The sequence below is a fragment of the Salvelinus fontinalis genome, chromosome 40 (genome assembly GCF_029448725.1).
Source record: "Salvelinus fontinalis isolate EN_2023a chromosome 40, ASM2944872v1, whole genome shotgun sequence".
Taxonomy (NCBI): Eukaryota; Metazoa; Chordata; class Actinopteri; order Salmoniformes; family Salmonidae; genus Salvelinus; species Salvelinus fontinalis.
This window is the reverse complement of record NC_074704.1, coordinates 9,562,489-9,703,526: the sequence shown is the minus strand read 5'-3', so window position 1 is coordinate 9,703,526 and position 141,038 is coordinate 9,562,489. Positions and strand designations below refer to the sequence as shown.

General features: G+C 42.0%; 7 protein-coding genes across 23 annotated transcripts in view; 1 reads left to right on the top strand and 6 right to left on the bottom strand.

Moving 5' to 3' along the window:
* Window positions 1–1,446, top strand: part of LOC129839257 (zinc finger protein 85-like) — a 10,181-nt gene extending 8,735 nt beyond the window's left edge. Inside the window, exon 6 of the mRNA XM_055906566.1 lies at window positions 6–1,446. Within this exon, the coding sequence (XP_055762541.1) occupies window positions 6–842 (837 nt within the window). The 3' untranslated portion in view covers window positions 843–1,446. The remainder of the gene's footprint in view (window positions 1–5) is intronic.
* An 18,284-nt stretch (window positions 1,447–19,730) lies between these two features.
* LOC129839958 (zinc finger protein ZFP2-like) lies at window positions 19,731–25,252 on the bottom strand. 2 transcript variants are annotated; one of them, XM_055907710.1, is made up of 3 exons: window positions 24,693–25,018; window positions 23,538–23,697; window positions 19,731–21,308 (listed from the first exon to the last, which is right to left on the bottom strand). In XM_055907710.1, exons 1-3 carry the CDS (start codon window positions 24,729–24,731, stop codon window positions 19,828–19,830), a joined length of 1,680 nt encoding a protein of 559 aa, XP_055763685.1. In that variant the 5' UTR covers window positions 24,732–25,018; the 3' UTR covers window positions 19,731–19,827. The 2 variants fall into 2 exon arrangements, 1 of the variants encoding a protein (XP_055763685.1); XR_008757121.1 differs by lacking the exon at window positions 23,538–23,697 and having other exon boundaries at window positions 21,219–21,308; window positions 24,693–25,252.
* A 7,857-nt stretch (window positions 25,253–33,109) lies between these two features.
* Window positions 33,110–72,917, bottom strand: LOC129839951 (zinc finger protein 883-like). 9 transcript variants are annotated; one of them, XM_055907689.1, is made up of 4 exons: window positions 71,815–72,849; window positions 69,261–69,441; window positions 65,442–67,224; window positions 33,110–47,983 (listed from the first exon to the last, which is right to left on the bottom strand). In XM_055907689.1, the coding sequence occupies exons 1-4, from the start codon at window positions 71,995–71,997 to the stop codon at window positions 46,315–46,317; spliced, it is 3,816 nt and encodes a 1,271-aa protein (XP_055763664.1). In that variant the 5' UTR covers window positions 71,998–72,849; the 3' UTR covers window positions 33,110–46,314. The 9 variants fall into 9 exon arrangements, with proteins under 9 accessions (XP_055763664.1, XP_055763657.1, XP_055763659.1 ...); XM_055907682.1 differs by lacking the exons at window positions 65,442–67,224; window positions 69,261–69,441; window positions 71,815–72,849 and adding exons at window positions 50,207–50,387; window positions 52,799–52,857; window positions 53,856–53,942 and having other exon boundaries at window positions 33,110–48,176; XM_055907684.1 differs by lacking the exons at window positions 65,442–67,224; window positions 69,261–69,441; window positions 71,815–72,849 and adding exons at window positions 50,219–50,387; window positions 52,799–52,857; window positions 53,856–53,941 and having other exon boundaries at window positions 33,110–48,176.
* Window positions 72,918–90,281: 17,364 nt separating this feature from the next.
* Window positions 90,282–93,239, bottom strand: LOC129839256 (G-protein coupled receptor 4-like). The gene is made up of 3 exons (XM_055906565.1): window positions 93,071–93,239; window positions 91,838–92,055; window positions 90,282–90,824 (listed from the first exon to the last, which is right to left on the bottom strand). The coding sequence occupies exons 1-3, from the start codon at window positions 93,237–93,239 to the stop codon at window positions 90,282–90,284; spliced, it is 930 nt and encodes a 309-aa protein (XP_055762540.1).
* An 8,214-nt stretch (window positions 93,240–101,453) lies between these two features.
* LOC129839965 (uncharacterized) lies at window positions 101,454–105,444 on the bottom strand. Of its 5 annotated transcripts, none has more exons than XM_055907721.1 (4): window positions 105,381–105,444; window positions 104,083–104,276; window positions 102,853–103,061; window positions 101,454–102,534 (listed from the first exon to the last, which is right to left on the bottom strand). In XM_055907721.1, exons 1-4 carry the CDS (start codon window positions 105,425–105,427, stop codon window positions 101,854–101,856), a joined length of 1,131 nt encoding a protein of 376 aa, XP_055763696.1. In that variant the 5' UTR covers window positions 105,428–105,444; the 3' UTR covers window positions 101,454–101,853. The 5 variants fall into 5 exon arrangements, with proteins under 5 accessions (XP_055763696.1, XP_055763697.1, XP_055763699.1 ...); XM_055907722.1 differs by lacking the exon at window positions 105,381–105,444 and adding an exon at window positions 104,625–104,968; XM_055907724.1 differs by lacking the exon at window positions 105,381–105,444 and adding an exon at window positions 104,625–104,968 and having other exon boundaries at window positions 104,083–104,171.
* Window positions 105,445–114,669: 9,225 nt separating this feature from the next.
* On the bottom strand, window positions 114,670–119,877 carry atf4a (activating transcription factor 4a). Its single transcript, XM_055907716.1, has 3 exons — window positions 119,729–119,877; window positions 117,197–117,730; window positions 114,670–116,566 (listed from the first exon to the last, which is right to left on the bottom strand). Exons 2-3 carry the CDS (start codon window positions 117,582–117,584, stop codon window positions 115,560–115,562), a joined length of 1,395 nt encoding a protein of 464 aa, XP_055763691.1. The 5' UTR covers window positions 117,585–117,730; window positions 119,729–119,877; the 3' UTR covers window positions 114,670–115,559.
* A 6,672-nt stretch (window positions 119,878–126,549) lies between these two features.
* LOC129839955 (uncharacterized) overlaps window positions 126,550–141,038 on the bottom strand; it is an 18,081-nt gene continuing 3,592 nt past the window's right edge. Inside the window, exons 2-15 of one of the 4 annotated variants that reach the window (XM_055907697.1) lie at window positions 139,890–140,023; window positions 139,187–139,244; window positions 136,968–137,096; window positions 136,283–136,414; window positions 132,328–132,450; window positions 131,998–132,129; window positions 131,469–131,552; window positions 130,431–130,583; window positions 128,824–128,869; window positions 128,690–128,741; window positions 128,476–128,605; window positions 128,009–128,197; window positions 127,561–127,733; window positions 126,550–127,467 (exon numbers count right to left, since the gene is read on the bottom strand). In XM_055907697.1, the coding sequence (XP_055763672.1) occupies window positions 127,206–127,467; window positions 127,561–127,733; window positions 128,009–128,197; window positions 128,476–128,605; window positions 128,690–128,741; window positions 128,824–128,869; window positions 130,431–130,583; window positions 131,469–131,552; window positions 131,998–132,129; window positions 132,328–132,450; window positions 136,283–136,414; window positions 136,968–137,096; window positions 139,187–139,244; window positions 139,890–140,023 (1,797 nt within the window). In that variant the 3' untranslated portion in view covers window positions 126,550–127,205. Of the gene's footprint in view, window positions 127,468–127,560; window positions 127,734–128,008; window positions 128,198–128,475; window positions 128,606–128,689; window positions 128,742–128,823; window positions 128,870–130,430; window positions 130,584–131,468; window positions 131,553–131,997; window positions 132,130–132,327; window positions 132,451–136,282; window positions 136,415–136,967; window positions 137,097–137,820; window positions 137,929–139,186; window positions 139,245–139,889; window positions 140,024–141,038 lie in introns of those variants that run through there. The other 3 variants (XM_055907698.1, XM_055907701.1, XM_055907699.1) reach the window with 3 other exon arrangements.

The window sequence follows — 141,038 nt, the reverse complement described above, 5'->3', positions numbered from 1 at the left end:
TGATTATACACCAACGCATACACACAGGAGAGAAGCCTTATAGCTGTGATCAGTGTGGTAAGAGCTTCAATCATTCAGGAGCCCTGACCACACACCAACGCCTACACACAGGAGAGAAGCCTTATACCTGTGATCAGTGTGGGAAGAGCTTCAATTATTCAGGAAACTTGACTGCACACCAACGCATACACACAGGAGAGAAACCTTATAGCTGTGATCAGTGTGGGAAGAGCTTCAGTCGATCAGGAGACCTGATTACACACCAACGCATACACACAGGGGAGAAGCCTTATAGTTGTGATCAGTGTGGGAAGAGCTTCAATCGATCAGGACCCCTGACTATACACCAACGCATACACACAGGAGAGAAGCCTTATAGCTGTTATCAGTGTGGAAAGAGTTTTGTTCGAGATTCCAATCTGATTGCACACCAACGCATACACACAGGAGAGAAGCCTTATAGCTGTGATCAGTGTGGGAAGAGCTTCAATCAATCATTAGAATTGACTAGACACCAACGCATACACACAGGAGAGAAACCTTATAGCTGTGAGCATTGTGGGAAGAGCTTCAATCAATCAGGAAACCTGACTAAACACCAACGCATACACACAGGAGAGAGACCTTATAGCTGTGATCAGTGTGGGAAGAGTTTTGCTCTAGATTTCACCTTGACTACACACCAGCGAATCCACACTGGAGAGAAACCTTACTCCTGTCTATGTGGAAAGAGCTTTGCTCATTCAGGGTCACTAAAAAAACACAAGGAAGCACAAACATGTTTTCTTTCATCTACCTCCTCTCCGGCACCTGTTCCAGATCCCTCAATACAGTTTCAATAGAAAACATATTGTAAAGAGTCATCCATCTCCCATTCTCTAACAGTTTACTAAGTCTGATTCCCATGGTAACCTGTGTAGATAATATGCAGCTCTGGATCCATATGTATCAAGTGTCTTGGAGTGGTGTGTGTGTGGAGTGGGGTGTTCAGAGCTGTATCTTATTTCAGTAACTCCTGTTATCCATTAAATAATGTAGAATGATGTTTCAAAAATAGGTTCATATTCATGTGTGAGAGAAATGTTGTCTGAAGAGAGAGCCTTGAATTGTACATCTTTCCTCATACAGTCATTGGTTCCTGTTGGTGCTGGGTAGAGATGTGAGGGGGGTCATTACCCCCTCAGACCTTTTGTCAGAAGGCCCAGAACATGTTCTATAATTTAAGATAGGAGACGGTGCCAGTCACATGCATTAACCAATCGTTAATGATGAATTAATTATGAAAAATGTAAATCATGCAAATATAACTTGTCTGTGTAAGCAGTATATAAGAGAACTAACGGGACTGCCCCGAAAGAGCTCCTGACCGACGTGTACTGTGGTGCATTAAGTTTGTTGGATACTCTCCAGCTTGCTGATAATAAAGAATGATTAATTTAAGTTTGACTTTGAGGCCCTGGTGGTAATTTTCAGAAAACATGTATTCAATACAAAAATACGTTAAATCTATTGTCTTATGTGAAGGAGATGTGTTGCACTGCATGAGGCAAATGGTGGTCACACCAGATACTGACTACCTTTTTTAAGGGATCCGTGACCAACAGATGCATATCAGTATTCCCAGTCATGTGACATCTATAGATTAGGGCATAATTCATTTATTTCAAATGACTGATTTCTTTATATGAACTTTAACTCAGTAAAATCATATAAATTGTTGCATGTTGCATTAATATTTTTGTTGAGTGCAATAACACTTGGGTCAGAACTGTTTCAACATGACTTACACCCATCAGAGTATCTGTGCTGTGAAGGGCTTTAACAGTGGAACTGCCCTGCACATATCAACATCCAAGTTATCATGTAGTCTCAGAACCAAACTGGTTTAAAACCTCTCAGCGCACGGTCTAGTTTCCTGAATTTCCGCCTGTCTGACGTGCCCAAAGTAAACTGCCTGTTACTCCGACCCAGAAGCTAGGATATGCATAGAATTGGATAGAAAACACCCTGAAGTCTCTAAAACTGTTAAAATCATGTCTGTGAGTATAACAGAACTGATATAGCAGGCAAAAACCAGAGGAAAATCCATCCAGAATCTTTTTTTAAATTTCGCTCCGAATGACTTCCGCCTCCCAGATTGCAGTTCCTATGGCTTCCACTAGATGTCAACAGTCTTTATACAAGGTTTTAGGCTTGTTTTTCGGAAAAATGAAGAAGTATTTGTAGTCTTTCCAAGGTGAGTGCCAATGCAAAAGTATTCTTTTTGCATGCGTGAACATGGGCGCTCTTCGTTCTTTTCCTTTCCTATTGAACATAGTAATCTCCGTTCTAAATATTATAATTTATTTAGATATTAGACAACCTGAGGATGGTTAAAAAACATAGTTTGACTTGTTTGTACAAACTTTGCTGGTAACATTTTGGAATCCTTTGTATGCATGTTGGATTATTGAATTCAATGGCGCCAACTAAACGCCGTTTTTGGGATATAAAAGAAGTGCTTTATCGAAAAAAACGACCATTCATTGTGTAGCTGGGACCCTTGGGATTGCAAACAGAGGAAGATCTTCAAAAGTAAGTCATTTATTTTATCTTTATTTGATATTTTGTGATGCCTGTGCTGGTTTGGAAAATATGCTAATGTGAGGAGCTGTCCTCAGACAATCAAATGCTATGCTTTTACCGTAAAGCCTTTTTGAAATCTGACAACGCAGTTCGATTACCAAGATTCTAAGCTTTTGAACCATGTAAGACACTTGTATTGTCATGAATGTTTAATATTACGATTTTTTATTTTGAATTTGGCGCTCTGCAATTTCACCGGATGTTGTCGAATTTGATCCCGCTAGCTAAGAGGTTTAAAACAAGAGAAATGTAATGAGGTGCCTAAAATCCTGAGCTCGGTGCCAGAGTATGCAGGTCGTGCTGAGTACCTTGGGACTAAAGAGAAAGACTGCACCTTGAGAAGACCTGAGAGAGATTCAACTGAATACAAGTTCAGATTTAAAACACAGAATGCAGAATGGGGTACAGCTTCCATGGAACAACTGACTGTAACAATATACTGTTGAAGTCGGAAGTTTACATACACTTAGGTTGGAGTGATTAAAACTCATTTTTAAACCACTCCACAAATTTCTTGTTAACAAACTATAGTTTTGGCAAGTCGGTTAGGACATCTACTTTGTGCATGACACAAGTAATTTTTCCAACAATTGTTTACAGACAGATTTTACTTACTGTATCACAAATCCAGTGGGTCAGAATTTTACCTACACTAAGTTGACTGTGCCCTTAAACAGCTTGGAAAATTCCAGAAAATTATGTTATGGCTTTAGAAGCTTCTGATAGGCTAATTGACATCATTTAAGTCAATAAGAGGTGTACCTGTGGATGTATTTCAAGGCCTACGATCAAACTCAGTGCCTCTTTGCTTGACATCATGGGAAACCAAAAGAAATCAGCCAAGACCTCGGAAAAATAAATTGTAGACCTCCACAAGTCTGGTTCATCCTTGAGAGCAATTTCCAAATGCCTGAAGGTACCACATTCATCTGTACAAACAATAGTACGCAAGTATAAACACCATGGGACCATGCAGCGTCATACCGCTCAGGAAGGAGACGCGTTCTGGCTCCTAGAGATGAACGTTCTTTGGTGCTAAAAGTGCAAATCAATCCCAGAACAACAGCAAAGGACCTTGTGAAGATGCTGGAGGGAACAGGTACAAAAGTATCTATGTCCACAGTATAAAACGAGTGCTTTATTGACAAAACCTGAAAGGCCGCTCAGCAAGGAAGAAGTCACTGCTCCAAAACCGCATAAAAAAGCCAGACTACGGTTTGCAACAAAGATCGTACTTTTTGGAGAAATGTCCTCTAGTCTTATGAAACAAAAATAGAACTGTTTGGCCATAATGACCATCGTTATGTTTGGAGTAAAAAGGGGAAGGCTTGCAAGCCGAAGAACACCATCCCAACCATCAAGCACGAGGGTGGCATCATGTTGTGGGGGTGCTTTGCTGCAGGAGGGACTGGTGCACTTCACAAAATAGATGGCATCATGATGTGGGAAATTATGTGGATATATTGAAGCAACATCTCAAGACATCAGTCAGGAAGATAATGCTTGGTTGCAAATGGGTCTTCCAAATGGATAATGACCCCAAGCATACTTCCAAAGTTGTGACAAAATGGCTTGAGGACAATAAAGTCAAGGTATTGGAGAGGCCCTGACCTCAATCCTATAGAACATTTGTGGGCAGAACTGAAAAAGCATGTGCGTACAAGGAGGCCTACAATCCTGACTCAGATACACCAGCTCTGTCAGAAGGAATGGGCCAAAATTCACCCAATTTATTGTGGGAAGGTTGTGGAAGGCTACCCGAAACGTTTGACCCAAGTTAAACAATTTAAAGGCAATGCTACCAAATACTAATTGAGTGTATGTAAACTCCTGACCCACTTGAAATTTAATGAAAGAAATAAAAGCTGAAATAAATAATTCTCTACTGTTATTCTGACATTTCACATTCTTAAAATAGTGGTGATCCTAACTGACCTAAGACAGGGAGTTTGTACTATAATTAATTGTCAGTAATTCTGAATAATGTATTTGGCTAAGGTGTATGTAAACTTCCGACTTCAACAGTATAATAACAAATTATATTAATTCATTAGAATCATTCAGACCTGCAGGTGAAGGTGTCTTCCTCCACAGAGGAAAAGAAGAGAACACTGACCTGTAGCACCACCTGTCTTCTGACTGACAACCCCAACCCCACCTACATCTGGTACAAGAATGGACAACATCTCCATGACCCTACTTCCCAACAATACTCCTGTAATACTCTAGTGGTCTGGTATTACTCTACAGACAGTTAATCCTGTGCTGTAAAAGACCATGAGGATTTTCTCACTCCTACAGTGTGTGAGTCTGGACTCACCTATAATAATCATCTTAAGTATCAATCATTAAGGCCTGTGGACCAATAGTAGAACATGTGGGGAAAAACAGACAAATCTGTGCACTCTTGGATAGTAACACGAGTAGAAATGATGCAGTATAATATAAAAGGTAGAAAATGGCATGTTATCTTGTTATACCGTTTTAGAATTATTCGTTTTACATTTTACAATAAGTCTGTAACTTATCAATGTGAAAAAGTCAAGCAATCTGAATTCTTTCCAAATGCTCTGTATGTGTCTGTATTTTTTATTCATTTAAATGAACCAGTTCAATACATCTAAAACACTTGAAAATCATCTCATTGTCGTTTGAGGAATTGATCAGATACATTTTGTTTCAGGTGTTCATGTTCAGAGCTGTTGAGAGCTGTTTGAGAGCTGTTGAAATGTGACTTACACCAAGAGGATATCTGTGCCTTGAAGGGGTCAACAGTGGACATTACCTGCACATACAGACATCCCAGCTAGCAAAACATCACATAAGTTTCCTGGTTCAACAAATGGGAGTCTGTAGTTACTACAGATCTAAGCCAGGACCCAGAGTATGCAGGTCATGTGAAGTACCATCCAACTACAGACAAGGACTCCACCCTGAGAATCACAGACCTGAGAGAGAGTGACTCTGCTGAATACAAGTTCAGATTTACAACAACTGAGGTAAAATGGGGATACAGCTTCCCTGGAATAACTCTGAATGTCACAGGAAATACTGTCCTTACAGTATTATATCATCTAGTCTAAGTCATTATATTATTGGTGGAAATAATGATTATGCTCTTGTCTTTATTTACCCCTTTTCAGACTTGCAGGTGAAGAAGACTCCTAGCACAGAGGAAGGGAAGGTGACCTGTAGCACCACCTGTCTTCTGACTGACAACCCCAACCCCACCTACATCTGGTACAAGAACGGACAACTTCTGCTGTGGAATATTCTAATCAAGTGAGAGACTTTGTCATTTCTTCAAACAATCATCTTTATTCAATATCGATTAGTTATTGCAATAATGAGGCTGTCGACCCAACACCCTTGAGTGTTGGACCGAGTAACCCAACTGATAATGAGAAAACAGATGTTATACAGGACTTAAAAATTCTTAGTCGGGCTAGTTCGACTCCTCCCCGGCTTAGTTTCCCAGATGCAAGGATGAGAACAAACAATGAGATGTTTGTTCTATTCCTTCAGGCTATCTCTATCTCGAGTCACAGACACAATCTCATGTATAGAATGCAGGCTCAGTTAGACCGGAGACATATGTCTCACATGCACCACTAATGATAGAATGGAATGTTTGTTTTTTTATCACTAAGACATCAATCAATTGTCAGCTTCAAGCTATCTCTAGTAAAACCCATGTCCTCGACTAGCTGCAGGAAGCTAGAGTGGAGACCATAAAAAACACATCATTAATAGCACAGAAATGTCTTACTATTGTTAGGTATATATTGTTAACTATTAATATCAAACAAATAAGGTAAATATGTAATTTTTCTATCATACTTCTCACCAACCCAAACACCCAAGATAACTACCTCTCCCTAGACCCAGTCAGCAGTGAGGACGCAGTCAGCTACTCCTGTGCTGTTAAAGGCTACGAGAATCTCTGTTCTCCTGTTATGTTCGTTGGGGAACCAAAGTCTTTGAAGAATGCAGTTGTAGGAATCCTAGTTGTTGTTCTGATTCTCATTTTCTGTCTCGTTGGATTCATGTGGTTCAGGTGAGCGAGATGAATTTACCCTTATTCACATTCTGTTTTTTATCATTGATCTTGACACATTTTTATTGATTGATTGATTGATTCTTCCATTCATCTGTTCATTCATTCTTTCATTTTCAGAACAGGAAGAAGGCCTCTATATCCACCTCTGACACAAGAGACAGAAGAGACACAGTAGAGAATGGACAGGTGAGTTTTGGAATCAGTTGACTGAGAACTACAGTGGTCTGTGAAAGGGATACCTAGTCAGTTGTACAACTGTCATTTCCGGTCACAACTTGCAGACTTGTCTACGTGCTGCTGCTCTGTGTTTTGTTGCCAACCTTACTTTGCTACCTGGTAACTTTACGGTTTATACTTTTTAATTACCATTTATATTTTTTGTTTTTCCCTCACTCAACTTTTTTTCAATCAACTTTTTCACTCCGGACGTTTTATCTGGACATGGTTCGTCAGGACCTCCAACAGCCGAAGCTATGTAGTAACATTAACATGATGTCTTCTAATTGCAGTCGCTGTACTCATAATATACAATGATCGGCTATGAAAAGCCAACTGACATTTACTCCTGAGGTGCTGACTTGTTGCACCCTCGACAACTACTGTGATTATTATTAATTATAATAATAATCATTTGATATATCAGCTGATGTAAGAAGGGCTATATAAATACATTTGATTTGAATGCATTCAGAGAGGCGCGGAGGGCTGTCGCAATCGACATGTCTTCGGCGCCCTGATCAAATCAAATCCAATTTTATTAGTGTGCCGAATAGTAGACCTTACATTGAAATGCTAACTTACAAGCCCCTAACCAACAATGCAGTTAAAAAACATGAAAAAGAAATAAAAGTAACAAGTAATTAAAGAGCAGAAGAATAAAATAACACTAGCGAGACTATATACAGGGGGTAACGGTACAGAGTCAATGTGCGGGGGCACCGGTTGGTCGAGGTAATTGAGGTAATATGTACATGTAGGTAGAGTTATTAAAGTAGCTTTGCATAGCTATTAACAGAGAGTAGCAGCTGTGTAAAAGGGGAGGGGGCAATGCAAATATTCTGGGTAGCCATTTGAAGCTGTTTAGAAGCCTCTTGGACCTAGACTTGGCGCTCCGGTACCGCTTGCCGTGCGGTAGCAAAGAGAAACATCTATGACTGGGGTGGCTGGAGTCTTTGACAATTTTTAGTTCCTTCCTCTGACACCGCCTGGTATAGAGGTCCTGGATGGCAGGAAGCTTGGCCCCAGTTATGTACTGGGCCGTACGCACTACTTTCTGCAGTGACTTTTGGTCGGAGGCCAAGCAGTTGCCATTCCAGGCATTGATGCAACCAGTCAGGATGCTCTCGATGGTGCAGCTGTAGAACCTTTTGAGGATCTGAGGACCCATGCCAAATCTTTTCAGTCTCTTGAGGGGGAATAGGTTTTGTCGTGCCCTCTTCATGGCTGTCTTGGTGTGCTTGGACCATGTTAGTTTGCTGGTGATGTGGACATGTGGAGCTCTCAACATGCTCCACTACAGCCCCATCGATGAGAATGGGGCGTGCTCGGTCCTCTTTTTCCTGTAGTCCACAATTATCTCCTTTGTCTTGATGAGGGAGAGGTTGTTGAGGGAGAGGTTGTTGTGCTGGCACCACACGGCCAGGTCTCTGATCTTCTCCCTATAGGCTGTCTCGTCATTGTCGGTGATCAGGCCTACCACTGTTGTGTCATCGGCAAACATAATTGAGGTGTTGGAGTCGTGCCTGGCCGTGCAGTCATGAGTGAACAGGGAGTACAGGAGGGGACTGAGCACGCACCCCTGAGGGGCCCCTGTGTTGAGGATCAGCGTGGCAAATGTGTTGTTACCTACCCTTACCACTTGGGGGGCGGCCCGTTAGGAAGTCCAGGATCCAGTTGCAGAGGGAGGTGTTTAGTCCCAGGGTCCTTAGCTTATTGATGAGCTTTGAGGGCGCTATGTTGTTGAACGCTGAGCTGTAGTCAATGAATAGCATTCTCACATAGATGTGTCGTTTGTCCAGGTGGGAAAGGGCAGGGGAATGGGCAGTGTGGAGTGCAATTGAGATTGCATCATCTGTGGATCTGTTCGGGCGGTATACTAATTGGAGTGGTTCTAGGATTTCTGGGATGGGTGTTGATGTGAGCCATTGATGTTGATGTGAGCCATGACCAGCCTTTCAAAGCACTTCATGGTTACAGACGTGAGTGCTACGGGTCGGCAGTCATTTAGGCAGGTTACCTTAGTGTTCTTGGGAACAGGGACTATGGTGGTCTGCTTAAAACATGTTGGTATTACATTTTCGAACAGGGAGAGTTTGAAAATATCAGTGAAGACACTCGCCAGTTGGTCAACGTGTGCTCGCAGTACACATCCTGGTAATCCGTCTGGCCTTGTGAATGTTGACCTGTTTAAAGGTCTTACTAACATCGGCTGCGGAGAGCGCGATCACTATGTCTTCCCGGAACAGCTGGTGCTCTCATGCATGTTTCATTGTTATTTGCCTCGAAGCAAGCATAGAATTGGTTTAGCTTGTCTGGTAGGCTCGTGTCACTGGGCAGCTCTGCTGTGCTTCCCTTTGTAGTCTGTAATGGTTTGCAAGCCATGCCATATCCCACGAGCGTTGGAGCCGATGTAGTACGATTCGATCTTAGTCCTGTATTGATGCTTTGCCTGTTTGATGGTTCGTTGGAGGGCATAGCAGGATTTCTTAATACAAAGGACCCACGTTTAGAAAGTCTGTTTATTAATTTGATGTTTCATTTCCCAAAATAAAAATACGATTTCTGTGGTCAATAGCCAACAGTGGGAATAGATTAGAAAATCCTTTAAAAGTGGTTTCCCAGAAAAATTATTTTAAATCCTCCATCTGTTGTCTCTGTTTTCTGCAGGTGCCAGGATCAATGCTCAGACAGAGGAGACGGTGCTGCTGGGGCCAATATCGAGCTGGGCTGCTCAATGCCTTGAGCTGGTGGACAATACAATACACCTGTCTGCAGGTGAGCAAAACCTCTCCTAACAGGACAGCCTCTCAGTTTGGCTCTCAAACCAAACTCTACCAAACTCTATTTGAGATTCTCTCATCCTCTATTCATACATTATTGAAAGGAACTTGGCTATCACCAAAAAATGTGATGCATTGTGCATCCTTCTTACTTTTGTGTGAAATATGTCTTGAGTTTTTCCCTGTCATACGTGTTCCAGCCAAGGGCAATGTAAATATGAATGTCCTTTTGCTAATACGGTCTTCTCACAATTGGTAACAGTTCTCTTTATTTAGATGTTTTTGTATTTTTTTCAGTCCCACTGTGGCAAAAAAGGAGATCCATGAAGTGAACATGGACAGCATATCTAAGCCTGAGTCGAGTAAAGAGTAGGGATGGCTCACCTAGGGAGTTCCTACACTAGCTAGCTAGCAAGCCATATGAGTGATGCACTGAAATGCTGTAAATTAATGTCACCAGGTGTGGAGGTGTAACCAGGGTGTAGTGATGTAGTAAATTCATGTCGCCAGGTGTGGCGATGTAGCGATATCATAACAGCCATCGATAAGAGACATTACTTCCAACAATTGTTTACAGATTATTTCACTTATTGCAATTCCAGTGGTTCAGAAGTTTACATACACTAAGTTAACTGTGCCTTTAACAGCTTGGAAAATTCCAGAAAATGAAGTCATTGCTTTAGAAGCTTCTGATAGGCTAATTGACATCATTTGAATAAATTGGAGATGTACCTGTGGATGTATTTCAAGGCCTACCTTCAAACTCAGTGCCTCTTTGCTTGACATCATGGAAAAATCAAAAGAAATCAGCCAAGACCTCAGAAAAACAATTGTAGACCTCCATAAGTCTGGTTCATCCTTGGGAGCAATTTCCAAACGCGTGAAGGTACCACGTTCATTTGTACAAACAATAGGACACAAGTATAAACACCATGGGACCACGCAGCCGTCAAACCGCTCAGGAAGGAGACACGTTCTGTCTCCTAGAGATGTACGTACTTTGGTGCGAAAGGTGCAAATCAATCCCAGAACAACAGCAAAGGACCTTGTGAAGATGCTGGAGGAAACAGGTACAAAAGTATCTATATCCACAGTAAAACGAGTCCTATATCGACATAACCTGAAAGCCCGCTCAGCAAGGAAGAACCCACTGCTCCAAAACGGGTATAAGAAAGCCAGACTACGGTTTGCAACTGCACATGGGGACAAATATCGTACTTTTTGGAGAAATGTCCTCTGGTCTGATGAAACAAAAATAGAACTGTTTGGCCATAATGACCATCGCTATGTTTGGAGGAAAAAGGGGGGGGGGGGGGGGGGCTTGCAAGCCGAAGAACACCATCCCAACCATGAAGCACGGGGGTGGCAGCATCATGCTGTGGGGGTGCTTTGCTGCAGGAGGGACTGGTGCACTTCACAAAATGAATGGCATCATGAGGAAAGGAAATGATGTGGATATATTGAAGCAACATCTCAAGACATCAGCCAGGAAGTTAAAGCTTGGTTGCAAATGGGTTTTCTAAAATAACAATGACCCCAAGCATACTTCCAAAGTTGTGGCAAAATGGCTTAAGGAAAAAAAGTCAAGGTATTAGAGTGGCCATCACAAAGTCCTGACCTCAATCCTATAGAAAATTTGTGGGCAGAACTGAAAAAGCGTGTGCGAGCAAGGAGGCCTACAAACCTGACTCAGATACACCAGCTCTGTCAGGAGGAATGGGCCAAAATTCACCCTACTTATTGTGGGAAGCTTGTGGAAGGCTACCCAAAAAGTTTGACCCAAGTTAAACAATTTAAAGGCATTGCTACCAAATACTAATTGAGTGTATGTGAACTTCTGACCCACTGGGAATGTGATGAAAGAAATAAAAGCTGAAATAAATAATTCTCTCTACTATTATTCTGACATTTCACATTCTTAAAATAAAGTGGTGATCCTAACTGACCTAAGGCAGGGAATTTTTACTTGGATTAAATGTCATGAATTGTGAAAAACTGAGTTTAAATGTATTTGGCTAAGGTGTATGTAAACTTCCGACTTCAACTGTAATCTTTATATGAAAACCACTCTCATTTAGAAGGTTAACATCACATGACATCTTTTCACAAATAGTTTAATCACATACGTTTCACAATATTTATATGTAAACCTGACAGCTGGGAAATGTACACATTAAGAGATATAGTTGTGTGTCAAACAACTTCGACAGGATTGTTCTTTAAATGTCCACGGACCATTCGCACATTCTCAAAAATAGAAATTGTTTAGTTCTCCCATTTTGGGGATTATCAGTTTTGAACAAAGAGAAGCTCTTTGCTCTGGTAGACTCTCTCCCTCAATACTGCATGGCAGTTTCTACCAGGTATTTATGACAGTTGTAAAACCTGACGTGGGAGAGAGAGAGAGAGAGAGAGAGAGAGAGAGAGAGAGAGAGAAGGGGGGAGCCACAATATACATCCAAAAAGCCAAATCTTGACAGTGAGAGTCTTTTCAGGAGAGAGGAGATCCTCATGGCCGTTTACAGCACAGGAGTATCTGTCTGTATTCTCACTGCTGACTGGGTCTAGGTACAGGTAGTTATTTTGGTATTTGGGTTGGTGAGACGTTGCCCGTTCTTGTACCAGATGTAGCTGGGGTTGGGGTTGTCAGTCAGAGTACTGGTGGTGCTTCAGGTCAATGCCATTCTCTGTCCCTCTGTCACTGTTGTTGGAACATTTGCCTTCTGGCCTGTGATTAAAAACAAACGACAACCATTGTAATCAAATGACAGCAGACATTCATAATACATACAGACTGTCATTTGTAATGTACTGTATAATGTCAAATTAAAACAGATTTCCAAAGGCTTTAATGTAACTGATAAAGCAATACAAAATAGAGTACCTGTGACAGACAGCCTGACTCCAGGACTGCCAGAATATCTCTCACTTGTCACACTTTGAAAGACATGACCTTGTATGATCTGAGTCTTGATTGTGAACCAGTACTTAGCTGAGTCTCTCTCAGGTCTGTGATTCTCAGGGTGGAGTTATTCACTCTGTCCCAATAGTACTCCACACGATCATCATTCTGAGGTTTCACAGCAGACTATCTATAGCACCATGATGTTTCTGTGACTGTATGACCTCTGGGATATGTGTAAGAGCAGGACATCTCCACTGTTGACCCCTTCAAGGTACAGATACTCTGAGTGGTGTATGTCACACTCCAACCTTCCTGCCCCAGTATCACTGCAACACAATCACACATCAAAAATATATTAAATTAGGCACAAACATATTAGCTCACACAGACAGAGTTTGTCAACACTGTTGCCGTAGTTGCTGAGTTCAGTGTGAATGACAACCATGGAGAAGCATCACGAGATGTATTGTTGTCTCTACTTTCTTGCCCTTTGTGCTTTTGTCTGTGCCCAATAATGTTTGTACCGTCTTGTGTGCTGCTACCTTGTTGTGTTGCTACCATGCTGTTGTCATGTTGTGTTGCTACCATGTTGTTGTCATGTTGTGTTGCTACCATGCTATGTTGTTGTCTTAGGTCTCTCTTGTCATGATGTGTACTTTGTTGTATATTTATATATATATATATATCGGGGTAGGCCTTTTCCCTTTTGGTAGGCCGTTATTGACTTGCATAGTTAAATAAAGGTTCAATTAAAAAATGTGAATCCCTCTGTTTTATTCTCATGATTATAACGCTGATGGTACTTCACATGACCTGCATACTCTGGTTCCTGTTGTAAATCTAAACTTGATTTCAGCAGTCACTCTCTCTCAGGTCTGTGATTCTCAGGGTGGAGTCCTTGTCTGTAGTTGGAAGGTACTTCACACGACCTGCCTACTCTGGGTCCTGGCTTAGATCTGTAGTAACTCCAGACTCCCAATTGTTGAACCAGGATACTTATGTGATGTTTTGCGAGCTGGGATGTCTATACGTGCAGGTAATGTCCACTGTGGACCCCTTCAAGGCACATATACTCCTCTTGGTGTAAGTCACATTCAAACAGCTCTGACCATGAACACCTGAAACAAAATGTATCTGATCAATTCCTCAAACGATAATGAGACGATTTTCAAGTGTTTTAGATGTATTGAACTGGTTCATTTAAAATGAATAAAAAATAGACACATACAGTGCATTCGGAAAGTATTCAGACCCCTTGACTTTTTCCACATTTTGTTACGGTACAGCCTTATTAAAAAAAGTAATATTCTAAAACGGTATAACATGATAACATACCATCAGCCATTTTCTACCTTTTCTATTATTCTGTATAATTTCTACTAATGTTACAGATTTGTCTGTTTTTCCCCACATGTTCTACTATTGGTCCACAGGCCTTAATGATTGATACTTAAGATTATTATTATAGCTGAGTCCAGACTCACACACTGTAGGAGCGAGAAAATCCTCATGGTCTTTTACAGCACAGGAGTAACTGTCTGCAGAGTAACATCAGACCACCAGAGTATTACAGGAGTATTGTTGGGAAGTAGGGTCATGGAGACGTTGTCCGTTCTTGTACCAGATGTAGGTGGGGTTGGGGTTGTCAGTCAGAAGACAGGTGGTGCTACAGGTCAGTGTTCTCTTCTTTTCCTCTGTGGAGGAAGACACCTTCACCTGCAGCTCTGAATGATTCTAATGTAGTATTAAGATTAGATATTATATATTACCAGTAGATATTATATATTACCAGTAGATATTATATATTACCAGTAGATATGATATATTACCAGTAGATGTGATATATTACCAGTAGATGTGATATATTACCAGTAGATGTGATATATTACCTGTAGATGTGATATATTACCTGTAGATATTATATATTACCTGTAGATATTATATATTACCAGTAGATATTATATATTACCAGTAGATGTGATATATTACCTGTAGATGTGATATATTACCAGTAGATGTGATATATTACCTGTAGATGTGATATATTACCTGTAGATGTGATATATTACCTGTAGATGTGATATATTACCTGTAGATGTGATATATTACCAGTAGATGTGATATATTACCAGTAGATGTGATATATTACCAGTAGATGTGATATATTACCTGTAGATATTATTTATTACCAGTAGATATTATTTATTACCAGTAGATATTATTTATTACCAGTAGATATTATTTATTACCAGTAGATATTATTTATTACCAGTAGATATTATTTATTACCAGTAGATATTATTTATTACCAGTAGATATTATTTATTACCAGTAGATATTATTTATTACCAGTAGATATTATTTATTACCAGTAGATATTATTTATTACCAGTAGATGTGATATATTACCAGTAGATGTGATATATTACCAGTAGATGTGATATATTACCAGTAGATGTGATATATTACCTGTAGATATTATTTATTACCTGTAGATATTATTTATTACCTGTAGATATTATTTATTACCTGTAGATATTATTTATTACCTGTAGATATTATTTATTACCTGTAGATATTATTTATTACCAGTAGATGTGATATATTACCAGTAGATGTTATATATTACCTGTAGATATTTTATATTACCAGTAGATGTGATATATTACCTGTAGATGTGATATATTACCTGTAGATATTATTTATTACCTGTAGATATTATTTATTACCTGTAGATATTATTTATTACCTGTAGATATTATTTATTACCTGTAGATATTATTTATTACCTGTAGATATTATTTATTACCTGTAGATATTATTTATTACCTGTATATGTTCTGACACTGTCACGATCGTGTGGAGGAGAGACGGACCAAAACGCAGCATGTGGAAAATAAGCCATCTTTTATTTTACTACGAAGATGAACATGAAACACTATTACAAACTATACAAAAACAACAAACGACCGTGAAGCTATAAACGTAGTGCACACACACAGGCTACAAATGTTCAACATAGACAATTCCCCACAAACAGCTAAAGCCTATGGTTGCCTTAAATATGGCTCCCAATCAGAGACAACAATAACCAGCTGTCTCTAATTGAGACCCAATTCAGGCAACCATAGACTTTCCTAGATACCTACACTCAACCATAGACATAGCTAGACTACTATACTAAACATAAACCCAACTACTCTAATAAACCCCCTAAACCTTACAACCACCCTAGACACTACAAAAACCACATACATTCACCATGTCACACCCTGACCTAACCAAAATAATTAAGAAAACAAAGAATACTAAGGCCAGGGTGTGACATAACCCCCCCCTTAAGGTGCGAACTCCGGGCGCACCAGCACAAAGTCTAGGGGAGGGTCTGGGTGGGCTTCCGTCCACGGCGGCAGCTCCGGCACTGGTCGTGGTCCCCACCCCACCATAGTCACTACCCGCTTTCGTAGCCTCCTCCAAATGGCCACCCTCCACATTAACCCCACTGGATTAAGGGGCAGCACTGGACTAAGGGGCAGCACCGGACTAAGGGGCAGCACCGGACTAAGGGGCAGCACCGGGATAAGGGGCAGCACCGGGATAAGGGGCAGCACCGGGATAAGGGGCAGCACCGGGATAAGGGGCAGCACCGGGATAAGGGGCAGTTCCGGACTGAGGGACGGCAGCTCCGGACTGAGGGACGGATCCTGGCTGGATGACGGCTCTGGCGGATCCTGGCTGGACGGCTCTGGTGGATCCTGGCTGGACGGCTCATGGCTGTCTGACGGATCTGGCTGCTCATGGCTGGCTGACGGCTCTGGACGCTCATGGCTCGCTGACGGCTCTGGACGCTCATGGCTCGCTGACGGCTCTGGCTGGTCATGGCTCGCTGACGGCTCTGGCTGGTCATGGCTCGCTGACGGCTCTGGCTGGTCATGGCTCGCTGACGGCTCTGGCTGGTCATGGCTGGCGGAAGGCTCTGGCTGATCCGGTCTGGCGGAAGGCTCTGGCTGATCCGGTCTGGCGGAAGGCTCTGGCTGATCCGGTCTGGCGGAAGGCTCTGGCTGATCCGGTCTGGCGGAAGGCTCTGGCTGATCCGGTCTGGCGGAAGGCTCTGGCTGATCCGGTCTGGCGGAAGGCTCTGGCTGATCCGGTCTGGCGGAAGGCTCTGGCTGATCCGGTCTGGCGGAAGGCTCTGGCTGATCCGGTCTGGCGGAAGGCTCTGGCTGATCCGGTCTGGCGGAAGGCTCTGGCTGATCCGGTCTGGCGGAAGGCTCTGGCTGATCCTGTCTGGCGGAAGGCTCTGGCGGCTCCTGTCTGGCGGACGGCTCTGTAGGCTCATGGCAGACGGGCGGCTTTGAAGGCTCAATACAGACGGGCAGTTCATGCGGCTCTTGGCAGACGGACAGTTCAGACGGCGTTGGGCAGACGGGCAGTTCAGGCGCCGCTTGGCAGACGGGCAGTTCAGGCGCCGCTTGGCAGACGGGCAGTTCAGGCGCCGCTTGGCAGACGGGCAGTTCAGGCGCCGTTGGGCAGACGGCAGACTTTGGCCGGCTGAGACGCACTGTAGGCCTGGTGCGTGGTGCCGGAACTGGAGGTACCGGGCTAAGGACACGCACCTTCAGGCTAGTGCGGGGAACAACAACAGGGCACACTGGACGCTCAAGGCGTACTATAGGCCTGATGTGTGGTACCGGCACTGGTGGTACCGGGCTGAGGGCACGCACAACAGGGCGAGTACGGGGAGAAGGAACAGTGCGTACAGGGCTCTGGAGACGCACATGAGGCTTGGTGCGTGGTACCGGAACTGGAACCGGACTGGAGACACGCACCTCAAGGCTAGTGCGGGGAGCAGGGACAGGGCACACTGAGTTCTCAAGGCGCACAGGAGGCTTGGTGCGTGGTGCCGGGACTGGAGGCACTGGGCTGGAGACACGCACCACAGGGAGAGTGCGTGGAGGAGGAACAGGGCTCTGGATACGCACTGGAAGCCTGGTGCGTGGTGTCAGCACTGGTGGTACTGGGCTGGGAACACACACCACAGGGCTAGTGCGAGGAGCAGTAACAGGACGCACAGGACTCTGGAGACGCACAGGAGGCTTTGTGCGTGCTGTAGGCACTGTCTTAACCAGACGGCTAGCACGCACCTCAGGACGAGTATGGAGAGCTGTTCTCGGTGACATTAAATCACCAACACGTTCATTCGGACGGATGCCGTGCCTCATGCACCAAACCAATACATCCCTCATAACTCTCTCCTCCAATTTCTCCATTAACTCCTTTACTGTCTCTGCGTCACTCTCCTCCAAATCCGCCCTCACCGGCTCCTTACGGTAAGCAGAAGGAGTTGGCTCACGTCTCCCGACTGACCCAACTAAACTACCCAAGAGCCCCCCCCCCCCCCCCCCCCCCCCAAGAAATGTTTGGGTTTGACTTACGGGCTTCCAGCCTTGTTTCCTTGCTGCCTACTCATATCTCCGCCTTCGCTGCCTCCAGCTCAGCTTTGGGGCGGTTATATTCTCCTGGTACTTCGCGGTCCAGAATTTCCTCCCAATTCCAATAGTCCTGTGTAGGTGGGTCCTGTTGTTGTTGCACACGCTGCTTGATCTGATGTTGGTGGGGAATTCTGTCACGATCGTGTGGAGGAGAGACGGACCAAAACGCAGCATGTGGAAAATAAGCCATCTTCTTTTATTTTACTACGAAGATGAACATGAAACGAAACACTATTACAAACTATACAAAAACAACAAACGACCGTGAAGCTATAAACGTAGTGCACACACACAGGCTACAAACGTTCAACATAGACAATTCCCCACAAACAGCTAAAGCCTATGGTTGCCTTAAATATGGCTCCCAATCAGAGACAACAATAACCAGCTGTCTCTAATTGAGACCCAATTCAGGCAACCATAGACTTTCCTAGATACCTACACTCAACCATAGACACAGCTAGACTACTATACTAAACATAAACCCAACTACTCTAATAAACCCCCTAAACCTTACAACCACCCTAGACACTACAAAAACCACATACATTCCCCATGTCACACCCTGACCTAACCAAAATAATTAAGAAAACAAAGAATACTAAGGCCAGGGCGTGACAGACACAGAACATCTAAAACAGTAGTAGGCCCATTAATTTATTCAATTAGTTTATTATATTATTATTACTATACTGAATAACAATAGAAACACAACATGCAACAATTTATATGATTTTACTGAGTTACAGTTCATATAAAGAAATCAGTAAACTGTTCTAAATGAATTATGCCCTAATCTATGGATGTCACATGACTGGGAATACAGATATGCATCTGTTGGTCACAGATACCTTTAAAAATAAAATGATAGTCAGTATCTGGTGTGACCACCATTTACCTCATGCAGTGCGACACATCTCCTTCACATAAGACAATAGATTTCATGTATTTTTGTATTGAATACATGTGTTCTGGAAATTACCACCAGGGCCTCAAAGTCAAACTGAAATGAATCATTCTTTATTATCAGCAAGCTGGAAAGGTTCTAACAAACTTAATGCACCGTAGTACACGTCCTTCAGGAGCTCTTTCGGGGCAGTCCCGTTAGTTCTTTTATACACTGCTTACACAGACAAGTTATACATGCATGATATATATTATTCATCATTAACGTTTGGTTCCTGCATGTGACTGGCACCGTCTCCTATCTTAACTTACAGAACATATACTGGGCATTCTGCCAAAAGGTCTGAGGGGGTCATGACCTTCTCCCCCTCACAGCTCTAACCAGCACCTACAGGAACCAATGTTTGTATGAGACATGATGTACAATTCAAGGCTCTCTCTTCAGACATTTCCCTCACACATGAATATGCACCAACTATTGTTGAAACACAATTCTACATTATTTAAAGGATAATAGGAGTTAATGAAATAAGATACAGCTCTGAACACCCCCCTCCACCACACACACACAGCACTCCTACTCCAAGACACTTGATACATATGGATCCAGAGCTGCATATTATGCTACACAGGTTACCATGGTAATCAGACTTAGTAAACTGTTAGAGAATGGGAGATGGATGACTCTTTACAAGATGTTTTCTATTGAAACTGTATTTAGGGATCTGGAACCCGTGCAGGAGAGGGAGATAAAAAACAACACATTTGTGCTTCCTGGTGTTGTTTCAGTGACCCTGACTGACCAAAGGACTTTCCACATAGACAGGAGTAAGATTTCTCTCATGTGTGTATTCGCTGGTGTCTAGTCAGCTCTACTGATTGAATGAAGTTCTTCCCACACTGATCACAGCTATAAGGCTTCTCTCCTGTGTGTATGCGTTGGTGTGTGGTCAGGTGTCCTGACTGAATGAAGCTCTTCCCACACTGATCACAGCTATATGGCTTCTCTCCTGTGTGTAGGCGTTGGTGTGTAGTCAGGTCTCCTGATTGATTGAAGCTCTTCCCACACTCATCACAGCCATAAGGCTTCTCTCCTGTGTGTATGCGTTTGTGTGTAGTCAGTGATCCTGAATGATTGAAGCTCTTCCCACACCGATCACAGCTATAAGGCTTCTCTCCTGTGTGTATGCGTTGGTGTTCAGTCAGGGATCCTGAATGATTGAAGCTTTTCCCACACCGATCACAGCTATAAGGCTTCTCTCCTGTGTGTATGCGTTGGTGTGTAATCAGGGATCCTGAATGATTGAAGCTTTTCCCACACTGATCACAGCTATAAGGCTTCTCTCCTGTGTGTATGCGTTGGTGTGTAGTCAGGGTGGAATCTCGAGCAAAGCTCTTCCCACACTGATCACAGCTATAAGGCTTATCTCCTTTGTGTATTCGCTGGTGTGTAGTCAGGGTGAAATCTCGAGCAAAGCTCTTCCCACACTGATCACAGCTATAAGGCTTCTCTCCTGTGTGTATGCGTTGGTGTAAAGTCAGGTGTCCTGACTGATTGAAGCTCTTCCCACACTGATCACAGCTGTAAGGCTTCTCTCCTGTGTGTAGGCGTTTGTGTGTAGTCAGGTCTCCTGATCGAATGAAGCTCTTCCCACAATGATCACAGCTATAACGTTTCTCTCCTGTGTGTATGCGCTGGTGTGTAGTCAGTTGTCCTGAATTATTGACGCTCTTCCCACACTGATCACAGCGATACGGCTTCTCTCCTGTGTGTATGCGTTGGTGTCTAGTCAGGTCTCCTGATCGACTGAAGCTCTTTCCACACTGATCACAGCTGTAAGGCTTCTCTCCCGTATGTATGCGTTTGTGTATAGTCAGGTGTCCTGATTTCTTAAAGCTCTTCCCACACTGATCACAGGTATAAGGCTTCTCTCCTGTGTGTATGTGTTTAGTCTGGGCTCCTGATTGATTGAGGTATTTCCCACAATCAAAGCAGGGGTAAGGTATCTCCCCTGTATGAATTTTCCGATGAGAATTTAAGGTTTTAGATGCAGCTAAACTCTTCCCACACTGAGAGCAGTGGTAGAGTTTCTCACCGGTGTGAATCCGCTCATGAATGATCAATTCCTTCTGTTTAGCAAAACTCTTCCCACAGTCAGAACAGCAGTGGTGAGGTTTCTTCCCTATAAGTCTGTGCTGGTGTTTCTTGAGGTGTTCTGATCTGGAGAGACTCTTCTCTTTCTTGTCAGCATCATGACATTGTTGAAGCTCCCCAGGTGATAAGCCCCTCCCACTAAGAGAGCAACGGTCAGGGCTGTCCCCTGTGAAACAGAGACATTTAATCATTAAGTTTTGCAAATATGGGTCCATAAACAGATCGGTATTTCCATTAAATCAATGCCTTTTGCGTCCTTTTGATATTTTTCCAGTAATAATTGTGCACCAATATTCCATTTTAAATCTATGTTATATTAAATAAAGTGTCATTTAATACAGAACACATGGAGTATTTTATTATTTTGATTGTTTATATGAATAAAAACTTGCTAAAGTGACACAATTCAGCATTTTGACAAGTCCCTCCGTCAACCCTGTTTAACGTCAGAAAGATTTTAACCCAACAAGTACAATAATTACTCCTAGGTTTACCATCATTGAGTACGGATACAAGCACAGAATAATATGATTATTGTGAATAGTCAATTAGTAATAGGAGTTTGATTTAAATGTTGACAAGCTTGGAAAATAGAACAATTTCACCTCATAAACCTGTTTATATGGACAGATCTGAAATCAGGCTACCTGACGGCATTTTGATAAATGCAAAAAATAGCCAATCAAAATAAAGGTTCTACAACAGCAACCGTGTTATTTTCAACATATTTGATTGAGTTCGGATAAATAAAGCTGCACATTTTCAGTTTTTCCCTGAACTCACTGGACTCTGTCAAAAGAAGTTAGCTGGCGCTGCTTGTGTTAGCACATGCACAGATTAAATACACCTCTATAACTCTGATTAAAGTGTTTCATGTCCTAATCATTCTAAAGATTGTTCAGACAACCAGGTGTTTTTAAAGGCGTATGCTTCCTTCTGTTATGACCTTACGCCAATTAAGATCAGCAGAGTAAGATGTTTACATGACTAATGCCATACTCAGCCTACTGCCATAATCAGTTTCATAGGAAATTATTAGTGTGCATGTAAAGACCTAGTTATTTGGTGACTTTGACAGTCATTTCTGAACATTATTTATTTAGTGTAATTAGTGATTCATTTACATTTGTCCCTCATTTTAAGGTCTACCCTATTACATGAACTGAACTCTCGTTTTAATATGGTTAAACTATTCTTTAAAAAATAAGAAACATTGAACATCTAATAGTCAAATCAGAGTAAAAGCAGGTGAGCTGGTTCAACTCTTTTTGACAATTCTCTGCTGTTTTGTGGTGGAAAACTGAGCATCTCAACCCTTCTATCCAGACACAGACATGCTAGAAATGTTTTAACAATAACTTCTTTTGTTAAAATTGCATTCAATTACTACTCCCTGTTGCACAATACTAGCTTCCATTCCCCCGGTCACTAGCAGATTCATGGCTGATTTAAAGGACTATTTGTACAATACTAGCTTCCATTCCCCCGGTCACAAGCAGATTCATGGCTGATTTAAAGGACTATTTGCACAATACTAGCTTCCATTCCCCCGGTCACAAGCAGATTCATGGCTGATTTAAAGGACTATTTGCACAATACTAGCTTCCATTCCCCCGGTCACAAGCAGATTCATGGCTGATTTAAAGGACTATTTGCACAATACTAGCTTCCATTCCCCCGGTCACAAGCAGATTCATGGCTGATTTAAAGGACTATTTGCACAATACTAGCTTCCATTCCCCCAGTCACAAGCAGATTCATGGCTGATTTAAAGGACTATTTGCACAATACTAGCTTCCATTCCCCCAGTCACAAGCAGATTCATGGCTGATTTAAAGGACTATTTGCACAATACTAGCTTCCATTCCCCCGGTCACAAGCAGATTCATGGCTGATTTAAAGGATTATTTGCACAATACTAGCTTCCATTCCCCCGGTCACAAGCAGATTCATGGCTGATTTAAAGGATTATTTGCACAATACTAGCTTCCATTCCCCCAGTCACAAGCAGATTCATGGCTGATTTAAAGGACTATTTGCACAATACTAGCTTCCATTCCCCCGGTCACAAGCAGATTCATGGCTGATTCAAAGGACTATTTTAACAATGTAGTGTTTTTGTTGTTTTCACTAGTCCCCTGTTACGGTCAACCCTGTTACTTTATTTGACACTTACTATAGTATTTATTTTTCATCAAACCTCTTGAGATGGTAAAACATGTATTTTTATTTAGTTGAGATCTTGCTCTTTCTGACAGAATGTTAAAATGATGTGAAATCAAACGTTGTTTTTAACCACTTCTTAAAATCGACCAGATATTTGAATCAATATATACTTAAATCAATTAATTGTTACAGAAGCGGACTGTAGTCTAATCCACACCATGGTTCTTACTTAATGAAATCAAATCTCCATGTTCCTCTTCTCCTTCTCCTCTCCTAGTTCCACTCTGCCCTGGTGTTTTCCTGCAGATGACCAGATCCAACAGTAAAGTACAGGGAGGCGATCGACCTGGGGACTCCGGGAGGGTGGAGGGGGACGGGCTAGCTTTGTCCTGTTGGCCACAATAAGTATTCTACATTGATTAACATTAAACCAAATATTTTATTAATTTTGTCTAATTTAGTCTAATTTAGTCTAATCTCTGATTTTGGGTGCATCCCTAGAATATAACATTTTTCCACAAATGTTGAATCGTTCACTACTTCCCACAAATATAATAGCATTAGGCTGGTGGAGGAATGGGCTAGTTTCCACCATATTTCTTATGCCAGTCATTTCCTTTCAAACAGCGAGGAAGAGGAGAAGCGAGAGGGATAACTCGGGCTAAAAGCTGTCTTCTGTTTTATTTGATCGAATATAAAATTCGTAACGATTAGGTTGTTAGGAGTCTATTGATAAAAGTAGGACAGTTTATATGGGAGTAGTGCCTGGTCGTCACTAGTTACCGCAAACAAAGTCATAAACCACGCCCGCAAACAAAGTCATAAACCACGCCTATTTCTACCATTGTCCTTATTAACATGTGATTTTAACCCTAATATTAACCACACTTCTAACGTTATGCCTAATCCTAAATAGATTAAAATGCGAAATAGAAATTAAACTCTGTGTATCTGCCCTCTCGTAAACCCCATTAATATCTGCCCTCTCGTAAACCCCATTAATATCTGCCCTCTCGTTGGCTATAATGGTCCCACCTGATCTTGCCTTTTCTCATTTGCCTTCCATTGTTGAAGACATTTATTTTCTTTGTTAGAACGGCCACTTGAGTATCTGGTCAAATAATGGACAATGTATTCGAAATCAGTGAAGGAATGTGAACACTTTGTGAGGAAGGAGAGATTATTAGGTCATAGTCACAAATTCCGAAACATACTCAGGCTACTTTGAAGGAGAAGAAAAAAATCCCAACAAGTTTTTCCGTCATGTTTTTTTTGTCCGGCCGTTTAAACCGAGCACAGGAATGTGGAGGATCAAAGATTATGAAAACTAGGCCTAGACATTTTGCACAACACAGCAGGCCTATACTGTTAAAACCAGACTTACCCGATCCATTTTGGAAGCTATTGTTTCTTTGTATGGCATGAAATGTTGTAAGCTACAGTACAGTTTAAGTACTTTGTTGTAGTGTAGAGATAATGACTAGGGACTTGCGGAGAGAAAATTCGATTCTCAAGGCTGCAACTGATGCACCCCTAGACCAGAGCAATCAAACATCTACTTCAATATCAAAACGTAAATAAGTTAGAGCAAATAAATGTCTCACGTAGCCTAATATTACTTCAGAAAGTTCCTGGATAACATTTTACGTGATCTATAACAGTCAAGAAAACGTTCAACAACACCCCCTTTCACTAAGAATCATGTTGTCTGCTATCCTCTACTTTTACCCGACAGCCACTTGGAACACATGCGCCAACAGGGAGTATCTCAACAGGCCAATCTCGTGAGGGAGTCTTTATTTAGTTGAGCTCTTGCTCTTTATGACAGAATGTTAAAATGATGTGAAATCAAACATTGTTTTTAACCACTTCTTAAAATCGACCAGATATTTTCATCAATATATAATTAATCAATGAATTGTTACAGAAACAGACTGTCTAATCCACACACCATGGTTCTTACTTAATGAAATCTCCATATTCCTCTTCTCGTCTCTCAGTTCCACTCTGCCCCGGTGTTTTCCTGCAGTCGACCAGAACCAGCAGTAAAGTACCGGGAGGCGGTCGACCTGTGGTCTGGAGGGTGGAGGGGAACGGGCTAGATTTGTCCTGTTGGCCACAAGAAGTATTTTACATAGATTACCATTAAACCAAATATTGTATTAATTCAGTCTAAACCTCTGAGTTGGGTGCATCCCTCGAACATCTCCTTCCACCTGAAATGTTCAATCGTTCACTACAACCCACAAATCTAAGAGCATTGGGTTGGTGGAGGCATGGGCTAGTTTCCACCATATTTCTTATACCAGTCATTTCCTTTCAACCAGCGCGGAAGAGACGAAGCGAGAGAGATAACTGGGCCCAGAATCTGGCTTCTGGCTTATTTGATCAATATACATTTCGTAAAGATTAGGTTGCGTACGTATTACGTATTACGTATGTACACTGCTCAAAAAAATAAAGGGAACACTTAAACAACACAATGTAACTCCAAGTCAATCACACTTCTGTGAAATCAAACTGTCCACTTAGGAAGCAACACTGATTGACAATACATTCATTTCACATGCTGTTGTGCAAATGGAATAGACAAAAGGTGGAAATGATAGGCAATTAGCAAGACACCCCCAATAAAGGATTGGTTCTGCAGGTGGTGACCACAGACCACTTCTCAGTTCCTATGCTTCCTGGCTGATGTTTTGGTCACTTTTGAATGCTGGCGGTGCTTTCACTCTAGTGGTAGCATGAGACGGAGTCTACAACCCACACAAGTGGCTCAGGTAGTGCAGCTCATCCAAGATGGCACATCAATGCGAGCTGTGGCAAGAAGGTTTGCTGTGTCTGTCAGCGTAGTGTCCAGAGCATGGAGGCGCTACCAGGAGACAGGCCAGTACATCAGGAGACTTGGAGGAGGCCGTAGGAGTGCAACAACCCAGCAGCAGGACCGCTACCTCCGCCTTTGTGCAAGGAGGAGCACTGCCAGAGCCCTGCAAAATGACCTCCAGCAGGCCACAAATGTGCATGTGTCAGCATGCACAAGGGGTCTGAGGATCTCATCTCGGTACCTAACGGCAGTCAGGCTACCTCTGGCCTGACTTTGCAATTAATTGCAATTAATCTGATCACTCTTCATAACATTCTGGACTATATGCAAATTGCAATCATACAAACTGAGTCAGCAGACTTTGTGAAATGTAATATTTGTGTCATTCTCAAAACTTTTGGCCACGACTGTATGTAACAGTTTAACTTTAAACCGTCCCCTCGCCCCGACACGGGCGCGAACGAGGGACCCTCTGCACACATCAACAACGGTCGCCCACGAAGCATCGTTACCCATCGCTCCACAAAGGCCGCGGCCCTTGCAGAGCAAGGGGCAACCCTACTTAATGTCTCAGAGCAAGTGACGTAACTGATTGAAATGCTACTAGCGCGCACCCGCTAACTAGCTAGCCATTTCACATCCGTTACACTCACCCCCCTTTCAACCTCCTCCTTTTCCACAGCAACCAGTGATCCGGGTCAACAGCATCAATGTAACAGTATAACTTTACGTCGTCCCCTCGCCCCGACACGGGCGCGAACCAGGGAACCTCTGCACACATCAACAACGGTTGCCCACGAAGCATCGTTACCCATCGCTCCACAAAGGCCGCGGCCCTTGCAGAGCAAGGGGAAACCCTACTTAAAGTCTCAGAGCAAGTGACGTAACTGATTGAAACGCTACTAGCGCGCACCCGCTAACTAGCTAGCCATTTCACATCCGTTACACTCACCCCCCTTTCAACCTCCTCCTTTTCCGCAGCAACCAGTGATCCGGGTCAACAGCATCAATGTAACAGTATAACTTTACGTCGTCCCCTCGCCCCGACACGGGCGCGAACCAGGGACCCTCTGCACACATCAACAACGGTCGCCCACGAAGCATCGTTACCCATCGCTCCACAAAGGCCGCGGCCCTTGCAGAGCAAGGGGAAACCCTACATCTAGGTTTCAGAGCAAGTGACGTAACTGATTGAAACGCTACTAGCGCGTACCCGCTAACTAGCTAGCCATTTCACATCCGTTACACTCACCCCCCTTTCAACCTCCTCCTTTTCCGCAGCAACCAGTGATCCGGGTCACGGCACCAATGTAACAGTTTAACTTTAAACCGTCCCCTCGCCCCGATACGGGCGCGAACGAGGGACCCTCTGCACACATCAACAACGGTCGCCCACGAAGCATCGTTACCCATCGCTCCACAAAGGCCGCGGCCCTTGCAGGGCAAGGGGCAACCCTACTTAATGTCTCAGAGCAAGTGACGTAACTGATTGAAATGCTACTAGCGCGCACCCGCTAACTAGCTAGCCATTTCACATCCGTTACATGTATATAGACAGGATTCCTTGTAATTCCTCTGCTGTAAAATCCCTGAGTCCCAAAACACGTTCAGCTGCACTCACAATTGATGCCTATTTTCTCAGATTTCGTCTTTGTTTGTGCTGTACAGTTTATAACCAATGCAATAAACCAGGGACACCACTTTTGTTTTAGAAGTAGGATCACATAACCTGGCGGGGGCCTGGGTGTTCTCTACCAGAATTTTGATAAATACCTACAGTCATCAAGCTAGGTAACATATAGTTTGTTAATTGATTCCCTTTAAAAATGTTTGCGATTAATAAGACTGAACTAGATCAAATGTCATTCAGTAATAAATATTGTGTTGCACCATTAACCAATAGCCTAACAAATGAACAACTTTTGAAAGAATACAGAGACTTTTGATTGTCTTTATTAAGACGTCCTCTATATCAAATGGACTTGGGCTGGCTGGTCTGAATACTTTCCGAATGCACTGTATGTTAGGCTATGATGGTGAGCGAGCATTGCGCCTTGTCATTATCCATAAGTAACAAGTTCTGGCCTGGTTTAGATCTTATCTGTCGGAAAGATATCAGTTTGTCTCTGTGAATGGTTTGTCCTCTGACAAATCAACTGTACATTTCGGTGTTCCTCAAGGTTCCTTTTTGGGACCACTATTGTTTTCACTATATATTTTACCTCTTGGGGATGTCATTCGAAAACATAATGTTAACGTTCACTGTTATGCAGATGACACACAGCTGTACATTTCAATGAAACATGGTGAAGCCCCAAAATTGCCCTCGCTAAAAGCCTGTGTTTCAGACATAAGGAAGTGGATGGCTGCAAACTTTCTACTTTTAAACTCGGACAAAAAGGAGATGCTTGTTCTAGGTCCCAAGAAACAAAGAGATCTTCTGTTGAATCTGACAATTATACTTGATGGTTGTAAAGTTGTCTCAAATAAAACTCTGAAGGACCTCGGCATTACTCTGGACCCTGATCTCTCTTTTGACGAACATATCAAGTCTGTTTCAAGGAAAGCTTTTTTTCCATCTACGTAACATTGCAAAAATCAGAAACTTTCTGTCCAAAAATGATGCAGAAAAATTAATCCATGCTTTTGTTACTTCTAGGTTAGACTACTGCAATGCTCTACTTTCTGGCTACCCGGATAAAGCACTAAATAAACTTCAGTTGGTGCTAAATACGGCTGCTAGAATCCTGACTAAAACCCCAAAATTTGATCATATTACTCCAGTGCTAGCCTCCCTACATTGGCTTCCTGTTAAGGCAAGGGCTGATTTCAAGGTTTTACTGCTAACCTACAAAGCATGACATGGGCTTGCTCCTACCTATCTTTCCGATTTGGTCCTGCGTACATACCTACACGTACACTACGGTCACAAGACGCAGGCCTCCTAATTGTCCCTGGAATTTATAAGCAAACAGCTGGAGGCAGGGCTTTCTCCTATAGAGATCCATTTTTATGGAATGGTCTGCCTACCCATGTGAGAGACGCAGACTCGGTCTCAACCTTTAAGTCTTCACTGAAGACTCATCTCTTCAGTAGGTCATATGATTGAGTGTAGTCTAGCCCAGGAGTGTGAAGGTGAACGGAAAGGCTCTGGAGCAACGAACCCCCCTTGCTGTCTCTGCCTGGCCGGTTCCCCTCGCTCCACTGGGATTCTCTGCCTCTAACCCTATTATAGGGGCTGAGTCACTGGCTTACTGGTGCTCTTTCATGCTGTCCCTAGGAGGGGTGCGTCACTTGAGTGGGTTGAGTCACTGATGTGATCTTCCTGTCTGGGTTGCCGCCCCCCTTGGGTTGTGCCGTGGTGGAGATCTTTGTGAGCTATACTCGGTCTTGTCTCAGGATGGTAAGTTGGTGGTTGAAGGTATCCCTCTAGTGGTGTGTGGGCTGTGCTTTGGCAAAGTGGGTGGGGTTATATCCTTCCTGTTTGGCCCTGTCCGGGGGTATCATCGGATGGGGCCACAGTGTCTCCTGACACCTCCTATCTCAGCCTCCAGTATTTATGCTGCAGTAGTTTATGTGTCGGGGGGCTAGGGTCAGTTTGTTATATCTGGAGTACTTCTCCTGTCTTATCCGGTGTCCTGTGTGAATTTAAGTATGCTCTCTCTAATTCTCTCTTTCTCTCTACCTGGCATGATGACTCCTTGCTGTCCTCAGTCCACCTGGCCGTGCTGCTGCTCCAGTTTCAACTGTTCTGCCTGCGGCTATGGAACCCTGACCTGTTCAACGGACGTGCTACCTGTCCCAGACCTGCTGTTTTCAACTCTCTAGAGACAGCAGGAGCGGTAGAGATACTCTTAATGATCAGCTATGAAAAGCCAACTGACATTTACTCCTGAGGTGCTGACTTGCTGCACCCTCGACAACTACTGTGATTACTATTATTTGATCATGCTGGTCATTTATGAACATTTGAACATCTTGGCCATGTTCTGTTATAATCTCCACCTGGCACAGCCAGAAGAGGACTGGCCACCCCTCATAGCCTGGTTCCTCTCTAGGTTTCTTCCTAGGTTTTGGCCTTTCTAGGGAGTTTTTCCTAGACAAGTGCTTCTACACCTGCATTGCTTGCTGTTTGGGATTTTAGGCTGGGTTTCTGTACAGCACTTTGAGATATCAGCTGATGTAAGAAGGGCTATATAAATAAATTTGATTTGAAGTATTGACTACCAATTTGTCTCTGCCTGCAAATCGTCATCCTAAACGGTAGGCTATATCCGATAGGAATTTGCAAAACGTAGCAAGTGTCGCTGTCATCATTCTTGCTGCTTTCAGGTGCACATGTGGTCTCAATATCATGCAGTAGGCTGTAGGCTATGCATTTTCGAAGAAACACGGGGCAGTGATCTTTCCAAAGAAATGTACTTCCTAAATATGTCTGTGATTAGGCTAGTTTACTAACTTGCCTAGAAATAGTCCTAAATATTGATCACCCTTTATTTCTCCGTCTGAAAGTCTTCCCACTCCTAAAAGGTAGGCTGTAACAACAGCTCAAGATAAAGTGCAAGTCTCTCCAACTCTGCTCTCTTCAAACTATATATTGCATAATGGCTGATATAGCCCTGTAATACAATATAAGGGCCATGTGAGAATCTCTGGTAATTTAACATATTTCTTTAGTAATATTTTGCACATTTGACATCGCTTTTAGGGCGCAATATTGCTGGGACCATGGTTGGCAAGTGAGCTGCGTCACATACGCCATGCATTGCGGGACTGCGGTTGCGTTTGCGACCAGTTCTTACAGTAGAGGGCGGGTGTCGGAAAGAAATTCAGCGGGTGTGTGTGGGAGCGGGATGAAGAAACCCGTGTGCACCATGACAGAGAAGTCTGTAACAGAGCTGTTTATTACTGTGTCAGTGTGAAAGTAGGGAATCTGACAGATCATTAACGTTACATTGCCACACTGACTAATAAAACTCACATTTAATATATGAACATACAAACACCATATTACGATTACGGACTAACATTTTAGGCTTGAACAAATATTGTGTTGCAATTCTGACATACAATAATACCTTTCAGAGTTTTGGCAATTTTATCTCAACAACAAAAAAGAACGAACACCAAACGGCCTGTGAGGAGTGCTACATGAAAAAGCATAACACCTTATAAAAACTCTGAAGTCAAGGAAAACAGAAAGAGGTATCCTGTACGTTTTCAAGTTAAAAGTCTCCATTCTCTATTACTCCCCAGTTGAGTTAACTTCACATTTAGGTAGATAATGTAATGGATTTGTTTGCCAGCGTGAGTCTAGATAGCACTAGCTGTATTATGCCTACAACAGTTGAGTTCCAGTCCGCTAGGTGTTTCTCTACAGTATGGGTAGATCTCTGGGTGACGTGGACATCCCCATGCATGCACCTTATCAAAGGGTGGGTCTAATCGTGAATGCTGATTGGTTAAAACCGCATTTCAGCCTGTGTCTATTCCATAAGTTATCAGCAGCTAAATCTATGACCTTAAAAATGCCTATTTACTCTGTTCCATCTGACTGTGCAATCCATTGTCTCATCAGCCCAGCCAGGCAATTTATAAACTTGATCTCCACAATAACAAGCATCTAGACATTATCTCACATTTCGTTTAGTCTAACATTTAGTTTTCAACAGCGCAGATTTGTATAAACTTTGCTGACTGTCTCTCCGACATTTGCAACATTGTTTATATATTCAAATTCGATATCCAGCTGTCCCATTAGTAATGACCGTGTTGGGAGTCGGGAGGAGACTGACAGACAGCGTTTCTCAGACAGTCGAAGTCATTAAATCAGCTGGCATCATTTTTATGGATATATACAAAGAAATGTCAATTGAAAAAGGTGAAATGAAACGAAGTGCAGCTAGTTTGCAGTCGAGTGAGCACATTTTCTATGCCAGGCAAAATCGCTTCTCATTAGCTCATTGTTATGGATGTATCCAAATAAATGTCACTAGAAAACTGTTAAAGAAATGCAAATGCAGCTACTTTGCTGTTATTCTGACTAAGTTAGCCGTAGTTGGCTAGCAAGCAAGCAAGGGATAAGAACGTGGCCAGCCAGTGTGGCAATAGAACATTTAGAATGAACAACTGGGTCGCGTCCATAGATACAGAACAAAAAGACTGAACGACTGGGTCACGTCTCTAGCAACCGAACCGTCTCGGCCCTGACAACACCAGTGCCAATATATCATCCAAATACCCGCATCTCGGGCATTATCCCTTAAGTGACTAATTAAATATGGCACCATCCCATTCTCTGGGCTCTGTCTGCAATCATAACCAGTAGTATAAATCAGGAATAATAAAACATAAATAATGATCGATGTTTGGTGAATCTATGAATTATCTATGACCACTGGAGCCTTTACCACAATTTTTTTTTAAATCATATTTTTAAACCTATTTAATCACTCAATCTTGCCAAAGCATATTCTGTGGGAGGGGTTAATATGAATTTAAAATAATTTGACATGATTTATATGAATCGGGGCATGAACATATGGACTTTGAAATGAACAAGGGAGAGGTTAAATGTAGGCTAGTCTAGAATAAGCTTATTCCCACACTTTACAATAACTGTTGCAGTGGTCTTAGGTAGACTCCCTATAGGCTGTTCCCTCCATTGTGACACTGCTGCCCAGTTGAAGAGCTTGTGATCTCCATGCAGCACCACGCGCCTTAGTAAAAGCACCCCTCAGCCTCAGAAGACGCCCTTCTGGAGGCATGTAGCCACAGAGTCATTATACCCTAATTTAGGCCTATTTGCCACTAGCCAAATAAAGTGCAGAGCATGCATGATGCATGCAACTCATCATTCCAACATATTTGAACATTTAATTCATCCTTCATGAAAAACTACACCTGATACTTCAATTAAGCAGGAAACAACACTTATTATAACAGATGTGTAGCACTGTAAGACACGTGTTTCTCTGTTGTTGTTTTAAACCTGTTTTATTCTCAGGACCAGGACTACAACATCGAGTGTTGGGACACAGGCCACCAACAACATATTGGTCTCTTCTACATAATACAAATAAATATTTAAAAAATACATGTTTAAATAAATGAATATACAATCAGAATGTAAAACAAATGAAGAAAACATAAAACCACATTCCAGATATGTTTTACAATGACATTTACATGCAATCATTCGTTCTGCATAACAAATCACCAATAGTAAGGTATAAGATATTATCAAGTGTATTTTCAGAGTGAAGAGAGAGCCGTTTGGTAGGAGAACTTACTGGCAGTGAGAAAGCCGAACAGTGTGAGGTCTGTGGTTGACATGACCTATAAGTACTGATGGGCAGAGCTGGCTTTCTGCCCCCATGATGCCTCTTCCTAACAACCAACACATCATTCGATTCACAATAAAAATGTGTGAAAGTCTTTTTGGAGCACACTTAATATACAGTACCAGTCAAAAGTTTGGACAAACCTACTCATTCAAGGGTTTTTCTTTATTTTGACTATTTTCTACATTGTAGAATAATAGTGAAGGCATCAAAACTATGAAAAAACACATATGGAATCATTGTTAAACAAATCAAAATATATTTGATATTCTTCAAATTAGCCACCCTTTGCCTTGATGAAAGCTTTGCACACTCTTGGAATTCTCTCAACCAGCTTCGAGGTAGGCACCTGTAATGCATTTCAATTAACAGGTGTGCCTTGTTAAAAGTTAATTTGTGAAATGTATTTCCTTCTTAATGTGTTTGTGCTAATCAGTTGTGTTGTGACAAGGTAGGGGTGGTATACCGAAGATTTGGTAAAAGACCAAGTCTATATTACTGCAAGAACAGCTAGCCTCAGAAAGTTACCAGCCTCAGAAATCGGTAATTAACTGCACCTCAAATTGCAGCCCAAATAAATGCTTCAGCCAAATAAATGCTTCACAGAGTTCAAGTAACAGACACATCTCAACATCAACTGTTCAGAGGAGACTGTATGAATCAGGCCTTCATGGTCGAATTGCTGCCAAGAAACCACTACTAAAGGACACCAACAAGAAGAAGAGACTTGCTTGGGCCAAGAAACACGAGCAATGGACATTAGATTTGTGGAAATCTGTCCTTTGGTATGATGTGTCCAAATTTTTGATTTTTGGTTCCAAAAATCTTTGTGAGACACAGAGTAAGGGAAAGGGGGATACCTTGTCAGTTGTCCAACAGAATGTATTCAACTAAAATGTGTCTTCGGCATTTAACCAAACCCCTCTGAAAAGGTGAACAGATGATCTCTGCATGTGTGGATCCCACTGTGAAGCATGGAGGAAGAGGTGTTATGGTGTAGGGATGCTTTGCTGGTGACACTGTCTGTGATTTCTTTAGAATTCAAGGCACACACTTAACCAGCAAGGCTACCACAGCATTCTGCAGCAATACGCCATCCCATCTGGTTTGCACTTAATGGGACTATCATTTGTTATTCAACAGGACAATGACCCAAAACACGCCTCCAGGCTGTGTGAAGGCTATTTGACCAAAAAGGAGAGTAATGGAGTGCTGCATCAGATGACCTGGCATCCACAATCACCCGACCTCAACCCAATTGAGATGGTTTGGGATGAGCTGGACCGCAGAGTGAAGGAAAAGCAGACAAAAAGGGCTCGGCATATGTGGGAACTCCTTCAAGAATGTTGGAAAAGCATTCCAGGTCATGTCGTGGAAAATCATCTCAGAAATATAACTCTTACAAGAACTTTTGTGAACTCAAATAAATGTTTTTATTACAATTGTATTGCAATCTGGAATGTCCGCGGAACCCCCCTCTCAGAAGTCCAGTCCTTTATATTTATACCCACATAGTATTGTCCGTCCCCTATGAAGTCATTCCCCACCATCTGCCTTCAATCAGTTTATAATGGTGGCCGGACCCTCCCTTCACCACTAAATCAATGCACTCTTTGTGCCCCCCCCCTCTCTAGGGCATCCAATTGCTTATAGGCGTCTATGTGTCTGGTCAGTTTCACTCAAATGGAATCAGCAGACTATGTGTTTCTTGTTCATTAGTGTCCAGCCATCTCAGGCATATTTCTCTGGTATGTATGCTTTTCTAGTGGAATGAGTAGACTATAAATCTAGTGTGTCAAAACACCCTGGCACCAACATGTCTGGGCAATCTGTCAACACAATGGAGAATCTACAAGGGTCAGAGGGTCAGAACGTCCCCCAGTAGATTTCCATTACCACGGTCTCATGATCTATGTCAACATGTGTGTAATTGTACTCCTACAATCCCACCTCTGGGGCTAATTAGCCACATAAATTATACAAACATGACTTTGGGATAGTAAATGAGAATACCTACGATATACAAGAAAATACAAAAACAGAATAAAGCACATAAACCAACTAGACCAAACATCTCCAAATGATTAAAACTAAAATAGGAGTAAAAGATCCAATTAGAAACATTAATAAAAACCTAACTAGACAAAACATTTCAACATTATCCCCCCGTGCAGACACCTACCAACCTTTGTTAGATGATTTAATACATGGTCCATAGACACTTGTAACCGGAATACCCTCTGTCACCTAACATGTTTTTGTAAAATGATCCTATTTTTAGAAGGCAAAACTAACTTTAATTAAAAGAAAATATATATGTTCATCGATATATATATAAAAATTCAAAGAAACATACAAAGAACACAAAGCATTATGCAAAATAAAAATGCTAAACCCCATTATCTAGGAGCACAGTCCTCATCCTTACAAATAAAACAATCTCCTTTTTGACACTTGGCACAGAAAAAAGGTTCCGGGTGATGGTTATGACCATCCTCATGAATTTTTGTACACCACTTGCAATTGTGACGCAAATGACACTTTTTGTGGACATGTATGAGTAAACATTAATCTGAACTGGGTAATTTAACATATACATGGAAACCATCCTTACGAAAATCGTGACACGCATGACCACCCCCCCCAATCACTTCATAGAGACAGTTAGGTTTACCAAAGGGGCAGTCAAGAGGTCCTCCAACTGCATTGCAAGGCTTTCCATACTTATTGGTATAATTGCCTGGGCTTCCCACTTTCTTAACGCTAGATCCAACCAAACTCATACATGAGTCTAAACATTTTCATTACATTTTCATCAGCATTAGCCTTTACTTCTGCTCATAATCCTTTGAGTTTGGCCATAGCAATATTGTGAATAAAGGTGCAACAGTCATCCCCAAACATGACACAAACTCCACCCTTCTCCACTAAGAGCCAATTAAGTATAATTAATGAATCCCTGTTGGTTATAGCCAATAAAATTAATCCACTCTAAGTTCTAATTTGGTGTTATCCACAAAAATATAGATTCAAATCCTGATTTAACCTCATCTCTGGCCTTGAAATCCCTAGGTAGACCTCTAAGCAGTCCAATTGCATTAAGGTATACCTCAGGATCCTTCTCATAAGCCCTTTTAACTCTAGGTTTTACATAGTCATCATGGGGTGATTTAATAATCGTAACCTATTTAATTGCTCTAAGACACAAAGACCAATCCATCCATCAGGCAATACATTCAACAGTTAGTTTTTTTCCACACATCCAGAAACTATCAGCAATACCTCTGTCTTGAATTTTCAACATAGTAAGAGATGGCGCAACCTGAGTTATGTAACTACACAACCCTTTTCTATTCATACTCAACCCTTTATCATTACTTTTACGAACTCCCGCATTCTCTAACACCCAAATAGTATCACATTCTACAGTGGTGTTTCCTACATCAATTCCTTCGGTGTGGTGTCTGTAAAAACATTCATATTTTCCTTTAACCACGGTACCTCTGTCTAATTAAGGTACATTTAATTCAGTTCTAATGTTATAGGCAGCACAATCATTGTCTCCCAGCATGGTCTCATTCAACATAATTTTTCCCCTATTCCTTACCCAGAGCAATCCTACATTTTATGTCACACAAGGGAATAGAATACTTTCTATTGGTACAATAGTCATTTTTCCCAACTTACACAGTTTTTACATGATGCTGGTTCAGAGACTATTAAAAGATCAGACAAAGGTGATTTTCTTCACAAAATACAATTGTCCATTCTGTGTCTGTTTGCCATATACTTAGCCCATTCGTATCACTCCTTCTTCACTACTTCTTCTCATGTGGTGTCCTTGAGTGGTTCTGATTCTGATATATCTAATTCTGTTGCTTTTTCAATGTTCTTATCTTGAGGTAGATCATTAGAGTTTATCAGAAAGTTTCAAATATCAGTAAAAACTCTGACTGATGTCTCAGGTTGCTTTGTTGGCACGGTGGTCTGCTTGGTAAGGGCAGTCGATGTCATCTAGTGGTAGCTACTGTGGTCGTCACAGCAGCCGCCACCCTTGTTGTTGTCACAGGTTCTTCCTGTTCATGTGCAGGGGTAGGATCAATCTTAATGACAGTGGTGCTACTCCCTTCGGTCACTGTTGTTCTTGTTATTTCAACTATTAATTCTTCACCTTCAACTGGTTCAATCTGATTCATGATGAGCACCCTCTCGTCTTTTTCTTTGATTAATGTCAGGTCACATCCTTTCGGATCCCAAACGACTTGTCCCTTTGTTTGGTGATATGTCCATCCACAGAGTGCAATCTCCGATAAGGGTTTGATCCTTATGATTGAGATAGACTTCAGTTCTCCTACTTCTGTTATAAATTGAGGTGGAACAGAGATTCAAACCTTGTCAGTCTTTTTGGATTGTTCGGCTGATTCCATTCTTCTCTTCCTGCTCCCACAATACATCTTGATTGTGCATTAGTCTGTTGTTTCTATACTAGCATTCACTGTTACTTCTGTTATGTCAATGTCATTATTCTTTTGTTGTTCTAACATCAATTGTCTGTAAAGGAGGCCATTCAAAAGTTTAAAAGTCAATTGTGGGGTAATCTCCATTTTCTTCAACTTGCGGGACTTTTCCTCCTCTTTCTTCACCTGAGGCTCCCTCCTCAGGCCGGACTTAGCTTCCATCTGGAAGAGTTTCAATTTTAGGGAAGAAACGTTCTTATTCTGTTCCTTGTGAGGCCTCTCCTCCTCTTCTGGGTGCATTAGTCGGTGCACGTGTCATATTTTGGCTTTCACTTGATTTGCTGTTTTCTTGGCTCCTCCCTGGCGTCTCAATCGTTTCTGCTGCTCCTGCTCCCTCCTGGTGAATCAGCATCCTCTGTGTCCTCATCTCTATGTGGTTGTATCCTTCTCTCTGTTGGGACTCAGCTGCAGCGGTTCAGATGGTACCACGTCTGGCTTCTTTTCACTTGGACGGCCGTTCTTGTTGCTTTGGCCACCTCATAGGGTCCATCTCTCCTCGGTTGATCCCACTTCCTCCGGAACACTCCAACGTAGACCAGATCTCCTGGTATCACTGGGAGAGGTCCTTCTGGTCCCCTTGGATCATCAGACGCAGAACCTCTCATCCTGGTTCAGGTTTCTGCCTACTTTCTGTGAAGCATTCATACTTAGAGACTTATGGCCTCTGTTCTATGATAGCACCATACATCCTCTTACTTCCATCACTCATCACACAACAAACAGACATTCCAGCTGAAGCTGGCGAACCCCTCTCCTTCTGGTTTCCTAAACATAAGACTTGGAAAACAACAGACAAAACATAACAGCATTGACAATGTTATGTGTTATGCATAAATATATTCATGCAAACTGAAATCTGAGACCATGACAATTCCCACTCTCTCTTTACCTGACTCTATGCCTCCAGGATACTTTTCTGCTGGACTCCACAAAAATAAAAGCCCTAAAAAGCTTCCTCATGCTTCCACCCAGTCTTCCCCTTTCGGCCCCAGGTTCTGAGAGGTGTTCCCAAATCATGTCCTTTTTACTTAGTTTCCCATCTACTCCATTTCAACTGATAATCATGTGCATAACCTACAATTAACATTCTCTCTTCTTGAATTAATTCAACACTGTATATGCTTTCATATCAATCCCTTTAACATGTTTGTTTAGAGTATAATATCCTATCATCCATTCTTTTTCACATGATGTATTAAAAATAAAACAAGTAGCCTCCAAACTCAACCCAGTATGTCTATAGTGGAATCTAATCTCTCTCTCTTTCTCTCTCTGATTCCACATCCTCTGTCATGGTGTTTTCAAGCTCACCCATTATTCAGCTGGACCTTACTTCTCGTGAGACTTATGCACCCACCAAAGAGAGACAAGAAGAACTTTACCACTGCAGTGTTGTAAGAAGTATACCACCAGCCTGGTGTATCTTGATGTACACTCAGTCTCCAGAATGCAGCCCAAGCCCTTCCATTTCTGGCTGTTTTTTCCTGAGGACATACACACTTACACATGGGTTATTTCCTGACAACATTAGCAAGATCACTAAATCTTAATTTTTAATAACAGCCCTATGTAACCATTCTGCCTCAAATACCTGGCCTCCTGCCACAGAAATATTCATAATGATAGTTAAATGATGGTCCCTACGGCAACTGCTGTAAAATAACATGTACTCAGTCAAGTGTCTTCCAGTTGGAAGAATATCCAATCCTCACAAAACTAAGTCATAAGTTTCTTAAACTTTTGCTCTAGTGTTCAAAATGCCACCTCTTATTATTTTTACCATAATTTAAGTATGTGAATTGTTCTATTTACTTTAGAATTGTCCCTATATTTTACACAGCCAGCTGTCTTTCCTTTTCTATGAATTATCTCTATTTTTATACATATTTTCTAGAAATAACACCCCTTCACTATCATTACCTTCTTTTATGAGTCCCCTAACCCATAACTGCCATTGTTTGATACATACTTAAAACATCCTTAAGTCAATTTATATATCATTTATATCAGTCCCTCCTCAGGAACATATACACAACCTTATGTTCCTCAAAACAAAAATAAATTGACCAAACGAGAAGAAAAAAAAAAATAAAAAAAAAATAAAAAAAAAAAATAATAATAATAATAATAATAATAATAATTGCACATTTGCAATATTACCACTATTTGTAATATAATGGAAAACGTCCATCCGTTTCATTCTATGCCAATGTTATTGTTGGTCTCTTTCTTCTTCATTCATGGGTATCTTCGCACAACAGACTACCTATTTATTCAATTGAACATTAGATTTTATCATTCCAATTCCAATGACATTATAAAACAAAAAAAATTAAAAAAAATAAAAATAACTTTAATCTAATATTCTGTAAGTTGTCAACCACCTTGTCTCAGGATTAGTTTCCAGAGCTTCCCTAGGCCTATTAAATTTAAACAGTTCTATATCTAAATAACTAAACAGTTATTTCTTAAATACATTTTCCAACCCAATATTCAGGATAACAGTCCTTAGTGTTTACTTTAACTCAAATTTGACCTTATCTATTCAATACACACCATCCCTTTAATAATTAACATTTATACTAAACACTTTAAATACCAGTATTATCTATTTTCCAATAGCCCCGTTGTCTCAGTTTTTCTCTCATTTGTGGCCTGATAATAAAAAGATCAGTACCCCAATCCTTTAAGTCATTACTCTCCCTGGCCCATATCATTTCAGCATGTCTTATTTTTTTTTTTTTTAGATACAGTTCACAGGTCATCAGACACAGTTGTCCCTCACTGTTCAGTCGGTTAGGGTGGGTTTGATCTCCACACCCACTTGTGGTAATATTCTCTCCCATGCCTTAAAGCATTCTGACGTCACCTTCTTATGATAACTCCCTTATTTCACCAGTGTTCTCTCAGATGAATTACAGATGATGTATTTATCAACAAAAACCCTCACAAACCCACACTCCAATAAACCCATTGGAATAACTTTCAACACTTTTTATATGCATAATGAACAAAACACATTTGTGTATTTACCCAAAGACCATAACCCCAAGGAACTGATAGTTTTACCTATGAACCCATGTTATATCAAAAATAAAAATTAAAATAAACCTATTCGAATAACTTATTCAATTTAAGGGTACAACTCTTCATAATTTTCCCAGAGACATAATAGATTTTCAAAGTAATTATACAGTTTGAATAGAGTCTGGTGTCTTAAACATTTTATAAGTAAATCCCACCTGTTCCAACAATTTCTAGTAAAAGGTGATCAGTCTTTCACAGGAAATTCCTAGGATTCAGGGCATTTTGACACCATTAATATGTTTCCACTCCCCCTTTCTTTAGGAACAACTTAAATACATTTTTCAAAAACATGTTCATCCTTTTGCATACCCAATTTGAAACTGAATTGGAAAAAACCCTTCCAATAAATCTACTAATGCATATTCATTCCCAGTACATGGTGTACTCACTAGTGAATCATAAGCCAATAATAGCAAAGGGACTGAACTCACTCATCCAGAACTCCATGTTTTAGCCTTATCCAGATATTTTTATTTTTAAAGCGGCTGACTTTGCATTACTGTGGAAAGCAGTTAACTAGTCTCCAATGACATTGTTGACCAGAGAAGATTAAAAAACCCTTTTTTTTTCCCTTATTCTTTCTGGAAAAGAAAGTGTACATATCGTTAATATTCACAACGTTACCTTTTAGTCAGCAAACCAATAATTTTACTTATCCATAGATTTTATTCTAAAGCGTCTTTAACAGTTCCAGAGAATTGTGGTATAGAATGTCTAACAATTAAAATTCCGTCGTTACTTCTACTAGATGTCAAGTCAAACGTGATCTAATACTTCTTCTTGACCACATATAAACTGCAATCTCTATGAAACACTCATTGTTCCCTCAGAGACTACACACCGCCAAGTAAAAAATTCCATTCTCACTAACCTCAAACCAATTAGTTGTCTGTTATTTTGACAAGGATATAAACTCTTGTATAGCGGCATTTCCTGCTACCGCACTAAGTTCTAATGTCACATTACACTAATTTTCCCATACCCGATATACCTATATCCAGAACAGAGAGCTATTTTCTTATTGGTTCTTAGATCTTGTCAATAGTTCTGCCAATCACCCGCACGTCTGCGAGGATTAGAGGAACCACACACACACCCCCATCGCAATGTATTTTCTGATGATAGAATGTTGACATCAGAACGCCTGCAAATCGAGCTTCACATTTTGGTCCCATGTGACTGTTTAATTCCCTTGTCCTATTTATCCTGTTTATCAGGTAATAGTGTCCTTCTCTCCCTATTCTATGGAAACAGTCATTTTGTTGTCATGCCACTAATTATTTATTTATTTTTCCTAAATACTCCCATGTATTATACACCTTTTATTTACTATTTTTCCAAGGTAGAGCGAATCCCCTTTCCAATTAAAAATGCATTTGTCACATCACTTAATTTCTCTTCCCAAACCACGCTCTATATAGTACAGACATTATTTCTGAATACTACAGATGACTTAATGTCTTATTCTAGTACAATACTTCAAATATCACTGTGTTTTCCCCTTTACAGATATCATTATTTATTAATTTTATAATTCTAATCAATTTTATGATTACATTTACATTACATTTAAGTCATTTAGCAAATGCTCTTATCCAGAGCGACTTACAAATTGGAAAGTTCATACATATTCATCCTGGTCCCCCATGGGAATTTAACCCTCAACCCTGGCGTTGCAAGCACCATGCTCTACCAACTGAGTCACACCAGTCCACTGCCCGCTCCGTTAAGATCTCTATCTAACGTCTTACTTTTACCTTTATTATATTTATTTTGTCTATACTATCTTACCTCTTCTCTATATTCCTAATATTTCATTGTCTTTTATCCCATTTTACTGTTTAATTCCCGATTCACGGTTTTAGTGAAACAAACCTCTCATATTCTGGTCTCTGTCCTTCAGGCTATTTTTAGACCGCAGTCTCTGTGGGTACAGAGTGATCGACGGCCTGTTTTTTTTTTCCTCTTCCTTTGTTACACCGTTCGTGAATCCTTAATCTGTCCTGAATTTCACTATTTATCACTATTTATCTTAACTAACCTAGATTCGTTTTTAACTTTATAGTACAATTTCAATTTATCGACGATTCTACTTTCTGTCTTGTTACACACTATTTGGTTTAATCCTCTTTTATTATCTTTATGGTTATTTATTTTAACACCTTTTTTTAGTATTCTACTATGGTCGCTTATTACTTTATCACATCAGTGTTTTTATCCTTGATTATAACTTATTTTACTTCGATGTTCCTTAATTTCATTCCATCTGCCTAATAGCAGTTAACTGCACTCTCCTTCTCAAATTACACTCAGTTAACTGTCAGAGAGGCTTGCGCATGCCTCTTCCTACCAGCAGTTGGTCACAGACACACACACACACACACAACCCAACCTGTCCTTTCTTTCTTCCTAATGTTCTATCTCTACACAGATCTACTCATTTCTTACAACATTATCATTCATCCTTTTATGTTTCATCCGTTCATTCAATCCCTTTGTTTTTACCTCAAAACAACTCAGTTCTTTCTTTATTTACTTAATCCCTTTCTTCAACATAAGCCTAGGCTAATAGGATTTCTACGATATGACGCGAGACTACTGTCTAATCGGATCAGCTTGTCTTCATATCCTACCCACCCCCCAATACTGATCTTTTCTTCTTTTATTAGAGTAGTATTGTGGCGTGACCTACTGAATTACAAAACCCTGTTAGCTAGACAGAGCGGTTTTTTATTCGCAGGATTTCTTTTGCATTTGAACGCCGCACAATCGGGCAAACGTCCTAAATATTAATCCGTACAGTCCTCCTTTCAGAGCGTTAACCATGAAATATTTATTTAACTACTGATTTATGTTTTGACCGTATTAACTACTTTTGCAGTTGAACGCCGCACAATCGGGCAAACGTTTTTTCTACAACCTAATATTTATAAGCTACTTTTGCAGTTGAACGCCGCACAATCGGGCAAACGTTTTTCCTACAACCTAATATTTATAAGCTACTTTTGCAGTTGAACGCCGCACAATCGGGCTAACGTTTTCCTACAACCTAATATTTATAAGCTACTTTTGCAGTTGAACGCCGCACAATCGGGCTAACGTTTTTCTACAACCTAATATTTATAAGCTACTTTTGCAGTTGAACGCCGCACAATCGGGCTAACGTTTTTCCTGCCTTCTAAATATTCATCCGTTCAGTCCCCCGTTCTGGGGCGGTATCCATGAAGTATTTATTTACTAAATATCCACCCAATCAGACCTCTTTAAAAATGTTCCTTTTTTAAAGAGCGGTGGCTTTCTAACTACTTATTTATGCAGTTCTCTGTTATCTTTAGAGCCATTATTCATAAGTAACCTGTCCAAGCATTCCTTCTACTAATTTTATTGAAGAGGTATCACAGGATTTTCTACCTACATTATCTGTTTTTACCGTATGGGCTGTCCCACATTATAGCCAGCCATCTCAGCCAGATGGCACAAACAAGCACATCATTTAAGCTACACATTCGAACGGTCTAATCAGAACGAGCGCATGCTCCACTAAACACCTAACACAAGCAAAGTTCACATCGCCTATTCACTCATTCTCTATACATGCACATGCATTTATATTTAATATAATTCCCCAAATTACACATACATGCAAATTTATTTGAATTCAAAAGTTCTTTCGTTTTTACTGGTTTCTTTTTAGGAAATTTGAAAGAGAGACTTACATGGCGCCTCTCTCGCTGAGACAGGATCTCTGAAGCAATCCATACAAACATTTCAACTATGTAAGAACAAGCTTACCTTTTTATAGTTGTGGCCATAGTGTTTGCAAGATTGTCCAAAGAAACTATCTCCAGCCCTGGTCGCCATATCTCAGTCCCTGTCCCTCCTGGCTCAGCTCGCCAAATATGTCGTGGAAAATCATCTCAGAAATATAACTCTTACAAGAACTTTTGTGAACTCAAATAAATGTTTTTATTACAATTGTATTGCAATCTGGAATGTCCGCGGAACCCCCCTCTCAGAAGTCCAGTCCTTTATATTTATACCCACATAGTATTGTCCGTCCCCTATGAAGTCATTCCCCACCATCTGCCTTCAATCAGTTTATAATGGTGGCCGGACCCTCCCTTCACCACTAAATCAATGCACTCTTTGTGCCCCCCCCTCTCTAGGGCATCCAATTGCTTATAGGCGTCTATGTGTCTGGTCAGTTTCACTCAAATGGAATCAGCAGACTATGTGTTTCTTGTTCATTAGTGTCCAGCCATCTCAGGCATATTTCTCTGGTATGTATGCTTTTCTAGTGGAATGAGTAGACTATAAATCTAGTGTGTCAAAACACCCTGGCACCAACATGTCTGGGCAATCTGTCAACACAATGGAGAATCTACAAGGGTCAGAGGGTCAGAACGTCCCCCAGTAGATTTCCATTACCACGGTCTCATGATCTATGTCAACATGTGTGTAATTGTACTCCTACAGTCACTACCTCAGGAAGTTGGTTGAGAGTATGCCAAGAGTGTGCAAAGCTATCATCAAGGCAACCTTGAAGAATCTAACATATATTTTGGTTACTACATGATTCCTTATGTGTTATTTCATTGTTTTGATGTCTTCACCATTATCCTACAATGTAGAAAATAGTAAAAAATAAAGGAAAACCTTTGAATGATTAACTGTGGCCTAACTTTTCACTGGTACTGTACAATAAGGAAAGTTGAAAGATATACCCATTAAAATCATTGAAAACAAATGCAACAACATAATATGACCACACTAATAGTATTTTTGACCACACTTCCTTATGGCTCATCAGCTACAGTAAAACCTGATGAAGGGTTTTAAAAATAAATATGTTAACATCTTTAGGACCAAAGAAATTATACAAGAGGCCTATGTTCCTTATAAAAAAAATAGTATTATAGATTTTAAAAGCATATAATTAATGTGATAAGCAGACGTTGAACAGATAATGGATTTAATATTTATCTATTGAATACATACCTAATATTGTTGAAACATTATTCTACATTGAAGTTATTTAATGGATAATAGGAGTTAATGAAATAAGATACAGCTCTGAACACCCCCACCCCACACACACCACTCCAAGAAGCTTGATACATATGGATCAGAGCTGCATATTATCTACACAGGTTACCATGGTAATCAGACTTAGTAAACTGATAAAGAATGGGAGTTGCATGACTCTTTACAATATGTTTTCTATTGAAACTTTATTTAGGGATCTGGAACCGGTGCCGGAGAGGAGGGAGATAAAAGATGACATGGTTGTGATTTCTGGTGTTTTTTCAGTGACCCTGAATGAGCAAAGCTCTTTCCACATAGACAGGAGAAAGGTTTCTCTCCTGTGTGTATGCGTTGGTGTGCAGTCAGGCTGGAATCTCGAGCAAAACTCTTCCCACACTGATCACAGCTATAAGGCTTATCTCCTGTGTGTATGCGCTGGTGTATAGTCAGGGTGGAATCTTGAGCAAAACTCTTCCCACACTGTTTACAGCTATAAGGCTTTTCTCCTGTGTGTATTCGTTGGTGTATAGTCAGTTCTCCTGATTGATTGAAGCTCTTCCCACACTGATCACAGCTATAAGGCTTCTCTCCTGTGTGTATGCGTTGGTGTGTACTCAGGTTTCCTGATTGATTGAAGCTCTTCCCACACTGATCACAGCTATAAGGCTTCTCTCCTGTGTGTATGCGTTGGTGTGTAACCAGGGATCCTGAATGATTGAAGCTCTTCCCACACTGATCACAGCGATAAGGTTTCTCTCCTGTGTGTATGCGTTGGTGTGTAACCAGGGATCCTGAATGATTGAAGGTCTTCCCACACTGATCACAGCTATAAGGCTTCTCTCCTGTGTGTATGCGTTGGTGTGTAACCAGGGATCCTGATTGATTGAAGCTCTTCCCACACTGATCACAGCTATAAGGCTTCTCTCCTGTGTGTATGCGTTGGTGTGTAACCAGGGATCCTGAATGATTGAAGGTCTTCCCACACTGATCACAGCGATAAGGTTTCTCTCCTGTGTGTATGCGTTGGTGTTTAGTCAGGTCTCCTGGTTGATTGAAGCTTTTCCCACAATGATCACAGCTATAAGACGTCTCTCCTGTGTGTATGCACTGGTGTGCAGTCAGGTGTCCTGACTTCCTGAAGCTCTTCCCACAGTGAACACAGCTATAAGGCTTCTCTCCTGTGTGTATGCGTTGGTGTGAAGTCAGATTTCCTGAATGATTGAAACCCTTCCCACACTGATCACAGCTATAAGGCTTCTCTCCTGTGTGTATGTGTTGATGTGTAATCAGGGATCCTGAATGATTGAAGCTCTTCCCACATTGATCACAGCTATAAGGCTTCTCTCCTGTGTGTATGCGTTTGTGTGTAGTCAGATTTCCGGACAGTGCAAAGCTCTTCCCACACTCTTCACAGGTATAAGGCTTCTCTCCTGTGTGTATGCACTGGTGTGCAGTCAGGTGTCCTGAGTTCCTGAAGCTCTTCCCACACTGATCACAGCTATAAGGCTTCTCTCCTGTGTGTATGCGTTGGTGTGTTGTCAGATCTCCTGATTGATTGAAGCTCTTCCCACACTGATCACAGCTGTAAGGCTTCTCTCCTGTGTGTATGCGTTGGTGTGTAGTCAGGTGTCCTGACCTCCGGAAGCTCTTCCCACACTGATCACAGCTGTAAGGCTTCTCTCCTGTGTGTATGTGTTGGTGTGTTGTCAGGGCTCTTGATTGCCTGAAAGTCGTCCCACAATCAAAGTAGGGGTAAGGCCTCTCCCCTGTATGAATTCTCAGAGATTTTAACGTTTTAGATGCAGCGAAACGCTTCCCGCATTGAGAGCAGTGGTACGGTTTCTCTCCAGTGTGACTCCGCTGGTAAATTATCAATTCCCTCTGTTTAGCAAAACTCTTCCCACAATCAAAGCAGCAGTGGTGAGGTTTCTTCCCTATACGTCTTTGCTGGTGTTTCTTGAGGTGTTCTGGTCTGGAGAGACTCTTCTCTTTCTTGTCAGCATCATGATGTTGTCGAGGCTCCCCAGATGATAAGCCCTTCCCACTGAGAGAGCAACGATTAGGGCTGTCCCCTGTGAAACAAAGACATTGAATAGCATGGACATCTGAAATCAGGCTACCTGATGGGACTTTGATAAATGCTGAAAATTAATCAAAATAATTGTACTACCACAGCATCCATGTTATTTTTTAGAAGCATATTTGATTCCGAATTCTGACATATAACGTTTGTATGTGAAAACTATTTCTAAGATGCATACTTTCAGTTTTTCCTGAACTCACTGCACTCGAGCAAAAGAAGGAAGCTTGCGCTGCTCGTGCCAGAACATGTAAAGATGAAATATGCCTCTATGAATCTGAAGGCCTTGACGTGTCCTAATAAATTGAGAAATTGCTCAGAAAACCAGGTGTTTTTAACAGCGTCACTTTGATTATGACCTTAAGCCAATTAAGATCAGCAGAGTAAGGTGTTTACATGACTAATGCCATAGTCGGCCTACTGCCATAACTAGTTTAATGTCAAATGATGATTGGGGATGTGTTGGATTCTAGCTTGAAATATACCTATTCATGTTACCATACTAGAACTTGTTGATTACTTTGCATGTAGAAGGAATGTATATGTTTGGAACTAAGTGTATGGAAAGTTACTGAGTGAGACAAGGGAGGGGTGCAGAAAGTTTACACTGTCAAAACATGTTATTTCCTAAGGAGGGAGGCAAAGGGCAACAGTCCGGTTTCAGTCACTGATAAATTGGACAGCTGTGGATTAGAGAGGAGCGAGGAATTTGGGGTAGGCCGATGAAGTGGAGTGAGAAGAAACAGTCCTATTTGACACATATACTTCCACGCCCACGAAGGTTCCAACATCAGGCAAGGCCATGACAACACCAATGAGAGGAACCAATTAAGTTCCTGCCTAGCAACAGAGATGTGTTGGCTGTCTAGCTGTGCAAGGAGTTGACTCCGCCTAGTAGGAGGGTATAAATATATGTGCTTGTGTAATCAGGTCTTTGCAGCTGTATGACCCAGTGGGTGAATAATCTTGGTTTGAGCCTCTCCTAGTTGTCTGAGTTTTTACTCTGTTAGTTCAGAACCTAACACATGTAAACATACTCATTGTAAAGCACTAGTTATTTTGTTGCTTTGACAAAGTCATTTCTGAAGGTTACTATGGATGTGATTAGTAATTCATTTACGTCTGTCCCTCATTTTAAGGTCAACACTGTTACATGAACTGAACTCTCGTTTTAATATGGTGAAACTATTCCTTTAAAAAATATGTTTTGAAAACAAACATTGAACATCTAATAGTCAAAGTCAGAGTAAAAGCAGGTGAGCTGGTTCTATTCTTTTTATCAATTTATTGCTGTTTTGTGGTGGAGAACTGAGCAAGTCAACCCTCTCCCCATACATAGACATGCTAGAAATGTTTTAACAAATCATTTTTTTGTGAAGATTGCATTCAAATGCCACTCCTTGTCTCACAAAACAACCTTCCATTCCCCCTGTCACAAGCAGTGTTATGGTTCATTTAAAGGACTATTTTACCCATGTAATCTGGTAGTTTTGTTGTTTTCAGTAGTCCCCTGTTACAGTCAACCAGGTTACTTTATTTGGCACTTAGTGTAGTAATATTTTTATTCAATGTCTTGTTTTTTGTGAAGTTGAACATGTGCTCTTTGTTACAGAATGGTAAAATCTTTTGACCAAGTTACACTTTTAAAAAATGGGTGGAACGACCCAGATATTTTCATATATAATGAATCAATGAATGACTAAGTTCATAAAGATGGCAGAACTCTGATATGACGTCATTGTTTTATCCACTGAGTTCTGAAACTACGGTGCGCGACATTGAACAATGTTCCAATAAATCAACAATCTACTTTTTGTTTTTTTCAAATTGCCGGCGACTTGAAGCTAAAATTGGGATCATGTTTACTGTGCTAATGAGCATACCAAAATAGCAGTAAAGGAGAGCAAAGTAGAATACAGTGAACTTAGCAAAACAAAGAATTTGTGGTAAGTACATGCAGGCAGCCATCTTTATGCACCTTCGCTAGAGTTTCAGAAGCAGACTGTAGTCTAATCTACACACCATGGTTCTTACTTAATGAAATCAAATCTCCATCTTCCTTCTCTTCTTCTTCTCCTCCTCTCTCAGCTCCACTCGGCCCCGGTGTTTTCCTGCAGTCGACCAGACCCTGCAGTAAAGCGGTACCCGGAGACGTTTGACCTGGGGACTCCAGGAGGGTGGAGGGAAACGTGCTAGCTTTGTCCTGGTGGCCACAATAAATATTAAACAGTATCATTAAACCAAATTTTTGATTAATTTAGTCCACACCTCTGATTTGGGTACATCCCTAGAATATCACCTTTTTTTCTCAAATGTTCAATCGTTCCCTACTTTCCACAAATCTAATAGCATTGGGTTTGTAGAGGCATGGGCTGGTCAGAGTTTCCACCATATTTCTTTTACCAGTCATTACCTTTCAAAACGACTTGTGGCTAATTTGAGCGTATATACATTTCGTAATGATGAGGTTGTTACGAGTGTACTGAGAAAAGTAGGACACGTGACATGCCAGCAACTTTGAGAAAAAAACAGTAGTGCCGGGTAGTCACTAGTTACCACAGCCACAAAGGCATAAGCCACGCCCATTTCAACAATTTCTCTTCTTAAAATGTCATCTTAAACCTAACCTTAAGCACACTGCTAACCTCATGCCTGACCTAACCTTAAAATAAATAAAAACACATTTCTGTTACCATGAATTTCTATGATATACATTTTTGACTTTGTTGCTGTGGTAACGACTGCCTTCCATTTGTGAAGACATTTATTTTCATTGCCATTACATATTAGAAGGCAATCGCTGGCAATTCATTATTAGGTTGTAACTTACAGGAACATGAGGTGTCTCACCCCACAAAAGGGGTGCTACAGAAAAGTTGGGAGCATGAACGTGGACAGAATAAAAGCTTTGGATGGGTGGGTGATAAGCAGGCGAGGCAGATGGGAATGTATGGCAGGGACTTTAGCCTCACGGTAACTATCCCTGTGAGTACACCATGGCTACTCCCACCTCCAGTAGTTGATTTACAAGTGTTGAAGAGAGTACGGAAAGACAGGGAGGGGTTGATCAATGCAAGTTCTTTAAAAGGCGACTGTTAACTGTAAATCAGTATTTTTTGCCCATATATACAGATGGATCAAAAGACCCAAGGACAGGTCAGACTGGACCAGCCTTTGTTGAACAGGAGAGTAGCCTTTGTTGAACAGGAGAGTAGCCTTTGTTGAACAGGAGAGTGGGGTGGCTGTCAGGAGACGTATCCCAGACCACCTGGCTGTGTACATGGCAGAGCTGATGGCCATACTGTTGGCCTTGCAGTGGGCGGAGGAAGTCAAACCAGACAGTGTAGTTATATGTTGTCTCGTGTGCTGTGTTGAGTTGGCAATCATTTAGCTCAAATAGCAGACAAGGCCTGCTATACGAGGCCTGCTATATGAAGGAATTCAAATTCGTGCCCAGGTGAGACATATGGGTGTCCATATAAGCTTTGCTTGGGTCCTGGCCAATGTGGGGGTGGAAGGGAATGAGGAAGTAGATGTGCTAGCTAAACAGACCCTTAGGAGACAGGAGGTGGAGGTGCCAATGAGCAAGGCAGAGGCTAAGGGAATTACATGGGCAGTGGTTGTGCAGAGATGGCAGGAGCAGTGGAACAGTGACAATACGGGCAGGCATTTATTCAGTGTTTATATTTTAGTCATTTAGCAGAAACTCTTATCAGAGTGACTTACATGAGCAATTAGTGTTAAGTTGCTCAAAAGTACATTGACAGATTTTCCACCTAGTCGGCTCAGGTTACTGGCCCAACGCTCTAACCCGCTAGGCTACCTGCCGCCCCTATTCCAGGTACAGAGCAAAGTAGGAAAGTAGAAGGGACAGAAGAGAGGAGGCTTACCTTACAAGGCTAAGAGTAGGGCACAGCCAGCTGAATAAGTTATTAAATGTGATAGGAAATCATTCAACAGGAAGGTGTGATTACTGCCAGGAAACAGAGACAGTGGAGCATGTACTGATAGTGTGGGCAGTATGATAGGGAAAGAGAGAGTGATACTGTATAAGGGACGATAGGGTACAGAAATTGAGTTTGATAAGCATACTTAGTTGAACATTGTTAGACACAGTCGCAAATATTTATGTTTTAAGAGAAACGGGGCTGGCACATAGGATTTAGTTCCTCGATCCCTGTCGCTGGCCCACACTCCAGTACAGGAGATGGCTTAATGTACCATAAAGTTAGATGCCAACTGCTGATAAACCCCACAGCAGATGATGTATTTTCAGTATCTGGTCATATAATGGATAATCTGACTTTCAAAATCAGTGGAGGTGAACAAGTGCACACTTTGGGAGGAAGGAGAGATAATTAAGTAATGAAGGAGAAATAATTAAGTAATGAAGGAGAGATAATTAAGTAATAAACCCAGATTCCTACGCATGATACATTAGTAGGTTACTTTTCTGAAGGAAAAAAAACTAAACAAGTTTTACCGTCATGTTTTTTTTTGTCCAGCCAATAACACAGAACACTGGGATGTGGAGGATCAAAGATGATGAAAACTAGGCCTAGACATTTTATATAGCACAGCAGGCCTATACTGTTAAAAGGAAACCAGACTTACCTGATCCATTGAGGAAGCTATTGTTCCTTTATCAGACAACTTGTCATATAAATGATATCCTGAATTGTAGAGAAAAAAGTCAACAGTAGAAAAGTTACTTTTTTAAAAAGTGTTCACAAGAGGTCTCCCGGGAGGCGTAATTTCCTTCAGCAGGAAGGGGCAATGTCATGAATATTCATTCATCGCGACATAAAACCTGTCGGGTGACTGGATGAGTGTTCTTAAGTGCTTGACGTCACTGAGGCCTAAACGAAACAAAACATTGGGGACAATTTATCTCGCTTCGGATCTGTAACCAGTAGTAACCATCAACTTCAATGACAGTGAGCATAAAATTAAAACACGAATCTGACATTCCTGCCCCACAATAACATTATCGCAGAGGGTGGCTTGCTAGCTAACTACAGTGTTTGATTCATTTCATCGTTTTGATATAAAACAGCTTAGCTAGGTAGCAAATTGCTAACTCGCGGCGCTAGGTAACGTTACGTGAACGCGATTGTTACGTTAGTTAGACTCAGGAGCCCGTGGGTTTGATATGATTCCACCATGGGCAACAACAACTGGCTACTAGTTCGTTTTCTGACATATGTTCAACTCATAGCTAGTTTATCCACTGACCACCGCATTTGGAATGACAACTACTGACTGACATGTAACGTTAGCTGGCTAGTTAGCGTTCTGGCTCACACTGGCCATGCAATAACAAAATACACTACTATCTCGATTTAACAGCGACATTAGGGAAAGGAGGATCTAGGAATCCCATTCGTTAATGAATGGAGGAACGTATATCGCCTCACCCAGCAGACTGTCGAACAATCTCGTTCACGTTGTCATGCTGGGTCACAAGGTTGCTAAACGAATCGTCAATCCCTTCTCATAGTCTCAGGATATGAGTCGAGAAACCTGCATATTTTTCTCCGCAGTAGATAATGTCCCGATTCCAAAGCTATACGATAGTACAGAGAACAAGTCAATTATCTCACATATCGGAAAAGATTTGCAATGACCAAATTCTACTTATTCTTCTTCAGTGGGCTTTAATGGCACCCACCATTAAAGCATCCAATATCTTGCATTACCGCCCCCAACTGGACTTCAGTATATATCCATTATACTTCAGGGACAGGCAGAAATGTAAGCAATTACTGTATTTCTCGGAGGAAAATGGGGGAGTGTCATGCTTTTTCAGTTTCAGTCTGGGAAGGGATTGTTATTTTTTTATTTAGTCCAGGGGAGAGTCATGTAATGACAGTATTTGTCACCATTTTGGAACCTACGTATTGAATTACCATCCAACTTCAGGGTACAACCCTGCTCGCTCTCTCTCTCTCTGAATTCAATTTAAGGTTCATTAATGGCATGGGAAACATATGATTACATTGCCAAAGCAAGTGAAATAGATAATAAATAAAAGTGAAATAAACGATACAAAATTGACAATAAACATTACACTCACAAAAGTTCCAAAAGAATAAAGACATTTCAAATGTCATATTAAAATCAAATTGTATTGGTCACATACACGTGTTTAGCAGATGTTATTGCAGGTGTAGCAAAATGCTTGTTATTCCTTGCTCTGACAGTGCAGTAATATCTAACAAGTAATATCTAACAATTTCACAACATATACCCAATACATACAAATGTAAGTAAGGAATGGAATTAAAAATATATACATATATTGACGAGTGATGTCAGAGCGGCATGGACTAAGATACAGTAGAATAGTATAGAATACTGTATATACATATGAGATGAGTAATGCAAAATATGTAAACACTATCAAAGTGACTAATGTTTCATTTCTTAAAGTGGCCAGTGATTTCTAGTCTATGTCTATAGGCAGCAGCCTATAATGTGCTAGTGATGGCTGTTTAACAGTCTGATGGGCTTGATATAGAAGCTGTTTTTTGATCATATTACTAAATTTGATCATATTACTCCAGTGCTAGCTTCCCTACACTGGCTTCCTGTTGAGGCAAGGGCTGATTTCAAGGTTTTACTGCTAACCTACAAAGCATTACATGGGCTTGCTCCTACCTATCTTTACGATTTGGTCCTGCCTTACATAGGTCACAAGACGCAGGCTTCCTAACACGGAACACACACCGGCTGCGCGCGTGCGCTATCGTGCATACATTTATTTTGTCCCCCTACACCAAACGCAATCACGACACCAGGTTAAAAAATCAAAACAAACTCTGAACCAATGACATTAATTTGGGGACAGGTCGAAAAGCATGTATGGCAATTTAGCTAGTTATCTTGCACTTGCTAGCTAATTTGTCCTATTTAGCTAGCTTGCTGTTGTTTGCTTATTTGTCCTCCGATATAAACATAGAGTTGCTATTTTCCCTGAAATGCACAAGGTCTTCTACTCCGACAATTAAGGTATTCTACTTCCATACATAAAACAAGGTCTTCTACTTCCACACATAAGACGGCCAACCGAATCGTTTCCAGTCATCTCTCCTCCTAGGCTTTTTCGTGTTTGAACTTATATGGTGATTGCATCTACACTTTTACCACGACAACCGGCAAAACATTTACTCTTTCAATCATCCACGTGGGAATAACCAATGAGGAGATGGCACGTGGGTACCTGCTTCTATAAACCAATGAGGAGATGGGAGAGGCAGGACTTTCAGCTCGATCTGCGTCAGAAATAGAAAGGAGTTCTATTTTAGCCCTTGGCATCGCAGACGCTCATTGGAGCACGCAAGCAGTGTGGGTGCAATAATTGAATAACATGGATTTCTACATTTATTTTTGCGACGCTCACGCACGCGATGTGTCCGGTCTGGTCAGCATGTAATTGTCCCTAGAATTTCTAAGCAAACAGCTGGAGGCAGGGCTTTCTCCTTTAGAGCTCCATTTTTATGGAATGGTCTGCCTACCCATGTGAGAGACGCAGACTCGGTCTCATCCTTTAAGTCTTTATTGAAGACTCATCTCTTCAGTGGGTCCTATGATTGAGTGAATGTAACAGTTTAACTTTAGTCCGTCCCCTCGCCCATACCCAGGCTCGAACCAGGGACCCTCTGCACACATCAACAACAGTCACCCACGAAGCATCGTTACCCATCGCTCCACAAAAGCCTCGGCCCTTGCAGAGCAAGGGGAAGCACTACTTCAAGGTCTAAAAGCAAGTGACATCAGCGATTGAAACGCTATTAGCGCGCACCACCGCTAACTAGCTAGCCATTTCACATCGGTTACATGTAGTCTGCCCAGGAGTGTGAAGGTGAACTGAAAGGCACTGGAGCAACGAACCACCCGTGCTGTCTCTGCCTGGCCAGTTCCACTCTCTCCACTGGGATTCTCTGCCTCTAACCCTATTACAGGAGGGGTGCGTCACTTGAGTGGGTTGAGTCACTGACGTGGTCTTCCTGTCTGGGTTGTCCCCCCCCCCCCTTGGGTTGTGCCGTGGCGGATCTCTTTGTGGGCTATATTCGGCCTTGTCTCAGGAGGGTAAGTTGGTGTTTGAAGATATCACACTAGTGGTGAGGGGGCTGTGGCAAAGTGGGTGGGGTTATATCCTGCCTGTTTGGCCCTGTCCGGGGGTATCATCGGATGGGGCCACAGTGTCTCCTGACCCCTCCTGTCTCAGCCTCCAGTATTTATGCTGCAGTAGTTTATGTGTCGGGGGGCTAGGGTCAGTCTGTTATATCTGGAGTATTTCTCCTGTCTTATTTCTCCTGTGTCCTGTGTGAATTTAAGTATGCTCTCTCTAATTCTCTCTTTCTCTCTTTCTTTCTTTCTTTCTCTCTCTCGGAGGACCTGAGCACTAGGACCGTGCCTCAGGACTACATGGCATGATGACTCCTCGTTGTCCCCAGTCCACCTGGCCGTGCTGCTGCTCCATTTTCAACTGTTCTGCCTGCGGCTATGAAACCCTGACCTGTTCACTGTGATTACTATTATTTGACCATGCTGGTCATTTATGAACATTTGAACATCTTGGCCATGTTCTGTTATAATCTCCACCCGGCACAGCCAGAAGAGGACTGGCCACTTCTCATAGCCTTGTTCATCTCTAGGTTTCTTCCTATGTTTTGGCCTTTCTAGGAAGTTTTTCCTAGCCACCGTGCTTTTACACCTGCATTGCTTGCTGTTTGGGGTTTTAGGCTGGGTTTCTGTGCAGCACTTTGATATATCATCTGATGTAAGAAGGGCTATATAAGTACATTTGATTTGATTCGTTTTTTCAGTCTCTCGGTCCTAGCTTTGATGCACCTGTGCTGACCTTGCCTTCTGGATGATAGCGAGGTAAACAGGCAGTGGCTCGGGTGGTTGATGTCCTTGATGATCTTTTTGGCCTTCCTGTGACATCGGGTGCTGTAGGTGTCCTGGAAGGCGGGTAGTTTGCCCCCGGTAATGCGTTGGGCATACTTGCCGATGGTGCAGTTGCCGTGCCAGGCAGTGATACAGCCCAACAGGATGCTCTCAATTGTGCATCTGTAAATGTGTAAATGTTTGTGAATGACCCCTGCATTAATCCAGCCCTGGTAAGCCCCTGCATTAATCCAGCCCTGGTAAGCCCCTGCATTAATCCAGCCCTGGTAAACACCTGCATTAATCCAGCCCTGGTAAACCCCTGCATTAATTCAGCCCTGGTAAACCCCTGCATTAATCCAGCCCTGGTAAACCCCTGCATTAATCCAGCCCTGGTAAACCCCTGCATTAATCCAGCCCTGAGTGCGTCACAAAATTATGCCAGGATCACAGCTCATGAAAAAAGTTATATTCACAGTAATTTAAGGGTTTCTTTGCAGTCTCTGTCCACTGAAGAGCGTCTCGAAAAGTTAAAGGACATTTTGGAGTCGAAAGGAGATGGTTCCTCAATGTGGAAAAAAGTTATTGGATTAGATTGGGTTTTGGAGTAGTTGATACCAACTGTCCATGTGGATGACTGGACGATCTGCATGTCTTCTTTTTCGAGTGATATGTTTATCCTAGGCTGCCTGTCATTTCAAATAGTTCATTATTTCTAGTAATTACTCTTTAGCTCTTGGAGTCCCAGGAAAAGCTACACTTATTTTGAGTGTTTATTTACGACAACAGCTTGCTCTTGCTTGCTGAATGTAAAACAAAGAAAACAAAAGAACTGTGGAATATTCATTATGCTGATTCTGTTGCAAAGCGTTTCTTAATCGGAAGCAAACGAAACGGGGAGGAACCTACCTGAATTTGTCCAATAGAAACTCACATTTTTCTATGTTGGCTTCCGTTTGTTTATAAATGGTAAACTGTTTCTGTAATAAATAAGCCCCTGGCTGTGAATTTAAAAGGAGAGAGAGAGAGAGAGAGCACGGTGGTGTGATCAAAATTCACCATGTGAGTAGCCTGCTAATGTACCTTTCTGGACATAAATGGTATAGACCCATAACTGATCCAAATGGTTGCATAATCAGGCTAAGGCTGTGTGGTACTCCCTTTATATTGTTCCATTTTGTGTATTTTATTCCGCTTGTGTTATTATGTTATTTTTTAACTCTGGGCTCGTAAGCAAGCATTTCACGGTAATGTCTACACCAGTTTTATTCGGCTCATATGATGAATACAATTTGATTTGATTTTACGCAGTTATTTCAGCATGAATTCAAAACAGGACATTTAAGCTGTTATTGTCTTGCTCTTTACTGTAATCAGAGAGCTAATATCAATACTATGCATGCCAGTCTCTCTTGGCTAAAAGTAAAGGAGAGACTGAGTACAGTTACATGCACACAATAATGAGATAATTGTGGATATAACAAAATACTGACCAATAAGCATACATTTGGGTGTGGTGTGGCAGATACATTTATAGAAATCAGACTTGGATATTGATAGACATGTTCCCAACACTGTCAAGATTCAACATATCTAAGCACATTCAGATCGACAATGTGAGGAACACGGAGGAGAGAGTGGTCCTTTGTCATTGGCAGTCGGGCCATGTCAATATCAGGCAGGAGCTGTGTCCAATGACGGGATGCTCCACCCATTTCAGCAGGCTGGACCGGCATATGGACTCACACACAGAGTACAGAGGAGACAGGCTTTAGATGCGGTTAGGAGACGGCTGACGATGGAGCGGCTGGTGACGTTGAGGGCTTCCATCCCTGTCATCCCACTGGCAACCGATTTGGATATTGTGAAGGTTGCAAGGCATGAAGAGGAGGACTTTTTAGATTCACTTCCTTTGGCAGAGGAAGAGGAGGAAATGGGCTTCAAAGATTATTCCTACAACTGCACAGCGCCAATCCTGAGTCTGTGAAAGCTGTGCAAGAGAGGGATGAGGCCCTGACCAAGAGAAGTGAGACAATCCAATTCATTAGAGGACCACCTGAAGCTGACCTCTGAGACTGCTTTAAAATAGCTCTTTGATATCTGTACCTGTCTAAATGGCCTGTATCATGGTTATTATAGACTAGTATCATCATTAGGCCTGTACTGGTCTATAGGGCCTGTATCATGGTTATTATAGACTAGTATCATCATTAGGCCTGTACTGGTCTATAGGGCCTGTATCATGGTTATTATAGGCAAGTATCAGCATTAGGCCTGTACTGGTGTATATGGCCTGTATCATAGTTATTATAGGCTAGTATCATCATTAGGCCTGTACTGGTTTATATGGCCTGTATCTTGGTTATTATAGGCAAGTATCATCATTAGACCTGTACTGGTCTATAGGGCCTGTATCTTGGTTATTATAGGCTAGTATCATCATTAGACCAGTACAGGTCTATAGGGCCTGTATCTTGGTTATTATAGGCTAGTATCGTCATTAGACCTGTACTGGTCTATAGGGCCTGTATCTTGGTTATTATGGGCTAGTATCATCATTAGACCTGTACCTGTCTATATGGCCTGTATGGTGGTTATTATAGGCTAGTATCATCATTATACCTGTACTGGTCTATAGGGCCTGTATCTTGGTTATTATGGGCTAGTATCATCATTAGACCTGTACTGGTCTATAGGGCCTGTATCTTGGTTATTATAGGCTAGTACCATCATTAGACCTGTACTGGTCTATATCTTGGTTATTATAGGCTAGTATCATCATTAGACCTGTACTGGTCTATAGGGCCTGTATCATGGTTATTATGGGCTAGTATCATCATTAGAGCTGTACTGGTCTATAGGGCCTGTATAGTGGTCTTTATAGGCTAGTAACATCATGAGACCTGTACTGGTCTATATGGCCCTTATAGTGGTTATTATAGGCTAGTATCGTCATTAGACCTGTACTGGTCTATAGGGCCTGTATAGTGGTCTTTATAGGCTAGTAACATCATGAGACCTGTACTGGTCTATAGGGCCTGTATCTTGGTTATTATAGGCCAGTATCATCATTAGACCTGTACTGGTCTATAGGGCCTGTATCTTGGTTATTATAGGCCAGTATCATCATTAGACCTGTACTGGTCTATAGGGCCTGTATCATGGTTATTATAGGCTTGTATCATCATTAGACCTGTACCTGTCTATATGGCCTGTGGGAGTGGGATGAAGAAACCCGTGTGCACCATGACAGAGAAGCCTGTAACAGAGCTGTTTATTACTGTGTCAGTGTGAAAGTAGGGAATCTGACAGATCATTAACATTACATTGCCATACTGACTAATAAAACTCACACATTTAATATATGAACATACAAACACCATATTACGATTACGGACTAACATTTTAGGCTTGAACAAATATTGTGTTGCAATTCTGACATACAATAATACCTTTCAGAGTTTTGGCAATTTCATCTCAACAACAAAAAAGAACGAACACCAAACGGCCTGTGAGGAGTGCTACATGAAAAAGCATAACACCGTATAAAAACTCTGAAGTCAAGGAAACCAGAAAGAGGTATCCTGTACGTTTTCAAGTTAAAAGTCTCCATTCTCTATTACTCCCCAGTTGAGTTTACTTCACATTTAGGTAGCTAATGTAATGGATTTGTTTGCCAGCGTGAGTCTAGATACCACTAGCTGTATTATGCCTACAACAGTTTAGTTCCAGTCCGCTAGGTGTTTCTCTACAGTATGGGTAGATCTCTGGGTGACGTGGACATCCCCATGCATGCACCTTATCAAAGGGTGGGTCTAATCGTGAATGCTGATTGGTTAAAACCGCATTTCAGCCTGTGTCTATTCCATAAGTTACCAGCAGCTAAATCTATGACCTTAAAATGCCTATTTACTCTGTTCCATCTGACTGTGTGTAACGGATGTGAAATGGCTAGCTAGTTAGCGGGTACGCGCTAATAGCGTTTCAATCAGTTACGTCACTTTCTCTGAAACCTAGAAGTAGTGGTTCCCCTTGCTCTGCAAGGGCCGCGGCTTTTGTGGAGCGATGGGTAACGACGCTTCGTAGGTGTCAGTTGTTGATGTGTGCAGAAGGTCCCTGGTTCGCGCCCGTGTTCGGGGCGAGGGGACGATCTAAAGTTATACTATTACATGTGCAATCCACTGTCTCATCAGCCCAGCCAGGCACTTTATAAACTTGATCTCCACAATAACAAGCATCTAGACATTATCTCACATTTCGTTTAGTCTAACATTTAGTTTTCAACAGCGCAGATTTGTATAAACCTTGCTGACTGTCTCTCCGACATTTGCAACATTGTTTATATATTCAAATTCGATATCCAGCTGTCCCATTAGTAATGACCGTGTTGGGAGTCGGGAGGAGACTGACAGACAGCGTTTCTCATTAAATCAGCTGGCATCATTTTTATGGATATATACAAAGAAATGTCAATTGAAAAAGGTGAAATGAAACAAAGTGCAGCTAGTTTGCAGTCTTTCCAGCTTCAGTTTGAAGTGAATGTGTTAGCTTTGTTGTTGGCTCGCTCTTCTGAACAACCGTGTCCTGAGGAGTGAGCACATTTTCTATGCCAGGCAAAATCGCTTGTCATTAGCTCATTGTTATGGATGTATCCAAATAAATGTCACTAGAAAACTGTTAAAGAAATGCAAATGCAGCTACTTTGCTGTTATTCTGACTAAGTTAGCCGTAGTTGGCTAGCTAGCAAGCAAGGGATAAGAACGTGGCCAGCCAGTGTGGCAATAGAACATTTAGAATGAACAACTGGGTCGCGTCCATAGATACAGAACAAAAAGACTGAACGACTGGGTCACGTCTCTAGCAACCGAACCGTCTCGGGCCTGACAACACCAGTGCCAATATATCATCCAAATAACCGCATCTTGGGCATTATCACTTAAGTGACTAATTAAATATGGCACCATCCCATTCTCTGGGCTCTGTCTGCAATCATAACCAGTAGTATAAATCAGGAATAATAAAACATAAATAATGATCGATGTTTGGTGAATCTATGAATTATCTATGACCACTGGAACCTTTACCACAATTTTTTTTTAAATCATATTTTTAAACGTATTTAATCACTCAATCTTGCCAAAGCATATTCTGTGGGAGGGGTTAATATGAACTTAAAATAATTTGACACTATTTATATGAATTGGGTAATGAAGATATGGACTTTGAAATGCATAAGGGAGAGGTTAAATGTAGGCTAGTCTAGAATAAGCTTATTCCACCACTTTACAATAACTGTTGCAGTGGTCTTAGGTAGACTCCCTATAGGCTGTTCCCTCCATTGTGACACTGCTGCCCAGTTGAAGAGCTTGTGATCTCCATGCAGCACCACGCGCCTTAGTAAAAGCACCCCTCAGCCTCAGAAGACGCCCTTCTGGAGGCATGTAGCCATAGAGTCATTATACCCTAATGTAGACCTATTTGCCTACTAGCCAAATAAAGTGCAGAGCATGCATGATGCGTGCAACTCATCATTCCAACATATTTGAACATTTAATTCATCCTTCATGAAAAACTACACCTGATACTTCAATTAAGCAGGAAACAACACTTATTATAACAGATGTGTAGCACTGTAAGACACGTGTTTCTCTGTTGTTGTTTTAAACCTGTTTTATTCTCAGGACCAGGACTACAACATCGAGTGTTGGGACACAGGCCACCAACAACATATTGGTCTCTTCTACATAATACAACTAAATATAAAAAAATACATGTTTAAATAAATGAATATACAATCAGCAATGTAAAACAAATGAAGAAAACATAAAACCACATTCCAGATGTTTTACAATGACATTTACATGCAATCATTCGTTCTGCATAACAAATCACCAATAGTAAGGTATAAGATATTATCAAGTGTATTTTCAGAGTGAAGAGAGAGAAGTTTGGTAGGAGAACTTACTCGCAGTGAGAAAACAGAAGAGTGTGAGGTCTGTGGTTGACATGACCTATAAGTACTGATGGGCAGAGCTGGCTTTCTGCCCCCATGATGCCTCTTCCTAACAACCAACACATCATTCGATTCACAATAAAAATGTGTGAAAGTCTTTTTGGAGCACACTTAATATACAGTACCAGTCAAAAGTTTGGACACACCTACTCATTCAAGGGTTTTTCTTTATTTTGACTATTTTCTACATTGTAGAATAATAGTGAAGGCATCAAAACTATAAAATAACACATATGGAATCATTGTTAAACAAATCAAAATATATTTGATATTCTTCAAATTAGCCACCCTTTGCCTTGATGAAAGCTTGGCACACTCTTGATAATTCTCTCAACCAGCTTCATGAGGTAGTTACCTGTAATGCATTTCAATTAACAGGTGTGCCTTGTTAAAAGTTAATTTGTGAAATGTATTTCCTTCTTAATGTGTTTGTGCTAATCAGTTGTGTTGTGACAAGGTAGGGGTGGTATACCGAAGATTTGGTAAAATACCAAGTCTATATTACTGCAAGAACAGCTGAAATAAGCAAAGAGAAATGACAGTCCATCAAGACATTAAGACATGAAGGTCAGTCAATCCGGAAAGTGCAATCGCAAAAACCATCGAGCGCTTTGATGAAAATGGCTCTCATGAGGACCGCCACAGGAAAGGGAGACCCAGAGTTACCTCTGCTGCAGAGGATAGGTTCATTAGAGTTACCAGCCTCAGAAATCGGTAATTAACTGCACCTCAAATTGCAGGCCAAATGAATGCTTCAGCCAAATAAATGCTTCACAGAGTTCAAGTAACAGACGCATCTCAACATCAACTGTTCAGAGGAGACTGTATGAATCAGGCCTTCATGGTCAAATTGCTGCCAAGAAACCACTACTAAAGGACACCAACAAGAAGAAGAGACTTGCTTGGGCCAAGAAACACAAGCAATGGACATTAGATTTGTGGAAATCTGTCCTTTGGTCTGATGTGTCCAAATTTTAGATTTTTGGTTCCAAAAATCTTTGTGAGACACAGAGTAAGGGAAAGGGGGACACCTTGTCAGTTGTCCAACAGAATGTATTCAACTGAAATGTGTCTTTGGCATTTAACCAAACCCCTCTGAAAAGGTGAACAGATGATCTCTGCATATGTGGATCCCACTGTGAAGCATGGAGGAAGAGGTGTTATGGTGTAGGGATGCTTTGCTGATGACACTGTCTGTGATTTATTTAGAATTCAAGGCACACACTTAACCAGCAAGGCTACCACAGCATTCTGCAGCAATACGCCATCCCATCTGGTTTGCACTTAATGGGACTACCATTTGTTATTCAACAGGACAATGACCCAAAACACACCTCCAGGCTGTGTGAAGGCTATTTGACCAAGAAGGAGAGTAATGGAGTGCTGCATCAGATGACCTGGCATCCACAATCACCCGACCTTAATCCAATTGAGATGGTTTGGGATGAGCTGGACCGCAGAATGAAGGAAAAGCAGCCAAAAAGGGCTCGGCATATGTGGGAACTCCTTCAAGAATGTTGGAAAAGCATTCCAGGTCACTACCTCATGAAGTTGGTTGAGAGTATGCCAAGAGTGTGCAAAGCTGTCATCAAGGCAACCTTGAAGAATCTAACATATATTTTGGTTACTACATGATTCCTTATGTGTTATTTCATTGTTTTGATGTCTTCACCATTATCCTACAATGTAGAAAATAGTAAAAAAATAAAGAAAAACTTTTCACTGGTACTGTACAATAAGCAAAGTTGAAAGATATACCCATTAAAATCATTGAAAACAAATGCAACAACATAATATGACCACACTAATAGTATTTTTGACCACACTTCCTTATGGCTCATCAGCTACAGTAAAACCTGATGAAGGGTTTTAAAAATAAATATGTTAACATCTTTAGGACCAAAGAAATTATACAAGAGGCCTATGTTCCTTATAAAAAAAATAGTATTATAGATTTTAAAAGCATATAATTAATGTGATAAGCAGACGTTGAACAGATAATGGATTTAATATTTATCTATTGAATACATACCTAATATTGTTGAAACATTATTCTACATTGAAGTTATTTAATGGATAATAGGAGTTAATGAAATAAGATACAGCTCTGAACACCCCCACCCCACACACACCACTCCAAGAAGCTTGATACATATGGATCCAGAGCTGCATATTATCTACACAGGTTACCATGGTAATCAGACTTAGTAAACTGTTAGAGAATGGGAGTTGCATGACTCTTTACAATATGTTTTCTATTTAAACTTTATTTAGGGATCTGGAACCGGTGCCGGAGAGGAGGGAGATAAAAGATGACAGGGTTGTGATTTCTGGTGTTTTTTCAATGACCCTGAATGAGCAAAGCTCTTTCCACATAGACAGGAGTAAGGCTTCTCTCCTGTGTGTGTGAGCTGGTGTGTAGTCAGGGTGAAATCTCGAGCAAAACTCTTCCCACACTGATCACAGCTATAAGGTCTCTCTCCAGTGTGTATGCGTTGGTGTGTAATCAGGTCTCCTGACTGATTGAAGCTCTTCCCACACTGATCACAGCTATAAGGCTTCTCTCCTGTGTGTATGCGTTGGTGTGCAGTCAGGGTGGAATCTCGAGCAAAACCCTTCCCACACTGATTACAGCTATAAGGCTTCTCTCCTGTGTGTATTCGTTGGTGTATAGGCAGGTATCCTGATTGATTGAAGCTCTTCCCACACTGATCACAGCTATACGGTTTCTCTCCTGTGTGTATGCGTTGGTGTTTAGTCAGGTCTCCTGATTGATTGAAGCTCTTCCCACACTGATAACAGCTATAAGGCTTCTCTCCTGTGTGTATGCGTTGGTGCGCAGTCAGGTGTCCTGAGTTTCTGAAGCTCTTCCCACAATGATAACAGCTATAAGGCTTCTCTCCTGTGTGTATGCGTTGGTGTGTAGTCAGGTCTCCTGATTGATTGAAGCTCTTCCCACAATGATCACAGCTATAAGGCTTCTCTCCTGTGTGTATGCGTTGGTGTGTAACCAGGGATCCTGATTGATTGAAGGTCTTCCCACACTGATCACAGCGATAAGGCTTCTCTCCTGTGTGTATGCGTTGGTGTTTAGTCAGGTCTCCTGGTTGATTGAAGCTTTTCCCACACTGATCACAGCTATAAGACGTCTCTCCTGTGTGAATGCGCTGGTGTTCAGTCAGGTGTCCTGACTTCCTGAAGCTTTTCCCACACTGAACACAGCTATAAGGTTTCTCTCCTGTGTGTATGCGTTGGTGTGAAGTCAGATTTCCTGAATGATTGAAACTCTTCCCACACTGATCACAGCTATAAGGCTTCTCTCCTGTGTGTATGTGTTGATGTGTAATCAGGGATCCTGAATGATTGAAGCTCTTCCCACACTGATCACAGCTATAAGGCTTCTCTCCTGTGTGTATGCGTTTGTGTGTAGTCAGATTTCCGGATAGTGCAAAGCTCTTCCCACACTCTTCACAGGTATAAGGCTTCTCTCCTGTGTGTATGCGTTTGTGTCTAGTCAGGTGTCCTGAGTTCCTGAAGCTCTTCCCACACTGATCACAGCTATAAGGCTTCTCTCCTGTGTGGATGCGTTGGTGTGTTGTCAGATCTCCTGATTGATTGAAGCTCTTCCCACACTGATCACAGCTGTAAGGCTTCTCTCCTGTGTGTATGCGTTGGTGTGTAGTCAGGTGTCCTGACCTCCGGAAGCTCTTCCCACACTGATCACAGCTGTAAGGCTTCTCTCCTGTGTGTATGTGTTGGTGTGTTGTCAGGGCTCTTGATTGACTGAAAGTCGTCCCACAATCAAAGCAGGGGTAAGGCCTCTCCCCTGTATGAATTCTCAGAGATTTTAACGTTTTAGATGCAGCGAAACGCTTCCCGCATTGAGAGCAGTGGTACGGTTTCTCTCCAGTGTGACTCCGCTGGTAAATTATCAATTCCCTCTGTTTAGCAAAACTCTTCCCACAATCAAAGCAGCAGTGGTGAGGTTTCTTCCCTATACGTCTTTGCTGGTGTTTCTTGAGGTGTTCTGGTCTGGAGAGACTCTTCTCTTTCTTGTCAGCATCATGATGTTGTCGAGGCTCCCCAGATGATAAGCCCTTCCCACTGAGAGAGCAACGATTAGGGCTGTCCCCTGTGAAACAAAGACATTGAATAGCATGGACATCTGAAATCAGGCTACCTGATGGGACTTTGATAAATGCTGAAAATTAATCAAAATAATTGTACTACCACAGCATCCATGTTATTTTTTAGAAGCATATTTGATTCCGAATTCTGACATATAACGTTTGTATGTGAAAACTATTTCTAAGATGCATACTTTCAGTTTTTCCTGAACTCACTGCACTCGAGCAAAAGAAGGAAGCTTGCGCTGCTCGTGCTAGAACATGTAAAGATGAAATATGCCTCTATGAATCTGAAGGCCTTGACGTGTCCTAATAAATTGAGAAATTGCTCAGAAAACCAGGTGTTTTTAACAGCGTCACTTTGATTGTCAACTTAAGCCAATTAAGATCAGCAGAGTAAGGTGTTTACATGACTAATGCCATAGTCGGCCTACTGCCATAACTAGTTTAATGTCAAATGATGATTGGGGATGTGTTGGATTCTAGCTTGAAATATACCTATTCATGTTACCATACTAGAACTTGTTGATTACTTTGCATGTAGAAGGAATGTATATGTTTGGAACTAAGTGTATGGAAAGTTACTGAGTGAGACAAGGGAGGGGTGCAGAAAGTTTACACTGTCAAAACATGTTATTTCCTAAGGAGGGAGGCAAAGGGCAACAGTCCGGTTTCAGTCACTGATAAATTGGACAGCTGTGGATTAGAGAGGAGCGAGGAATTTGGGGTAGGCCGATGAAGTGGAGTGAGAAGAAACAGTCCTATTTGACACATACTTCCACGCCCACGAAGGTTCCAACATCAGGCAAGGCCATGACAACACCAATGAGAGGAACCAATTAAGTTCCTGCCTAGCAACAGAGATGTGTTGGCTGTCTAGCTGTGCAAGGAGTTGACTCCGCCTAGTAGGAGGGTATAAATATATGTGCTTGTGTAATCAGGTCTTTGCAGCTGTATGACCCAGTGGGTGAATAATCTTGGTTTGAGCCTCTCCTAGTTGTCTGAGTTTTTACTCTGTTAGTTCAGAACCTAACACATGTAAACATACTCATTGTAAAGCACTAGTTATTTTGTTGCTTTGACAAAGTCATTTCTGAAGGTTACTATGGATGTGATTAGTAATTCATTTACGTCTGTCCCTCATTTTAAGGTCAACACTGTTACATGAACTGAACTCTCGTTTTAATATGGTGAAACTATTCCTTTAAAAAATATGTTTTGAAAACAAACATTGAACATCTAATAGTCAAAATCAGAGTAAAAGCAGGTGAGCTGGTTCTATTCTTTTTATCAATTTATTGCTGTTTTGTGGTGGAGAACTGAGCAAGTCAACCCTCTCCCCATACATAGACATGCTAGAAATGTTTTAACAAATCATTTTTTTGTGAAGATTGCATTCAAATGCCACTCCTTGTTTCACAAAACAACCTTCCATTCCCCCTGTCACAAGCAGTGCTATGGTTCATTTAAAGGACTATTTTACCCATGTAATCTGGTAGTTTTGTTGTTTTCAGTAGTCCCCTGTTACAGTCAACCAGGTTACTTTATTTGGCACATAGGCACTTAGTGTAGTAATATTTTTATTCAATGTCTTGTTTTTTGTGAAGTTGAACATGTGCTCTTTGTTACAGAATGGTAAAATCTTTTGACCAAGTTACACTTTTAAAAAATGGGTGGAACGACCCAGATATTTTCATATATAATGAATCAATGAATGACTAAGTTCATAAAGATGGCAGAACTCTGATATGACGTCATTGTTTTATCCACTGAGTTCTGAAACTACGGTGCGCGACATTGAACAATGTTCCAATAAATCAACAATCTACTTTTTGTTTTTTTCAAATTGCCGGCGACTTGAAGCTAAAATTGGGATCATGTTTACTGTGCTAATGAGCATACCAAAATAGCAGTAAAGGAGAGCAAAGTAGAATACAGTGAACTTAGCAAAACAAGGAATTTGTGGTAAGTACATGCAGGCAGCCATCTTTATGCACCTTCGCTAGAGTTTCAGAAGCAGACTGTAGTCTAATCTACACACCATGGTTCTTACTTAATGAAATCAAATCTCCATCTTCCTTCTCTTCTTCTTCTCCTCCTCTCTCAGTTCCACACGGCCCCAGTGTTTTCCTGCAGTCGACCAGACCCTGCAGTAAAGCGGTACCCGGAGACGTTTGACCTGGGGACTCCAGGAGGGTGGAGGGAAACGTGCTAGCTTTGTCCTGGTGGCCACAATAAATATTAAACAGTATCACTAAACCAAATATTTGATTAATTTAGTCCACACCTCTGATTTGGGTACATCCCTAGAATATCACCTTTTTTCTCAAATGTTCAATCGTTCCCTACTTTCCACAAATCTAATAGCATTGGGTTTGTAGAGGCATGGGCTAGTCAGAGTTTCCACCATATTTCTTTTACCAGTCATTACCTTTCAAAACGACTTGTGGTTAATTTGAGCGTATATACATTTCGTAATGATGAGGTTGTTACGAGTGTACTGAGAAAAGTAGGACACGTGACATGCCAGCAACTTTGAGAAAAAAACAGTAGTGCCGGGTAGTCACTAGTTACCACAGCCACAAAGTCGTAAGCCACGCCCATTTCAACAATTTCTCTTCTTAAAATGTCATCTTAAACCTAACCTTAAGCACACTGCTAACCTCATGCCTGACCCTAACCTTAAAATAAATAAAAACACATTTCTGTTACCATGAATTTCTATGATATACATTTTTGACTTTGTTGCTGTGGTAACGACTGCCTTCCATTTGTGAAGACATCTATTTTCATTGCCATTTCATATTAGAAGGCAATCGCTGGCAATTCATTATTAGGTTTTAACTTACAGGAACATGAGGTGTCTCACCCCACAAAAAGGGGAGCTACAGAAAAGTTGGGAGCATGAACATGGACAGAATAAAAGCTTTGGATGGGTGGGTGATATGCAGGCGAGGCAGATGGGAATGTATGGCAGGGAATGTATGGCAGGGACTTTAGCCCCACGGTACCTATCCCTGTGAGTCCACCATGGCTACTCCCACCTCCAGTAGTTGATTTACAAGTGTTGAAGAGAGTACGGAAAGACAGGGAGGGGTTGATCAATGCAAGTTCTTTAGAAGGCGACTGTTAACTGTAAATCAGTATTTTTTGCCCATATATACAGATGGATCAAAAGACCCAAGGACAGGTCAGACTGGACCAGCCTTTGTTGAACAGGAGAGTGGGGTGGCTGTCAGGAGACGTATTCCAGACCACCTGGCTGTGTACATGGCAGAGCTGATGGCCATACTGTTGGCCTTGCAGTGGGCGGAGGAAGTCAAACCAGACAGTGTAGTTATATGTTGTCTCGTGTGCTGTGTTGAGTTGGCAATCATTTAGCTCAAATAGCAGACAAGGCCTGCTATACGAGGCCTGCTATATGAAGCAATTCAAATTCATGCCCAGGTGAGACATATGGGTGTCCATATAAGCTTTGCTTGGGTCCCGGCCCATGTGGGGGTGGAAGGGAATGAGGAAGTAGATGTGCTAGCTAAACACGCCCATAGGAGACAGGAGGTGGAGGTGCCAATGAGCAAGGCAGAGGCTAAGGGAATTACATGGGCAGTGGTTGTGCAGAGATGGCAGGAGCAGTGGAACAGTGACAATAAGGGCAGGCATTTATTCAGTGTTTATATTTTAGTCATTTAGCAGAAACTCTTATCAGAGTGACTTACAGGAGCAATTAGTGTTAAGTTGCTCAAAAATACATTGACAGATTTTCCACCTAGTCGGCTCAGGTTACTAGCCCAACGGTATAAACCACTAGGCTACCTGCTGCCCCTATTCCAGGTACAGAGTAAAGTAGGGGAGGATGGTAGGAAAGTAGAAGGGACAGAAGAGAGGAGGCTTTCCTTACAAGGCTAAGAGTAGGGCACAGCCAGCTGAATAAGTTATTAAATGTGATAGGAAATCATTCAACAGGAAGGTGTGATTACTGCCAGGAAACAGAGACAGTGGAGCATGTACTGATAGTGTGGGCAGTATGATAGGGAAAGAGAGAGTGATACTGTATAAGGGACAATAGGGTACAGGAATTGAGTTTGATAAGCATACTGAGTTGAACAGTGTTAGACACAGTCACAAATATTTATGTTTTAAGAGAAACGGGGCTGGCACATAGGATTTAGTTCCTCGATCCCTGTCGCTGGCCCACACTCCAGTACAGGAGATGGCTTAATGTACCATAAAGTTAGATGCCAACCGCTGATAAACCCCACAGGCGATGATGTATTTTCAGTATCTGGTCATATAATGGATAATCTGACTTTCAAAATCAGTGGAGGTGAACAAGTGCACACTTTGGGAGGAAGGAGAGATAATTAAGTAATGAAGGAGAGATAATTAAGTAATAAACCCAGATTCCTACGCATGATACATTAGTAGGGTACTTTTCTGAAGGAAAAAAAACTAAACAAGTTTTACCGTCATGTTTTTTTTTGTCCAGCCAATAACACAGAACACTGGAATGTGGAGGATCAAAGATGATGAAAACTAGGCCTAGACATGTTATATAGCACAGCAGGCCTATACTGTTAAAAGGAAACCAGACTTACCTGATCCATTGAGGAAGCTATTGTTCCTTTATCAGACAACTTGTCATATAAATGATATCCTGAATTGTAGAGAAAAAAGTCAACAGTAGAAAAGTTACTTTTTAAAAAAGTGTTCACAAGAGGTCTCCCGGGAGGCGTAATTTCCTTCAGCAGGAAGGGGCAATGGCATGAATATTCATTCATCTCGACATAAAACCTGTCGGGTGACTGGATGAGTGTTCTTAAGTGCTTGACGTCACTGAGGCCTAAACGAAACAAAACATTGGGGACAATTTATCTCGCTTCGGATCTGTAACCAGTAGTAACCATCAACTTCAATGACAGTGAACATAAAATTAAAACACGAATCTGACATTCCTGCCCCACAATAACATTATCGCCGAGGGTGGCTTGCTAGCTAACTACAGTGTTTGATTCATTTCATCGTTTTGATATAAAACAGCTTAGCTAGGTAGCAAATTGCTAACTCGCGGCGCTAGGTAACGTTACGTGAACGCGATTGTTACGTTAGTTAGACTCAGGAGCCCGTGGGTTTGATATGATTCCACCATGGGCAACAACAACTGGCTACTAGTTCGTTTTCTGACATATGTTCAACTCATAGCTAGTTTATCCACTGACCACCGCATTTGGAATGACAACTACTGACTGACATGTAACGTTAGCGTTCTGGCTCACACTGGCCATGCAATAACAAAATACACTACTATCTCGATTTAACAGCGACATTAGGGAAAGGAGGATCTAGGAATCCCATTCGTTAATGAATGGAGGAACGTATATCGCCTCACCCAGCAGACTGTCGAACAATCTCGTTCACGTTGTCATGCTGGGTCACAAGGTTGCTAAACGAATCGTCAATCCCTTCTCATAGTCAGGATATGAGTCGAAAAACCTGCATATTTTTCTCCGCAGTAGATAATGTCCCGATTCCAAAGCTATACGATAGTACAGAGAACAAGTAAATTATCTCACATTTCGGAAAAGATTTGCAATGACCAAATTCTACTTATTCTTCTTCAGTGGGCTTTAATGGCACCCACCATTAAAGCATCCAATATCTTGCATTACCGCCCCCAACTGGACTTCAGTATATATCCATTATACTTCAGGGACAGGCAGAAATGTAAGCAATTACTGTATTTCTCGGAGGAAAATGGGGGAGTGTCATGCTTTTTCAATTTCAGTCTGGGAAGGGATTAGTATTTTTTGATTTAGTCCAGGGGAGAGTCATGTAATGACAGTATTTGTCACCATTTTGGAACTTACGTATTGAATTACCATCCAACTTCAGGGTACAACCCTGCTCACTCTCTCTCTCTGAATTCAATTTAAGGTTCATTAATGGCATGGGAAACATATGATTACATTGCCAAAGCAAGTGAAATAGATAATAAATAAAAGTGAAATAAACGATAAAAAATTGACAGTAAACATTACACTCACAAAAGTTCCAAAAGAATAAAGACATTTCAAATGTCATATTAAAATCAAATTGTATTGGTCACATACACGTGTTTAGCAGATGTTATTGCAGGTGTAGCAAAATGCTTGTTATTCCTTGCTCTGACAGTGCAGTAATATCTAACAAGTAATATCTAACAATTTCACAACATATACCCAATACATACAAATGTAAGTAAGGAATGGAATTAAAAATATGTCAGAGCGGCATGGACAAAGATACAGTAGAATAGTATAGAATACTGTATATACATATGAGATGAGTAATGCAAAATATGTAAACATTATCAAAGTGACGAATGTTCCATTTCTTAAAGTGGCCAGTGATTTCTAGTCTATGTCTATAGGCAGCAGTCTATAATGTGCTAGTGAAGGCTGTTTAACAGTCTGATGGGCTTGATATAGAATCTGTTTTTTGATCATATTACTACATTTGATCATATTACTCCAGTGCTAGCTTCCCTACACTGGCTTCCTGTTGAGGCAAGGGCTGATTTCAAGGTTTTACTGCTAACCTACAAAGCATTACATGGGCTTGCTCCTACCTATCTTTCCGATTTGGTCCTGCCTTACCTAGGTCACAAGACGCATGCTTCCTAACACGGAACACACACCGGCTGCGCGCGTGCGCTATCGTGCATACATTTATTTTGTCCCCCTACACCAAACGCAATCACGACACCAGGTTAAAATATCAAAACAAACTCTGAACCAATGACATTAATTTGGGGACAGGTCGAAAAGCATGTATGGCAATTTAGCTAGTTATCTTGCACTTGCTAGCTAATTTGTCCTATTTAGCTAGCTTGCTGTTGTTTGCTTATTTGTCCTCCGATATAAACATAGAGTTGCTATTTTCCCTGAAATGCACAAGGTCTTCTACTCCGACAATTAAGGTATTCTACTTCCATACATAAAACAAGGTCTTCTACTTCCACACATAAGACGGCCAACCGAATCGTTTCCAGTCATCTCTCCTCCTAGGCCTTTTCATGTTTGAACTTATATGGTGATTGCATCTACACTTTTACCACGACAACTGGCAAAACATTTACTCTTTCAATCATCCACGTGGGAATAACCAATGAGATGGCACGTGGGTACCTGCTTCTATAAACCAATGAGGAGATGGGAGAGGCAGGACTTTCAGCTCGATCTGCGTCAGAAATAGAAAGGAGTTCTATTTTAGCTCTTGGCATCGCAGACGCTCATTGGAGCACGCGAGCAGTGTGGGTGCAATAATTGAATAACATGGATTTCTACATTTATTTTTGCGACGCTCACGCACGCGATGTGTCCGGTCTGGTCAGCATGTAATTGTCCCTAGAATTTCTAAGCAAACAGCTGGAGGCAGGGCTTTCTCCTTTAGAGCTCCATTTTTATGGAATGGTCTGCCTACCCATGTGAGAGACGCAGACTCGGTCTCAACCTTTAAGTCTTTATTGAAGACTCATCTCTTCAGTAGGTCCTATGATTGAGTGAATGTAACAGTTTAACTTTAGTCCGTTCCCTCGCCCATACCCAGGCTCGAACCAGGGACCCTCTGCACACATCAACAACAGTCACCCACGAAGCATCGTTACCCATCGCTCCACAAAAGCCTCGGCCCTTGCAGAGCAAGGGGAACAACTACTTCAAGGTCTCAAAGCAAGTGATATCACCGATTGAAACGCTATTAGCGCGCACCACCGCTAACTAGCTAGCCATTTCACATCGGTTACATGTAGTCTGGCCCAGGAGTGTGAAGGTGAACTGAAAGGCACTGGAGCAAAGAACCACCCGTGCTGTCTCTGCCTGGCCAGTTCCACTCTCTCCACTGGGATTCTCTGCCTCTAACCCTATTACAGGAGGGGTGCGTCACTTGAGTGGGTTGAGTCCCCCCCCCCCCCCCCCCCCCCTTGGGTTGTGCCGTGGCGGATCTCTTTGTGGGCTATATTCGGCCTTGTCTCAGGATGGTAAGTTGGTGTTTGAAGATATCACACTAGTGGTGAGGGGGCTGTGCTTTGGCAAAGTGGGTGGGGTTATATCCTGCCTGTTTGGCCCTGTCCGGGGGTATCATCGGATGGTGTCACAGTGTCTCCTGACCCCTCCTGTCTCAGCCTCCAGTATTTATGCTGCAGTAGTTTATGTGTCGGGGGGCTAGGGTCAGTCTGTTATATCTGGAGTATTTCTCCTGTCTTATTTCTCCTGTGTCCTGTGTGCATTTAAGTATGCTCTCTCTAATTCTCTCTTTCTCTCTTTCTTTCTTTCTCTCTCTCGGAGGACCTGAGCACTAGGACCGTGCCTCAGGACTACATGGCATGATGACTCCTCGTTGTCCCCAGTCCACCTGGCCGTGCTGCTGCTCCATTTTCAACTGTTCTGCCTGCGGCTATGAAACCCTGACCTGTTCACTGTGATTACTATTATTTGACCATGCTGGTCATTTATGAACATTTGAACATCTTGGCCATGTTCTGTTATAATCTCCACCCGGCACAGCCAGAAGAGGACTGGCCACTTCTCATAGCCTTGTTCCTCTATAGGTTTCTTCCTATGTTTTGGCCTTTCTAGGAAGTTTTTCCTAGCCACCGTGCTTTTACACCTGCATTGCTTGCTGTTTGGGGTTTTAGGCTGGGTTTCTGTGCAGCACTTTGATATATCAGCTGATGTAAGAAGGGCTATATAAGTACATTTGATTTTTTTTTTTTTTTCAGTCTCTCGGTCCTAGCTTTGATGCACCTGTGCTGACCTTGCCTTCTGGATGATAGCGAGGTAAACAGGCAGTGGCTCGGGTGGTTGATGTCCTTGATGATCTTTTTGGCCTTCCTGTGACATCGGGTGCTGTAGTTGTCCTGGAAGGCGGGTAGTTTGCCCCCGGTAATGCGTTGGGCATACTTGCCGATGGTGCAGTTGCCGTGCCAGGCAGTGATACAGCCCAACAGGATGCTCTCAATTGTGCATCTGTAAATGTTTGTGAGGGTTTTAGGTGCCAAGACAAATTCTTTCAGCCTCCTGAGGTTGAAGAGGTTCTGTTGCACCTTCTTCACCACACTGTCTGTGTGGGTGGTCCATTTCAGTTTGTTGTTGATGTGTACACCAAGGAACTTGAAGCGTTCTACCTTCTCCACTGCGGTCCCATCGATGTGAATAGGGGGGTGCACCCTCTCCTGTTTCCTGAAGTCCACAATCATCTCCTTTGTTTTGTTGACGTTGAGTGAGAGGTTATTTTCCTGGCCCCACTCTCCCAGAGCCCTCACCTCCACCCTGTAAGCTGTCTCGTCATTGTTGGTAATCAAGCCTGACTGTTGTGTCATCTGCAAACTTGATGATTGAGTTGGAGGCGAGCTTGACCACGTAGTCATGGGTGAACATGTAGTACAGTACTTACTGTACTCGTCTGTCCACGATCATCTCCTTTGTTTTGTTGACATTGAGTGAGAAGTGCAAATAGATAAGTACAAAAGGGAAAATAAAGAAATATAGGTTTTATTTATAATGCTGTTTGTTCTTCACTGGTTGCCCTTTTCTTGTGGCAAAAGGTCACAAATCTTGCTGCTGTGATTGCACACTGTGATATTTTACCCAATAGATATGGCAGTTCATCAAAATTGGATTTGTTTTCGAATTCATTGTGGGTCTGTGTAATCTGAGGGAAATATGTGTCTCTAATATGGTCATACATTTGGCAGGATGTTAGGAAGTGCAGCTCAGTTTCCACCTCATTTTGTGGGCAGTGTGCACAGCATGTCTTTTCTTGAGAGCCTGCTCTGCCTACGGTGACCTTTCTCAATAGCAAGGCTATGCTCACTGAGTCTGTACATAGTCAAAGATTTCCTTTATTTTGGGTCAGTCACAGTGGTCAAGTATTCTGCCACTGTGCACTCGCTGTTTAGGGCCAAATAGCATTCTAGTTTGCATAGTTTTTTTTAAATTCTTTCCAATATGTCAAGGAAAAATATTTTTGTTTTCTCATAATTTGGTTGGGTATAATTGTGTTGCTGTCCTGGGGCTCTGTGGAGTCTGTTTGTGTTTGTGAACAGAGCCCCAGGACCAGCTTGCTTAGAGAACTCTTCTCTTCTCTTCTTAGAGGTTCATCTCTCTGTAGGTGATGGCTTTGTTATGGAAGGTTTGGGAGTCGCTTCCTTTTAGGTTGTTGTAGAATTTAACGGCTCTGCATGCATTATTTGGTGTTTTACGTTGTACACAGAGGATATTTTTGCAGAATTCTGCATGCATAGTCTCAATTTGGTGTTTGTGCCATTTTATGAACTCTTGGTTGGTGAGCGGACCCCAGACCTCACAACCATAAAGGGCAAGCGGTTCTATAACTGATTCAAGTATTTTTTGCCAGATCTTAACTGGTATTTCGAATGTTATGTTCCTTTTGATGGCATACAAGGCCCTTCTTGCCTTTTCTCTCAGATCGTTCACAGCTTTGTGGAAGTTACCTGTAGCGCTGATGTTTAGGCCAAGGTATGTATAGTTTTTTGTGTGCTCTAGGGCAATGGTATCTAGATGGAAGTTGTATTAGTGGTCCTGGTAACTGGGCCGTTTTTTTTAACACCATCATTCTTGTCTTACTGAGATTTACTTTCAGGGCCCAGGTGTGACAGAATCTGTGCAGAAGATCTAGGTGCTGCTGTAGGCCCTCCTTGGTTGGGGTCAGAAGCACCAGATCATCAGCAAACAGTAGACATTTCACTTCAGATTCTAGTAGGGTGTAGGGTGCTGCAGACTGTTCTAGTGCCCTCGCCAATTCGTTGACATATATGTTGAAGAGGGTGGGGCTTAAGCTGCATCCCTGTCTCCCCCCCTGACCCTGTGGAAAGAAATGTGTTTTTTGCCAATTTTAACCGCACACTTGTTTTTTGTGTACATTGATTTTATATTGTATTATGTTTTTCCCCCAACATCCCTTTCCATCAATTTGTATAGCAGACCCTTATGCCAGATTGAGTCGAAAGCTTTTTTGAAATCAACAAAGCATGAGAAGACATTGCCTTTGTTCTGGTTTGTTTGTCAATTGGGGTGTGGAGCGTGAATACGTGTTCTGTTATTTGGTAAAAAGCCTATTTGACATTTGCTCAGTACATTGTTTTCGCTGAGGAAATGTACGAGTCTGCTGTTGGTGATAATGCAGAGGATTTTCCCAAGGTTGCTGTTGAAGCATATCCCCCGGTAGTTATTGGGGTCAAATTTGTCTCCAATTTTGTAGATTGGGGTGATTAGTCCCTGGTTCCAAATATTGGGGAAGATGACAGAGCTGAAGATGATGTTAAAGAGTTTCAGTATAGCCAATTGGAATTTGTGGTCTGTATATTTTATCATTTAATTTAGGATACCATCAACCCCACAGGCCTTTTTGGGTTGGAGGGTTTGTATTTTCTCCTGTAGTTCATTGAATGTAATTGGAGAATCCAGTGGGTTCTGGTAGTCTTAAATAGTCGATTGTAAGATTTGTATTTGATCGTGTATATGTTTTTGCTGTTTGTTCTTAGGGATAGCCCACCTTTTTCAATTTTTGCCTAAAATGACATACCAAATCTAACTGCCTGTAGCTCAGGCCCTGGAGCAAGAATATACATATTCTTGGTACCATTTGAAAGGAAACACTTTGAAGTTTGTGGAAATGTGAATTGAATGTAGGAGAATATAACACAATAGATCTGGTAGAAGAAAATACAAAGAAAAAAACAACAATTCTTTTCTACTATCATCTTTGAAATGCAAGAGAAAGGTCCCAATTCTAGCCATCACTCTGTTTTTCAGCTCTGCCCAAACATTTTCTATAAGATTGAGGTCAGGGCTTTGTGATGGCCACTCCAATACCTTGACTTTGTTGCCCTGAAGCCATTTTGCCACACCTTTGGAAGTACGCTTGGGGTCATTGTCCATTTGGAAGACCCATTTGCGACCAAGCTTTAACTTCCTGACTGATGTCTTGAGATGTTGCTTCAATATATCCACATAATTTTTGTTCCTCATGATGCCATCTATTTTCTGAAGTGGACCAGTGCCTCCAGCAGAAAAGCACCCCCACAACATGATGCTGCCACCCTCGTGCTTCACGGTTGGGATGGTATTCTTCGGTTTGCAAGCCTCCAACTTTTTCCTCCAAACATAACGATGGTCATTATGGCCAAACAGTTATATTTGTTTCATCAGACCAGTGAACATTTCTCCAAAAAGTACGATCTTTCTCCCCATGTGCAGTTGCAAACCGTAGTCTGGCTTTTTTTTATGGCGGTTTTGGAGCAGTGGCTTCTTCCTTGCTGAGCAGCCTTTCAGGTTATGTCGATATAGGACTCGTTTTACTGTGGATCGAGATACTTTTGTACCTGTTTCCTCCAGCATCTTCACCAGGTCCTTTGCTGTTGTTCTGGGATTGATTTGCACTTTTCGCACCAAAGTACGTTCATCTCTAGGAGACAGAACGCATCTCCTTCCTGAGCTGTATGGCGGCTGTGTGGTCCCATGGTGTTTATATTTGCATACTATTGTTTGTACAGATGAATGTGTTACCTTCAGGTGTTTGGAAATTGGACCCAAGGATGAACCAGACTTGTGGAGGTCTACATTTTTTTTCTGAGGTCTTGGCTGATTTCTTTAGGTTTTCCCACGATGTCAAGCAAAGTGGCACTGAGTTTGAAGGTAGGCCTTGAAATACATCCAAAGGTACACCTCCAATTGACTCAAATTATGTCAATTAGCTTATCAAAAGCTTCTAAAGCCATTACATGATTTTCTGGAATTTTCCAAACTGTTTAAAGGCACAGTCAACTTAGTGTATGTAAACGTCTGACCCACTGGAATTGTGAAACAGTGAATTATAAGTGAAATAATCTGTCTGTAAACAATTGTTGGGAAAATGACTTGTGTCATGAACAAAGTATGTCCTAACCAACTTGCCAAAACTATAGTTTGTTTAACAAGAAATTTGTGGAGTGGTTGAAAAGCAAGTTTTAATGACTCCAACCTAAGTGTATGTACATTTCTGACTCCAACAATATATGTGTGTGTGTGTGTGTGTGTGTGTGTGTGTGTGTGTGTGTGTGTGTGTGTGTGTGTGTGTGTGTGTGTGTGTGTGTGTGTGTGTGTGTGTGTGTGTGTGTGTAAAAATACTTATTTATTACATGTTTTTATACATTTGTTGTTGGCTCTTGGCCACACACGGGCCCCAGGGGCTTCAGCCCTGGTAAACCCCTGCATTAATCCAGCCCTGGTAAACCCCTGCATTAATCCAGCCCTGGTAAACCCCTGCATTAATCCAGCCCTGGTAAACCCCTGCATTAATCCAGCCCTGGTAAACCCCTGCATTAATCCAGCCCTGGTAAACACCTGCATTAATCCAGCCCTGGTAAACCCCTGCATTAATCCAGCCCTGGTAAACCCCTGCATTAATCCAGCCCTGGTAAACCCCTGCATTAATCCAGCCCTGGTAAACCCCTGCATTAATCCAGCCCTGATTGCGTCACAAAATTATGCCAGGACCACAGCTCATGAAAAAAGTTATCTTCACAGTAATTTAAGGGTTTCTTTGCAGTCTCTGTCCACTGAAGAGCGTCTAGAAAAGTTAAAGGACATTTTGGAGTCGAAAGGAGATGGTTCCTCAATGTGGAAAAAAGTTATTGGATTAGATTGGGTTTTGGAGTAGTTGATACCAACTGTCCATGTGGATGACTGGACGATCTGCATGTCTTCTTTTTCGAGTGATATGTTTATCCTAGGCTGCCTGTCATTTCAAATAGTTCATTATTTCTAGTAATTACTCTTTAGCTCTTGGAGTCCCAGGAAAAGCTACACTTATTTTGAGTGTTTATTTACGACAGCAGCTTGCTCTTGCTTGCTGAATGTAAAACAAAGAAATCAAAAGAACTGTGGAATATTCATTATGCTGATTCTGTTGCAAAGCGTTTCTTAATTGGAAGCAAACGAAACGGGGAGGAACCTACCTGAATTTGTCCAATAGAAACTCACATTTTTCTATGTTTGCTTCCGTTTGTTTATAAACGGTAAACGGTTTCTGTAATAAATAAGCCCCTGGCTGTGAATTTAAAAGGAGAGAGAGAGAGAGAGCACGGTGGTGTGATCAAAATTCACCATGTGAGTAGCCTGCTAATGTACCTTTCTGGACATAAATGGTATAGACCCATAACTGATCCAAATGGTTGCATAATCAGGCTAAGGCTGTATGGTACTCCCTTTATATTGTTCCATTTTGTGTATTTTATTCCACTTGTGTTATTATGTTATTTTTTAACTCTACACCAGTTGTATTCGGCTCATGTGATGAATACAATTTGATTTGATTTTACGCAGTTATTTCAGAATGGATTCAAAACAGGACATTTAAGCTGTTATTGTCTTGCTCTTTACTGTAATCAGAGGGCTAATATTTATTACTATGCATGCCAGTCTCTCTTGGCTAAAAGTAAAGGAGAGACTGAGTACAGTTACATGCACACAATAATGAGATAATTGTGGAAATAACAAAATGGCCGCAACTGACCAATAAGCATACATTTAGGCGTGGTGTGGCAGATACATTTATAGAAATCAGACATGGATACTGATAGACATGTTCCCAACACTGTCAAGATTCAACATATCTAAGCACATTCAGATCAACAATGTGAGGAACACAGAGGAGAGGGTGCTCCTTTGTCATTGGCAGTCGGGCCATGTCAATATCATGCAGGAGCTTGGTTCAATGACGGGATGCTCCACCCATTTCAGCAGGCTGGACCGGCACATGGACTCAAACACAGAGTACAGAGAAGACAGGCTTTAGATGTGGTTAGGAGACGGCTGACGATGGAGCGGCTGGTGACGTTGAGGGCTTCCATCCCTGTCATCCCACTGGCAACCGATTTGGATATTGTGAAGGTTGCAAGGCATGAAGAGGAGGAATTTTTAGATTCACTTCCTATGACAGAGGAAGAGGAGGAAATGGGCTTCAAAGATTATTCCTACAACTGCACAGCGCCAATCCTGAGTCTGTGAAAGCTGTGCAAGAGAGGGATGAGGCCCTGACCAAGAGAAGTGAGACCATCCAATTCGTTAGAGGACCACCTGAAGTTGACCTCTGAGACTGCTTTAAAATAGCTCTTTGACATCTGTACCTGTCTATATGGCCTGTATCATGGTTATTATAGGCTAGTATCATCATTAGACCTGTACTGGTCTATAGGGCCTGTATCATGGTTATTATAGGCTAGTATCATCATTAGACCTGTACTGGTCTATATGGCCCGTATAGTGGTTATTATAGGCTAGTATCATCATTAGACCTGCACTGGTGTATAGGGCCTGTATCTTGGTTATTGTAGGCTAGTATCATCATTAGACATGTACTGGTCTATAGGGCCTGTATCATGGTTATTGTAGGCTAGTATCATCATTAGACCTGTACTGGTCTATAGGGCCTGTATCATGGTTACTATAGGCTAGTATCATCATTAGGCCTGTACTGGTCTATAGGGCCTGTATAGTGGTTATTATAGGTTAGTTTACCAGGAATGGTTAGACTAACCATATTGTGGTTATTATCGGCTAGCATACCGGAGAGGCAGCTATAACTCTGAGGTAGATGCAGACGTCTCGCTCGTCCAACTTCCGCATCTAGTTCAACATACACTCAAGGGTACCCACTGGCGGGGCCGTCCAGGTGCGCTTTGCGGTCAGTCTTGCAAGGACGTCTCTGTGAGGGTCATGGCTAGCATTCTAGCTAACCATCATCATGGGTTTGGTTAGCTAGCTAACTTGGCTAGCTAGTGTCATCAGCAATAACTGTATATATGTCAGCCAGATTAGCATCTGAGTTCAAATTATTTTGATTGAAATGCAGTTGACTATTGGGCAATGGTATGATGATATTTTCCTCATTATAGCATGATTATGACCCAAAATAAATATGGAATGGCATGTATAGACTTCGGCTGTGCTAGCTAATTGCCTATGTTAGCCTGTGGATTGTATGCTGGGCAATGCAGTCTGGGAGTAGCATAACTGCCCAGCTAGGACCAGGGTATACTCGGGTTGAGTGAAGGCATGAACGGCTGAGAGTCAGCGTCGGGTCCTTCATGGTGTCACAAGGTTTTGTGTTTCGGCGATAAGAGCTCAGGCTGATCAAGGCAACTACATGAAAGTTGGTGGAAAAAATGAATTACATACGTTAATATTGCCATCAATTGTATTGGGTTGCACAAAAACAGTCTGCGGGAAGCCAGAAGTTAAATACAATTCCATTTCGAAGTACTGTGCCAGTAGGCAGGAAGGTTGGTCATTATGAAGGGGGGGATTTGGAATAAAATATAAAATAAATGTCCTGCACATAAGCCATATGTGGACAAAAAAAGGAATAACTTGTTGGGGACTACAACAGACCCACGTTTGACTACAACAGACCCACGTTTGACTACAACAGACCCACGTTTGACTACAACAGACCCACGTTTGACTACAACAGATCCACGTTTGGAAAGTCTGTTTTATAAAACAATGCTGGATTTTCCTAAATTAAAATGAATAGCCAACAATGGAAATACAACACAATACACCTGTCTGCAGGTGAGCAAAACCTCTCCTAACAGGACAGCCTCTCAGTTTGGCTCTCAAACCAAACTCTACCAAACTCTATTTGAGATTCTCTCATCCTCAATTCATACATTATTGAAAGGAACTTGGCTATCACCAAAAATGTTATGCATTGTGCATCCTTCCTACTTTTGTGTGAAATATGTCTTGACTTTAGCCTTGTCATTCATGTTCCAGCCAAGGGCAATGTAAATATGCATGTCCTTTTGCTAATACGGTCTTCTCACAATGGTTAAAAGTTGTATGTACAGTACATGTATTTATTTTTTTCAGTCGTGGCAAGAAAGGAGATCCATGAACATGGACAGCATATCTAAGCCTGAGTCGAGTAAAGGTAAGGAGGACTCACCTAGGGAGCTCCTACATTGGCGGCAGGTAGCTTAGTGGTTAGATCATTGGGCCAGTAACTGAAAGGTTGCTGGATTGAATCCCCGAGCTGGCAAGGTAAAAATCTGTCGTTCTGCCCCTGAGCAAGGAATTTAACCCACTATACCCTGGGCACTGAAGACGTGGATGTTGATTAAGGCAGCACCCTGCACCTCTCTTATTCAGAGTGGTTGGGTTAAATGTGGGAGACACATTTCAGTTGAAGGCATTCAGTTGTACAACTGACTAGGCATTTCCCAACGCCTCTGAATCAGAGAGGTGCGGGGGGCTGCCTTAACTTTTCTAGGGTAGGGGGCAGCATTCGGAATTTTGGATGAAAAGCATGCCCAAATTAAACCGCCTGCTACTCGGACCCAGAAGATATGATATGCATATAACTGGTAGATTTGGATAGAAAACACTCTGAAAGATTCTAAAACTGTTAGAATAGTGTCTGTGAGTATAACAGAACTGATTTGGCAGGCGAAAACCTGAGAAGAATCCATTCAGGAAGTAGTTTTTTGGGAGGTTTTGTAGTTTTCTATTCAATGCCATTACAGTATCCATTGACTTAAGACTCAAATTGCAGTTCCCATGCCTTCCACTAGATGTCAACAGTCTTTAGAAATTGTACAATTAATAAATGTATTTAGAATTGCTTCAATTTAGGTCATTTTAAATATACTTAGTTATATTTGTCACAGACATACTAAAATGTAATAAAATATATTAATTTAAGTATATTTAAATATATTTGTTCCGCTTGGGAGAGCTATGAATATGAACAAGGAAATGAACAATACACACCAGGATAAACCTTCGGAAGCTACTTATTGTGAATTGTTATATAGCAATTTGCAAATGTCTATAGATTGAATAGTAAAGGATAGGAGAAAGATGATTACTGAAAAGTTATGAATGAGACCGTACCTACCACAGACCAGCGAAAGACCACCAACACACTTCGTGCTGTTCTCAAGGCCATTGTTGCATCTCCCACCCTACAGTCTTAGCAACATGAAGGAAGTCAAATATAGCTGGTGAATTACTACACCTTATACATCAAATGAGAAAGATCTGTTTATCATTTATCGCCCTCCAGGTTCCCTTGGAGAGTTCATCAATGAGCTTGATGCCTTGATAAGCTCCTTTCCTGAGGACGGCTCACCTCTCACAGTTCTGGGTGACTTTAACCTCCCCATGTCTACCTTTGACTCATTCCTCTCCGCCTCCTTCTTTCCACTCCTCTCCTCTTTTGACCTCACCCTCTCACCTTCCCCCCCTACTCACAAGGCAGGCAATACGCTTGACCTCATCTTTACTAGATGCTGTTCTTCCACTAACCTCATTGCAACTCCCCTCCAAGTCTCCGACCACTACCTTGTATCCTTTTCCCTCTCGCTCTCATCCAACACTTCCCACACTGGCCCTACTCGGATGGTATCGCGCCGTCCCAACCTTCGCTCTCTCTCCCCCGCTACTCTCTCCTCTTCCATCCTATCATCTCTTCCCTCTGCCCAAACCTTCTCCAACCTATCTCCTGATTCTGCCTCCTCAACCCTCCTCTCCTCCCTTTCTGCATCCTTTGACTCTCTATGTCCCCTATCCTCCAGGCCGGCTCGGTCCTCCCCTCCCGCTCCGTGGCTCGACGACTCATTGCGAGCTCACAGAACAGGGCTCCGGGCAGCCGAGCGGAAATGGAGGAAAACTCGCCTCCCTGCGGACCTGGCATCCTTTCACTCCCTCCTCTCTACATTTTCCTCTTCTGTCTCTGCTGCTAAAGCCACTTTCTACCACTCTAAATTCCAAGCATCTGCCTCTAACCCTAGGAAGCTCTTTGCCACCTTCTCCTCCCTCCTGAATCCTCCTCCCCCTCCCCCCCCTCCTCCCTCTCTGCAGACGACTTCGTCAACCCTTTTGAAAAGAAGGTCGACGACATCCGATCCTCGTTTGCTAAGTCAAACGACACCGCTGGTTCTGCTCACACTGCCCTACCCTGTGCTTTGACCTCTTTCTCTCCTCTCTCTCCAGATGAAATCTCGCGTCTTGTGACGGCCGGCCGCCCAACAACCTGCCCGCTTGACCCTATCCCCTCCTCTCTTCTCCAGACCATTTCCGGAGACCTTCTCCCTTACCTCACCTCGCTCATCAACTCATCCCTGACCGCTGGCTACGTCCCTTCCGTCTTCAAGAGAGCGAGAGTTGCACCCCTTCTGAAAAAACCTACACTCGATCCCTCCGATGTCAACAACTACAGACCAGTATCCCTTCTTTCTTTTCTCTCCAAAACTCTTGAACGTGCCGTCCTTGGCCAGCTCTCCTGCTATCTCTCTCAGAATGACCTTCTTGATCCAAATCAGTCAGGTTTCAAGACTAGTCACTCAACTGAGACTGCTCTTCTCTGTATCACGGAGGCGCTCCGCACTGCTAAAGCTAACTCTCTTTCCTCTGCTCTCATCCTTCTAGACCTATCGGCTGCCTTCGATACTGTGAACCATCAGATCCTCCTCTCCACCCTCTCCGAGTTGGGCATCTCCGGCGCGGCCCACGCTTGGATTGCGTCCTACCTGACAGGTCGCTCCTACCAGGTGGCGTGGCGAGAATCTGTCTCCTCACCACGCGCTCTCACCACTGGTGTCCCCCAGGGCTCTGTTCTAGGCCCTCTCCTATTCTCGCTATACACCAAGTCACTTGGCTCTGACATAACCTCACATGGTCTCTCCTATCATTGCTATGCAGACGACACACAACTAATCTTCTCCTTTCCCCCTTCTGATGACCAGGTGGCGAATCGCATCTCTGCATGTCTGGCAGACATATCAGTGTGGATGACGGATCACCACCTCAACCTGAACCTCGGCAAGACGGAGCTGCTCTTCCTCCCGGGGAAGGACTGCCCGTTCCATGATCTCGCCATCACGGTTGACAACTCCATTGTGTCCTCCTCCCAGAGCGCTAAGAACCTTGGCGTGATCCTGGACAACACCCTGTCGTTCTCAACTAACATCAAGGCGGTGGCCCGTTCCTGTAGGTTCATGCTCTACAACATCCGCAGAGTACGACCCTGCCTCACACAGGAAGCGGCGCAGGTCCTAATCAAGGCACTTGTCATCTCCCGTCTGGATTACTGCAACTCGCTGTTGGCTGGGCTCCCTGCCTGTGCCATCAAACCCCTACAACTCATCCAGAACGCCGCAGCCCGTCTGGTGTTCAACCTTCCCAAGTTCTCTCACGTCACCCCGCTCCTCCGCTCTCTCCACTGGCTTCCAGTTGAAGCTCGCATCCGCTACAAGACCATGGTGCTTGCCTACGGAGCTGTGAGGGGAACGGCACCTCAGTACCTTCAGGCTCTGATCAGGCCCTACACCCAAACAAGGGCACTGCGTTCATCCACCTCTGGCCTGCTCGCCTCCCTACCACTGAGGAAGTACAGTTCCCGCTCAGCCCAGTCAAAACTGTTCGCTGCTCTGGCACCCCAATGGTGGAACAAACTCCCTCACGACGCCAGGACAGCGGAGTCAATCACCACCTTCCGGAGACACCTGAAACCCCACCTCTTCAAGGAATACCTAGGATAGGATAAAGCAATCCTTCTGCCCCCCCCCCCCCCCCCTTAAAAGATTTAGATGCACTATTGTAAAGTGGCTGTTCCACTGGATGTCATTAGGTGAATGCACCAATTTGTAAGTCGCTCTGGATAAGAGCGTCTGCTAAATGACTTAAATGTAAATGTAAATGTATAGCACTGTATTCACATAATTATTCATTTATTGCTTCAAATACATTTAATTTTTACAATCCTGACTGTAGCATTGAGACCAATTATTAACAGAATATACACAGAGTGTACAAAGCATTAGTAACACCTTCCTAATATTGAATTGCACCCCTTTTTGCCCTCAGAACAGCCTCAATTTGTCGGGGCATGGTGTCGAAAGCGTTCCACAGGGATGCTGGCCCATGTTGACGCCAATGCTCCCCACAGTTGTGTCAAGTTTGCTGGATATCCTTTGGGTGGTGGATCATTCTTGATGCGCACAGGAAACTGTTGAGCGTGAAAAACCCAGCAGCGTTGGAGTTCTTGACACAAACCGGTGAGCCTGGCACCTACTACCATACCCCCTCTGAATGGCACACACACACAATCCATGTCTCAATTCTTTCAAGACTTAAAAACCCTTCTTTAACCCGTCTCCTCCCCTTCATCTAGACTTATTGAAGTGGATTTCACAAGTGACACCTGGATTCACCTGGTCAATCTATGTCATGGAAAGAGCAGGTGCCCCTAATATTTTGTACACTCAGTGTATTGTTTATCACTAAACACATACTATCAAACACTATAGAGGAGGGTGCGTTCTGTGGGGAGGGTGGAGGGTGCGTTCTGAGCCCTCTCCTGTACTCCCTGTTCACCCACGACTGCGTGGCCATGCACGCCTCCAACTCAATCATCAAGTTTGCGGACGACACTACAGTAGTAGGCTTGATTACCAACAACGACGAGACGGCCTACAGGGAGGAGGTGAGGGCCCTCGGAGTGTGGTGTCAGGAAAATAACCTCACACTCAACGTCAACAAAACAAAGGAGATGATTGTGGACTTCAGGAAACAGCAGAGGGAGCACCCCCCTATCCACATCGACGGGTCAGTAGTGGAGAAGGTGGAAAGTTTTAAGTTCCTCGTGTACACATCACGGACAAACTGAATTGGTCCACCCACACAGACAGCGTTGTGAAGAAGGCGCAGCAGCGCCTCTTCAACCTCAGGAGGCTGAAGAAATTCGGCTTGTCACCAAAAGCACTCACAAACTTCTACAGATGCACAATCGAGAGCATCCTGTCGGGCTGTATCACCGCCTGGTACGGCAACTGCTCCGCCCACAACCGTAAGGCTCTCCAGAGGGTAGTGAGGTCTGCAGAACGCATCACCCGGGGAAAACTACCTGCCCTCCAGGACACCTACACCACCCGATGTCACAGGAAGGCCATAAAGATCATCAAGGACAACAACCACCCAAGCCACTGCCTGTTCACCCCGCTATCATCCAGAAGGCGAGGTCAGTACAGGTGCATCAATGCAGGGACCGAGAGACTGAAAAACAGCTTCTATCTCAAGGCCATCAGACTGTTAAACAGCCACCACTAACATTTAGCGGCCGCTGCCAACATACTGACTCAACTCCAGCCACTTTAAAAATGGGAATTGATGGAAATTATGTAATAACGTACCACCAGCCACTTTAAACAATGCCACCTAATATAATGTTTACATACCCTACATTACACATCTCTTATGTATATGTATATACTGTACTCTATATCATCTACTGCATCTTGCCATCTTATGTAATACATGTACCACTAGCCACTTTATACTATGCCACTTTATGTTTACATACCCTACAGTACTCATCTCATAGGTATATACCGTACTCTATACCATGTACTGCATCTTGCCTATGCCGTTCTGTACCATCACTCATTCATATATCTTTATGTACATATTCTTTATCCCTTTACACTTGCGTGTATAAGGTAGTAGTTGTGGAATTGTTAGGTTAGATTACTTGTTGTTATTACTGCATTGTCGGAACTAGAAGCACAAGCATTTCGCTACACTCGCATTAACATCTGCTAACCATGTGTATGTGACTAATAAAATTTGATTTGATTTGATTTGATTTATATTATAAGATGTCATCAAGTGTACTTACAGAGTGAAGTGGAGAGGTTTTGTATGGAAACAGGAAGTAAGTATGTGGTATACATATTAAATGTAGTCAGGGCTTATGTCATTTTCTTCCTCTCTAAGACATGGTACTAGAAGGTTCCAGGCCGAATACATTGCAGACGTTGGCCAAGCTGGAAAGTCAGAATTGGCTTTGTCGTAACAGAAATTTTATTTTTGATCTTAATTTAAGGTTAGGGTTAGGCATAAGGTTAGCAGTATGGTTAAGGTTCGGTTAAAGTTAAGGTTTAAAATCAGAGTTTAAGAAGAGGAATCGTAGAATTTAGTGGGCTTTCTGACTTTGAAACTTGGCAGGATAGTGATGAGCCCCATCACACATTAATCTCGTAGGGTTTCTTGGCCGAGCTCTCCCCCGCACAGCACCAGCCAGGTACACACGCAGGCCTGTCCATCTTGGTAATATACAGCAGTGGCTCCATACTACAACTCAGATCCATGATGGAGAACACACTTATAGTCACCTGACAGCGGAACTGGACGAACGTGTAGTAGGAGAAGAACGGAACAAGAGCCACAGGAGGAAGGTAGTTGACAAAGATTATACCCAAGACGACCAGCACCATTTTGAAGGCTTTCTTCTTCACAGGGTGCATCACCTCCTTCCCGGCTACGGAGCGGCGTAGGACCCATATGATGGAGAGGTTACAGTAGATCATGAGGGCGAAGGCGAAGAGGATGAGGCCGCTGAACACCTCGTTGACAGACATGACTCCCAGGATGCTCTTGGTGAGGCTGTAGGCCAGGATGAGGGCCCAGGTTACCACGGAGACACCAACGCGGATCTTGTTGTCACGGATACCGGTGAACAGCACCGGGTGGACCACGGCCACATAGCGGTCCAGACAGATACACACCTGGGAGGAGAGAGATGGAATATAACTCAGATTATAATATAACACAGATTAATATATAACCCAGATTATAACATAATTCTAATTATAACATGACCCAGATTATAATATAACCCAGACTACAAAATAATGAACATCATAAAATAACCCAGATTATAACATAACCCAGATTCAAATATGACCCAAATTATAACAGTTTTTTACATTTACATTTGAGTAATTTAGCAGACGCTCTTATCCAGACAGACTTCAAGGATAATTTAGGGTTAAGTGCCTTGCTCAAGGACAGATTTTTCACCTAGTCTGCTCAGGTATTCAAACCAGCGATCTTTTGGTTCAATGCTCTTAACTGCTAGGCTACCTGACACAGATTATTATAACATAACCACCCAGGTCTAGACAAATACACATCTGGGAGGAGAGAGATGGAGAGGGATTAGGTCTAACCCACATTATAACCCAGAATATAATATGAACATAACCCAGACTATAACATAATAACCCAGGTCTATATAACATAACTCAGATTATAACGTAACCCAGATTATAACATATCCCAGGTCTTTATAACATAACATAGATTATAACACACCCCAGATTATATCATAACCCAGATTATAATATAACCCAGGTCTATATAACATAACCCAGATTATAACATAACCCATATTATAATATAACCCAGGTCTATATAATATAACCCAGATTATAACATAACCCATATTATGATATAACCCAGGTCTATATAATATAACCCAGATTATAACATAACCCATATTATAATATAACCCAGGTCTATATAACATAACCCACAATATAATATAACCCTGGTCTATATAACATAACTCAGATTATAACGTAACCCAGATTATAACATAACCCAGGTCTATATAACGTAGCCCACATTATAATATAACCCAGGACTAGATAACATAATCCAGATTATAACATAACCCAGATTATAACATAACCCAGGTCTATGTAACATAACTACCTAGGTCTTATTATCTACCCACCAGGAAGAGGGGTCCTGTGTCTTTGACCCCGTAGGCAAAGCGTTGGAAGTACCAGATGCCTTGGTGGTCCAGGACCAGCCTGTTGACCATGTCTATGGGCCCCATGAGGCAGAAGTAGGTGTCCATTATAGCCAGATTAAAGATGAAGATGTCAGACGTGGACGAGTCACTTTTCCTGCTGGAGATCTTCCACAGCACCAGTATGTTGCAGGGTGTGCCTGTTGTATCAATAAGGACTGTGTTAGGATGCGTCCCAAATGGCACCCTATTCCCTATGTCGTGCACTACTTTTGATCAGACCCCATAGACAGTAGGGACAACACTGTGTTAGTGACAGGAATATCTTTACCAAGGCTGAGTCCAAAATGGCACCCATTCCCAATATAGTGTCCTACTTTCCCTATTCCCTGTATAGTGCACTACTATACAGTGCACTACTTCATATGGTTCTGGTCAAAAGATACATCACGCTACTACACTTACTACCACAGCATTATGGGTACTGCAGTATATCACGCTACTACACTTACTACCACAGCATTATGGGTACTGTAGTATATCACGCTACTACACTTACTACCACAGCATTATGGGTACTGTAGTACATAATGCTGCCACAGAGTTTCTAAACCCAAAGGTGGAAGATTGCAAGACTTCCGGGAAGCAGACCAAGCAGATCAGGCCGGGGTTTGGGGTATGAGAAGTCAATGAAAGAAGGGAAACTTTCTTCCTTAGTTGTTAATTTTTGCTAAATCTAAAGCCACAACCTAGATTCCAGCCAATGTCTTAAGTAGTTGAACATGTTAATAGTCCAACTACGTGAAAGTGTCAAACTGTGACGTTTTCATTTTCGTCATAAACAACATGCTACCAGAGCATTGTGGGTAATGTAGTACATTGTCCTACTACATTTACATTTAAGTCATTTAGCAGACGCTCTTATCCAGAGCGACTTACAAATTGAAAAGATATATATATTTTTTTAAATCTTTATTTAACTACGCAAGTCAATTAAGAACACATTCTTATTTTCAATGACAGCCTAGGAACAGTGGGTTAACTGCCTTGTTCAGAGGCAGAACAACAGAGTTTTACCTTGTCGGGGATTTGAACTTGCAACCTTTCAGTTACTAGTCCAACGCTCTAACCACTAGGCTACCCTGCTGCCCAACTATAACTACTACAACTACTACCAGAGCAATATGTGAAATGTGGTACATCATGCTACTACACCTATGGCCAGGTTGAAGACTTTGACTCCAAAGTAGAAGATGAATCCGTAAGGGGCCACGGAGCAGACGTGGAATTGGTACCAAGGAGGCGGGGTCCAAGGTTCCGGGCTAAGGGTCGACGTTGAGTTCAGGGAGAGGTCATTGGAGGTCATCCCCGTGGAGTTAGCCATCATCGCCATGGAAGGTGTGGTCAAAGTGGAGAAGAGATTTGGTTCTAAACAGGGGAAAAAGGGAACAATTGACATAAGTAAAAATGTATAATTGTATATAATCTATACTGTATAGCTGTATATAATTGTAGTGTATATCATTGTATCTGTATTGTGTATGACAGAGTTGAGGACCAATAGACTTTGACATGCTGCCTGCTATCATCAAGCTATTATATTCCACTACATTAACTTTTGCATGTTGTCATAAAAAGTGTTTTATATGATTTACGCATCTGTTCAGGTTATTGTATGAATGGATTTTCATACCAAAAGAAATTGGCACAAAAATCACTCCATATTGTTGGCTGACGTCAAAAGATAACTTGTCACTTTATAAATATAATTTAATTGCGCTTGCTGCACCTATTAAAATTGATGCTTAAAAATCCGTTATCATAACGCATTACTCGTTCAAATCCAATAGATAGCCACTTACATTTCTTCTGAGCAATATTACGACTTAGAAAATTTACAAATTGCTATCAAATACAGTAAAACAATTATCTTTCAATTACATCAAAATCTCACCTACCTCAACAGAGATGATACGTCCCTCTACTGGTCCTCCTCCACTCTCCTTCAGTCTCAATCCCTCAGTAGAACAAACTATTTCACTGGTCCTACTCCACTCTCCTTCAGTCTCAGTTCCTCAGTAGAACAAACTATTTCACTGGTCCTCCTCCACTCTTCTCCTTCAGTCTCAGTCCCTCAGTAGAACAAACTATTTCACAGGTCCTCCTCCACTCTCCTCCTTCAGACTCAGTGCCTCAGTAGAGCAAACTATTTCACTAGTCCTCCTTCAGTCTCAGTTCCTCAGTAGAACAAACTATTTCACTGGTCCTCATCCACTCTTCTCCTTCAGTCTCAGTCCCTCAGTAGAACAAACTATTTCACTAGTCCTCCTTAAATCTCAGTCCCTTAGTAGAACAAACAATTTCAGTGAGTGTGTGTTTTCCGTTTCCAATCTATATGTCTAGTTAACCCTGGACTCAATAACTGTTGATTACAAACTATCGAGTCGAGCACGCCAACTGACTCCCAGTAGCAAAGCCACAGCTCTTCACTATCCTCTGTAGCAAAGCTCTCTATCTCTCTGTTGGCCCCCAGAAGCCCAGCTGTATGCCAAACCGGGCCCTTACTCCATATAGCACCGTTTCACAGGGGCCAATGCTTAATAAAGACAGTCTCCTGGGAGAGAGAGAGGTAGGGAGGGAGAGAGAGACAGTAGGAGGATGACACTTATGGATACGACCAATCTGGGGAACCTCGACAACCTAAACATTATGGCCTCTCTTTGGCGCAGCCGCAACGGAAGGTCGTGATTGGTTGATGGTACTGAACAGGGTGGGCGGTGCCTATGAAAGGGGTAACGTGATTATGTTTAGGGAAATGACTCCAAAGATAGGGGTGGGGTGTAGAGTTGGATAGATGTAATGAACAACATGGTATCCATATACTAAGTCTGCGTCCGAAATGGCACCCTATTGCCTATATAGGGCCATATGGCTCGGGTCAAAACTAGTGGACTATATAGTGAGTAGGGACGCATCTTGGCTGTCTTACAATGTAATATGTTCTCTCTCTGATGCAACTTAGAGGGCCAAGTAAACTAGGCCCTCCACACTGTCAACAGGTGATGCAAGTCAACAGTAGCACCAGAGACATGAGAAATACAATGCAAGATCTTGCAGATAAGGCTGAGGTTGTCTTGTAGGGTAGACTCAGGTTAGCAGAAGAATGATGCCTTTAGGGCATTTAGTTCTCAACAAGTCAACAGACACAAAACCGCACACACACACACACACGCACGCACGCACGCACGCACGCACGCACGCACGCACGCACACACACACACACACACACACACACACACACACACACACACACTAAGCCTATATAAAAGTAAGAGAAGCTTAGGCCTAACTCAGAGAGATAGAGATATGCCGTGGCATGCTATGACACCGACATGCATACAGTCTTCCTCACCTCAAGTTGACCTGCAGTAGCTAAAGCTTAATAATAGCCACACCATAGCAAACCTTCACAAACGTTTCTAAACTTTATTAGGGTAATATCAAAAGTAAGACAACCCATTGTTTATAGAGAAAATACAAGGAGATGAGCAAATGTGAACCAGGGGAAAAACATACTACCCTCCCCTGTGCCAAATAAAGAATATTTGTAAAAATATATATATTTTTAAACGTTTGACAACCCTCCCCTATTTTGGACCACCCGTGAGTACATTTTGATCTGTCCCTTACAGTGGCATATTACAGGCAGCTACATTTCACATGATGTTTACTCACCGTTTTATCATCTGGAATAGGGCATGTCATGTACTGTGAAGTGTTTGCCTGAATGGGTTATTGTGCACTGATCCATTGACTTTATACAGTCACTAGACTATGGCTACATATTGATTCTCAGTTATTCTTAATATATATATATACATTGCCTTCGGAAAGTATTCAGACCCCTTGACTTTTTCCACGTGTTGTTACATTACAGCCTTATTCTAAAATGGATTAAAAAATAAATAATCCTCAGCAGTCTACACACAATAACCCACAATGACAAAGCAAGAACAGGTTTTTAGAAATGTTTGCAAATGTATTCAAAATAAAAAACTGAAATACCTTATTTACATAAGTATTCAGACCCTTTGCTATGAGACTCAAAATTGAACTCAGGTGCATCCTTATTCCATTGATCATCCTTGAGATGTTTCTACAATTTGATTGGAGTCCACCTGTGGTAAAATCAATTGATTGGACATGATATGGAAAGGCACACACCTATCTACAGTGGGGCAAAAAAGTATTTAGTCAGCCACCAATTGTGCAAGTTCTCCCACTTAAAAAGATGAGAGAGGCCTGTAATTTTCATCATAGGTACACTTCAACTATGACAGACAAAATGAGAAAAAAAATCCAGAAAATCACATTGTAGGATTTTTAAAGAATTTATTTGCAAATTGTGGTGGAAAATAAGTATTTGGTCAATAACAAAAGTTTATCTCAATACTTTGTTATATACCCTCGCTAACGTGCCTATTGCTATCGCTAACGTGCCTTGATGAATGAATGCGGTAGTGTGGTAGGCTATTGTAGTAAGCTAATATAATGCTATATTGTGTTTTCGCTGTAAAACACTTAAAAAATCGGAAATATTGTCTGGATTCACAAGATGTTTGTCTTTAATTTGCTGTACACCATGTATTTTTCATAAATGTTTTATGATGAGTATTTAGGTATTTCAATTTAGTCTCTGTAATTGTTCTAGCTGCTTCGGTGCTATTTCCAATTGTAGCTGCAATGTAAAACTATGATTTATACCTCAAATATGCCCATTTTTCGAACAAAACATAGATTTATTGTATAACTTGTTATAAGACTGTCATCTGATGAAGTTGTTTCTTGGTTAGTTTGGTTGGTTCTTGGTTAGTTAGGTTGGTTTTGTGCAAGCTACCTGTGCTGTGAAAAATGTCTGTGCTTTTTTGTATTTGGTGGTGAGCTAACATAAATATACGTGGTGTTTTCGCTGTAAAACATTTTAAAAATCGGACATGTTGGCTGGATTCACAAGATGTGTATCTTTCATTTGCTGTATTGGACTTGTTAATGTGTGAAAGCTAAATATTTCTAAAAAATATCTTTTGAATTTCGCGCCCTGCACTTGGACGGGCTGTTGTCATAAGTGTACCGGCACCGCCCTGCAGCCATAAAAGGTTAACCCACTGTTCCCCGGTAGGCCGTCATTGTAAATAAGAATTTGTTCTTAACTGTCTTGCCTAGTTAAATAAAGGTTACATTTTTTTTAATATTTTTTTTTTAATCTGGGGAGAAGGGCCTTGGTCAGGGACATGACCAAGAACCCGATGGCCACTTTGACAGAGCTCTAGTGTTCCTCTGTGGAGATGGGAGAAGCTTCCAGAAGGACAACCCTCTCTGCAGCACTCAACCAATCAGGCATTGATGGTATAGTGGCAAGATGGAAGCCAGTCTGCAGTAAAAGGCACATGACAGCCCACTTGGAGTTTGCCAAAAGGCACCTAAAGACTCTCAGACCATGACAAACAAGATTCTTTGGTCTAATGAAACCAAGACTGAACTCTTTGGGCCTCATCATCATCATCATCATCACCACCCTCACCAAGGACAACCTGACCCATCTCTACTCCCAGAGACAGCATTATAAGGAGTCCTCATCATCATCATCATCATCATCATCATCATCATCATCATCATCATCACCAAGGACAACCTGCCCCATCTCTACTCCCAGAGACAGCATTATAAGGAGTCCTCATCATCATCATCATCATCATCATCATCATCATCATCATCATCATCATCATCACCAAGGACAACCTGACCCATCTCTACTCCCAGAGACAGCATTATAAGGAGTCCTCATCATCATCATCATCATCATCATCATCACCACCCTCACCATGAACAACCTGACCCATCTTTACTCCCAGAGACAGCATTATAAGGAGTCCTCATCATCATCATCATCATCAGCACCATGGACAACCTGACCCATCTCTACTCCCAGAGACAGCATTATAAGGAGTCCTCATCCTCATCATCATCATCATCATCATCATCATTCTCATCATCACCAAGGACAACCTGACCCATCTCTTCTCCCAAAGACAGCATTATAAGGAGCCCTCATCATCATCCTCATCATCATCATCATCATTCTCATCATCACCAAGGACAACCTGACCCATCTCTTCTCCCAGAGACAGCATTATAAGGAGCCCTCATCATCATCACCCTCACCAAGGACAACCTGACCCATCTCTACTCCCAGAGACAGCATTATAAGGAGCCCTCATCATCACCAAGGACAACCTGACCCATCTCTTCTCCCAGAGACAGCATTATAAGGAGTCCTCATCATCATCATCACCAAGGACAACCTGACCCATCTCTTCTCCCAGAGACAGCATTATAAGGAGCCCTCATCATCATCATCACCAAGGACAACCTGACCCATCTCTTCTCCCAGAGACAGCATTATAAGGAGCCCTCATCATCATCATCATCACCCTCACCAAGGACAACCTGACCCATCTCTTCTCCCAGAGATAGCATTATAAGGAGCCCTCATCATCACCAAGGACAACCTGACCCATCTCTTCTCCCAGAGACAGCATTATAAGGAGCCCTCATCATCATCATCATCATCATCATCATCATCATCATCACCAAGGACAACCTGACCCATCTCTTCTCCCAGAGACAGCATTATAAGGAGCCCTCATCATCACCAAGGACAACCTGAACCATCTCTACTCCCAGAGACAGCATTATAAGGAGCCCTCATCATCATCCTCATCATCACCAAGGACAACCTGACCCATCTATACTCCCAGAGACAGCATTATAAGGAGTCCTCATCATCATCATCACCATGGACAACCTGACCCATCTCTACTCCCAGAGACAGCATTATAAGGAGTCCTCATCATCATCATCATCATCACCAAGGACAACCTGACCCATCTATACTCCCAGAGACAGCATTATATGGAGTCCTCCTCATCATCATCATCATCATCACCAAGGACAACCTGACCCATCTCTACTCCCAGAGACAGCATTATAAGGAGTCCTCATCATCATCATCACCAAGGACAACCTGACCCATCTATACTCCCAGAGACAGCATTATAAGGAGTCCTCATCATCATCATCACTACCATCACCATGAACAACCTGACTCTCAATTCCAGCCACTCCTCCTACAACACCACAGAAGAAGTTGCTTTCGATCATTACACCCTCTACATCCTCCTCTTGTTCGCCATGGTTCCCATAATGGGTCTCCCGGGCCGTGATCTGTTTCTATGCTCCCTCCTGGGTAAACACACACACACACTAGGAGACACCCACATGCTCTCTCTCTCTCTTTACACACTAACGGAACTTTCACCAAAGATTAATACATTCCATGGCATGTGAAATGACTTGATCATTTTGCTATGTTGTCTATGTGTGGACAGCTACCCTGCTGTGTGTCACCCACTGTTCTTTCTGAAAATCAAGAAGCCCAAGTTTCATCTGTCTGTGTTTTTCGGCGTGTTCCCCAGCCACCTCATACTGCCTCTCGCTGAAGTTTGCGAATGCCGAACGCAAGTGGATGGTCATCATGAGCCTCCTCCTCATTGCCATGGCGATCACCTCAAACTGCAACATACTGGTCCTTAAGTCCCTGAGCAAATCAGGTCCAGGCAGACAGGAGTTCCACCCAATCAAAAAAGCCGGCCTTTAAAAAGGGCTGACTGTTTTTGTGTTGATTAGCATTCACTACATTCAACCCCTGGTTGACTTTGTGTTAAGGTTCTATATCAAAACGTTGCAGCCCTACTCACCACTGACCTGCGTGGTCTACACGGTGCTCTCTATGAGCAGTTTCATTCAGCCTCTGTGTTATCTCATCCGGACCAGGAAACTGCCCAAGCTGCCGTGTCAGCGTTTCCCCGCTGCTCAGAGTTAGACGCCATCTTCCCTTCCTAAGACTGTGATAAAAGTGTTGAGAAACCCTGTCTCTTTACAATCCTGGGTTGTTATCAGGAGGTAGACCTGTATCATGTTTATTATTAAGCACCAAACGGAAGAAAGTGTACTGAAACAAAAAACGACTATCATGAACTTGTCCAATAAGAAACGCTTTCTTAAGTTTTCAGTTGCAAAAAGTTTGGATATGTGTTCATTAATGAAAGCGACCCTAATAATATTGCCTTGAAGATTATGTTTGTTGTCAAAGGTTGACATGTCTTTTAAGCCCTTTCACCTGTTTGGGGTACTGAAAGAAAGGAAGCCATGACAGAGTATCGAGATGAAGCCATGCGCCTGGTTGAAGTTTCCCCTAGGTAAAGATCTAGGATCAGCTTCCCCTCCCTCAATCCTATCCGTAACTATCTTTCTGTTTCTCTAGTAACCATGGAAAGAGTATTGAGATGAAGCACCAGTCTTTCTGTTTCTCTAGTAACCATGGAAAGAGTATTGAGATGAAGCACCAGTCTTTCTGTTTCTCTAGTAACCATGGAAATAGTATTGAGATGAAGCCCCAGTCTTTCTGTTTCTCTAGTAACCATGGAAAGAGTATTGAGATGAAGCACCAGTCTTTCTGTTTCTCTAGTAACCATGGAAATAGTATTGAGATGAAGCCCCAGTCTTTCTGTTTCTCTAGTAACCATGGAAAGAGTATTGAGATGAAGCACCAGTCTTTCTGTTTCTCTAGTAACCATGGAAATAGTATTGAGATGAAGCCCCAGTCTTTCTGTTTCTCTAGTAACCATGGAAAGAGTATTGAGATGAAGCACCAGTCTTTCTGTTTCTCTAGTAACCATGGAAAGAGTATTGAGATGAAGCACCAGTCTTTCTGTTTCTCTAGTAACCATGGAAATAGTATTGAGATGAAGCCCATCTTTCTGTTTCTCTAGTAACCATGGAAATAGTATTGAGATGAAGCCCATCTTTCTGTTTCTCTAGTAACCATGGAAATAGTATTGAGATGAAGCCCATCTTTCTGTTTCTCTAGTAACCATGAAGAGTATTGAGATGCGGCCTCAGTCTTTGTATAACGATATTCTCGAGTAATGCCCTGTTTATAACCCACTAATTAAACCACTTATCTGCTCATTAATTCAACCTCTTAATTGAAACACTGAGGGACCAATTAGAAGCCTTGTTAGGCAGAGATCTTAAGACCTCGTTAGGGGAATATGCAGATGTGTTGTGAGCGCTGAACTCTGTAAATAGATCCCGCAAAACATAATTGAGAGAGAAAACGCTGGGTGAGGATGATTCAATGATATGACTGAAGCATATGTAATATAATGATTAAAGGGATTGTTCACTAAATTACATTGCTTACAGGGTAAGAAAAAAAATGTCTATTTGACATTTGTTTCAAATGTAAACTTTTGAAGGAATCCAATACTTCATTTTGTAATTTGGGTGAACTAGCCCTATATGAAGGTGCTTGGATTCATGGTCGTTTGTACTAATTTAATACAATTAGATGGATAATGAGTAATGACATATGTATAGTAACATTTGACAATGAAAGATGGCGGTTCATTTCTTTGCGTTTTCTCAGCCTGTTGTGCTCTTACTAATATCATCTGAAAATAAACTTTACAAAACATAATAGAAATCACATGTTTATTTTGATCAAACAATCATGTATTTTTCCATGCTACTGTTAAGTACTTTTCAAAGGATATGTCTAAAAACCTGACCGTACCATGTTTATCAAATAAAGCTATTGATTGTTGTCCTATTTCAAGTTGATAATAAAATGAATTACAGAAACATCTATAGAATTTGGTATACCAAATCAGTATGTACATGAATCAACAGGCTTAGTATTGAAAAAAAGCTATCCCATTACCAAGTCAACCAATAATGCAATTGGAATGTATGTAGTCAAGTGCAATACATCAATACTATAATCACCCAGTTTCAGGTCCTTCATAATATGCAATTACATACATATTTCATAACATGTCAATGTAGCCTAGTAATAGTCATTAATTACATGATCATTACTGTGTGATTTTGGCCTGTAACTCCTTCAAACACTCCAGGCTGGCCTCAGGGCCATCCTCCGAGGTCACAAACCCAGGATAGGTGGCACTAAACTGGGCCTGAGGAGGCGGAGAGCCAGTGGTGGAGCCCCCATCAACCTGGTGAGAGGAGGGCGGAGAGAGCAGAGGTATCAATTTAGCATGAGCGTAGTCAATCTCAAACCCCTCGAATATCAACCCCACCCCCCAAGCTCCGAGACCCTCTTCCAAAACCCTGGCCACCTTCTGGGTTGCCAGTACCAAACTCGTATAATCTGCCTCTTCGAGTCTAAATATATCCGAGGTCAGAGGTCGACGGGGGACCAGTACGGTGATGCCGGGGGCATTGGGGAAGGGGGTGAGGAATGCCACGTGTCCCTCATCCTCCCACACCCTCCACTGCTGCTCCTCTCCACGGACAATCCGGGAGAAGAGGCCGGGGTGCGATGGGTCTTCCCCCAGGAAGGTGAGGTTTGGTAGGGCATTGGTGGAAGGGAGCTGGGCCTGGATCTCAGCCTGGATCTCTTGGAGGGACGTGTCAGTCCATCGAGGGCCGCTTTTAGAGGTGACGTAGCCGGGGTCGTGGTGGGTGTAGTGCTCATCTCCCGCCAGGTGGGGGCGCCACTCACTGTCAAGGCCGTGTAGCGGCAGCACCCGGATCTGTGAGTCAATAACAGGGACTATTACTAGGCTACCTGTTCATACTAGAAAGGAGGACAGAATTATGGTGCTATCTAAACACAAATGTAATGTTTTTGTTCATCAACATAAATTATATTGTCAGTTTTTATTCAAAACTAGATGAGACACACAATAGAATAAAAAAGAATGAAGTAAAAATAGAAAATAGCAGAATAGAATAAGAGTAATTTAGAAGATAGAAGAATTTAAAAGAGTAGAATAAAATAGAAAAGAGTAAAGTAGAATAGAGTTGAATAATAGTAAAGTAGAAAAGAGTAGAGTACAAACACAACAGACCTGGGGTGGACTGTTACTGTCTGGGTGGGGCCTGCAGACCAGGGCACATCTCTTCACGCCCAGCCTCTCACACAGCAGGGCCCCCACCTCCCTGGCCCCCAGCAGCAACCTCAGGTAGGCTCCCTCACCCAGCCTGAAGAGACTGCCTTGAGCTGTGCTTGGTTCCTCATCGGGGCCTCTGGGGGTCTTCGGCTCCAGGATGGTAGTGCCTGTGATTGATATTCCATATATGAAGATAAAGATTGTCCCAAAAGGAACCCTATTCCCTATGCAGTGCACTATAGAGGGGATAGGGTGCCAGACAGCAAGATATAGTAGATGACAGTATACTATAGGATTGCACAGTAAACTGTACATGTTCAGTGGTTGCGTAGCAACTGACTATTATAAAATGTAAAAGCAATGGATTGACATGAGGTGTGTTACTTGGCTGGAAACCCGACGATGAATTACATTGAATTCTACGTTGGGCAGAAATGAGCGTTTGAATCGGGACAGTTTCCTCTCAACTTCTACAAGACGTCATTTTATTCAACATTCTAATTATAATTGAATGTACTTTACTGGTTGTCTGTGTGGTTGGTCCTTTTGGTCGGTATATGAGACAATATATCCACAGGAAAGTATATGTCCACAGGAAAGTATAATTCCATCAACCTTTCAAAGCGCGGGTAGTGCCTTCAGATTCCTATCACCTGAAGCATGAGCACAAGACAAAAATACATGCACGAGACACAGGCATACTTGCCGAGCTCTTGCACATGTTTCTGCGCATGCTTCAGGTGATAGGAATCTGAATGCACTACCTGCGCTTTGAAAAGTTGATGGAATTATACTTTGCTGTGGACATACTGTCTCACATTGATTGAAAACACATATGCTATAAACAGTAGGCTATCTTTGGCTTGTTTGCATCAACTGCAAAGACATTGGCAACTTCATCTTTGTAGTCAACTTTTGTTCTGAAGTTATCAGTGGTCGTAGAGATGGATCAACCATGTGATTCTATGTTCAGTTGAGATTTTCTGTATATTAAGTGACACAGGAGGGGGGAAAAACAGGTTCCACGAGTGGTCTGAGGCAGGCGTTAGATTACAAGCGTTTTCAAGTGCAGCGTTAATAGCGATGGTTTAGGGAAACAGCTTGGATATTAGGGAAACAGCTTGGATGCTTTTGGGAAACCGGGCCCTGGACCAGAGCTAGGTATTGTGGTAAAGAATATGCATCTACCTGGGGTCCAGGGCTGGGGGTGGAGGTAGGCCACCAGCTCCTCTGTCTCCCAGATCACATGACGAGGTCGGGGAAGAGATGATGACATCCTGATGGAGGCAGGTAGTGAAGGGAAAAGACAGAGGGGGAGGAAGAGAGTGAGGTCAGGAGAGGGGGGAGAAAAAGGGAAATAGAGAGAGAGAAAGATGGGAAGTCTGTAATACAAGGACGGTAAGAAAAGATGAGTGTCATCATGACATGCTGCACTTTGGGGTGGACCTGTCTCAATCAATGAGAGATTTGAAATAGACAAGATGGCGCCGTACACATTGTTGAATAACTTAATGGAGCAAAACATGTATTTATTTTAATAACCGAGCATTTTCTAAATTCAAACCCACCACCTGAAACTGGACACGGACATTCAAGTTAAGGTTGGTCGAAAATTATCTGTGCTACAAACAGTACCTAGCCTGTAACTCCCAGTAATGGATCTCAAAAATATTTGGTTAAATAACATTATCTGGTATAACTGTAGCTAGCATCGATGTTTGTCGACCTACTTACGGTACCTTCTTAGAAACCGTGCAAGCAGCATACAGCTAGAACGTGGGTTCAAAACGACTCCCGTTGGTTCTTGGTGTTCATTCAAAAGAGTTCAGAATGATGGAGGTGAGCGCTGTATAACAGTGTCGTTTCTATCATACCGTAACAACAACCTTAGTTCGGTCAACTTTCCGTTTCTCGTAAAAGCCGTGGTAGTGTTCTGGAGCATCAAAACCGTGATGCAAATGCTGGCTGACTGACTGATCTACAAATAATAATATCGTTATTTATGATGCAAGGTGATTTGTAGATCAGTCAGTCGGCTGCAATGTCGGAACAAGCCCAATGTTTGCTGGTCACATGACAGTCTACGGTGATTATGTTATCATAAAAATTGGGAAGTGTAGTTTTCAGTAAGGACACCAGGTGGCACTCTAGCATTAGAGGTAAAAAGGCGGGAAGGTACTGTACATTTATGAAATTAAGACTTGGAGGCCTACTTTTATCACGAGTGCATTTCTGTATGTTTGCTAGCATATCTTAAAAAGCACAACACAAATCAGACAAGGGACAGAGAGAAAAACGTTTTAAAGTTTACAAAAGAGGAGTACCCTAGGAAGACACACATATTTGCCAATGCAATTGTTTCTTTGATGCTATATTTATATTCATCATATTATCCTAAATGTTCACATTATCCGTGACAAGTTTACTTTGTTTATCTTTATTGCTGATTGAGTCGAGGTTTGAAAATATTATTAACGTTACAGTACCTCAAGTCCTTCCTTCCCAATTCTCTAGAAATGTAGAATGACACCATACCACTGGTTCTTTCACAGTGACTCATAGTTTCCTTATACACACCTCTCGCTTACACACACACACACACACACACATAAACACACACACACACACAGTCTAGAGACTAGTCTAGTGTTACTTTTTATTCATAAACGCACATAATTCACATCGTTTTTATTCATATGGTAGTGTCGATAACGTTACCTCATAAACACAACCGGTATTTATTGGGTAGTGTTTATAATGTTGCCTCATTAGCATAGCAGGCATTTGGTAAGGATTATAATGTTACCTCATAAGAATAGCAGGTATCTATGGTGGTGTTTATAATTTTACCTAGTCAGCATAGCAGGTAGGGTAGTGTCTATAATGTTACCTCATCAGCATAGCAGGTACGTTAGTGTCTATAATGTTACCTCATCAGCATAGCAGGTACGTTAGTGTCTATAATGTTACCTCATCAGCATAGCAGGTACGTTAGTGTCTATAATGTTACGTCATCAGCATAGCAGGTAGGGTAGTGTCTATAATGTTACCTCATCAGCATAGCAGGTATGGTAGTGTCTATAATGTTACCTCATCAACATAGCAGGTATGGTAGTGTCTATAATGTTACCTCATCAACATAGCAGGTATGTTAGTGTCTATAATGTTACCTCATCAGCATAGCAGGTACGTTAGTGTCTATAATGTTACCTCATCAGCATAGCAGGTATGGTAGTGTCTATAATGTTACCTCATCAGCATAGCAGGTATGGTAGTGTCTATAATGTTACCTCATCAACATAGCAGGTACGTTAGTGTCTATAATGTTACCTCATCAGCATAGCAGGTATGTTAGTGTCTATAATGTTACCTCATCAACATAGCAGGTATGGTAGTGTCTATAATGTTACCTCATCAACATAGCAGGTATGTTAGTGTCTATGTTACCTCATCAGCATAGCAGGTACGTTAGTGTCTATAATGTTACCTCATCAGCATAGCAGGTATGTTAGTGTCTATAATGTTACCTCATCAACATAGCAGGTATGGTAGTGTCTATAATGTTACCTCATCAACATAGCAGGTATGTTAGTGTCTATGTTACCTCATCAGCATAGCAGGTATGTTAGTGTCTATAATGTTACCTCATCAGCATAGCAGGTATGGTAGTGTCTATAATGTTACGTCATCAACATAGCAGGTATGTTAGTGTCTATAATGTTACCTCATCAACATAGCAGGTATGGTAGTGTCTATAATGTTACCTCATCAACATAGCAGGTATGTTAGTGTCTATAATGTTACCTCATCAGCATAGCAGGTATGTTAGTGTCTATAATGTTACATCATCAACATAGCAGGTATGGTAGTGTCTATAATGTTACGTCATCAACATAGCAGGTATGGTAGTGTCTATAATGTTACCTCATCAGCATAGCAGGTATGTTAGTGTCTATCATGTTACGTCATCAACATAGCAGGTATGTTAGTGTCTATAATGTTACCTCATCAGCATAGCAGGTATGGTAGTGTCTATAATGTTACGTCATCAACATAGCAGGTATGTTAGTGTCTATAATGTTACCTCATCAGCATAGCAGGTATGGTAGTGTCTATAATGTTACCTCATCAACATAGCAGGTACGGTAGTGTCTATAATGTTACCTCATCAACATAGCAGGTATGTTAGTGTCTATAATGTTACGTCATCAACATAGCAGGTATGTTAGTGTCTATGTTACCTCATCAACATAGCAGGTATGGTAGTGTCTATAATGTTACCTCATCAACATAGCAGGTATGGTAGTGTCTATAATGTTACCTCATCAGCATAGCAGGTATGGTAGTGTCTATAATGTTACCTCATCAACATAGCAGGTATGTTAGTGTCTATAATGTTACCTTATCAACATAGCAGGTATGGTAGTGTCTATAATGTTACGTCATCAACATAGCAGGTATGTTAGTGTCTATAATGTTACCTTATCAACATAGCAGGTATGGTAGTGTCTATAATGTTACCTCATCAACATAGCAGGTATGGTAGTGTCTATAATGTTACCTCATCAACATAGCAGGTATGGTAGTGTCTATAATGTTACGTCATCAACATAGCAGGTATGTTAGTGTCTATGTTACCTCATCAACATAGCAGGTATGGTAGTGTCTATAATGTTACCTCATCAACATAGCAGGTATGGTAGTGTCTATAATGTTACGTCATCAACATAGCAGGTATGTTAGTGTCTATAATGTTACCTCATCAGCATAGCAGGTATGTTAGTGTCTATAATGTTACGTCATCAACATAGCAGGTATGTTAGTGTCTATAATGTTACCTTATCAACATAGCAGGTATGGTAGTGTCTATAATGTTACGTCATCAACATAGCAGGTATGTTAGTGTCTATAATGTTACGTCATCAACATAGCAGGTATGTTAGTGTCTATAATGTTACCTTATCAACATAGCAGGTATGGTAGTGTCTATAATGTTACCTCATCAACATAGCAGGTATGGTAGTGTCTATAATGTTACCTCATCAACATAGCAGGTATGTTAGTGTCTATAATGTTACCTTATCAACATAGCAGGTATGGTAGTGTCTATAATGTTACGTCATCAACATAGCAGGTATGTTAGTGTCTATAATGTTACCTTATCAACATAGCAGGTATGGTAGTGTCTATAATGTTACCTCATCAACATAGCAGGTATGGTAGTGTCTATAATGTTACGTCATCAACATAGCAGGTATGTTAGTGTCTATAATGTTACCTTATCAACATAGCAGGTATGGTAGTGTCTATAATGTTACCTCATCAACATAGCAGGTATGGTAGTGTCTATAATGTTACCTCATCAACATAGCAGGTATGTTAGTGTCTATGTTACCTCATCAACATAGCAGGTATGGTAGTGTCTATAATGTTACCTCATCAACATAGCAGGTATGGTAGTGTCTATAATGTTACGTCATCAACATAGCAGGTATGTTAGTGTCTATAATGTTACCTCATCAGCATAGCAGGTATGTTAGTGTCTATAATGTTACCTCATCAGCATAGCAGGTATGGTAGTGTCTATAATGTTACCTCATCAGCATAGCAGGTATGTTAGTGTCTATGTTACCTCATCAACATAGCAGGTATGTTAGTGTCTATAATGTTACCTCATCAACATAGCAGGTATGGTAGTGTCTATAATGTTACCTCATCAACATAGCAGGTACGGTAGTGTCTATAATGTTACCTCATCAGCATAGCAGGTATGTTAGTGTCTATGTTACCTCATCAACATAGCAGGTATGTTAGTGTCTATAATGTTACCTCATCAACATAGCAGGTATGGTAGTGTCTATAATGTTACCTCATCAACATAGCAGGTACGGTAGTGTCTATAATGTTACCTCATCAGCATAGCAGGTATGGTAGTGTCTATAATGTTACCTCATCAGCATAGCAGGTATGTTAGTGTCTATAATGTTACCTCATCAACATAGCAGGTACGGTAGTGTCTATAATGTTACCTCATCAGCATAGCAGGTATGTTAGTGTCTATGTTACCTCATCAACATAGCAGGTATGTTAGTGTCTATAATGTTACCTCATCAACATAGCAGGTATGGTAGTGTCTATAATGTTACCTCATCAACATTGCAGGTATGGTAGTGTCTATAATGTTACCTCATCAGCATAGCGTCATGTCTCTCCTCCTCCTTTACTATTAGCAAGAATGCAGAATGTCATTCACCTATTCATTTCAGCCTATGAGCATGGCACACTAAGGCAATCCCACCCCGCTTGCTGATTAACCTATGGGCTCACTCGTGCAGTAATCACTTTCCTTTCTTTCAACCAATGAGCATGAATCTAGGGGAGTATTTATGTCAACTCAAACTTTGTCTCCCACTTGCTGTTTTGCAGCAACAGCCTTTCAACGACCTTCCACCTCCCCACCACCGACTGAAGGCCTGTCATCGCATCCCCGTTCTTCCAGCATAGGGCAACTTGTTATCAGCATCTGGCTCTGAGGAGCATTCCACGGAGATGAGGCTACCCCAAACTATTCAATACAATTCCATATTGTATTCTGTCTTTGTTGTCATTCAGTTGAACTTGTATTTGATTTAACTAACTATTTAAGCTCCACCCCCTACTTCCTCTTTCTTCCTCTCTCACATGTCTGTATACTGACTGACATGTCCCTAGATGACTCACTCTGATCCCGAGCCTTCAGGCTAATTACCTGGTCTCTCTCTCTCTCTCTCTCTCTCTCTCTCTCTCTCTCTCTCTCTCTCTCTGTCTCTGTCTCTGTCTCTGTCTCTGTCTCTGTCTCTGTCTCTGTCTCTCACTCACTCACTCACTCACTCACTCACTCACTCTCACACACACACACTAATTATCACACACAGTCTAATTATCTGGTCACAGTGACATTATCTGAGCCCATTAACAGGCTGATGGCTGGGGATTAGGGAACTATATATACTCTCAGAGAAGTAGGGCCATTGCTAAACCTATCACTACCACACCTCTGTGTTACCCCTCAGTCAACTCAGCTTACTCAACCATCTTTATGACGCAGACCAGTGCGCTTGTCCTGTGACTGACTGAGTTGAAGAGTTGCTGGGTTAAGTTCTGCTTCAGATTAAAGTTAGCCTAAAATAGACCTACTTGAGACGAGTCATCTGGTTTTAGACTCCTGTATACAGTAGCGAGAGAGAGAGCCAGAAGAGAGGGGGTTGGAAAGAAGGGAAGAGGAGAGAGAGGTAGAAAGAGACTATCCCCACTGGGCACACGCTGGTTGAATCAAAGTTGCTTCCCCATCATTTTTGTTAGGTATAGTATTTTATGCTTTGAAAAGCAAGTGCCTAAAATAACATTTAGACAAGTCTTTGGGAAGTAGCAACGGACTGCTAGAGGTCACGTCCCAAATAGCACTATTCCCTACACAGTGCACCACTTTTGACCAGAACCCTATAGGTGCCATTGGGATGCAGTCTCGGTTTCATGGTACTGTAGTCCCTCTTTGGATCTACTCAGTGGGGGACAGATACATCTATACTATTCCTTACTCAGATCTTCTTTACCTTTGTTAAAACCTCTTGAAGTTAGGGGGCAGAATTTTTATGTTTGGAAAAAATAACATTCCCAATGTAAGCTGCCTATTTCTCAGGCCCAGATGGTAGAATATGCATATAATTGACAGATTAGGATAGAAAACACTCTAAAGTTTCCAAAACTGTCAAAATATTGTCTCTGAGTATAACAGAACTGATTTTGCAGGCGAAAACCTGAGGAAATCCAACCCGGAAGTGTCTTTTATTTTGAAAAATCCCTGTTCCATTGCCTGCCTTTCCTCCATTTAAATGGATATCAACCAGATTCATTTTCCAATGGCTTCCACGGGGTGTGAACAGTCTTTAGACATAGTTTCAAGCTTTTATTCTGAAAAATGAGCGAGATTTATCAAAGCGCGTCAGTGGATAGATGGATGTCCTTCCATTAGTTCATGCGCACGAAAGTTGTAGCTCGACATTTTCTTTATCTCTGTTATTGAATAGTTTACCGTCCGGTTGAAATATTATCGATTATTTATGTTAAAAACAACCTGAGGATTGATTATAAAAAAAGTTTGACATGTTTCTACGAACTTTCGGATACTATTTGTAATTTTTGTCTGCCCTTCATGACTGCTCGAGCCTGTTGATTTCTGAACATAACGCACCAACCAAATGGAGGTTTTTGGATATAAAAATAATATTTATCGAACAAAAGGAACATTCATTGTGTAACTGGGAGTCTCGTGAGTGCAAACATCTGAAGATCATCAAAGGTAAGCGATTAATTTTATTGCTTTTCTGGCTTTCGTGACCAATCTACATTGCTGCTAGCTGTCTGTAATGTTTTGTTTGTGATCGATAAACTCACAAACGCTTGGATTGCTTTCGCTGTAAAGCATATTTTCAAAATCTGACACGATAGGTGGATTAACAACAAACTAAGCTGTCTTTTGGTATATTTCACTTGTGATTTCATGAAAATAAATATTTGTAGTAATTTCTTTTGAATTTGGCGCTCTGCAATTCAGCGGTTGTTTACGAAAATGATCCCGTTAAAGGGATCCGTGCTCCAAGAGATTTCAACCAATGAGGCCTCTACCTGGGCTCTAGCCAAGAGTTATAATTAACACTACATACCACCAGTAACTGCTATGTGGCTGTGGCCTGATCAAACCTTAGTTTAGGGCCAGTGAATCATGAAACACACACACACACGCCAGTGAGAATCCCTGTTATTGTGAATGGCTCAAAACACCAAAAGCATACTGACAAGCCAACCCAAGCCATTAATGAATGAAGCCCATTGTGGTCGGTAGGATGCATCCCAAATGGCACCCTATTCCCTACGTAGTACACTCCTTTTGACCAGGTCCCATGGGGAATAGGGTGCCATTTGGTACGCAAGCCAAATAACAGTAGATTCATGTGGAATGAACACTACAAGTCAAGGCTCATCTTCAGTCAGCCTGCTTTAAAACGCTTCGTCGATCCCAGCACTCACACCCATGATCTCCTAATGAGCTATTCAGACCTGGGTTCAAATACTATTCGAAAACGTTCAAATAGAGTATTTGCTTTAGTCTGCCTGGAGTGCCAGGTCACATGTGGGCCGGTTTTTCACTTTTGGGACTTCTCTATTAGTTCCATTTCAACCTCAATCAAGCACAGATCAAGTATTTGAAATGATTTCAAATGGTATTTGAACCCAGGTCTGGAGCCATTTCAAGTCCCATTTCAAACAGGCATTCATTCCCTGCATGGCATTTGCCTTGGCTTGACATGCCTCTCACTTGACCTCTCTCCCTCTCTTTCTATTGCTCTCCCTCCGTCTAGCGGTTAAGAGCATTGGGCCAGCAACTGAAAGGTCGCTGGTTCGATACCCAGAGCCAGAAAGGTAGATAAATCTGCCGTTCTGCCCTTGAGCAAGGCAGTTAACTCCCAACAACAACTGCTCCCCAGGCGCGATGACGTGGATGTCGATTAAGGCCCCCTCCCCCCTGCACCTCTCTGATTCAGACGAGTTGGGTTAAATGCAGAAGACACATTTCAGTTGAATGCATTCAGTTGCACAACTGACTAGCTATTCTCTCCCTCCTCTCTCTTCTACTCTCGCTCTCTCCCTCTAGCTTTCTTTCTAACTCTCTCCCCTTATCGTTTCCACTCTCTCCTTCTCCCCCCCCCCCCCCTCTATCAGGGTGGTTCTTATCAGGGCCTGTGCAGGAGTGGAAGGCCTCACTACTGTGGATTCTGTGTGTGTGTCTGTGTGTCTGTGTGTGTCCTCCCGGCTTACACGGTTGTAAATAAAGGTAAAATAAATCTGTGACGTTTTACTGCCCTAGCTAAATGTACACATCTGCCTGCCATGTTTCTTTCAACCCACTGAACTCTTTCACACAAACATTTGTACACACTCTCGCATACACGTGCATTAGTCTTACATATAGACACACACAAATAAACAGTCTAATGACCATATAGACACTATTTTCATTGCACATACTCACACACTAACCCACAACCTTTTTCTCTCTCTCACTCACTGACACACAAGCTGTCAACCCACAGCTTTTTGCCACACACACACACACACACACACACACACACACACACACACACACACACACACACACACACACACACAGAGAGACAGAGACAAATGTTTCCACTCAGTCTGTCTGGTTTCAGATAAAACAAATGGGGGAGATAGACAGAGATTCTTTCCTGTGAGACATTTTCACAGCTGTGCTTCTCTCTATACTCCCCCACTCAGTCTCTTTCTCACTCACACACCTCTTTTTTCTCTGTCTCACTTCTGCTCTTTGGGTTTTGTTCCTTCAGCCAATGGCAAGAAAATGTGTCCAATGTTAGCCGGTTCAAACCTGTTTTCTAAGACTTTCTGAAATAGCTCAACTCGCACCAAGGCTTATTTTCAGAAGATTAGTCTTTAAATTGTTTAATTAAGGATAAAATATTTTTTATACAAATGTTATTGTAAAACAGCTAATGACACAGTATAAGCGAAGCTTGTTAAAGCAGGGTGTACTGGCTAACCCTTAAAGCACAATGACAAACACTGATATTATATAGATTCTATAGACCAGGGATCATCAACTAGATTCAGCCGCGGGACAATGTTTTTCTTGAGCGGCTGGTCGGGGCGCCGGAACATAATTATTCATCATTTGTACTCTAAAAATTGACGTAAGAAGCCCAAACAGATATTGTATTTGACAGAAACAATTATTTCAAACCTTGCTTACAAGATCACGTCTCTATTTGTGAGTGGAAATACTTGGGAATGGATTTCCTAAACAACATTTTGAGGTGAATTCCTGGTGATTTTATTACTTTATGCCCCAATTTTTTTATGCTAAAAATGTATTCTGAAAACAAATGTGAGACCCACCAGTTGACAACCCCTGCTATATATCCTTATGGTTTAATAAAGGATACATAGCTTGTTTAATAATTATCTAAATAACATTTAAAAACAAACAATAAGAGCTAATCACTCTAAAAGCTCAAACATGTAGTAGTGTACTTGCCAACCCCTGCATTAGCTATTGCTCAATGACAAGTAGTATAGCTGTACTAGTTATAGCATGGATGTTTGCACTACCAACTACCCAGACATTTCCTGTTTGCGCAATCTTACATGTAAATCAGGTATACCTGGGGCCGTATGTATCAAGAGTCAATCTAGGATCAGTCCTCCCTGTCCATGTACTCTTATTCATTGTGAATTAAAAGGCAAAACTGAGCTCAAATCAGCACCCCTACTCCAAGATGCTTAAGAGACCCGATATTCACGAAGCTCAGGTTGGAGCTCAAGTGTGACAGACCCAGGGTCTCTATTCATAAAACTTGAAAGTAGGGAGTGCTGATCTATGACCGGTTTATATTTCAGATCAAGATTACATGGACACGAGACCTGATCCTAGATCAGCACTCCCACTCAGATGCTTCATGAATATTTTTCCCAGGACTCACCTGCCATTCCAGTTGCACAGGCTTAGAATACCAGAGTACTGTTGCTTAGTCAGGATCAAAATGATCCAACGCTTCTATGGTATCAGTCGTATGTGTACACTACTAGTGCTTTACTAAACTTGCATCTCAACTGCACATTTGTCATGGCATTTAGATTTGCCACTAATAGCTAACATGTACTTCTTAATCCAGATAAAAGATCACACTTCAAACAGATCAGTTGAGATTCAATAAGGAGCTTTAATAGTAAACAATAGCAAAGCATTTATACAAGCCAAACAAACATGTAGCTAAAAGCTACACTAGAGTTGCCAACTAGGTCTAGGACAGTCTAGTAGATGGATGGTTTTCTACTATCCAGCGTTAAATAAAACCCTGATGAAGCCAGAGTAGAGTTCAGGTGAAGATATATACAAACCAAACATAACATTGTGACAGAGGGAATTCAGTGTAACAATTAAAAATCTGCCACAGGGCGAGGCCCCTTTCTGGACTAAAGCTGCATGGAGGAAGTCAAAGAGTTTTGGGGTAACGAGAAAAGAGGGGGAAGGTAAGGGGTGAGTGGGGTAAGAGTAACAGTAGGGTGACAGTTTGGGGGGGGGGGGGGGTTGTAACTGGTCTTTGAAACTGGAGTATTTTGGGGGAAGGTTATGGGTTGGATCTTGGTAAGTGTGGCCATACTAATTTGTGTTCGTCGTAATTCTACATTTTCCTACCTACGCAGTAACCATGGCCTAGTCAAGACATACCATACAACACTTGTGTGTTTAATAATGTGTATGTATACCAGTGTAACACTGTGATAGGGTTCATACAGAACAGACCAGCATGACTGATGCTCCGCCTGACTAAAATCAGTCCCACATCTTCTCCCCCTGATAATAATCTCATCAACTTTTCTATTATCTTTCTAGCCATTACCCGACTGCCTTCTCCATTCTTCTCCTAAAGTATGCAAATGCACACTTCCCATCATAGACCGCAAGTATGCAAAAGTACACTTTGGTAGAAGGGTGGATAACCAAGACGTAGCCCCTCCTCCACAAGGTACTGGATCTCATTCTATGCATTCCCCTTTCTTGCCTTCCTTCTATCCATAATTTCCGCTGACTACGCCACACTAACAGTGGTCTTCTTCCTGTTCTTCGCTGAGCGGACCTCCTCCATCAGATCTCTGAGGTACTGGATCTCTCTGCTGATGCCGTCAGCCTTCTCTGCCAGCTCACTGTTCCTCTGCTCCAGCTCGGAACACTCCGCGCTCAACACTTCCTGTTCACTCTTCTTCTTCTGTCGGTAACGTGTCGCTGCAGTCTTGTTCTGCTCCATCTTCTTGAGCTTCTTCTCCACGACCTTGGGCGCCCCGGATACTGATTTGACCTTGCCGCTGAGGGTTGCGGGGGATGTAGTCTCAGGTTCAGGTTTGGAGTAGGGTTTGGTCCTGGAGGACCCGGCTATGGAGGGAGAAGGAGAGGGGGAGGAAGATGGGTGGTGAGGAGGGGAGCCGGATACAGAGTCGATGCCGGAGTCGCTGTCATCAGACTGGTCATCACAGCTACTGGAGGCTGAGAGGGTTGATGTGGGGAGGATGGTTGGCTCCTCTTTAGGGGAGAGGACCACCACAAAGTGGCCTGAGGGCAGGAGGGAGAGGACGATAGGGGCGGTGGTCTGGAGGCTGTCGCTAGGCTCAGAGATGATGGTAGGTGGAGTGTGGGTTGTTTTGACTTCCAAGACATCAACGTCCACTTCGCTCCCCAGCTCAAGGGTATACCCCATGGAGAGGGGTGCTGGAGACTGTGGCTCAGACTTCACCACGACCTCTTGATCCTGAACCGTCACCACAGAACCTCTGACCTCATCCCTTACCTCTTCTTCAGGGAGCTCCATGGAGGGGAGGTCAGCCAGAGGGATGCCCAGTGAGAGCACCTCGTGTGGGGCAGGGATTGTGGCGGTGAAGGGGTCCACTAGGTCTAGGTCCATGTGGGTCTCCAGGGAGGCCAGGAGCTCCTCAGGGGAACTGGGCGGGGCGTCGGAACAACAGGAGCCAATCAGAGAGTCCAGGTCGAAGTCACTCAGGTCTATCTTCTCAGCCATCCAGTCCATGCCCGAAAACGCATCATCTGGGGAAGAAGCGATAAGTAAATTCCATCTTAAATATACAACATATTATACTCAATGCTTATGACATGACAATTTTAATAATTATTGTACAGTGATAACGAAGTAAAAATCAGTCCTCTGAAAAGTTCTTTCCCAAACAAAAATCTGCCCTGAAAGACAATATTCCAGTCTAATCATGATTTGAAGGGACATTGGAGTTGCTGATACCGGAACCCTACTATAAAACCCTATTGTTTGCCAACATGTTTCCTGCCTGTACAACAGGAGGAAAAGCACCGCTGACACCAGTTTTGTTTTACAGTAATAGCCAGGAAATCTGGTGCAAACCAGTTTGTTGGGGTGATGGGCGGCTTGTCATCACATGTGGATGTGCAAACGGGTAATACCGGTAGTTACTAACGACCTCGATGGTTAATTACCATACACGTTGGTATTAGGCAACGGTTTATGACAAACCGAGCCCAGGGGAGAGCGTAGGTGGGGATAGGTTAAAGCCTAATAGATGTGATAACAGCACAGATGGAACCACGTATAGGGTTAGGCAGCAAACAAAGGAGGAGTTAGTATGTGTTTAGCAACACTTGAGCTGTGTGTTTTTGTTGTGGTTTTCTTTTCAGCTGTGTTCTCACCTCTGCAGACGTTTGTTCCCATGTGGGCATGGAGCAGCTCGCTAGAGTCCAGCCACGGAGTCAACGGCATCAGGTGGTCCTCTACCCCGGACCCGGCCTTGCTGCTCCCCAGGAACGAGGGACGAGGGGATGTAGGGAGGGAGTCGGAGGACGAGAGATGGGAGGGGGAAGGAGACAAACTAAACAAAGAGGAGGGAGAGAGGGAAGAGGTGGAAGAGTTGGAAAGAGAGAGGGAGCGGGAAGAAGAGAAGGAGGAGAGAGAGGGGGGTAGATCATCCTCTTCATCTTGGTCCAGACGGGGCCCCATGGGGTCAGCCGTCAGAAACCAGTTGTCCAGTAACAGGGCCCCAACGTCCTCCAAGACCAGTTGGGAAGTCAACAGGGACATGACTGCTTCTTCTGGTTGCTGTCAACAGTAACAGGGTACTATAACGGGATAACAGAGAGTCTTCGGACGTTGTCGTCGTTAGGGGGAACGGTGATATCGTGCTGTGGTTGACAACAGCAGAGCTGAGGGTGGTTGGTTTGAGAGAACTGGAAGCAGAAAGGAGAGATGGAGGGATAGGGGTTACAAATTGCAGTATGACAAGTAGTTCCACAGAGGAGAGAACACTACTTTATTGGTCAATTTACTACATGAGCAACAGAAATGTATTTTGCATATCCCATTCTCTCCGGTAGACATACACATACTGTAGGAGAGAAGGTGTGATAGGGGTGAGATGGCATGTATGACAGGGCCTTAGTACCATCATAGCTAGGCTACATAAAAAGGAAAATAATCATTAAAAATGTATTTATAAAGCCCCATTCTTTCCTTAAAATCAGCAGATGTCACAAAGTGCTAAAACAGAAACCCAGTCTAAAACCCCAAACCCAGTCTAAAACCCCAAGCAATGCAGATGTAGAAGCACGGTGGCTAGGAAAAACTCCCTAGAAAGGAAGGAACCTAGGAAAAAACCTAGAGAGGAACCAGGATCTGAGGGGTGGCCAGTCCTCCTGACTGTGCCGGGTGGAGATTATAAAAGTACATGGCCTTTAAGGTCAGATCGTTCTTCCAAGATAATCTCTTCGCCACATGTTATTGTTTTGAGGGCTAGGTGATCCTATCAATAAATGGTGTCAGTTAAATGGTACAACTCATTGAATACCCTCATTGTACTGTGTTAGTAACACCCATCGAGGAAGTTCTATTACGCTGGCCTGGGTTGAACCGGGGAATAGTGCTTCACGTCGGGCGAAAGTGGGGAGGGAGGAGCGCCCTTGACAAATCACGCTGCTCTGTCATGTTGTCAACAAAGGCAGCATGGTGAGTCTTCCAGAAACATACAGCTTCTCCATATAATAAATATTTAACTAGTTTTCACTTTGAAGACAGATACAGCATTTATCAAAAGCAATCACTTTTGCATGTGAAAACACAGAATCTACACATCACTCCACATGCATATTTATGTCACTTTTGATTTGAGCTGGCTTGCAGTTGGACTGAGCAGGGCACCTGGCTCAAAGAATGCACCGGTTCAAACTCCTCCCACCGGGGTAGGGACAAATTAAATACTTCCTCCTAACACTGGGGCATTTGTTTACGAGGAAGTATGCGTTTGGGAAATACACATGAAAACAGTCTGCTAGAGATCTCTTGTAAAACCTGTGGTATCTGAAGTTATGTCCTAGTGACCTAGTCAACAGTTACAGTCGGTCGTTTCCTGGTAAAACTGAGGCCAGTTGTTAAACTAAGTGCTAAAGGAACAAGTCGAGTCAATAACAACTTTGACTTAATATCTCCTAAAACGCATTCATGTATTTCACAATAAAATAGTACGAGATATTCTGGTCTAATACTTCAGTGGAAATTCCGCCAGTGCTGGTAAACTCCCCGCCCTCCGCCACGGGATAACGCTGCCTAATTTGGTCATGATGTGACCGGTAACGCCGCCTCCTCGCTGACTCACTATGGAAACGGAGAAGGGAGGGTGAGGATACCGCCATTTTCACAACAACCATCTGTCATGAAAGGAAAGTAGAAAGCGAGAGGACAAAAGTACGCCATTTTGAAAGTGCCACGTTGCCATGTCTGGCATAGTAACTTCATTAATGAGCCTGGGTTTAATAACATTAGTTAAAAATCATAACAATATTGTTATTCAATATGAGAAGGGGGTAGTTGATAAGTTATGACGTAGATATCGGTTTAAATGGCCCACTGTAGATGGCACGCGATCCACATGGTTGTATTGTCACTTTGTTGAAAGGTACTGAAACGCCGACACTGAATAACGTTAGCATATGCCATCTAACGTTAGTTATTTCAGGCAGACAGTTGATACGAGTTACTATTTCCACAGCTGGGTAGGTGCCAAAGACAGCCCAAATCTAGCTGACACTGACATATCGAATATCTGAAGTAAAGTTAGCTAACAGTATAAGCTATTGTATTGTAGCGTTAGCTAGCTAGGACGCTAACAACAACTTCCCAAGCCTGCTTGCCAGCCACACATGCCCGGAAAAATACGTATAATTTTTACTTACGCCATTTTGCGTAAAAAAGCCAGTGCTTGACCGTTGCACTGCCGGGTTGTTGCCGCTGCTGGATAAGCCGCTGCACGTTAAACTGCCATTTTGCGAGGGAGAACTGGGCGCTCGGAATGCTTCAAAATTTCGTTGAATGTCACAGAGAAACAACTGTCGAGCTAGGTCACATGATTATTTATAGTCCCGCATCACACCCAAGTGTATCCTTCCGTCAAACAGCGCTGTGGTGTATCACTCCGATCCCGTTACTGCCTCTGATTGGTTTAGATCGTTATTCCGCTCGTTGGAAATAAATAGGTCCAGGGCCATAGTGTAACCGACGAAATGTAGGTCAAATTAACATGTATACATTGAATTAAGATTGAAGAGGAAATTTATGTTTACATTGGTAACTTGTATTTCAAATCTAAAAAAGCCAGTGTATTATTTTTGATTACGTGAACTTGTTGCCCACTAAACGAAGGACTGCAATGTGTAGAGTAGACTACTTCACAAAGTTAGATAAAATTCAATCTAAGATCGATCAAAATGTATTAGAACTTGTCTAAAGTGATAAAATAATTGTTTTTCAGCCTTAATACACCCATTACTTATGGTAGAAAAGGATACGTTGAATTTCTAGAGGAGTCTCTCTTTTCCAAAGACGATTTGTCCTCAAGGATTCGAGTGTCTTTATTAACTTAACTGAAGACTAATCAACGGTAACTAATCAAAAGATTAAAACGAAAATTGTGGTAACTTTATTTCAATTTTATAAACAGATGTAGTTTAGTTATATTCTGATGACAACTCATGATTACAATTGAATACATGTCCAATCCCTCCACCTGGTGGTTGAAAAGCCAAATAAATTAGTGGAGGTCATTGAGTTCTCTATTGTCTATAGTACATCAAAATGGTACCCTATTCCCTATGTAGTGCACTACTTTTGACCACAGCCCTATATGGTGCCATTTGAGAAACAGACAATGTTACTGTTCCATTTGACCAGTGGTATTCAAAGTCAGGGTCTAGTGGGTAGTAAAATAAAAATGTCAATTGATTAGACATTTTTAACAACAAATGGATAGTACAGATAAACACAGAGTATTCAGAACATTAAGAACACCTGTTCTTTCCATGACAGACTGACCAGGTGAATCCAGGTGAGAGCCATGATCTCTTATTGATGTCACTTGTTAAATTCACTTCAGTGTAGATGAAGGGGGGAGACAGATTAAAGAAGAATTTTTAAGCCTCGAGACAATTGAGACATGGATTGTGTATGTATACCATTCAGAGGGGGAATGGGCAAGACAGGCACACTGGTTTGTGTCAAGAACTGCAACACTGCTGGGTTTGTCACACTCAACAGTTTCCCGTGTGTATCAAGAATGGTCCACCACCCAAAGGACATCCAGTCAACTTGATACAACTGTGGGAAGCATTGGAGTCAACATGGACCAGCATCCCTGTGGAACTCTTTCAACACCTTGTAGAGTCCATGCCCTAACGAATTGAGGTTGTTCTAAGGGTGAAAGGGGGTGCAACTCAATATTTTGAAGGTGTTCCTAATGTTTGGAAAACGTGACAATATAGAAATGTTTTTTAGAAAGATAATTTGAAAAAATATAGTTTATTGAGCAAAATTATTCTCTTAATTTTGTTGATAGAAATGTAAATACAATGAATTCAAGGTTATTTGTTTATTACATATTTTGAGGTTGAGTCAATCTATGTGGATTGGGACATTTGTTAAAGTTACTTGTAAAAATATCTACACCTGGAAAAGCAGCTGTCAAGAGTCCTGACAAATCATGATTAACAACATCATGCCTTCTTATTCACAGACAATCTCAACTATTCATAGAATAAAACATTATAGGACAGAATAGTATAAAAAAAGAATAGGACAGAATAGAACAGAGCAGACTAAAATAACAAAAAATTGTTTATTTTCCTACATATTTTGTACGACTTTCTATTTTTATTGCTAATATTTTTGACAAAGTGTAACGTTACTGGAATGTTGAGAGCTTCCAAGTAAGATTTTCACTGTACAGCTTACACCCTATATTATTTTCACTTTACAAATAAACATTGATTTGGCTCCTCATCCTCTTTCTCCGTCTCCTCCACCTCAGATGATGAGATTATTTTCTGTTAACACTTCATCCAGCCCTTCATTCAGCTGCTGAGCCACTTTGCGTTTCTTTTTCCCCAAACTTGTACTTCAGTCCTTTCTTCAGCTTTGGACCATCCTCTTGCTTCATGAAGTAGATATCCATGCCCAGAGCGAAGCCTTGGAGCACCCCCGATGTCTTACTGCTGGCCTCTATGCCACTGGAGCTACCCACTCCTGTCACTTTGGCCACCCTGGTTAAGGTTTATTTGATCATCTTGGTACATATGCAGAAACATTCTTAACATGTTGTGTGTCATATCATATAAAACACAATTAAATAAATAATCTGCCTAAATATATCATCAATAAAGTCATACACAACACAATAGATAATGCAGTGCAAAGTCCTTCAGATACATAAATGCTAAAACTGAGAAAGTTGTCTCACCGTACGCGTTTCCTGCGTAACCAAAACCTCTTCATAAAGAGGGTAATTGGACTCCTCTCTGTCAACGACAGCAGGCGACCCAAACTGGGGAAAAAACAATGTACAGCTCGGAAAACCAGGTATTACAGTATTTGTAATAAATTAGTGTTAAGATTAAATACTGTATTCTTCATATAGCTCATTCTAATATTTCTACTGCTGTACATTGCATTGTAGTTACTGTGTATACACTCACCACATATGTATTATATACTGGATTCTTGACATAGCTCACTGTAATATATCTACTGCTGTACTCTGTCATTCTTAGTTTACAGTACAATGTGTAAATGCTTCCTGTTTACATACATATAGATTGCATTTGGATTACTGTTAGTGTTATTTGGGTTGTTAATTGGATTTAAGCTTAGCGTTAAACATCTCTTTTCTCTGTCTGTCTCACCGTACGAGTTTCCTGTGTAACCAAAACAGTTTCATAGAGTGGATGATTGGACTCCTCTGTCAACGACGGCAGGTGACCCAAGACGAGGACCCACCACAAGCGGCTTGTATTGGTTCTCTTCTCTTCAGTTTCAAACTGAAAAAGAAAATAGTAATTCAAGTCATTTTCAGAGAGTGCATTTTCTGAGGCAAATCCTAACTTCCACTCAAGTCAAATTTTTACTACTTAGCACTGCGTTGATGTCAATGGGAGACAACGGGAACATTTGACTTCAGGGGAAGTTAGGATTCACTCCTATATGGATATATGAGAGAAAATGGAAGAGAAGAGTGTGTTGGGCAAGATACCTTCTTGACCATTTCAGTCAGTTATTTCAGGATTATTTCTCACAGACAACTTCTGCTGGGCCATAGGAGGCCGCTTCTGAACTGTGTCTGGAGTTCTCAAGTAAATGTATATTTCCCACCATAGGTCTCTCACAGAAGAGTGAGGTGGAGAGCCATGGTGAATGTCCTATGCTCCCCAGGGGCCAAGAGGATAAAGTCAGGTAAGTCATGTCATAGTTAAAACTGCAGTTCAAATAGAAAAGGAATTCAACTTGATGTATGGTATGTTGACAATGGTTGAATCGAATCTTACTCTGCCTCCCCCAACCCCTGGGCCAAGTGTGACTGAGGGAGATGAGGGACCACAGCTCCATCTCCTCTGGGGCTCACTCTCCTCAGGCTTGACAATATAGATGTTCCTGGAGTGGCGCACCAGAGGGGGAGGCTGTGGGGGGATGAATCTGCCACACACTCAAAAAGTAGCTAAGGTGGAAAGGTTAAAAGCAAACACTCTTGTACATACTTCTTTAAATCGATACTGTCATGTTTATAACGGTGAATAGTAAGGAGCCGGACAGAGATGAAGCACCTGCTGAATAACTGTAGTTGAGTTCTAAATAGTAGTATTTTGGGGTATGCGGAAATATAACATTTTTATTGTATGTCCCACTTCGCATTGAGTATGCTTCAAATACCAGGATGTCATACTAATTTTGGCTTTTCATCTAGTAGAAATCGCTGCCTGCTATTGAGGAAGGCAATCATATTTTCTGGCCCAGGTGTGCTTGACAACAGTTGATAATCTGCTTTCTGTACATGCTTTATTTGTCTTTTGCAGTGGAGGAAGAACCCTGGATGTTGCCTGTCTATCCATTTGGACAAGAGTCAAGACACATTTAGGCTGTTGAATTGTGCAACTTGGAATGAATCATTAGTAATACCTTGCATCCTTCTCACTTTCACTCTGACAGTGTCACACACAAGTGGGCTTGTCTTAAAAATAGGGCCTTGTGGTTTGCGCCATCATATGACATGCCTGGATTTTAACCTTCATTTAAAGCTTTTTGATCAAACTGTCCTCCTTTTCATTTATGTCAGATTGTCCAGCACCATACATAAAAAGAATTGAAGCAATTGTCTGAATAAGGCTGAAAATGCAGCATTAAAATCAGGCATCATGTCATAAAACACAGGGCCCTACTTGTAAAAAAAAAAATATATATTTTTGCAATGCATTAATTTATGTTTGGTTAATGTAGTCAATACAAGGTTTGACATAAATCTCTAAGTGAGCACAAATAATAAAGTATGTTGGGGCAAAAACGTATGTACTTTTTGAACAAAATAAACTTTCATGAAGTCTGCTCATTCCTTTGAGGCTATGCATTGGGGGCTAAATCATACCAGACTCAGAGACACAAAACTCCACAGGTAAATACAAAAAGGCCCTTACCTTTGCCATCACAGATGTACAACTATACTCCTGTCTGAACTTCCCTGGAGAATTGTCTTGTCACAAAGCACTGTTTCTCTCATACACTTCCTCTCTCTACTCACAATAGAAGATCATTATTTTATGTGCTTAGATCTACTTTTGGAGGGCATCAAACGTTCTACTTCATTAACTTGAGCCACAACATGATCATGCCCAGGGCCGGTCCTGGACGTTCTGCTGCCCTAGGCGAGACAAAAATTCTCTCAGCTAAAAGTCAGAAGGAACAGAACAAAAGCCCAATTAATAGGCCTAAGCTACAAATTAAACATCTCGTTAATAGGCTATATAATCAGTTCAATGTCAATAATATATCCTAATATTTTCAATCTGATTACATTGATAAAAATCACTAATGCCCCGGAAGCTCTGCCACCCTAGGTGAGACAAAAATGATTACATCTTAGACATTCTTATGGCACTTTCAAAAGTTACCTTTCCACACAGACAAAAGCTCACAGAAACCGGTCAACTTCAACTGCTGCCTACTCTTCAGTTGTATAACCCAACAACAGAATTGCTTCCCTAAAAGCTGCCTGGTTTTAAACAAACATCTATTTTCAGAAAGAGAAAAGCTAAATTAATAGGGACAGAATAGTATTTTTTACTTTTTTTAATATCCTCGAATATTATAGGCTGCAGTTTATCTTCAGGTTGTCATAGAGAGGAATTAATATATCCCATAAGGCATGACCGAGTTAAGCATTGTTATAGAACGCTTGATATAATCTGGATACGTTTTATGTATTTAAAAATATAAAGCAAATAATATATATCCTTTTTGCCCTTTAACAATGGGTATGTGACACCATCACTTAATTCGAGCCTTGGTTTTAGTCAAACACACCAAGCCCTTCCCAGACACGGAGGTATTTAATCAGTGCACGCGACAGTGTTGAAGTATTTGGCTATACCGACATCTATGGAGGATAGTTGTGATGAAGAAATAAGCTCCAATTATATATGTAATTATGTTTGCAGCAAAAGGAGCAAAAACAGAAGGCTGCGTCGTTTTACTTGGAATAGACCAACCTTGGTCGCTCCACTCTTTCCCCGTTCGCCATCTTCCTATTGTAAGTGGGCCACCGAAAACTTTCGTTTACCCTAATCTCTTGGGAAATACCCCTATTTATGCCGATGTGGTCCAGCCTGCACTAACATAACCCGTAAAGATCCATTCATATATTTTGGCCACTCACAGGGATCTTTTATGTTTTTTGTCTGGGAGTCGGATTTAGCAGCACCACAGCTGTCATCCGGGACCGGGAGCGACGAATCTGAGTCCGGGTCCAAGATATGGTCTTCGCCGGCATTGTTTGGAGGTGTGGCTAGGCCTGGTGCGACCACCTGTTCTTGTCCAGACAGAGAACAGTCATCATCTGCTAGAATCAGCGAACCGGGGCTCGTCGTTTTCGGCGAATGAATGGCCTGTCATTCTCCACACTGGCTGATGAACAGTGCTGCATGCTGATATATTGCACCAGCAAATTTCTTTGGTTCAGAGATTGTGCCTCTTTTCTCAGTTTTAGACGTGGTAACATTGTTTAAACTCTATAGATTACGTTTAGCTAAATGTATATCCACTGTTAGCTAGCTACTAACAGGGTACGCTACTGCCTTAATCACTAATCGTTTGTCACACACACAAATATATTTAAAAACATTTTTTTAAATTGGCAGATTCATTTTTATACATTTTTCACAATTGGATAATCCCATAAACACATCACCACCAAGGTTAGTGGGATTCGGGAGAAGCAGGAATGGGGCGGGAACAGCAGCAACGCTTTGAGCTGGGGTGCAGCGGGCGGTGTAGTAGCGGATCAGGGGCGCCGGAGGGCGGCAGCCAATTGTCAAACTGCCTCCCCAAAAATCAAGTGCCGGGCCTAATCTTGCCGAAAGTGAGGGCTGGCCCTGATCATTGCACCGGAGAGTACATTATCAGTTGTAGGACTGTATATTATAAGGCCCATTGAGACAATAATTGAAATTTGAAAAAAATGAACTCTGTCTAATTATTTATTCACAACATTGGTTTATATGACAATAGATTTGACAATGGACATTGTTTTAGTGATTCTATGATACACAACTGAAACCTGGTAGACAACGTACCAACATATTCTGTAAATAACCATTAATAAAATGTTTTAGACAAAGGGTTCCGCTATGGTTACAACCCTTTTTGGGGCAAATAGAACCCTTATGGTTATTTATAGAAACGTCATGGAGAATGATTGGTTCTTTACAGAACCAGGTTATCAAAAGGTTATTTTATTCTGGTTTAATAGCAATGTTATATTTTTTAAATTCCATAGGTTTTACTATTGTGTCTAACAGAATCAACTACGCTAGCGCTGGAACAGCTCAGGGTCCCTGAGGAGAGAATTGAGAACTACTGACCGTCAACCACTCAATTCACAAGACACTGATCATAATCATGTAATCGCATAACATCAAGTCCAATGAGCCGCCACCCCAACATTTTAATTATCACTGGAATCATCACCCTTCCCAAATAAGCCTTGAGGAAAACACATTTGTGTGTGTGTAGGGCTGTCGATTAAGGCAGCCCTCCACACCTCTCTGATTCAGAGTGGTTGGGTTAAATGCGGAAGACACATTTCAGTTGAGCAACTGACTAGGTATCCCCCTTTCCCTTTCAGAGGATGAGATTTTTTTTAACTAGCTCATATTTGACCTTGATCACTTCATCCAGCCCTTCATTCAGCTGCTGAGCCACTTCGCGTATCTTTTTCCCAAACTTGGACTCCAATCCCTTCTTCAGCGTCGGGCCACCTTTGCCATCCTTCTTCTGGGTAAAATAGAAATCCATGCCCAGAGCGAAGCCTTGGAGCATCCCCGATGCCTTACTGCTGGCATCTATGGCACTGGAGCTACCCACTCCTGTCACTATGGCCACCCTGGTTTAGGTTAAGGTTTAAAAACATGCAAATATTTTAAAAATAGTCAATGTATTTTTAGACAAAAGTAAATGCAGTATATTAAGATCATACCTGACCACTCTGACGGCCTCTGTGTCGACTTCCTGGAGGGTTGAGAGGTTGTGCTTCCTCAGGTGCTCCATGCCCGCGTTGATGAACCTCAAGCAGGCTTCAATGTCACCCATCAGGGCCAGGTAGTCCTGTAGGATCAGCTCAATCTTCTTCCTGTCCTGTGCACTGCTCACCTAAAAGAGATGAAGAATTTACTTCCTGGAATGAAGAGGAGTTGGACAGTGATGTTATGCACAGTACTTCAACATTCTTTTAAGTATCTAAGTTCCGAATGGAACACTTAGTGAATTTATCTGAGTGAGTTGCATGGGAAACCAACTTTGCTCCCAGGCCAAGTGAAATTCCTGGTGTCTGTCCAATCAAGCAGGAACCATATTAAGTGTGCCATCATCCTTCAAATACTCTATAAATAAAGTGTGATTGTGTTGTTTCGATTCTAACAGCTCACTTTGTTAGCAATAGCTGCAGAGGCCCCTGTGACCCCTCCAGCTGCAGCTACACCGACACCGACCACTGTCAAGGCCAGTGATGCCCCTAGCGTGAAGGGGGCGAGGATCACCCCTGCCGCAGCCGCCACCCCTCCAACCGCCCCCGTGGCGCCCCCGGTGATGCCAGCAATCTTGGTTCCCTTGGAAACCTTGGATAGAATTAAATTGTTGAATTGAATTAAATCTAATGGAATTGTAGAATTGTATTTAAATCATCTGCTTGGGGGTAATTGATGTTAGTTACAGGCTTACATTAAAAATCAAAGGCATTACAAGTGTGTACAGTAGTAGTCTATAGTGCTCCTACCTTGTTTAAGTTATCTGTACACTAGACTATAGTGCTACCTTGTCTAAGTAGTCTGTACAGTAGGTCATCATGCGCCTACCCTGTCTATGTTGCCTGTGCAGTAGTCTATAGTACTCCTACCTTGTCTAAGTTGTCTGCGATGCTGATGAGGTTAAGGATGTGGTTCTTTAGGGTCTCCCCATGCTTAGTCAGGAGGAGGTTGTACAACTGCAATGCATTCTGGAACCGCTGGGCTTTCTCTTTGAACAGTCTAGATATAGAAGGTCATTAGTATGGAGGGTGGTTAGTGACAGAATATTCAAATGTACAAAACATTGTAAACTAAATAACTTACTTTGCTTCTCCCTTCTTGGCCAGTTTATGGTCATTAGACAGATCTTTCCATGCTAAAAGGCATAGGAAAATATTAAAGTCACACCTAAACTATGCTGGAAATTACAAAGTACATTTTGAGGCTGTGATGCTCACGTTCACTTTTCACCTTCTCCCACCATTCCATCAGGCGATCTGCATCCTGATGGAAGAATCAAATGAAAGAGTGAAATGTGAATTTGACAAATGGTTGTGGTCAAATTGTCATTAGTGATGATTCTTTGGAGGTTCTGTATGTAACAAACCCACATGTATGTAAATAATACACTGCTCAAAAGAATAAAAGGAGACAGGCCAGTACATCAGGAGACGTGGAGGAGGCCGTAGGAGGGCAACAACCCAGCAGCAGGACCGCTACCTCTGCCTTTATGCAAGGAGGAGCAGGAGGAGCACTGCCAGAGCCCTGCAAAATGACCTCCAGCAGGCCACAAATGTGCATGTGTCTGCTCAAACGGTCAGAAACAGACTCCATGAGGGTGGTATGAGGGCCCGACGTCCACAGGTGGGGGTTGTGCTTACCACCCAACACCGTGCAGGACGTTTGGCATTTGCCAGAGAACACCAAGATTGGCAAATTTGCCACTGGCGCCCGGGGCTCTTCACAGATGAAAGCAGGTTCACACTGAGCACATGTGACAGACGTGACAGTCTGGAGACGCCGTGGAGAACCTTCTGCTGCCTGCAACATCCTCCAGCATGACCGGTTTGGCGGTGGGTCAGTCATGGTGTGGGGTGGCATTTCTTTGGGGGCCGCACAGCCCTCCATGTGCTCGCCAGAGGTAGCCTGACTGTCATTAGGTACCGAGATGAGATCCTCAGACCCCTTGTGAGACCATATGCTGGTGCGGTTGGCCCTGGGTTCCTCCTAATGCAAGACAATGCTAGACCTCATGTGGCTGGAGTGTGTCAGCAGTTCCTGCAAGAGGAAGGCATTGATGCTATGGACTGGCCCGCCCGTTCCCCAGACCTGAATCCAATTGAGCACATCATGTCTCGCTCCATCCACCTCCACGTTGCACCACAGACTGTCCAGGAGTTGGCGGATGCTTTAGTCCAGGTCTGGGAGGAGATCCCTCAGGAGACCATCCGCCCCCTCATCAGGGCATTCCCAGGCATTGTAGGGAGGTCATACAGGCACGTGGAGGCCACACACTACTGAGCCTCATTTTGACTTGTTTTAAGGACATTACATCAAAGTTGGATCAGCCTGTAGTGTGGTTTTCCACTTTAATTTTGAGTGTGACTCCAAATCCAGACCTCCATGGGTTGATAAATTTGATTTCCATTGATAATTTGTGTGATTTTGTTGTCAGCACATTCAACTATGTCAAGAAAAAAGTATTTAATAAGAATATTTCATTCATTCAGATCTAGGATGTGTTATTTTAGTGTTCCCTTTATTTTTTTGAGCAGTGTATAATACACAATGTATTGATGCCTGACAGCTTAGTTGAGCTGTTCATGGTTATACATAGGCCCAACAGCCGCTAGTGGTTGTGTTCTCATTCCTGTCTTTTGACCACTTAGGGCTGTTTAGGTCAGGTTTTACAGTGTATGGTGAATTTCAGAAAATTTTGATCGTGGATCAGTTTAGCATATTTCCCCCACTAATTGTTCCTGTTAGGACTGGGGAAGTGGAAGCTGATCCTAGATCTATACCCAGGGGAATCATCACGGAGCAGGTTCTCAGTCACTTGGAATACCTTGATGTTATCTTCTTGTTCCTCTTCACTAACGCTGCTTATTGAGAGTGTTTTGATTCTGCCTTTCAGAGGGAGTGACTGCTTTAACGGCAATGGAGGTGGTGGCCTTACATAGTGAACATAGGTTGCACATGTCCGTTGTTGAACTGCTACCTAAAACAATAGAAATACAATAAACTTATTTTCAGGACACTTTGTTTGACCTGTAATAAAGTATGACACGTCGGGCTGGTTTCCCAGATTAAGATCAAGCCTAGTCCTGGATTAAAAACTCTTTCAAAAGATTATCTCCATTGAGAATGGTCCCGTGTAGCACAGTTGGTAGAGCATGGTGCTTGCAACGCCAGGGTTGTGGGTTTGATTCCAATGAAGATTTTTTTTTTTTATACACTCACTACTTCAAATTGCTCTGGACAAGAGTGAACATTTGTAAAAAGCATTATTAAAAATAAAAAATAAAAATCATGGACTAAACTTAATCTGGGCCTGGGAAATCAGGCTGGTCTCAGACTAGACGTAACATAGTAAACGAAAATAAGGGGCACTCAATTGTATATGATATGTAATGTTTGGTATGGTTACATAAGTAACATTCTGTCTTAAGGCAAAAACTAAAGGAGGATGGATGGGTTGGCGTATAAAGTGAATGTTGAGCAACCCAAAAGTTGCATGTTCAAATCGCCTCAGACAACTTTGCAACTACTTGCTAATTTGCAACTAGTTAGCATGTTAGCTAACCTTTTCCCCTAGCAAAAATTAGACACCTAGCTAACGTTAGCATTAGCCACCAACGTCAGCCACCACAAATTGGAATCTAACATATGTGTATTGCAAATTTGTAACATATTGTAATTCATAACATACGAAGTGAAGGATGGCCATCCACAAATAAATACATATACTCATTTGAGTGTCCCCGATTTTTGTTTACTGTTACATCCAGCCGAGTCCAGGTTGTGGAAACCGGCCCTTGAAGTATAATGTGAATAACTTAAACAGTATTTGTAGCTGGCTGACTGATCCCTTTAGTTGTCATACCGTATGAGTTTCATGCGTAACAAAAACCTCTTCATAGATATAGTCATTGGATTCTTCTCTGTCAACGACGGCAGGCGACCCAAACTGGAAGAACAATGTACAGCTCGGGAAAACCAAGTATTAGTTTTAAGATCACAGTATTCATTCTCCGTATAGCTCATTCTAATATTTCTACTGTACATTGTTGTTACACACCACATGTATTATATACTGGATTCTTGACATGGATATATTACAGTGAGCTACTGTTGTACTCGGTCATTCTTAGTATACAGTATATTGTGTAAATTATCCCGGTATACATACATATAGATTGCATTTGGATTACTGATCCAGTGTTATTTGGGTTGTTAATTGGATTCGTTGAGACAATCCTTATTTGTTTGGCATTATACTCCATTGTTAGGAGCTAGTAACATAACATTTTTGCTGCACACGCTATAACATCTTCTAAACTGTGTACGTGACCAATACACGATTATTTGATTTAAGCTTAGTGTTAAAAATCTGTTTTCGCCGTCTGTCTCACCGTACGAGTTTCCTGCACAGCCAAAACCTTTTCATAGAGAGGGGGATCAGAGTCCTCCCTGTCAACGACGGCAGGCGGGCCAAGAGGACGACGCACCACCAGCTGCTTGTTCTGGTCCTCTTTAGCTTCAAACTGAAATAACATTCAATAATATTCAGAGAGTGCACTTTGACGTAAATCCTAACTTCCGCTCAAGACGAATTTCCACTTAGTTGTACGTTAAATGTCAGTGGGAGACAGAGAAAATGTGACATAAGTGGAAGTTAGGATTCACTCTCACTGTATATGAGAGCAAGTGAAAGAAGTGTGTTGCTGCACCAGATGAGATACCTTCTTAATGAATTCAGACACACTCCCCCCATCCTGAGGGTCACAACCACCTTCTGGAGGATTCCTTCCCACCGACCACCTATTCTGGGTCACAGGGGGTGGTTTCTGGGCTGTGCCTGGCTTCTAAGACATCAGTAAGAAAAAAATAAAATAGTGTCACACCATTGTTATATACACAACGTACAAAACATTAAGAACAGCTTCCTAATACTGAGTTGTACCCCCTACCCCCTTTTGCCCCCTGAACAGCCTCAATTCATCTAGTCTCCGCTGCTTCCCACAGTTGTGTCAAGTTGGCTGGATGTCCTTGGGTGGTGGACCATTCATACACACGGGAATCTGTTGATCTTGAAAAACCCAGCAGCGTTGTAGTTCTTGACAGAAACCAGCACGCCTGGAACCTGCTACAATACCCCTTTCAAAGGCACTTAACTTTTGTCAAGCCCATTCACCCTCTGAATGGGACGCATACAGTCGTGGCCAAAAGTTGAGAAATAAAATTTGTAATTTACAAAGTTTGCTGCTTCAGTGTCTTTAGATATTTTTGGCAGATGTTACTATGGAATACTAAAGTATAATTACAAGCATTTCATAAGTGTCAAAGGCTTTTATTGACAATTACATTAAGTTGATGCAAAGAGTCAATATTTGCAGTGTTGACCCTTCTTTTTCAAGACCTCTGCAATCCACCCTGGCACGCTGTCAATTAACTTCTGGGCCACATCCTGATGGATGGCAGCCCATTCTTGCATAATCAATGCTTGGAGTTTGTCAGAATTTGTGGTGTTTTGTTTGTCCACCCGCCTCTTGAGAATTGACTACAAGTACTCAATGGGATTAAGGTCTGGGGAGTTTCCTGGCCATGGACCCAAAATATCAATGTTTTGTTCCCCGAGCCACTTAGTTATCCTCGATCCCACTTAGTTATCCATCATGCTGGAAAATACATTGTTCGTCACCAAACTGTTCCTGGATGGTTTTTCCTGGAGAGAAGTGGCTTCTTTGCTGCCGTTCTTGACACCAGGCTATCCTCCGAAAGTCTTCGCCTCACTGTGCGTGCAGATGCACTCACACTTGCCTGCTGCCATTCCTTAGCAAGCTCCGTACTGGTGGTGACCCGATCCCGCAGCTGAATCAACTTTAGGAGACGGTCCTGGCGCTTACTGGACTTTCTTGGGCGCCCTGAAGCCTTCTTCACAACAATTGAACCGCTCTCCTTAAAGTTCTTGATTTGATAAATGTTTGATTTAGGTACAATCTTACTGGCAGCAATATGAAGCCCTTTTTGTGCAAAGCAATGATGACGGCACACCTTTCCTTGCAGGTAACCATGATTGACAGAAGAACAACGATTCCAAGCACCACCCTCCTTTTGAAGCTTCCAGTCTGTTATTCGAACTCAATCAGCATGACAGAGTGATCTCCAGCCTTGTCCTTGTCAACACTCACACCTGTGTTAATGAGAGAATCACTGAAATTATGTCAGCTGGTCCGTTTGTGGCAGGGCTGAAATGCAGTGGAAATGTTTTTGTGGGATTCAGTTTATTTGCATGGCAAAGAGGGACTTTGCAATTAATTGCAATTCATCTGATCACTCATAACATTCTGTAGTATATGCAAATTGCCATCATACAAACTGAGGCAGCAGACTGTGAAAATTAATATTTGTGTCATTCTCAAAACATTTGGCCACAATCCATGTCTCAAGAAATTTAAAACAAACTTATTTAACCTGTCCCCCCACCTCCCTTCACTGTTTGACGTGGATTTAACAAGTGACATCAATAAGGAATCATAGAATTAACCTGGACAGTCTATGTAGTGGAAAGAGCAGATGTTCATAATGTTTTGTACACAGTGCGTTCAGAAGGTATTCACACCCCTATCCATTTTCAAGTCTTGCCATAGATTTAAGCCAATTTAAGTAAAAACTACAGTAGGCTACTCAGGAACATTCAAAGTAGTCTTGGTAAGCAACTCCAGTGTATATTTGGCCTTGTGTTTTAGGTTATTGTCCTGCTCAAAAGGAGAATTTGTCTCTGTTGAAAAGCAGACTGAACCAGGTTTTCCTCTAAGATTTTGCCTGTTATTAGCTCTATTCCATTTCTTTTTACTTTAAGAAATCCCTAGTCTTTGCCGATGACATGCATACCCATAAATGATGCAGCCACCATGCTTGAAAATATGAAGAGTGGTACTCAGTAATGTGTTATGTTTGGGTTATGTCCAACACACACAACACTTTGTATTCAGGACCGATGTTCCCTCTGAGCTGCATGCCTGCACTAGCACGCAGCTCCCCCAGGAATGCAGCACAGAAGAAATATCACTGCACACAGAGAAGCATGAGATTGAACATCACTCAATTTTCCAGAGTTTTCCCCCTTAGTGTTACATATCAACATTTCCCCTTTACTGTGGGAATTGTGATCGAATCAACACAATATTAGCCACTTTTAATTTAACATACCCGAAATAAAAAACGAACTATGCAAGAGATTGTTGTAGGCAGAACACGTCAAAGTAGAATTCTATAGCATTGACAGGCATGACCCATACTCTACACAGACCCCGTGCGCCATAACGAAATCAGAGCTGCAGTAGGCCTATATGCAAACAGACCATTGCCAGATATGGATCTGTGCCATTCACTTTGAACTGGACTGTGTTTACAGCATGAACGGTCGTGAGTAGATGCGGTTGACATCAAAGCGAGAGCCACATAGTGACGATGTGGTTTCTTGCATCAAACACCACAGCATTTTCAGTCACCTCCTTGTCTGAAGGACAAGTGGATAAACAGGTTAAGCCCTGCATGTTTTTTTCAAAGGTCTCATGGAATGTAGGCCTACATTGAACACCACACATTAGCTGCTAGTGTAGGCTGAATAATAGAACAGCCATTTCCATGTTAAAATATAATGGGATACATCATCTCCATTGTAAGCCCCTCTAGTAGGCCTTCATTATAATGAAATAGCCACAGTAGCCTACTTTACCACTTAAAACTAAAGTCGGTACAGCCCCAGTGTTCTGCGCTCAGCAGACCAGACATTCTCACTGATGCTACACTCTGCCTAGTGGCTACTTAGCTTATTCATACCCGTCTCAAAATACAACACTGCCCCTTTAAGACAAAAAAAGCTAGCTTTCCAAAGATATCCAGAAAGGCACACGTTTTGTGCTCTTGTAGGAAGCAATCACTCCCCCATTGCCGACTACAAATTACCTAGAACTGGGCTAATAGCTAATTATCCTTTGCTAGTTTTGAACACATTTACAAATGTCGCTACATGTACCTCAAAACAAGCCATTTACTCTTGCGTGGTTCATTTCATTTCGATATGTTGCAATGAAAGTGGCTAATATTGTGTTGATTCAATCACAATTCAAACAAAAAAGAGAAACGTTTTTAGTGTTAACGGGGAAAACAGAAAGTTCAGTGAAGTTCTTGCTTCTCTGCTTACAGAGAAAGTCGCCTGTATATAGTATGCTTCCTTTATCGTGTTCTTTTTATATCGTGTGTTTTTGGTTCAACCTTGTTATTTTTAGTATGACATTGTTATTGATTTCTGCATTGTTGGGGTTAGACCTTCAAGAAATTAGACGTTCATCCGTGTTTCTCAAACATCAAATGTTGAATTGTTTAAGGTTAAGGTTAGGCATTAACTCCAAATGGTTAAGGCTTAACAAAAATGTTGAAAAAAAACCTTTATCGTTGGATTCGAACATGCTTACGCAGATGCTTACGCCCATACGCCATCCCCAACGTCCTAGCTAAACTGAAACCTTCTTGGAGGTAACAGTGCTCATTGTTGCCCCAGTGGCCAGATTCCACTTCATTTCCCAACATCCTCAGACATGGATGGACATTGAATACTGACTTGTATCACGAGTGACCTGACTGGTTGTCAATGGTTGAATCCAATCCATTGAATAATGGATAGTCTCTTACCCTGCCTCTATCAACCCCTGGACCAGTTGTGTGTGAGGGAGAGGAGGGACCATAGCTCCATCTCCTCTGGGTCTCACTCTCCTCAGGCTTGCCAACATAGACTTTCCTGGGGTGGGGCACTGGAGGTGGAGGCTGTGGGGGGAGAATGTATGGGTGGGTGTTAAGATTCATACTGTATGAGAGCAAATTAAAAGAGAAGAATGCATGTTGCTGCATCAGATGAGATGCCTTAATGAATTCAGACACTCCATCATGAGGGTCATATCCGCCTTCTTGTGGAGGACTCTTTCAGCTAGGACTTATTCTGGGCCACAGGGGGCAGCTTCTGGGCTGTGCCTGGGTTCTAACAAGTCACATTTACAATAACACAGTTCACACCATAGTTATATACTGTACATCGTAGTATACCACTGCAGTTCAAATATAAATTCATTTGAGTCAATGTATATTTCAAACCATAGGTCTCTCACAGAAGAGTGAGGTGGAGAGCCATGGTGGATGTCCTATGCTCCCCAGGGGGCCAAGAGGATGAAGTCAGGTAAGTCATGTCATAGGTAAAACTGCAGTTCAAATAGTAAGGAATGCAAGTCAATAGCTGTGTCAAAAGTAGTGCACTATATAGGGAATAAGGTCCCAAATGGCACCCTATTCCCTACATAGTGGACTTCTTTTGACAGTCTCTTACTCTGCCTTCACCAACCCCTGGGCCAGATGGGTCTGATGGAGAGGGACCATAGCTCCATCTCCTCTGGGGCTCACTCTCCTCAGGCTTGCTATTACAGATGTTCCTGGAGTGGGGCACCATAGGTGGAGGCTGTGGGTGGAGGGGGGGGTTAAGAACGTATGGGTGGGTGTGAAATAGAAGCCAAGGCGGCTGATCGGACATTGAGACAGACAGGACGAATTGGCCAATAAACCTTGTACAGAAAATAACAGAACAGGACGTTGACATAAATACTTTCATTGGGCAAAAGATACTCTGTATACTAGTCAGGCAACAACTTTTGGCCTTTCAGAAAACTCAGGTATGACTGTACTCTACCCAAACTTACCTGCCCAGCCTGCTCTCCCTCCAACAAAGACCAACTGAGCACCTACATAAGTACTCTTTCCAGGAACTCCCACTAGGAATGTTCCATCATGATAGCCCCAAAACACATCTACCATAAATGCATAATTTTTAAGTAAAATGTTATCAATGCAATAGTTTTAAATCTGTCTAAAAATGCTTTGTTTTATTTTGCAGTGGAGAAGGAACCCTGGATGTAATTGCCTTGTCTATCCAGTTGGACGAGACATATTTCAGCTGTTGACACAGCCTTGCCATTCCATCCCTTTCACTTTCAGTCTGACTTTTTGCATTTAGATTGTGTGAAAAACAAAATGCATTTATTGTGGCATAAAAGACAGCTACAAACATCTTTCTCCTGCTTAGCACTTTTGGTGAATGTAGCAATGACAGTTTTGACTTAAAGTTATAAGCTAATCAATTGCACTTTAGTCATAAAACTCCACAGGTAAATGAAAAAGTCCCTTACCTTTGCCATCTCAGAAATACCAGTATTCTACTGTCAATTTCTCTGGATATTTGTCTTGTCATAAAGCACGGTTTACCTCATACACTTCCTCTCCTTTCTCCACTCACAATAGGAGAGATTCTTTTGTGTGCATCAATCTACTATTCGGAGGGCAGTCCATAGAAAAGCAGGTTTTTCTGCATCAACTGGATAACACCATGCCCCGGGGACGACAGAGTCAGTTGTTATGCTGTGTTTCCCAACCCTGGTCCTCCAGTACCCCCCAATAGTACGTTTTTATTGTAACCCTGGACAGTGTCTCCTGACCCCTCCGGTCTCAGCCTCCAGTATTTATGCTGCAGTAGTTTGTGTTGGGGGGCTAGGGTCAGTCTGTTATATCTTGAGTATTTCTCATGTCTTATGTGAATTTAAGTATGCTCTCTATCAGAGGACCTGAGCCCAAGGACCATGCCTCAGGACTACCTGCCATGATGACTCCTTGCTGTCCCCAGGCCACCTGGCCGTGCTGCTGCTCCAGTTTCAACTGTTCTGCCTGCGGCTATGGAACCCTGACCTGTTCTCCAGACGTGCTACATGTCCCAGACCTGCTGTTTTCAACTCTCTAGAGAGCAGGAGTGGTAGAGATGCTCTCAATGATCGGCTATGAAAAGCCAACTGACATTTTCTCCTGAGGTGCTGACTTGTTGCACCCTCGACAACTACTGTGATTATTATTATTTGACCATGCTGGTCTTTAATGAACATTTGAACATCTTGGCCATGATCTGTTATAATCTCCACCCAGCACAGCCAGAAGAGGACTGGCCACCCCTCAACCTGGTTCCTCTCTAGGTTTTGGCCTTTCTAGGGAGTTTTTCCTAGCCACCGTGCTTCTACACCTGCATTGCTTGCTGTTTGGGGTTTTAGGCTGGGTTTCTGTACAGCACTTTGAGATATCAGCTGATGTAAGAAGGGCTATATAAATTGCATTTGATACGCACACCTGATTCAACTAATCATCAAGCCCTCAATGAGGTGAATGAGGTGTGTTTGTACAGGGCTACAACACTGTATTGTTGGGGGTACTGGAGGACCAGGGTTGGGAAACACTGCCATATAACAACTGACTAGTCCCCGGTGCAGTTATATGGGACACTTTTACAAGTCCCATTGAGAGATTCAGTGAAATGAACATGACTAAACCTATTTTCTTTTAATGATTTGGTTCACAACAATAAATTTGACGATGAAACGTGGTAGCCATTCTGATGCACAACTGAACCCAGGTAGACTTAATGTACCCAGTAGAAAACCAATCCTTTAAGAATGAAGTGAAAATCTTAGACAGTATTTAGAGCTGACACTGATGCTTTAAATTTTGTCTCACCGTACAAATTTCCTGTGTAGCCAAACTGGACTCCCCTCTGTCAACAATAGCAGGTGGCCTGAGAGGAGTAAAAAAGTTATTCAAGTCATTTCAGAGACTATGCACTCTGGGGAGAAATGTAACTTCCACTCAAGTAGAATGTTCACTTAGCCATGCATTGATGTCAATGGGAGACAACGTGAAAATACAGCTCAAACAGAAAGGAATTTAAGACCATGTACACTGAGTATACAAAACATTATGAACACCTGCTCTCTAACAGACTGACCAGGTGAAAGCTATGATCTCTTATTGATGTCACATGTTAAATTCACTTCAGTGTAGATGAAGGGGAGGAGTCAAGTTAAAGAAGGATTTTCAAGCCTTGAGACATGGATTGTGTCTGTGTGCCATTCAGAGGGTGAATGTAAGACAAAATATTTAAGTGTCTTTGAACAGGGTTTGGTACCGGCGTACCGGTTTGTGTCAAGAATTTTAACAGTGATGGGTTTTTCCACACGCAACAGTTTCCTGTGTAACAATAATGTTCTGCACCCAAAGGACATCCAGACAACTATGGGAACCATTGGAGTCAACAGGGGACAACATGCCTGTGGAGCGCTTTCGACACCTTGGAGAGTCCATAGCCTGACAAATTGAAGGTGTTCTGAGGGCAGAGGGGGTGGGTTGATTTGAATCTCTTGATTTATGGACAGTGTCTTACCCTGCCTTCACCAACCCCTGGGTCAAGTGTATCGGAGATACAGAGGGCGAACCAATTCTCCATCTCATCAGGGGGTCGCTCTCCTCAGGGTTGCCCAGAAAGCTATTCATTGGGTGGGGCACCAGAGGTGAAGACTGTTGGGGGAGTGGGACTGGGTTTCTGAACATTTCTACATAATGTGGATGCTACCATGATTACCTATTCTTGAATGAAGTGTGAATGATAAGAAATACTCCCCCTCAAAAAAATGCTAACCTCCCCTGTTATTGATGAGAGGTTAGCATGTCTTGGGGCTATGATATTTGTGCATCAACTTTCTTACTCAGTATACAGGATTATATATACACTTACATTAGCATCAACATTATGTAGAAGTGTTCAGAAACTTTATTCACATAACTGACAACACATTATTCACCATAATTTATTGGGCACAAAATAATCTGAAACAACCAGAACAAAGAGCAAATGCAGCCAACAAGTTTGTAGAGTCATAAGCTTGATGTAGTCATTAAATTCTAGGAATATGGGACCAAATCATTAATGAATATAAACCCTGGATTGCTGATGTTATGCATTATTGGCCATTGAAAGGCTTTGAATCAACAGGTCAGCCATAATTGGTACTCCCAGTAGGCACAGTCGTCCATAGGAATGAATGGAATTCTACAGTTTCAATTAAATATGCCATGGACAAAATTACATGCATTTAAGGGTCTTATTCTGGTAACCAATGCTTGATAAAAGTATTCTCGCTCTTACCCATAATAATCTCATCATGTAGCCTAGATTAGTTTACCCGCACTGTATCTGCGCGCTGTTGCCTAGTGATGGATCGTTCTCAAACGGACGGCTCTTTTTGAGACGATTTTTTGGTGAACGTCGGTGGCCGAATCGAATCGGTGAAAGAGTCGTTCATAAAATACCAGATGCACTCCTGGTTTAATGTAATAGGCCTACCTGAGCTTCAACAAATGCCTGAACTTAAATTGTTTGTCCATGCAAGTAATGTTTTATTGTGTGATATAATTCAGTCAATCTGATTGATTTTAAAATTTGAGTATCTTCATCCATCGCCAACAACTTCGATAACCGTTACTACTTTAATCTAAATATATTGGTAATTAGACAACTTCTAAATATTATGCA

Coding starts and splice junctions, on each gene's coding strand:
- LOC129839958 (XM_055907710.1), bottom strand. CDS start 24,731: ATGCCATACAAAGAAACAATAGCTTCCAAAATGGATCGG. Junction 23,698..24,692: donor TAGCTTCCAAAATGGATCGG/GTAAGTCTGGTT, acceptor TGTGGCCAACAG/GACAAAGCTAGCCCGTCCCC. Junction 21,309..23,537: donor TGGAGATTTGATTTCATTAA/GTAAGAACCATG, acceptor TCTGTTTCACAG/GGGACAGCCCTGACCGTTGC.
- LOC129839951 (XM_055907689.1), bottom strand. CDS start 71,997: ATGAATGAATATTCATGCCATTGCCCCTTCCTGCTGAAGGAAATTACG. Junction 67,225..69,260: donor TTCATTAAGTAAGAACCATG/GTGTGTAGATTA, acceptor TTTGTTTCACAG/GGGACAGCCCTAATCGTTGC. Junction 47,984..65,441: donor AAGAGCTTTGCTCATTCAGG/GTCATTGAAAAA, acceptor TGCTAAACAGAG/GGAATTGATAATTTACCAGC.
- LOC129839256 (XM_055906565.1), bottom strand. CDS start 93,239: ATGGCTAACTCCACGGGGATGACCTCCAATGACCTCTCCCTGAACTCA. Junction 92,056..93,070: donor AGTCTTCAACCTGGCCATAG/GTGTAGTAGCAT, acceptor TTGATACAACAG/GCACACCCTGCAACATACTG. Junction 90,825..91,837: donor ACACAGGACCCCTCTTCCTG/GTGGGTAGATAA, acceptor CTCTCCTCCCAG/GTGTGTATCTGTCTGGACCG.
- LOC129839965 (XM_055907721.1), bottom strand. CDS start 105,427: ATGGTGTCATTCTACATTTCTAGAGAATTGGGAAGGAAGGACTTGAG. Junction 103,062..104,082: donor CCCCCAGCCCTGGACCCCAG/GTAGATGCATAT, acceptor TATCAATCACAG/GCACTACCATCCTGGAGCCG. Junction 102,535..102,852: donor ACAGTAACAGTCCACCCCAG/GTCTGTTGTGTT, acceptor ATTGACTCACAG/ATCCGGGTGCTGCCGCTACA.
- atf4a (XM_055907716.1), bottom strand. CDS start 117,584: ATGTCCCTGTTGACTTCCCAACTGGTCTTGGAGGACGTTGGGGCCCTG. Junction 116,567..117,196: donor GGGAACAAACGTCTGCAGAG/GTGAGAACACAG, acceptor CTTCTTCCCCAG/ATGATGCGTTTTCGGGCATG.